Source organism: Hydra vulgaris, chromosome 12 (genome assembly GCF_038396675.1).
Source record: "Hydra vulgaris chromosome 12, alternate assembly HydraT2T_AEP".
Lineage (NCBI taxonomy): Eukaryota > Metazoa > Cnidaria > Hydrozoa > Anthoathecata > Hydridae > Hydra > Hydra vulgaris.
Genome location: NC_088931.1, coordinates 79,092,104 through 79,212,833, shown reverse-complemented (window position 1 = coordinate 79,212,833; position 120,730 = coordinate 79,092,104). Strand labels below are relative to the sequence as shown.

Here is a 120,730-nt window from a genome sequence, read left to right as displayed (position 1 = left end):
AAAGAAAAAAAAAAAAAAGCTATTTTACATAAAAATATTTTTAAATTTATTGTAAAAAAAAATTTTATTTTTACCCTGTGCGCAAAAATCCTCGCTACGCCACTACATGTTTATACTATATCCAACAAAGAATAGAGCGAGTTTAGTTGAGCAATTTTTTAGTAAATCTAAGACATCTCATGAGCGGTACGTCAGATTTACAGAATTCTTTCATTATTAGAAAGATAATTTTACCTGGGACCGATGCTATAAACAATGCAACGAATTTTTCGAAAATATTTTGTCTTATATATATATATATATATAATATATATATATATATATGTATATATATATATATACATATATATATTTATAAATATATTATATATATATATATATAGTTTTTTTAATTTATTCTTTTTTAAATTTAAAAGTTATTTATTTTAACATAAAAGAATACGCAAACACGCAATTTTCTCGCTGTTTGAGTAATAGTTTGGTAAATGCTACGTAATAAACTACGTACCTAAACGAAATGAAAAAAAAACGTCGCTAAAATGACGAAATAATACATCATTAAAAATCAACTCTAGACAACTTCTAAACCAGTACTGCACTATGGGATAAAATAATAAAAATTGATCACAAAAATCATAAATCACAATTTTTTAATTTTCAATTTAGATTTGATTTTTTATTAACTAGGGATTATAGAAATTTGTAGCTAAACGAACTTTGAAAATATCTCTCGCGATATTGATATTGTAAGTTATTAAAATTGATATTTATTAATATTAAAAAAAAATAAAAATTTCTGATATTTCTTGCAAAAAATTTGCGCAAACAAGTAAAAGCTTTTCCCACAACACACATTTAATAGTTACAAATGTGATTCTTAGCAATTGATTGCAACTGATCAGATCTATATTTCTCCACGTATAAAACATTTTAAGAAATATTTAGAGATACGGAATTTGGGGCTATTACCATATTTTTGGCTTTCCAAGACCCGCATTCTATATAGTATCAAAAAGTATCAATTATTTTGGTACCAAATGAAAGGTGAATACTCCGGGTTTCAAAAAGGTCAAAGTTATATACCCCTCAAAATCCTCGTTTGAGAGTTATAGAATTTCAAACAAAATGATGGAACTTCACAAAAACGTCTAAAACATACATGGGATCATCTTTATAATATGCATTAAATATTATTTCAGAAAGCTTAAATGCACAAAATATTTATTTAAGTATAACTCGTTTTTAAATAAAATTAAGTCATTTTGCGTTTAGGGTAGAATTCTTGGTAACGTTTGCGTATGTAGTCACGCGCATAGTAAAGATCAATTAGTATGAGTAAGCAGTAAATTATCTTATGACATTTATTATCACTTAAATTCATCTAAACCGATTTTATTAAAGGATCATATAATTAATTTTTATTGCGCATTTCATAACAGTCATTAATGATAACCGAAAATAGTGAAAGTACAGCAGCAGTTTGTTGAAATTTGAGTTTGGAAAATTGTTATTTAAAGAAAATTTTGAAATCAGTTTTTCAAAATGCATTGCAAAGATTGAATCATTTTACAATAAAAAAATAATTGAAAGTGGAATTACTGCATTAAAAGAAGATTTGAATAATCTTAAAAGTAATTTCTCACGACATCGGAGATTAAGGAATTATGATTCTACAAATCTAATGCGCCATCATCCCATTTACTTTGAACAATTTGTAATCTCTCCTGAGTATTTTGTTCAACCATGCCAAACATCACTGTTAAGAAAAAGGGGACGACCATCAAAGTCATTAGAAGAATTGTGCGAAAGGAGGTAAAATCAGGCGGCAACTCAATTATCCGAAGGTTCTGAAGACTGCATTTATGTTTTTCTAAAAGCTGTTCAAAAGAACATCACATAGAATAGGATGTAAATTCCTGAAACAATTGATTAAGATAGTCATCGATAATATTGATAATGCAGAGGAGTTTCTTAGTAAAATCAGTACACAGAAACCAATTAAGATGACGCCAGATGAGGCATTAAATCTTCTTATTGATAATTCATTATCAAAAAATACATACCAAAATTTACGAGCTGAAATGAAAAGTAGAAATGCCAACATCCTTCCAACATATTTTGAAGTCTCTCAAGTAAAGAAGAAATGTCGTCCAGATGAAATCCAATCATCTGATGTGAACTTCAACTTCAAAGCGTCAACTTCAATAAAACCACTATCTTGTCACACAATTTTAAGGATTGTATTATTAGAAAAAGATCAAATAGTGAATTATATGAAAAAGGTAAATAAAAGTGTTATTGGTGCTGAAACGATCTTTGCATACGGTGCTGATGGAACAACTGGTCAAATTGAATATCACCAGGCGTCATCATCTGGTTCAGTAATAGATGACCACTCATTATTTACAGTTACCATGACACCATTACAGCTAAGAAGTAAGTTAGATGAAGATATTTTATGGAAAAATCCTACTCCTCAATCTTTTCAATTTGTGCGTCCCCTGTCTCTGGAATTTACTAAAGAAACAATGGAAAATGTTAAGGTAACCTTCCAACAAATTGAAGAGGACATCAAAAACTTGGCTCCGTATCAAACAAATACTGGAGAAGAGTTGCAAGGTAATATATCATTGTTGTTCTTTCCAACTTTAATTGATGGAAAAATTTAAAATTTTTTACTTAACAATAAATCTTCCCAAAGCTGCCCCATTTGTAATTCAACAACAAAGCATTTTAACAACTTGCTAAACTTTGATAATGATCAATTTAAACCAAAAGGTGATTCGTCCCTTATTTATGGTTGCCAGCCTTTGCATGCTACTATCAACACTCTCAATTGCTTGCTTAATTTATCATACAGAAAAAAGTTAGAATTATGGCAAATTAAAGGTGAGGAAAATAAAAAAGCTTTAGCTGAAGAGAAGGACAGAGTTCGACATAAAGAAAAGGACTTCTTTAAGATCAAAATTGATAGACCATGTCAAGGCGGACAGGGAAATACAACAACTGGTAATTTATGTCGGAGAAACTAGATGATGAACTTGTATCAAGTTTAAGCACCATTCTTGCTGCCCTTAATTGTCACGAACATTTGGACTTTGAAAAGTTTGGGTCCTTCTGCCATAATGCATATTCCTTATTTATTAGTAAGTATAAATGGTTCAACATGCCTGTCTCTCTTCATAAAATTCTTTTTTATTCAAAAACATTATTCTGACACTACCATTATCACCTCGATTTTTTGGTGAAGAGGGAGCTGAATCTTGTAATAAGTACTATAGGCAGAATCGAAGATATCATTCTCGAAAGTGTTTTCGTAAAAGTAAATTGTTCGATGTATTTTATCGAACATTAGATTCATCGGACCCTATAGTGTTTTCAGCAAAACTGGATGTGAGAATGAAAAGGATTAAACATCAGGTACCAGAAGCTGTCAAAAATTTCCTATTATTTAAAAATTATGAACAAGTAGCTGATTGGGACACTACAACTGAGGAATCAAATTTCATGGATTCAAATGAAGGTTCTCTTATTGACTATTTTGAAGACGTGGACTTAGATATTTAGCAGTAAATTTTGCATATTTATTAACTATTAAATAACTGCAGTATCTACCTACTTATAATATCTAATAATATAATTTTTAATGCTATAATAAAAAACCTAAATTATTTTTCATTTACTTTTAATTGAAAACATATCAAAAAATTAAAAATTGGATGGAGTTATGCAGAAAGGAACCAACCCACAAAATCCTTTGTCAGGACTAGGTCCAATCTTCAAATCTCCAATTATGCAAATATTCTGATAAAAACCAATATGGGGTTTATGTAATGACATTTACAGGCATAAACAAACAAAAAAAGTGTCACAAATATTTTTGTGCAAAATTTGTATACTTTTGTCCCATAGTGCGCTGGCCAGAATTTTAGACGCGAGAGCCGCATATTTATAATGACGTGTGCCAAAGAGCCGCAATAAATATGTTACTATGTCAACTTAAGACCCGAAATAAATATATTACTATGCTAACGAAGAGCTGCAATAAATATGTTGCTATGCCAAATAATTTGCGAATGTAAATTTAGATTTTTTATACAACGATATTTTGATTTTTTAAATGGAAATTGTACTTTTATAAATAAACTTAGTGTGTACACAATTTATATTTATTTAGTTTTTTTTCCAATAAAGAAAGTAAAAGCTATTCTTTAAATGTAAACTTGGCTACATAAAATCTGATTCCTTTTTATTCACACTAGAAAACCATTTGTAGAAAAAATTGAGAAAGCATCTCTAAATCATAATTTTTTTTTGAATTATCACAATTACAACAACCACAAATTTCCTTATAAAAATAATTGTAAGCAAGATATAAAAATCTAAAAATAAAAAGGTTTCTTTGAGAAAAAAAATTATTTTAATGTATTTGAATTAAACTTGCTTTTATTCGAATTGAACTTGCTTATAACAACTTAATAGCATAAGCTGCTAAAAACTGCAAAATATCAAATAAATAAACGACTAAACAATAAAAAAATTTCAATGAACTTCAATTAAGTTCAAATTACTTTTATTTTTTGCAATTGAAAAATATTTTTTATCATTCAGCAAAAAATTTGACATAACAGAGAGAATTCTTTTTATAACATCAATTATTTTTTGTAAAAGACCATTAGAAAATTCTTCTTGTATAATAACTTGCATAATTTACTATAAATTTATTAGGCACTAAGATTTTCAACACTACTGGTAAGTAAATATCTGGTTTCAAGCTTGTAGTTGATATTCTAAGCAACTGTAACAAAGGTTCATAGTTATATTGGCACGATACTTTGATTTAACAAATTTCACAGTCGAAAATAAAGATTCACTCGTATAAGTTAAACAAAAAATTGAAATAAGTTTTATACTTAGCCTTTTTAGTTGAGGATACTTAACATCAAGAACCATTTTCCAAAAATCTAATAAAGCTTGTGTTTTATACAGCATTTGAAGAATTTGATCTTCTTGGAGATCTAGTAATTCTTTTTCAAATTGAGATGTTTCTTCAAGTATATTTTCTGGTATTGGACAACCATCACTAAAAATATCAATTAAAAAAGGATTTACTAAAAATGCTAAAGATTATTTAACAGCATACAAATCTTTAAACCTGTTTTAAAAGTCTTTGAATAAATTCTGTAGTTTTTCCCGGTATGATTCAATCTTATCATCATCGTACTGAATAGTAGGATTAGGATCATGAATCATCTTCTTCATTTTTGAAAACTAAATATAGTCTGAGCAAGATCAGATACATTTTTTCTTTTCCCTAAAGTGACAAATTCAGATTTTGTAAATGTTGCATTAAATCAGTTAAAAATAAAAGATCTTGCAAAAAACTCACATCATCAAAGATTTCAAATGTCTTCTGCTTTTCAAGCAAAAAACATTTAATTGATTCTAATAGTTCTACAAACCTATAAAGAACGTCACTACTTGAAAGTCACTTTATAGCACAGTAAAACGACAAGTCACTTGGTTTGTCAGCAAGATCCAATTCACCAATGAACTTTTTAAACTTTTTGTGACTTCTTGCATTAGATCCAATATAATTTACAATCTCCAGCACTGATTTAAAAACAATTAGAAAATTAAAATGTTTTGCTGCTAAATGCTCTTGATGAATCACACAATGAATTTGGATAAACTCTAGATATGTAGGACCACTATTTAGTAAACCCATAACCCCAATGTGTTTTCCAACCATTGTTGTTGCACCATCTGTAGCAACACTAAAAAGCTTGTCCTTAGGAGCATTGGCTTTCACCAGAGCAGTGTCAAGGGCTTCCTTTAAATCAATTCCACGAGTTATGTCCTTTAGCTCTACTAAATCTAGCAACTCTACTTTCACAAGTACATCTGATGTTACCTATCTAACAAAAACTGCCATTTGAGGTTTATCTTAAATATCTGTTGATTCATCCAATGCTAAACTGAATGCTTCACAATTTTTTAAGTCATTTAACAAGTGCTGCTCAACTTCGACATTAATCTCAGATACTCTTCTTTCAGTTGTATGTTGAGAAACAGAAATATTTGAAATTAACCTTTGGTTTTTGCTATTATTAGGATCTAAAACTGAGATCACATCAAAAAGATTTTGTTTTACAGACTCTCCATTGGTGCAAGAATGTTTACTTTTTGCAATGTTCCAAGCTATAATAAAACTTGCTTCTGTTGTAATATTTGATTCTTTGCTGTAAAATGAAATATTCATTTGTTGTTTTTTAAATATTGTTTTAAGCAACTCGATTTTATTTTTTCTATGACATGAATTTATTGGGTATTCTTCAGAAAAACACATATATTTTTTTTCATAGTGACGTTTAACATTACACGTCTTATTATGAGCTCGTTCAGTATTGCAAATTAAACACATAGGTTTATTTTCTCTTTAAATAAATGCGCATTTTTGTGTCTAATCACCATGAAATGATCTGTTCTCATCTTCAATTTTTCTTTTCTTACTTTTATTGTAAAGTTCTTTATTGTCACATTTTGCTATATCCATTTTTCAAACAATGTGTCTTCTGGCTATGTATAACTTAAGTTTTTATTTTCAGTAAATCAATAAAAACTTTTGAAATGAGCCGCAATGACGTTTTAAGAGCCGCTACTTGGCCATCCCAGTTCTAGACATAGAGCAAACTACAAATATTTATATGTTCATTTTGATGTCAAAAAAAGGATGTTTTGCATTTTGATGATAAAAAAAGAATGTTTTGATCCCGGAAACAAAAAAAAATTAAAATGTTGAACCCTCCCCCCCCCCCTCCTCCTTCTGCATGAAACGTGTAAAAATCATTATTAGACAACAGACGTACGTCCACGGATTATAAATCAAACTTATATTACTAATCTATATATTGATATTTAGTCAAAATATTTTATGACTCAAATTGCTGAACCACCATGGACCGCAAAAGTATTCAACTATATAAGTAAAATTTTAACTAAAACAAGTACTTTAAATATATCATTTGAAACCAATTTATTTGACATCCTACATTTGAAATAGTGTTGCAATAACTCATTTGAAAGATAATGTATGAATTAATTTAACTATGCAATAAAAGGAGAGGTTTTAAAATCATTAATTATTTTATGCTTCTTTGTAACACAAAAAATAATCTTGAATATTTTTGAAAAAATATTAACAGCTTAAAATGCAAACCCATAATAGTTGTAAAGATATATATACATTTTATAAAAGCTACATCTTTAAGATACAAAACGGTGTGATTAAATGTCATGTTTGAATTTTTTCTTTTACTTTTATCCACCAAATGGCCAGGGTTGCCAGATTCTTTTCGGTATGCGGTAGCCATATATACATATTGAAGCGAGCGTTAAAACAATAAGGATCGCTTTAATAGGCTATAAAGTAAAAGAGCCTTTCATCAGAAATACCAGAAATTACGTGGATTATCTTAATTTACCATTTAATCTTTTACAGCAGCTTTGTAGAGTTTTGTGGATGCGCATAAGAGATATTGCGTTATTATGTATTTTTTGGACCCAAAATAAAAAAAGTTGACGCATTAACTTATGCATTCCAAAGAACTTTGTTCTTCGTAGAACTTTTTTCAAAGTTCGTAAAACGCATCATTTGTTATTTATTTGTTTAATGGTTCTTAATAGATTAAAAATGACGTTGTTGGTGTAAAAAATGGCCGGAATAGTCCGAGCATTTAAACGAAAAGTAAAATATACCGAAAACAGTTATTCAATTGGGGCTAAAAGTTGTGATCATTTAAGTGAAAACGGCTTTAATAAAAACATTAACGCTATCATATTTTAACGGAAACTAACGTGACATTGTTGTAAAACTTTTTTATAGAAAAGTGGTATTGAAAATAATAGTTTCAATTTTAAAAAATGATAATTTTTTTTAAACAAAAAACAAACAAGTACTTAAAAATGATAGATTACGCATTGCATTTTTCAAGTAATTAAAATGTAATAAACAATTTTCTGGTTTAAAAAGTGACCGTAGTAAACACAGTACTTAATAAAATATTGTCATTGTTCAACGGGTATTATTCAATACTTTTTATCTTGTAAACACTATTCAACGATTTAAATCGAGGAAATTCTTAAATGCGAATACCAAGCACTCTTTGTAAATTTAGCAAGTCTCGCCAACTGACAAACAACTCTACTCTGAAATCAATAAAAATGTTCACATAATAACCTATAAACGACTACGCTCTGGGTTGATGGTAATACTCTCGCCTGCCTACAGGGTCGTACCAACGAGTTGGTGGAAGTGGGTGCTGAAATTCAAAACTGAAATTTGGCATCCAAAAAAAAAAACTTTCATTGGTAAAGTTAGCTTTTTTAGTTGCACGTATTCGTCGTTCGGTACGGCCCTGCCTGCCTTATTGTAGTGTGGTTATAATAATTGGGGAGGAAACACACAACAACAAATATTCATAGATTGTGCATTGCAATTCTTGTGGTAGTAAAGTTAAGATTTGAATAGATTGAGGGAGAGTCAATAGAGGGATAGGACTTATTGATTACTCATTTATTATTTTTAAGTGTACAGAAAAAGTAGTTTGTAAAAACTAGTAAAAGGTTGTAGAATACCAAATGTTTCTGCTGCATTGTTTCTGTAATTCATATTTTAGAGTATTTTTCACCATACTTTATTTTGCTTTATTTTTTCGGTTATTATTCTTTTTTTTTTTTATGCGTGTATTTTAGGATTTTGGGGTGGTTATAAATTGTTCGGAGGGGTTGGTGTTTGGGGGAAAAAACGTAGATTGGGTGGAAAGTAACTAATCGAAATTGAAGAGATTTATGGTAAAAATTAGAGGTTTACTCCACCCTTGCATAAAGCCAGCGGAGAGTAGTCATGATGTGCGACTATTATTGTACACTACCTATAGAACGTAGCACATAAAAAAATAAGTAAATTAGACGGTAAACAAACGTACCAAATTTAATTTAATTGTCTAAATGGCGTCTTTTTTACATTCCGCGCCGATTGGGTGTTTTTAAACACAGTTGCAACAACCTCATGGGCATTTATTTCCAAGCTGGGGAAAAATACAAATATTCAAATTTAGTTTAAAACGATTTATTTTAATAACAATTTTATTTGACAAGAATTTTATTTGAACTAAAAAGTTAGTCGGGTAAATTTAGTTTACTAAAAAGTTAGTCGACTAATTTAAGTTAACTGAAAAGTTAGTCGGGTAATTTTATTTAATTAAAAAGCTAGTCGACTAATTTTGGTTGACTAAAAAGTTAGTCAGGTAATTTTAGTTAACTAAAAAGTTAGTCGACTAATTTTAGTTAGACTAAAAGTAACCTTAACTCGCACCCCTATTAGAACCTTTTTTTTTTTGATGTTATTAAATTACATTTTGTTTTTATAATCAATCTTTCACTAAGAACCAATATTTTTCCTTGCCAATTAAAAAAAGGAGCAGTAGTCCCTGTGTACAAAAATGGCAATGATTCTATACCATCTAATTGCACACCTATATCTATTCTTTCCTGTTTTTCAAAGTTGCTCAAGCCTATACTTTATAACAGACTAAGTAACTATCTTGAAAAACAAAACATCTTATTCATCATACATTTTAGTTTCTCAAAGAGGCATTCATCATGCAATAACTGATTTAGCCAGTCATATTCTAGACGAGTTTCCTAACAAAAATTATACTTTTGGTTTTTTCATCGACTTGTCAAAAGCTTTTATCACTGTTGATTATGAAATCCTGCTGCATAAACCAGAAACTTATAAAGTAATAAAAAGCAACCTAAACTGGCTACAAAGTTATCTAACAAATAAAAGACATTGAACATCTTATAATTCAACATGCACTAAGTTAGAAACAATAACCTGTGGAGTTCCTCGAGACTCTATTCTTGAACCCTTACTGATTCCGATTTATGGAAATGATATCTACATATCAGTGGAAGACTAAGACTTTTTGGAGCTTGGGGCTATTTTGAAGCAGAAAACTATTTTCCATGTCATTATTCAAAGATTTTAATTTCAGAGTTTCTTTTAATGATACCTTTTTTTTTAATTGGGGTGCCTAAATCTTAATTAACACTGCTACCTATACTCAAACATGCTTAGTTTAGTTCGTTTTGCTAATGACACTTATCATTAGTTTCGCTAATGATACTAATCCTTTTTACACCCATTCTGATATAAAAACAATTTTCTCTACAGTAAATTGTAAGCTGGAAAACCTTAATTGTTTAAATCAGATAAACTTTATTTGAATATCAGAAAAACTAAATAAATTTTATTTCATCTCCATTCTAAGTCTGACCTAGTCTCTGCAAATTCCTCCGCAAACTATAAATAACATTATAGTAAACTAATCAAAATCCTAGGAATAATATATTATGAACTTTTTTTTTTTTTTTTTTTTTGTTATTCACCTCCTCAAGGCCGAGAAGGCCACTACAGATGAGGAGGCTACTTAATAGTGGTTATAACCCTCTCTTAACTCTATAATTCCGAAACACGAACCTTGACGAACAAGATCGCTGCGCGGAGAAACAAGTTGAGCGCGGTACTACCAGGGACGTGGTGGGGGTCAAACTCTGAACCTCTCGCTTATTAAGCGAGTGCTTTACCACGACGCCACTACCGCATATAAAATCTTAATTGGAAAAATTATATTACGCTAATTGAAAGCATAATTTCTATAACAATAGACATTATGCATAAAATAAAACACCTACCTTCCTAAGTAAAAAATGTTTAAAAGATTTATATTACTTTTTTATCCGTTGCTACATTAGCTATTGCAGTATTGCTTGAGCATGTACTCTTCAGCATTTAAAAATGTATGTATCAAACAAAAGCAAGTCAGTCGAATTATACAGTTAATTTCCGATAAATCAAACCTCTTTGGGACCAAGGTAAATGGTTCGACGTTGAATGTTTAACATAAGCGAATTCCCGTTTAGTTGAACTTTTTCTTTATTTTTATTAGAAATTTCATAATATATAGGACCTTTTTAAGAAACTCAAAGTATGACCCTCTCCCCCCCCCCCTGCCACTTTGAAACCCGTGTTGTCAGCCCTGTTAAGGCAATTCTTCTTGATTCAATTCTAAAGTATAAACATTAAATATAAACTATTATTTTAATAAAAGCGTAAATTATGTTTTAGTAAAAGAAGTTACATTCATATCAAGAGACATTGACATTTGGAAAAAATTGAGGCCGCATCTGAAGTTTGTCATACAAGCTTGGAACCCTTACCTTGTTAGTGACATAAAAAAATTGAAAAAGTAACGCCTCAAAAGTTCCCCAGGCTTTGAAAAATAAAGACTACAAAACTCGATGTAAAGTCATGAAATTAACTACTCTTGAAGACAGACTGAAAAGCAGCGATCTTATTCAACTATATTTGCTTCTAAACAATTAAAACTTAATTGATTGGCAAGTAAAGCCTTGTAGCATTGCATCCAGAGCTCAACATCGAATCAGATTTCATTGCGAGATAGTCAGGAACTGCGAAGACAGGCATAAGTTTTTCAACAACTGTATAATCAATGACTAGAATGTTTTGCAGTTTTGTCATTGAGCCAATATGATTTGATAAATTTAACCAACTACTGGAAAATTTTAAGTCATTGTTGTTACTACAGCTCATCATTTACCGTCCCACGCATAAATGACCGACATACGAGTTGGGTATACACGCGTATACTCAGCTGATGATGAGTTTAAAAAGCCGGTGGCTTTGTGTGACTTAATTAACTAACTAACAACATAAACTACGAAAAGGAAAAAGAAAAAAAGAAGTTAAAGAAAAATTAAGTTTAAGACTATGCAAGTATCAAAAATTTTAAACACTTTTATTTATTTAATCCATTCTTAAACATAGCAAACAATATTTATTTATTTTGTTAAAAAAAATGAAATAACAAATTTGTAGGAAAAATAGTAATAAACCAATAAATATATAAAAATAAATTTTTACAACATATAACTTGCAATAAAATACGTTCAAACTTTTCTTTTGAAAAAATAAAATAAAAAGTTACAAAATAAAATAAAATTAAAATATCGATGAATTAAAAAAATGTATATATATTTTTAATTATATATACATTTAATATATAATATATATATATATATATATATATATATATATATATATATATATATATATATATATATATATATATATATATATATATATATATATATTATATATATATATATATGTATATATATATATATATATTTTTCCGTCAGGGTTAGGGTTAGGGTTAGGGTTAGGGTATATATATATATATATCGATTACGTTAACTACGGTATTAACTCTTCTAAATGTCCTCCGCAAATTAAGGAAATGTGTGCTTTCGAAAATAATTTAATTAATCTTGTTAAAACCATCAAATTTCGGAAAATCAACAATGTTTTTCAAGAAAAAATAGCAAACGATATAACTCTAGCCGACAAAACATCAAACATGTACAAACTATCCAAAGATCAATACAACCATCTCCTTAATAATGCAATTACTCCACGTAAAAAAAAGCGGACCCTAAACTCAAAGATCAAGTAAATAAACAAGGTAAAAAAATCTTAATCAACCATGATGTATACAATAAAATTGAAATTAACGGTACTGCAGATTGTTTCATAACTCTAAAAGACCATAAAGAGAACTTCCTAGATAAACCAACCGTTAGACTTATTAATCCTGCTAAAAATGAGATAGGAAGAATTTCAAAATCTATTGTATCCAACATTAACTCCGAACTGAGAAAGAAGCTATTTTTGAACCAATGGCAAAACACCCAAAATGTTATACATTGGTTTCAAAACATAAAAGAAAATTCTGTAAGTTCTTAGTCTTTGATATTAGTGATTTTTATCCGTCGATTAATGAAAACCTACTAAAAAATGCAATAACTTTTGCAGAGCAACATCTAACAATAAATAGCGAACAAAAGAGTTTTATACACCATGCAAGAAAATCATTATTATTTAGCAATGGAACTGCTTGGATTAAGAAAATGGGAGGATTATTCGATGTTACTATGGGGGCCTTTGATGGCGCGGAGATTTGCGAATTAGTTGGGATTTTTATTTTGCATCAAATCTCGCAGTTTTATGATAAAAGCAATTTCGGCATATATCGAGATGATGGGCTAGCTATGTTTAGGAATAAAAGTGGTCAAGAAATGGAGAGGACAAAGAAACATTTTGTACAAATTTTTAAAAATAACAATCTTCTTATCTCTATTCAATGTAATTTGAAAATAGTTAACTATCTCGATTTAACGCTAAACCTTAACGATGGATCTTTTCAGCCATATCGCAAACCAGATAATATACTGAATTATATACATATTAGTTCTAACCATCCACCGAGTGTAATTAAAAGTATTCCTAAGACTATTGCTCTAAGATTGTCAGCAGCATCGTCGAGTGAACCAATTTTTAAAGAAAGTATTTCTCCTTATCAAGATGCCTTGAAAAAATCGGGTTACAATTGTGAACTTGCATACCATCCAAGTATAAAATCAACAAACGGCAACCATAAACGCAATTTGGTATAATCCTCCTTTCAGTGCAAATGTTGTTACAAAAATAGGTAAATGTTTCTTGAACCTCATCGACCTCCACTTTCCATTTAACCACAGACTTCGTAAAATATTTAATAGAAACACAATCAAAATAAGTTATTCCTGCATGCCAAACATAAAATCCATTATTAACTCTCACAACAAAAGCATTTTACGTAAGGAGGCAAAAACTAATGAAATGAAATGCAACTGCATTGAAAAAACCAAATGTCGCATGAACAACCATTGCCTTTCCAACAACATTGTTTATCAGGCCACCATCTATTCAAACAATCCGGAATATAAAGAAAAAGTGTATTTTGGAATTAGCGAAACACCTTTTAAAGTTCGGTATGCAAACCACTTAAAATCTTTTAATGCAGTTAGATACAAGAATGATACAGAGCTATCTAAAGAAGTATGGAAATTAAAAGAAAATAACTTTACACCTTTTGTCAAATGGAGGATTGTTAAAAAATGCAAACCATACAACCCAACATCAAGAGTTTGTAACCTTTGTTTGAACGAGAAGTTCCAAATTTTGATTTATAGAGGAGAAAACCTACTAAATACAAGAAGCGAAATAATATCGAAGTGCAGGCACAAAAATAAGTTCCTTATCTCCTCTTTTGATACCGAAGATTGATCCTGGTTGGTTTACGTCACGTTTACGTCACGTTATACTAAATTTACATATACGTTAAAATTTTGTTTCTATGGAGTCATTAGAACTCACGCCACCGTAATTCTAATTGTAATTTAACGTTTAATTTTTAATTTTGTAATATATGGCTGATGATTGCCGTTAGGCATGAAACTTAAAGTTCCATAATAAAAAGTTTTTTCTTTATCGTTTTTAACTATAATTATAAATCGCTCTGTTTAGAAATTTATATATAACCAAAATAAATTTCCTAAATATTGAGCACTTTTAAACGAACAAGAGTTTTGTATTATTATAATACAACACTAAATCAAACGATATATATATATTTATATATATATATATATATACATACATATATAAATATATATATATACATATATATATATATATATGTGTATATGTATATATATATATATATATACATATATATATATATATATATATATATATATATATATATATATATATATATATATATATATATATATATATATATATATATATATATATATATATATATATATATATATATATATTCATATATTAAAGCATGATTCAACTAAAGGGACACCAGGTTGATAAAAACAAACTTTAAAATAAATAAAAAAGCTTATCTGTACCACCCAGATAAATTCAGAAGAAGTCAGGGGCTCCGTCACTAACCAGAAGCATTTGCTTTAATTTTGCTTTAAATTCGTTAAGAGTTTCAAGAGTTTTAAGTTTTTTAGGTAGAATTTTATTCCATATTTTTGGTCCCCATATAGATATTGTAAACCAGAAAACTTTTGGGTTGATTATAAGTGTTGTTTGAGTATCTGGTTAAGTATCTGTGCTTATTTATTATGAATAACGAATTAAAAATGTTAATTTTTGTTTTTGTATTAATTTTAGACATAAAAATTAAAAGATAATAAATGTTTGGTTGGTAGACATTGAGTATATTTAGCTTTATGAATAGTTCTTTGGAGTGTGTAAAACGGCCTACATAAGATAATATTCTAACAGCATGCTTTTGCTTATAAAAAATTTTTTTTAATTTTGATTTTATTTTTTTTATGCCAAGCTATGTTTGCCTAATTCAGATAACAATGAATATAAACGAGAAATATAGCAATGTTAAACGAGTTTGATTTAATAAAGCCCTCGCCTTATAAAATAGGCCAATATTTCTTGAGTTTTTAGCGTCAAGATAATGTACATGATCTGTCCAAGTTACGTTTTTGTCAAGGAGTACGCCGAGAATTTTTAATGAGTGTTCTCTTTTTATAGCTTGACTGCCAATACAAAGTATTGAAAGTTTTAAGAGGATTTTACCGCGTTCATGAAAGCGATGAAAAAGTATATTTTATTTTAGTTAAATTAATTAATAATTTATATGCATAAAATCATTCTGTAAGTTTTAAGAGTTCCATGTTAACTGAATTAAGTAATATTTTTATATTATGATGAGCATGAAACAAATTTGTATCGTCAGCGTACAAAACTATGTCTAATAAATTACAACAAGATTTGCTTAAATCATTTACATAAATTAAAAATAAGAAAGATCCTCAAATTGATCCTTGGGGAACCCCACATATGTATTAGGAGCATTGGTATGCTTGCTGTCATTTTCTCTGTGCACAACCTTTCCTTGCGAGAAAAGGTTCGAAAAACAATATTATGTCATTTTTTCCACCAATCTAGCCACCCTTTTGATGTCTTAAAATCCGCTATGTTGAGTTCTTTTGTAAAATCTTAAGCTTTCTCTCTAATGACGTGTTCACAAATTGGTATGTTTTATTCACGTGCGTTCATAAACCATTTATAGCTTTATCAACGGAATTATGCTTTCCAAAACTTAACTTTTGCCTCTTTGCTCCAAATTGTCTAGACTTTTAATGATTATGTATTCTTTATGCTTAATCCATTAAGTTAAAGTGTTTGGAGGAGCACTAAACTTTTTGGCTCCATTTTTTTTAGTTTGACATTTTTCCAAATCATTATAATCAAGATATTTATCTTGGATTGTCAGTACTTCCTTCTTTCCTTCTTTCGCGTCTTTTCGCGCCATGCACAGTGCGCCAGATTATAAAAAAAATTAGCAAAAATAGAAAATGTCTAAATATAGTCATATGTGGTCAGGGGGAATCCATTTTTGACATCAAAATTACATTTTGACTACTCTAAACAACGGGCTGTTTAGTTAGGCAAATATTTAGTTTTGCAGATTTGACACTTTCAGACTTTATGCAAACTCCAAACTTAAGTATGATTATGGTTATGTCAAATAATAACCTTTTGCAAAAAACTGCGTTGATTGGAGCCTGGGAACAAAAATACCCTTAAAAGTTAATCCTCTCACCCCAAAAGTGAGGGCAATGAGTTAAAGATTTAATAATTCTTTATACTAAATTTAACTGAATTAGCAGGTTTTAAATTTCATGGAATAATCTTTCAGAGATAAAAAGTTTTGACCATATAAAATTTACAACCCCCTCACTATGGAGAGGGTTGAAAATTTATTTAGTCATAACTTTCAAAATCTAAAATATTATTACATGAAATATAAAACATACCAACGTAGTCAAATTTAGTATAATAAAATTAACAAACTCATTCATTGTAAGTAATTGCCCTCACTGTTGAGGTAAGGGGAATAACATTTTGGGGTATTTTTTACCCAGGCTCCAATCACCGCAATATTTGGAAAGTATTATCATTTGACATTAGCATAAATATACTAAAGTTTGGAGTTTGCGCAACGTTTGAAAGTGTTAAATCTGTAATAATAAAAAAGTCCAATTTGCGCTGGAACTAAATTATTTTTAAGGGTTAAATTACATTTAATTAGCATCCCATATAAAAATAAAAATGTTTTGAATTGTGAAATCATATAAGCAAAGCAAGTTCATACAAGTTACAAGTTTTCTGCAAGTAAAAGTTTAACTTCTTCGGGAAGAAGCAATTCCACTTTCTTTCTGTTTTGCACGAAGCTGATCACTGCAGTGATCAATGAAAATTAATGAGGCATTAAAAAAATTTATTTAATTCTTTCTAGAAGAGCATAATATCTTCATGATTAGACATTCAGTTATAATTCCATGATACTTGTGAATAAATGGAAGAAGTCGTTTTTCTGAACATTCATTAATATAGATTGATGAATTGATCGCTACAGCCTTGGAAGTGCGAAACAATGGTTCGGACATACCACGGTCAGATATGGCTATCCAGCTTAATAATTTTTTTGGAAATTTCTCTTTTCCTATAAAACGAACACTTTCTAGGCATGTGTTTTTGTTGTTTGTGTAGTATCCAGAATTTCCAGGCATGTGGTCCCCTGCAAAACAAAATTATTTTTCATCATCGATGGCTAGAAGCGATTTTGTGTTATAGAGTTGGTTAACTAGTTTCCTGCTTCTTTTCTTTGCCTTTTTTTGTTGTTCTATAGTGTATTTTGGAGTCTTTTCACGTTTTCTATATTTAATATTCATTTTTTTTAACTGACGACCAATTGTCGATTGATTTACACCGAATTTAATACCTATTTTTCTCTGACTGACCCCTTTTCGATTGTTGACAAGTCTCGTTAATTCGGCTTTCTTTTCTCTAGTCCAGGATGTCGGACGACCAGGATGCTTTCTATCAGAAAGCGATTGAACAAGTCTTTATAGTTTCAAGTCTTTATAGGTTATCATATATTGTGCGTCGAGCAAATCCTTCCTTTTCAAAATGATTTACGATTTTTTTTTTTTTTATATATTAGGTTTATTTACAAAAAACATTTTTAGTCGCTTTCGAAAAGATTCTCGTTTAGCTGCATTTAACCTCATTTTAAATAATTGTGTTTGAAATAATAAAGTTTATATTTTATAGAACGTTTACGCCTGCGCATAAAACCACAAAAACTAATTATTATGCTCAAATAATGAAATTAGGATTTGTCCGATAACTTCCGCATTACCCGTTAGTTCTGTTCCTATCTACGATAGCAGTAAAACCGAAGAGGAAACTGAGGAAATTGGCTCTTATCTTTTTAAAAAAACACTTTTGTTACAAAGAGAGTTGGACTAAACCTTAGGTAATATGCCAAGCCCTACCTTCCTCCTACAACAAAATATAGTACCTCTAGTTGACCTAATTGAGACAGATTTATTCAGATTTTTATTATATTATAGGACATACATTTTTAGAAAGCCCTACTAATTCTTCCAAATTTTAGCGCATGATTAGATTAATAGGGAAAACTATCAAAACATGAAACTGCTTGTTGACAAACTTCAGGTGGTAAATTAGGCAACAGAGCGTGGTGTGAAGGTTTACCACAACTTTCTAGGTGCAACTAGGGGTGAGAAGTATTTTTGAGATGTTCTCGAAGTAGGAGACAACGGATTCTAAATAAGCTCAAGCCATTTGGGGCATAAAAAGAGAAATCATGTTTTCAATTCCTGAGAAACAAGTAATTTCATTTTGCGCTATTAAACTCTATGACACCCTAAGAATAAAATTTTTCTAACCAATATATTATTTTGTACTCTAGATGGCTGTATTTAGTAAAATAAATTTAATAAAAGAAATCAGCTTGTTGTAACGCAAGTAATTTTAAGATTAAATTTTGTATTTTCAATATATATATATAATATATATATATATATATATATATATATATATATATATATATATATATATATATATAATATATATATATATATATATATATATATATATATATATATATATATATATATATATATACATATATATATATATATATATATATGTACATACAGCGGTGGCCAAAAATTAAAGACCACTCTTTTTTTTTTCAAAAATTAATTTTAAACATAGTATAATTTTATTTTGGAAAAAGGTATCAAAAAAAGAAAAACATTTTTAGAAAGAATTTTTATTGTATTTTATATTTATTATAAAAAAATTTATAATTTTTTTACAAAATAATGTTAAAAAATTAAACAACTGACTAGTAAAAAATTTAATGGGAAAAAAATTGGACAAAGATTAAGACCAGTTTTAAAAACATTTCAAAAAGCAATAAAAAAATAGTTTAGAAACGTGTTGTTCCTCCATTTGTTTTCAAGCACTCTTGTACTCGTTCTGGCATTGAATTCATTAAAGTTTTGATTACTTCATCAGGCACATTTTTCAAATGATGAGAGACAGAAGATTTCCAATCTTCCATATTGTAAAGTTGTTCTTTACCAAGCTTGTGATCAAGCCACGACCATAAATTCTCTATTGGATTCAAGTCTGGACTATTGGCAGGCCATGGAAGCACTTGAATTTTATTAGAATTGAACCAATCGCTAACAACATGCGCTTTATGACACGGCGCATTATCCTGCTGGAAAATAAATCCATCTTGCAACTGCCATAAATCAAAGCTAGGAATAAGCGAGTTTTCCAAAATTTCGATGTACCTATCTTTGTTGAGTCTACCATCGAATAAATGAAAAACGCCAACTCCACAGGCACTCATACAGGCCCAAATGCCTATTGAACCACTGCCTTGTTTTGTTCGTTTCAAAATGCATGATTCATCGAACCGTTCGCTTGGAAGTCTACGCAACATTACGCAACCTTTTCTGTTGTCTACCTCAACGTTCATTTCATCACTAAAGACCACACGGCTCCACTGATCTGTTGACCAATTTTTATGTAGTTTGCACCACTCTTTGCTGGCAAATTTTTGCTTTTTATTTAAGCGTGGTTTTTTTGCAGCAGCACGCCATAAATAATTTAAATTGTGGAGAACCCTTCGCACAGTTCTAGGGCTTGCTTTCAGACCATTTGACAGTGTCCATTTCGTAGACAAGTCTGTAGATGATGCTTGTCTGTTTTCTTTCATTAATCTCACTAACGAGCGCACATCACGGTCATTTGAAATTTTATTGCGTCCAGTCCTATGACGATCATTAATTGACCGGGTCTCTTTGTATCGTTGAATTATGCTAATAATGCAAGAGTGAGACCTTCCGAGCTTTTCTGCTATTTGTCTGATGCTATAGCCTTCTTCGTTTAATACAAGAGCCGCGTATCTGTCTTTTTCTTCGATCTTTGCACGCATTTTTGCAATATTTTTATATCCTTATTGCAATTCAAAAAATAAATGTTTATTTGATATCGAAACTCAGGTTTCGACATTTTATTTTATAGCCAACGTAATAAGCAATTAAGACAGTTAAAAAAAATAATGGATTATTATTTTTAATAAGTGCAAATTAAAGATTTGAAAGTGGTCGTTAAATTTTGTCCAATTTATTTAAAGAAGATTTATAAGTAGTCATCAGTTTTTTAATAAGTTAAATGCTATTTAATTAGAATTAGATTAAAAAAATTATACCACTTTAATCCGTATGTTTTAATTAACAAGATATTAAAAAAAAAAAATTGATATATCAATTAAAATCTTCTTAATTTTAATTTAAAGATTAAGAAACCAACTAAAAAGTGAGTGGTCTTTAATTTTTGGCCACCGCTGTATATAAATATAGACTTAAAATATATCATTAAGTTTATCATATGGTTTGTCAGCACTGGATTATTGAAAAGACGGGATGACATTGCCCGAGACTACACAGTTATGGGGGGCTCCAATTTAAAATAAAAGATTTTTTTAAAAGCCAAATAATTTTTTTTTTTAATTTCTTAATTTAGGTGCCCCAAAAAGACTTTGCGGTCTTATCACAGAGCACCGCGGAGAGCATTTGAAAGGGAGTTCACGACTACTTCCTTTCCGATGTTATAAAACTTGCCCAGAGGTGAAACCTCTGCTTACTGACAGTGAAAGCTGCTTACTGGCAGTGAAAGGAGCTTTTTGCTTTAAAATTTAGGCGTGCCTCGAAAAGTTTTTATCTGCCACTGTTGTTCATTAACAAATATGAAAATTTTTTAAAACAATTTTTAACTGTACTTAAGGAATTCTTTTTAATCATTGCATATTGCTTTCTGTTTGTTAATTTAATCCATTAAACATTAATCCAAAGTAAACTCTTATCTTTAACAGGAAAAGTTCATTTTTATTTAGCAGTATATCATCAAACATTTATTATCCAACTCTATAAAAACGTATTGTAATACGTTTCTTTACCATTAATTAGGTTACTATTAATTAGGATATTAATAATAATTAGGTTAGCACAACTGTGTTAATCTAATTAATAGTATATAAAATCTTGCTCGGACTTTGAACAAAATAAAAATATCCTGTTAAACTATTAAATGAATGTGACTTTTTACATTTTGACATTAAAAAATACATAAACAGAATTAATATAACAATGAAAACATTTGAATAATGCTTTATTTATAAAAAGAACTTCTTCATTAAGCGATTTGAAAACTTTGTAAGGTATTTTACAAATAAAATTTGATCTCATAAAGTGATTAATTAACCTTGAAAATTTTTTCAAAATAAAAAGTTTAGTGCAACTTTGTGCAAAATTATTTAAAAATAGCACAATATTTAAATATTTTAAAATCACAAAATTTTAATACGTACAGCCTCAATGATTACTATAACAAAAATTATTTTTCAAAGCCGTTGTTTGTGTTCACCATTGAGTTTGCAATTTTAGGATTTTGTGATGAACTTATGTACTGCTTTGTCAGTATACGATTTTTTTTGTTTTCTTCAACGTGTTTTTGCCAATGCTGTGTGCTTTTTTTTAACACATTTTTCTGTTTTTCCTTCCAACCTCTGTACTTATAATAAAGGACTTCAAATATAACAATGATTAAACCTCCTCCAATTCCAACAGCTACCATTATAAATACACCTGTTTATTGTAAAAACAGGTTGAACTTAAACACAAATTATTAATCTAGTTGTATTCATTTAACAATTTAACTTAAATGTTAAAAACAAAAACTAATAACTAAAATAAACCTAGCATGTGACTAAGCTCTAATGTGGTTGGTTTACTGATATCATCAATGCTGTCACATGTTCCAAAGTTTATCCATCTTGTTTCAAGTTCTTCCATAATACCACGCTCTTGTAAGTAAAGAATGGATAACGATATATCATCACTCCAAGGAGAATCTTTTGGTATACCAATGCCGTAACCTGAGCGACCAAATTGATCACCCACTGTAAGTAGATTGCAATCTTTAGATGTCTCGTGATATAATACAGGACTGTCCCATATAAAAGCATCTAATTCTCTAAGATAAACAAAGAATAAGCTAATCTAATAATGAAAAAGTTACAACATCAAATTGAAGTTGAATTCTATTAACATTATTTACATTATTAAACTACAACTTACCCGCTTTTAACTTTTGAAATACCTTCGCCTTCAGATTGAACATTGTAGTTTTTCATAAAGTTGTACATACTCGACATTTCCACTTGACGCCGAAAATATGCTTCAACACTACTGTCCTTGACAGTGCCGTATTTAAATCTTGATGATGGATTTCGAAGCTATACAATAAAACGATTTATGATTTTTATTTTGTTTTTACATCTCCCTTTAACAAAAAATTTTAAAAATTTACAGGCTCGACCAAAAGAAAACCTACCACTGGATCATTAATTCCTTCAATTTTATTTTTTGGTTTATCAAGAACTAAAAATGCGGCCAGGTTGGCAGTATAACTTGCAATTATTATCATAGAAAAGCCAGCCCAAACCATAGCAAGAATTCGGGCGCTGAAGCTTCTTGGAATACCTAAAATAATAATATTTTGAAATAAATTGCCTCATTAATAACGTATCCTAATTATTTGTATAATTTTATAAATATTGTAAACCTCATTGAGTTTAGTAATTCAAAATTTTAGTTTTAAAAATGTAAACACTTCTTTTTAAAGTTAACGTAGTAACCTTCTCCTACTCCACTATTTATTAAAACTCCCCATGCAAACCACATTGTGGAGAATAGATCTAAAGGGCGTTCGTTATTGGAATCTTTTTCGCCAAATGGACTGAACTTGTCAAGTAGGTAGAGCATTACAGCAACTACATGCACTGATAATAAAACTAACCACCAAAGTTCTGGTTTAAATGGTCTTAAGAATGAGAGGAGATCATCATCTGGCAATGTCTTTTTAATAAGAATAGATATCCCTAAAAAAGATTATTAAAAATTATACAAACTTTTAATTTAATTATATGATAGTTATACAATTATATTAATATAAAAAACATTTTTATAGCTCCTGAATAAACAATATTTAAATTACCTTAACTTACCTTGATATTTAAAAGGTTTTGAAAACTCAATATACTGAGCTCTTTCATTATTTATAGTTAATGATGCGACAGCGATATCTGCTTTCCCCTCAACAATTTCTCCTATAATACCATTCCACCTTTTAAAATTGGAACCATTTTCCTAATAAAAAAAATAATTCTTTGAGGTTCAATAATGTTTGGCGTCGTTAAGTCTCAAATGTTCTGCAAAAATGTTTTTTTTAAGCGTAATTAAATTTTATTGTATTGGATCTAACATATTTATGAAAAGAATTGAGCTTATAACATTGCGATTTTATTACGACATGTGGCTATCTGAATATTGCACTATTAACTTTTAATATGTATAACAATAATAAAAACAACAATAATATTAGGGTAGATTCGGGTAATATGAGCACCTTAAGCGAAAATTGGAATATTTTTAAAAATAATTATGCTGGATCCCAACTTTTTTCAAATAAACAATTTTTAGGGATCTCTACTCATGATCCACCTAGATATTTGGGCACCCAAAATTTTTTCATAAAAACACAGAGGTTTTAAAAAGGTAGCAAAAGTGCTCACATTACCCAGACCACTTGGTAATATGAGCACTTTAAATTACCTCAAAAAAATAACATTTAGTAAAAAAATACCAACCTTAAAATTAGAACTAATTTTTGGAATAAAATGATTCGTTTTAACAAAACTTAACATTAAAAGATCAAATTTTAAGCCAGTTTTTGTTGAAACAATACTACTATGTTTCCCGCAACAAAAAAAATTGGTTGGTTATTTTTTCAATTTTATTAACTCAAACCTTAGAACAATAAAAATCAAAATTTTTTGTATTTAAATTACAGAAAAATACTTATTATTGTTAAATATTAACATTTTTTACTGTTTCGTTTTAATTTAAAAAACAACAAACCACTGCTATTTTAAGACTTTAATCTAGGTAATTTCAAGAAAAACACTGGGTAAATTTAAGCATGCTCATATTAAACAAAAATGGCAGCTTTTAAAAAGTCAAAACTAAATGTTTTCATGCATTGTCTTTCAAACAAAAATTGAACGGATTATTAGCTTACATATTTTTCTTGATGAAAAATTTAAGGTGGCCATGCACTATAATTCTGAAAATAACTACATTTTTTTCTATTGTCTACCAAATCTTTTACTATATGTTTTAGACAATGAAATTTTCAGAGATGATTTAAAAATATTTGAATTATAATTATTTAAAAAAAAAATCTTAAATTGAACCAGAGCTTAAAAAAGTAAATGCTCAAAATATAGGGCAGAATATTGGTTAAAATTGGTTATGATTATCTTCAAAACAAGCAATCAATAATGTGGTTATAAATGGGATCTAGGATTATTTTTTTGAATATATATGTTCCAGGGGGTAATATCTTAAAAAATGGTTTTTTATAAATAAATATCACTTATTATAAAAAAATAAAAATCTGCTTCCTACATCCCACGCTAAATATCTATGTGGGTGTATGTTCAAAATTTCAATCAAAAGGGGAAAATACTTTATTCGGGGTCTTCTGCACATTGATGCTACGCACAAAAATGTTTAAATTGAGAAAAAGAGTGTTTTATTTTTAAAAACTTGCAAAAACATCTTTACCCCACTGAAATTTATTGAAATTTTGAAAGAATACTTATTGACACATGCTTCATTAAAAAAGCGATAAAGAACATAATATATATGATTAACTGCTTAAAAATATAGAGTTTGGCATACACCTTTAGTATGCAATAGTATATAATGTTTGAATTTTTTTTTTTTAATAATTTCTACATTAAAATAAAAGTATTTTGAAATATAGATATATGAGGGTGGTCTGAAAAGTTTCCGACCTCGACGTGAAGATGGCAGCACTAGTAAATAAAAACAAGTGAATTTGTTTGTTCATATTTTTATAGTTATTCACCAAAGTTTCAGCCATTTTGAACGCGCAGTTGTTATGAAACAGTCGTTTAAGTGAGTTGATGTGAGTAATTTTATGAAAACGGACAAAATCGAGTATCGAGCTGTCATTAAATATTTGTTTTTGAAAGGCAACACGCCTACGTAAATCAAAGATGAGATGGGTTCTGTGTATGGGGACTCTGCACCATCATTTACCACAGTGAAATTTTGGGCAGCTGATTTCAAACGTGGTCGTCAGACCTTGGGAGACGATGAACGTTCAGGACGTCCAAAAACTGCAACTACCAATGAAAACATCGCCAAAGTTCACCAAATTGTGTTAGACGATCGCCGAATTGAAATGAGAGAGATAGCAGAGATTATGAACATATCAAAAGAACGCGTTTGTCATATATTACATGAAAATTTAGGCATGAGAAAGCTGTCCGCGCATTGGGTGTCGCGTTTGCTCACGTTGTATTAAAAACGTGTTCGAATAAACATTTCCGACGCTCTGTCGGCGCTGTTTAGGCGCAATAAATCCGAGTTTTGGCGCCGATTATTTACTTCAGGTGAAACTTGGATACACCATTATACGCCTGAAACAAAAATATAGTCCAAACAGTGGGTTGCAAGTGGGGAACTGGCTCCAATAAAACTATTTTTTCAGCTGGAAAAGTGATTGCAACTGTTTTTTTTGGATAGTCGTGGAGTTATTTTAATCGATTATCTTCAAAAAGGAAAAATCATTACAGGAGCATACTACGCATCATTGCTTGACAAGCTAAAGGAACAACTTGCGGAAAAACGGCCATATTTGCAGAAAAAAAAAATCTTGTTTCACCAAGACAACGCACTGTCTCACACCTCAGCGGTTGCCATGGCGAAAATCCACAATTTACGGTTTTAACTGCTTGACCATCCGCCTTACCAGATCTGGCCCCAAGCGACTACTTTTGGCTTCCTCATTTAAAAATTGCGCTCGGAGGTCAAGGATTTTCATCAAATGAAGAGGCAATCACCTTCGTGAACAATTATTTTGCAGAGAAAATTGCCGAGTACTATTTGGACGGTTTACAGAGATGGGAGCATCGCTGGGAAAAGTGTAGAGTTACAAGGAGATTATGTTGAAAAATAAAAAATAAAATTTCGAAAAAATGTCTTTTATTTTCGTTAGGTCGGAAACTTTTCAGACCACCCTCGTTATATAGAAGATATATATACTACTGATTTCTTTTTGAAAATATTATTACCACCAAAAATATTTATAAATTTATTAAGGTACAAATTAAATAAATTTGCAAAACAAATATTATCTTTTTTAGCACCTTTATAAGGATCAACAAAGAAATTTAAATTTTGTTTATATACACTATGTAACATTTGTATATAAACACTTTATCACAACCAAAACAAAACTCTTAATACTGTTAAATGCCTTTGAAAACAAACTCAATGGCATTTTCATCAACAAACACAACGTTAACATTTCCATATGTATAATCAGGAGCACCTGATAAAAACAAAGAAGTTGTTTGTCTTTTGACAGCTTTCCTTTTACTAATTGTTACTGACAAATCTTCTGGCTCCGTAGACAATCCAAAACTACCTGCAAGATAAACTGTTTCATCAATCTTACATTTTTTTTGAGCTCGCAGCTTACATCGCCTAATTCTAGTTTTTTCAAGTATTTTTTTTGGTTGCAAAATTAATCCAAATACTATCTTGTTGCCGGAAAACAATAGCCATATTTCTGGAAATTGGAAGTTCAATAAATTTTAAAAGTTCTAAGCTTGACTTAGCTCCAGCATTAAACTGCTGCACTGTTTCTGAAACTGCAACTTCAACTTTGGTTTGCCCGCAAAACTTAGTTTTAGAACATTTGGACCAAAGAACCCCATTCACAGATTCATTTTGATTTTGCGTCAGGCCTTGCAAACAGCGATTGAGAAGCTCATTGTTTGTAAAATTTGCAAACAGTAGTCTTAAATGGTTAACAAATGAAATTGGAAGTTGTTTAATACTACATAGAAGTTGTTTAATACTACAAAACTATGATTTGTTTCTCCAATATGTACACCAAGTATCAATATGCTTAGGACAGAGAGAATGTTGTTCATCTAAAGATTTTGAATCATATGTTTAAAAATAGCCCACACAGCTTTTTGCATTAAATCAAAATTCCCACTGTTGTTACGGATAGCTTCCCATAATAATTTTGCATTTTATCAATCATCTTATCTGTAAGCCTATTTCGACCTCCAACTGTCCTTTGTTCTTTGCATCTATTTTAATTCCCTATGGCCTTTATCTTTCCTTTTTAATTCCCTAAGACCAACACCCATCCTCTTCTGAACATGTCCAACGCATTTCTTCTTTTCAACTTCATATCTGATTCTGAAAACTTCACTTCATTGATTTCTAACTTTTCCAAAACTGCCTGTGTCTCCGTCTTCAACAAACTTAACATATTTAAGTGCTCCTACTTCCACTGACCGCAAAAAAATCTCATAAGCACCATCGTTCTCCATGCTATCTGCTGAACCTTTGTGGTTAACCAATCAAACAATTTTGTGTATTACATACCATTCATTAAAAAACTCAGTACCAACGCCAAATTTTTTTTTTGTTTCATGCATGTATGACATACCAAACTCTTGGCAATAGCATCAAGGATTTCGCCTGTCCATACAAAAATAACAAAGAAAAAACACCAATTTTTGAAGTATGTCCGTGACGTTGCCATGTTCCATCAATTGTAACAGCTACTCAAGCAATAATTTCACCTAAAACATCGTTTATTAGCTCAAAATTTTCAGGATCTTCAAGTTGTGTAATTTTTAGCAAACGTTGACATGCTTCATTCATTATATCCTCCACTTTTTCTTTTGATTTAGCATGGAGATATTTTAAAATTTTGTTGTATGGTGAAGTATTTATAGGAGATGATAAATCCATATTAGCACAAAATTTTTTAAGACCAGCATGACCAATAGTTAAACTGGCATATACAGAGCAAGCATTGACAGCAAATGGTTTTTTAGATTTTGAAGGGTGCAATTTGACACGTGAACTAGTTTCAAAAAGTGTTTCAGCGAGTCGATATTTGTGTAACGGCTTTTCTAGAAGATTAAGAGAAAATTTTTCACAAAGACTACCAAGTGAAACATCTTTAAGTTTTTCATGTAACAACTTTCTGTCAATTAATTTATAACCACTTGCAGTTAAATGTACTCCTTGAGTTACAGGAGATAAACCAAGATGGATAGCTAGTTTTTTGTAACAGGATCATTACTAATTAAATTTGGATTGGCATTTATTTTGTCAGCACTTGTATTTGTCAATGTTTTAAAAATTTGATCGGAGCAACAGATATCACTTTAAATACAATAAGAAAGAAATAATACGCGATAATAATATCAAAAACATAATAAAAGATAAATTAATGTTAGGAAATAGTAAAATATTATAACTTGCAAAAACAATGATTGAAGGTTAAAAATTTCTATTAATCATATGATACGATCATATAAAATCATATTTTACCCTGTTTTTTAAACATCTTTATGATAAGTATGATATTGATGGTGATTTGTGCTCATTATATTATCAAAAACTCAATTTTTTTAAACAAAACTTTTATAGAACTACTTTTGAACTACTGCGTAGTCTACTTAACTTAAGGATGTTGTACAACAATAGTTTACGTTATAACCTTAAATCCTAACCTTTTAAGAATGTAACAAAAAGCCAATCTGTCATGAACATGATTTTACATAATAAGAAAGCTTTCAGGGAAAGAAAGCAACTGTATAATAGGTCAAATAAAAAAATAAATACCCTTAGTAACTAAAATATAAAATGGTAACTAAGGAAAAAAATATAGGAAAAATAGGCTCCCAAAAAACTCCCAAAAATATTACTTGCTGTTAGAATTTCAAAAAAAAAAATTTACATGTTTTTTCCTAAATAGTTTGACTAAAATTAAAGCCAAAAAAAAATCTTTTTTTTTTTACTTTTTATAAATAGATTGCCACCTTAATTTCATTATTTTAGCAGCGAAATTTCGCGCCACCGATTTATTCATGCGCGATGATATTATTTTAACAACGCCAAAAATTTATCACCGTTTTAATTAGATGATTGCCGCTAATTACTGCACATATATATACGCTAATTGTACTGATTCCTGTTATCAACACATAAAATCGATTCAAAAAATACAAAGCATCTTTAACTTCACTGCTTACATCTAAGAAATCTTTATGTATGCTCATATTACCAAGGTGCTCATATTACCCTAATCTACCCTAATAGTACTTTAGCATAATATGAACAAGTAATTCAATAATGTGATAAAAGTTTTTTCTAGCTTATTTTGCTAGCGATCCTCGAGACTAAATTTTCATGTTTTTATCGCTACGAATAATGCTAGCTAGTCGCTACGATATTTCTCCACCGGCGTACTACAAATTTACCCACGTTCTCCACCGGCGTACTACAAATGTAGTTGACATATTACTAACGTTTACTAAAAATTTTGTTGATGCACTCACGTATTACAAATATATTACTAATGTTTACTAAAATTGTAGTTTACATGCTACTGTTGTTGCTCAATGTTTTTTTCCTAAATATTTATATAAAAAAATATTTTAAAATTTTCCTAAAAAATTTTAAAACATTTTTTTATATAAATAACAATGAAGTTAGCACAAACATAAAAATTGTACAAACAATATTAACAAAATTTTGAAATGTTTATTTAAAAAAAAAAAAATTACTTATTAGTTCTTTTTTTATTTTTCTTGAATTACGGACAGGTGGGTAGCGTTGTTTTTCGGAAATTGTGTAACATGTTAACATAAAATAAATTTGACAAAAAATGTTTTTCAAAATATCGTTTTATAGACTTTTTTTAGTCTATTAGTAGTTTGTTTTAAATTATTTAAATAATTTTTAACCTTATATAGGAGTCCTATATTTTTTTGCAACTTTTGTTGATATATAATCAATATGAGTTTTCCATGACAGGTTTTCATCAAGATAAATACCAAGGAACTTAAAAATGGAATCTCCTTTAATTTCTACTCGATCAATAAAAACTTTAGGAAAATTTTTTGGTAAAAGACGTTGTTGAGGAACGGAAATGCAATAAGTTAACCTTAAATTTTGACCATTTTGTTTTGTCAATATTTAAGGTTAACTTATTACATTTGAGAAAAGTATCAATAAAAACACGAAGTGAATATTGCGATTTACCAAAAGAGTTTGAATCTTCACAGGTAGTTGTATGTCTTGTCATACAATTTATCTAAAATTGTAATGAATAGTAGAGATAAGGCTATAATTAATTACATTTGATTTTTCACCATCTTTGTGAATCGGGATAGTGTTGATGGTTATTAGTTGGCCAGGAAAAAACCCTTGTTGTAGGGTAGAGCGAGGCATATCGGGACTGTGGGGCTAACGGTATAGTTATGTTTGAAGTCTTAATCCTCAGCTAAAAAAAATTTTTTTTTTAATTTTTTGTTGATAAAACATTTTAAATTATTACATTCATTTTGTAAAAAAAAAAATTTAATTTTAGAAATATCAAAATACATTAAAAGTGCCAAAATGTATCAGTAAGTTTGCAAAAAACAAAATTTGTGTATTTTCAACGATACAACGACAAAAGATTTATCTTTAACTATTGCTAATTTACTTTATTCATAAAAAAATTATTATTTTCAGAAAGCATTTTTTATCCTCGTTTAGAATCTGGTTTTTAAAAAAAAATCTGGAATTGAACTTCTTGAATACTATTAGTTTCATTAAGATGACTTTTGTGGGGCATATCGGGGCAATAAGTTATTTATTAAAAAATCATGAATAGAGATACCAGTTGAAGAAATCCTATTAGCATGTTTACTTCCGATATCAGTAAAGTATTTAATATATTCATTTGCTATTTCATTTGGTTCACATATACATACGTTGTTTAATTTTAATTATTTTTGGCAGGATATTGGGGCAGATTTTCTGTTTTCTGATTAGATTATTTTACGAATTTATACGAATTACGAACTTTAAATAGAAGTTTGTGGCTTTAGATTTACATTGGATTTTGTTTTTAAGTATTTTGTATATAATTTTTTTTATAATAATATAAAAAATTTTTTTGTAATAATATACAAATAGTTCTTGGAGAACAAAGTCCCTTTGTTCTCCAAATAAATATGCATTGTACACAGAGTAGAATGTATTAAAGAATTCAATATAGATTATATTTATATCATCATTGAAGTTTATATGCTTAATTAATTTCTTCTTCTTCTTCTTCTTCTTCTTCTTCTTCTTCTTCTGCTTATTCTTCTCCCTCTTCTTTTGCTTCTCCTTTTTTTTTTAATTTTAATTCTATGTGCAGCAGAAATTTTTGCTTTTGATGTAATCTAAGCAAAGTTTGAGCCATTTGAAGGTGGAAGATGTTATTTCAGCAAGAAGGGGAAACAATCTGTTACTAAAAAACATCTATAGTCACTTTTTTACGAGCTTATGCAGGTCGTAAATTAGTTCAAACAAGTTTAGCTGGAAAATCAAGTCAGTCCAATAAAGTACTTAAATCTTTTTACAGTTCCGCAACGATGGAGTTTGATTTAACAAATGGCAACACACATAATAGAGGTATTTAGAATTCTTCATTTTTTAATTGCTTTAATTTTTTTGATTAGTAAAATAATTTTATTATTTAAAGTAGTTTTATTAATAAAATGCATCAACTTTTTTGTCAGATAAATGTAAGATCATGATCTTACATTTGCTCATTGCCTCAATTAATGTCTACTTTGATATCAAAGCCGACTAAAGTCTTTTTCAGCTAGCACCCATACTTTGGGTCAACGTCGCAAAAACTTTCAAAGCGTTGGACAATTTTATTAAAGCACTAACGTCTAACTATAGACTGGACAGATCCAACGGTACCGTTTTTTGAATTGGGAGAAATGAAGGGAGGAAGGGGGAAGAAAGAAGGAGCTTAAACGTAAACTTTGTAAAAAGTCTTCTATATTTTGAAATATAAAAAAGTCTTTTAGTATAATAATGTGTATGATGGTGGGTGGATGGGGGGTGGGGTGGGGTGGGGGATGATGGGAGAGCGGGGAACATGCCCACTGCCCGCCCCCTTGCTTAACCCCCTCCCGTCCCTCCGCGTTGTTACACCACGATTAATTTTGTGCATTTGCAAATGTGTACAGCGTTACAGGTTTTTGTTACAGTTGAAATATTTTTCGACCAACTTAGAAGTTGTTATAGCGCAACTTTTTATTTAATTATTTAAATGCTTTAAATTTTAAATTATTGTTATTAATTTAGGATGTAACAAGTTATGAAAGAAACATGCAGCAGACATATTGAATTTCTTATATTGTTAAATAAAATAGTTGACGTATGACATAGCCGTTTAATTTCTGTAACTCTCTTTTAAATGGAAAAATTAATTAATTATCTTTTTTTATACAAAAAGTTTTATGCATTTCTTACATTCGTAGAAACTGTTTATTTTCTTTTTTCTACATTTTTAATCTACTGTTTTAATCTAGTGTTTTTAATAGTCTCATTATTTCCATGACGTATGACATAGCCGTTTAGTTTCTGTAACTCTCTTTTAGTAATTATTTTTTAATTTTTTTTTTTTTTAATAAGGGAAAAGTTGTCTTATTAAACCTTTAAGTTCAGAGAAGTTTTTGAAGTTATATTTTGAAGGAACCAAAAATTATAAATTAAGTACGTTAAAATATATATATTCATTATTATTTTAAAAAATGTTCAACTGGTAATATATATATATATATATATATATATATATATATATATATATATATATATATATATATATATATATATATATATATATATATATATATATATATATATATATATATATATATATATATATATATATATATATATATATATATATATATAATAAATGTGTACCTTAATCCTATATATTATTTAAGAAAGTGATGCAACTATTCCAAGTTTGGCATACACATAGGTATGTGTATGGTAAAGAATTCTGAATTCAGAATCCTATCAAAATTTTGTGGCACTTTCTTTTAAATCTTGTATTTAATGTACTGCATAAAAACAGTTCCATAAAAATTTTTAAAAAATAGTAGATGATTTTTGCTATTGTGTATTTCAAAGCTGAAAGTTTAGTTTTAAGCAGAATCCAAGATATGTTTCGGACCACCATATCTTGCATCAAGACTAAAGACACCGGTTAAAGAAAGAGAAAAATTATCAATTGATTGTGAGTGTATCAATAATGTTTATGTGTTGACACGTGTTGACAAGTGTTAACTACCAAACTTTTATCATTTTATCATGTTGATATTTAACATTTACCATACCATTTTATCATAGTAGAATTGTCGTCATGTAGTAGCTAGCGATGAAGCGATGACATGTAACTATCAATATGTTGTAGCAACATCGCTAGCTAAAATACAGCAAAAAAAACAATAATTATAATCTAAACTAATGTAACCATTAATTAGTTTATCGTTATGTTTTAGTTAGCTACACATCTACAATCTGTAGCTATCAATATATCGTAATAATGTCGCTGGCTGCGCAGGTGCAATATGCAGCTATCTACTAGCAACAGATTTGGCATATGTTGTAGCTAACAATAATGCTACGATTTGTAGCTAACAATATATTGTTGTAATATTGTTAGTTACGAAGCTGCGATATCTAGATAACGACATTTCGTAACAAAATCGCAACGTTATAAGTTATATTATTTTCATAAATAATAGATCCAATACAAACAGTTTTTTTTTGTATTGGATCTATTATTATTTTGTATTGGATCTATTATTTATAAGGACTTCTTGGGTGCCCTTAGAAGTCCTTATGGTTTTATCACAGAGCACCGCGAATGAGCATTTAATTGGAAGTTCACGCCTCCTTCCTAACCGATGTCATTAAACTTGCACAGAAGTGGGTTTGAACCATGGATCCTTTGTTTCTGAGGCAAGTGCGCTACCACTGCGCTACGGCTGCTCAAATAGAAACTTTTAGGACGTAAAAGACAAAATGAAACGATGTGTGAAAAAAATCCTTTTGTTACTACTTACAATGCTTAAATATTGCTCAATCGTTATAAATCTAGCTGTTTGTTTGACGATATTTTATCTGACTTTAAATGGGCTTAGTATTGGAATTCAAAAGAGAATACTTTGGTTAAAGAACCATGCAGAAAAATGATTGTCAAACATTTTTTATGATAGAAGTACTAAACTGTATTTGTAAAAAGTTAAATAAAATGTAGGAATAAAAAAAAACTTAATTTACTCTACTCTAAAACGTCTTTCTTTTTATTATAACAAAACTGTAAAAATCTTATTTGAACTAAATCTAAATTTTTTATAAAAGCTAGAAAATAAATAATAAAAATCTTCTAAAACTACGCAATAGTCATTGTTATTTTCTAACACCAATGTAAAGCCGCAGAAACGTATTTGTTCCGATAAATTGTTTAATGCAATACCGCTAAAACCAAAGTTCTCATCTGACTTTTTAAAGTTTCCCAAGTATAATACATGACATGTAAAATACGTATGAACAGTTCGTCTTCTTTAAGCCTAAAACCTATGTAGATACAAATTTTTGTGCTAGGAGAAAGAGTTAAAAATTTAATTAATATGATGCCTTATTAAACTAAGATATATTGTTCATAAATAATGATTAATTGAACTTGATAAAATGCTTAGAAGTTTAATCAACCAATATTGTTTTCTTTAAAATGCCAAAGTTTCATATTTTTAGCTTGTTAATACTAATGATCAGTATAAACTAAGATCAGTTAAATTCTTTTTTGACAACAATAAAATCTTTATTAAAAATAGAATTGCAAAAAGTTAATGATTGTACTGAAATTTTTTGCGCCTGCTATTATGTCCAGCTTAACTTGTGTCCAATAAGTGTAAACTCTATCAAAAAATAAAAGATGCTAAAACAAAAATTTCTTTTGACTTACAAAAGAGAGGTTGGAAGAGAGGTTGGAAAATTTTAGTTGTGAAGAAAATTTGAAGCTAAGCATTAAAGTGGCAACAAAAAAAAAAGTTACGCAATTAGTTAATTTATTTGTGTATTAACGTTAAATCACAATTGGCCTGCAGCCAAATTCACATCACTTCGTTAAGCTTAACGGAGCTTTTATCTAAAATTTCATTACTATATTTCTAAGTAAAGAAACGACGAAAATTTCTATAAATGCGTTTAAATAAAACTAATACCAAAATAAAACATTTATGTTTAAAAAGTTATATTTTTAAAGAATTTTTTTATTAATGTAGTTAATTATAAGTTTTTGACTAACGCTCCGTTAAGTTTAACGTAGAGATGAGAATACGGCCCCAGTTTATTTGTTTATTAATGTTAATGCACAATTAGCCAGTTTATTCGAATTAAACGAAGTAGTTTTAGCTAGCCAACCCTAAGCTTTACTCCAAATCAATTTATTTCTTTGTTGTTGTTTCAGCCTTATAACGCTAACATGCATTAATTATTATTATATTAAATATATTTCAAATGACACTTCAAACATAACACTTCAAAATTCTAACTATTTTCAAAAAAAATTATTAAAAACAAGTTAAACCTGAAAAAAAAAATCTTACACGAATTAGTGAACCAAAGTTTCCATCATCAACTAAATGTAAGCTATATGTGATATTTAGTCTTTCTGAGAGGCGCTTTAATAAATCAATGCAATATCCTTTAAAGAAAAGGTTGTTCCTTTTAAATCGTAAAACGATATAAAATATTTTGATACACAATTTCTTAAAAAATCAATAAAAATATTTGTAAATACTTTTGTTAAATCAATAACTTTGTAAAATAATATTGTGAAAGATAATATATATATATATATATATATATATATATATATATATATATATATATATATATTATATATATATATATATATATATATATATATATATATATATATATATATATATGTATATGTATATATATATATTCATATATATATACATACATATATATATATATATAAATATATATATATATATATATTATATATATATATATATATATATATATATATATATATATATATATATATATATATATTTTACCATTTGGCTTTAAAAACTTTGTGTAAGGTTTTTGGTTGCTCTAAAATAATGTTTTAAGTTTTAAATAAATGATTTTAAATTTATTATATAAAAACAGTTTACCTTGGCAGCAATGATCTTTTTTATCTTTATCATATTGCGTAGGTCCAGTGCATAATACATAATAACTTCCGTCGTTGTAATTAGAACAACTGTTTGATGGATGCATTTCTTTTATAATTACAAAAGGATTACTTTCGATACTTACCACCTTAAAAAAATTAATCTACAATACCAACCAATTAAGTATAATAATCCCGTTAGTTACTGAGTTAAATATAATAATTGCGTTGGTTACTTAGTTAATCAAATATAATAATCACGGCAGTTGGTTACTTAGTTAATTAAAAGTAACAATCTCGTTAGTTACTTAGTTAATTAAATATAATAATCACATTAGTTACTTAGTTAAATATAACTAGAGGTGTCCTGGATAACATTTTTTAAGTATCCAACCGGATATCGAATACCCGGATATTTAAAAAATTATCCGAGTACTCAAATTATTTGGATATCCGGTCGGATAATTTTTTGGATAATCCAATTTAAATCCTAAAATATATATCATTACAAAAAAATATTGCCGTGATAAACCTTCAAAATGGCGAATTTTGTTTGAAAGCATTTCAAAATTAATTATAGCTGTGGTTCCACAGCAAAATGCATTTCATGTGGAAAGCAGATAAGTAGAAGATGTAATTGATATAGTCAGAAGTCATTTTTTGCAACTCTACTGCATATTCACCCAAAAAAAAATTTATTATAAATTCTATCGAGAGGAACAATAAATTAATATTAGATCTTCTTCAGCTGCACAAGAAAGTTCAAAAAGCATTGAATTCGGATAAAGTCTTCCTTGTAAAAGCTGCTCAAGAGGTGATGTTTTCTTTAATCAATCGATTATAGAAAAAAATAATGACGTTTTAAATTATTGAAAACACGAAAAGAAGTTTCCACTGCAAAAGAGTTTGCACTTAAGTTACTAGCACCGCCTGTATCCAATGTATTTTTAGAAAGATTATTTTCAGAATATAGAAATATTTATGAGAAAAAGCAATCAAGGCTGTTAATTCAACGTGGAGAAATGTTATTATTTATACATCATATTGCAAATAATTTTATAAATGAGTGATAAACTAATATATTTTTTGCGCATTATAATTTTAATAGTATTTTAATAATAATTATAATAATAATAATATTGAATAGAAACCATTAATATTAGGCTATTTAAAAGTATAACTTTTGAGAATATTTAAACCTTTCAATTTTCAAATGACATTACCATGAAATATCCGTTATATAAAAAACCGGATAAAGTTATTGTCCGGCAAGGATATCAAATAATTACAGGATATTAAATAATGATCCTATCCGACCCGGCTATCCGGTCGGATAGCTTATCCAGGACACCCCTAAATATAATAATCAGATTAGTTACTTAGTTAATTAAATATAATAATCTTTCTTTACTTAGTTAAAAAATAATTGAATTTCTTTATACAAATAATTTGAACTTTTTACGATTAAATATCACCAGTATCAAGTATTTTTCTAATAAGTAATCAAAATAAATTGACTCATTATTCGAATAGATAAAAGTAAATTTATTTTAAAATTATCAAACTAGAATTAGCATTAAAGTAAACATTATTTATATCAAGTAATTCATAAGTGAGATTTTTTTTTAGATACAGCAAAACTAGATTTTTTTAAACTCAGTAAAACTTTTTTGTATAAAATAAAATTTAGAATAATAACACTTTTAACAATAAACCTTTAAGTTTCTTGAAATAACAAGACTTTTGGGGACTTGCGTTTGATTTCCTGGCCAAACAATCTTAGACATATTTATTTTTACACTTGAACCAGTGACACAGCCAACATTTATTAATGTGCTCTTATCATAAATATTAGTTATATCATATTTGCTGTTTTTTCGATCTCCGTACCAATCAAAATTTACTATCCCAGTGTAGCCAACAAGCGACGTATTTACCAAAGTCCTTGAAAAATATTTAGATATTTAATAAATTTCAGAAAATCTCATTACTTAGTGGAGTTGTTTTTGATGTGGTGTCATTGTGTCATGTATATAAGACGTTGTTTATGAATATTTGTGGTTTAATACATGCATTATCAATTTTAATTCTACACCCTTTAAAACCTTAAATTAAATAATATCGTAGGCTAAAAAAATAACTTTACATAAATAGAAACTCCACACGAATACAAACTTTAAACAAGTACAAACTTTACCCAAGTACAAACCTTTATAGCAAATTTCTCACAACACATAACTTAAAAAGACTTGAAACTGTTTAATCCTATTCTAATAGAAAGTACCCTGGTTGTCCAACATTCTGGACTGGAGAAAAAAAAGCCAAACTAATAAGACTTTTCAATATTTGTAAAGGGGTCAGTCAGAAAAAAATAGATCTTAAACTCGGTGACAAATCAATTGAAAAGTTTTGAATTGAAAAAATAAATATTAAATATATAGAAAACTCTAAAATACACAATTGAACAACAATAAGAGGCAATAAAAAGAAGCAGGAAACTTGTTAATCAGCTGTATAACACGAAACCATTTTTGGTCATCGATGATGAAAAATACTTTTGTTTTGCAGGTGACAACATGCCTGGAAATTCTGGGTATTACACAATCAACAAAAAAAATGCCCTTTAAGTGTTCGTTTTATAGAAAAAGAGAAATTTCGAAAAAAATTATTAATGAGGATAACCATAGCTAGACAAGCTAGGTATGTCCGAGCCTTTGTTTCGTACTTCCAAGACTGTAGCAATTGATACATCAATTTATATTAATGAATGTTTAGAAAAACGACTTCTTTCGTTCATTCACAAGTATCACGGTGACTTTAACTATTCATATCGGACAGATTTAGCAAGTTCTCATTGTTTTAAAGATTCTCTAAATGAAATGGATGAAAATGGCAATTATGTTGATAAAGAATTCAACTTTCCAAAAGTGCCTCAAGCATGACCAATTGAAAACTTTTGGGAAACAGTTTTTTGGGGACACAAAAGGTTTAAGAGGGAAATTAGATTCAACAGAGCAAGTTTTGATCGCATTTAACTAAAACTATAAGAATATTACTAAAACTTGCTTTAGCCTCTTATTAAAAAGTGTCAAAGCAAAACTAACTGCACATGAAGGTGTCTTCAACCGTACATGAAGGTGTTTTCAACTGTAGGTAAAGGTGTTTTCAACCACACATGAAGGTGTTTTCAACCGCACATAGAGGTGTTTTCAGTTGCACATAAAGGTGTTTTCAACTGCACATGAAAGTGTTTTTTCATATAAGAAATAACAGATTTTTATTAAAAGATGATTATTTTATTTAAAAAATAACGAACAGTTTTCCTATATTTTTAAATAAGATATTGTCGTTTTTATTTTGCCCAATAACTTACGTATCACCCGTTACCACCTTCATATATAAGTAAATTTATCTTAAAATTATCTTTGAACTTCACAAAAGTAAAAATTACTAATATTAAGTTATCCAAAAAATTAGCAATTTTTTTTTTAATGTTGTTTAATAATGACGTTGCCCTCTTTTTTTGTAAATTCAACAGACAACTTTTCTAAACGAATGCATGTTTTCAAAAAAACTTTATAATATTTTGTATAACTTCAACAATTATTTTATTAAAATTATTGACAAATTAAAGAAATAAGTTACTAAATAAGAGACTAAAAAACTGTAAACAACCTTTGGTGTACACTGAAAAAATAAGAGACTAAAAAACTTTAAACAACCTTTGGTGTACACTGAAAAAATAAGAGACTAAAAAACTGTAAACAACCTTTGGTGTACACTGAAAAAATAAGAGACTAAAAAACTTTAAACAACCTTTGGTGTACACTGAAAAAATAAGAGACTAAAAAACTTTAAACAACCTTTGGTGTACACTGAAAAAATAAGAGACTAAAAAACTGTAAACAACCTTTCGTGTACACTGAAAAAATAAGAGACTAAAAAACTTTAAACAACCTTTGGTGTACACTGAAAAAATAAGAGACTAAAAAACTTTAAACAACCTTTGGTGTACACTGAAAAAATAAGAGACTAAAAAACTGTAAACAACCTTTGGTGTACACTGAAAAAATAAGAGACTAAAAAACTGTAAACAACCTTTCGTGTACACTGAAAAAATAAGAGACTAAAAAACTTTAAACAACCTTTGGTGTACACTGAAAAAATAAGAGACTAAAAAACTTTAAACAACCTTTGGTGTACACTGAAAAAATAAGAGACTAAAAAACTTTAAACAACCTTTGGTGTACACTGAAAAAATAAGAGACTAAAAAACTTTAAACAACCTTTGGTGTACACTGAAAAAATAAGAGACTAAAAAACTGTAAACAACCTTTGGTGTACACTGAAAAAATAAGAGACTAAAAAACTTTAAACAACCTTTGGTGTACACTGAAAAAATAAGAGACTAAAAAACTGTAAACAACCTTTGGTGTACACTGAAAAAATAAGAGACTAAAAAACTTTAAACAACCTTTGGTGTACACTGAAAAAATAAGAGACTAAAAAACTGTAAACAACCTTTGGTGTACACTGAAAAACTACTAAAGTAGCAACTATTAAAATCAACACGAGCATCAAATTACGTCGGGCGAATCAACATGAGCATCACATTACGTCGGGCGAATCAACACGAGCACCAAATTACGTCGGGCGAATGTCAGGACAATTTCGGAATTGTTTTTTACAATCTTACCCAAACGCACAGTGAGGCGGATTAAGTTAAAAACAAAAAAAAATATCAACTATTAAATTTTTTGGATAAGCGTGAGTTAAATAGATATTTTACATTAAAAAAAGTTTTTTGAGCCAAGAAATTTAAATATAGAAGTGAAATTTTGTTTGTCGCATGCAATTAACATACGTATATCGCGCGAGTACGCGTTTAAAGGCGCTTTCAATAACTTTAGCAACTGTAACCACTATTTATATTTTAAAGTTTAGGTTTTATGAACCAAAATATATTATCATTAATAATGGTGTAATTCTGCGCGCCAAATGTGCACGTTAGCACGCGTAAAACCATTTTAACTCGCAAAAAAAAAAAGTTAGGTATTAAATGCTTTTTACATCTTAAGATACTAACAAGTTCAGTGCAGTTGTTGGCAATGCTTTTTCTTTGATATTTCTTATGCTTTACAAACGAAATGCTTGATCTATAAGGATCTGATCTAATAAAAAGGTAGTGGATCTGATCTCTCATTTCTAAATACAAGCGTTACAATACTACTATTCTTTTCAAAAAAAGAGATACGGACGTTGTATGTTCTAGGCAAATTTTGAATATAGATTAATAGTATGTTTTAACCAAAATTAAAGGTGGAATAACTTCAAACTTTTAATTGGCTTGTGCGTAAGTTCATAATATAGCATTTTACATTTTTAAATAAAAAATCATAAAAAAGCTATTGTTTTTAAGATAAATAAAAAAGGAGATACATTTTTCTTTACGCCACACTGTAGAAGGATGAGAGAGGGGGGGGGGGGGCGCAGGGGTTTTGGGGCACTTTGTGAAAAGAAGGGGAAGGGCTCAAATAGCTCTAAGCAAAGCGTGATATAATATGAGCCCTTAGTTTTCAAAAATTTTTAAATAAGAAAAACCTGAGCATAGTTCTTTTTACTATTAGATTAAAAATAATATTTGCCGAATTTATTTATTAATTATTTGGATTTTGCAAATAAAAGGCTGCTAATAAACTACATTATGTTTACATATTTAGCTATCTTAATAGATGAAGATTTATAATTTAAAAAAATTTATATCATTATATAATTTCAGAACCTTCAATATACGAGGTTTTATATGAAAATTAAAATTATAAACAATTAAAGAATTAACTATTACGTATTTTTGAAGAGCATGATACTTATAGAAGCAATCTGTCTGTCATATATATTTTATTCTTTTATAGGTCTCAACTAGCTAGTACATAAATAATGAAATAAAATAACAGTAGGAAAGTGTGTTTGTTTTAATTTTAAGTTTGAAAATGAGTTTGACACCATTAGGTCAAAAATTCGAAAATATTTGCCAAATTTTTAAGTGCATTATTTAAATAATCTTTTTTTTTTTGAAATGTAGTTTGAAATTAATTTTTTAGTACAAATAGCAACAACATATTAAAAAAATTTTTCGAAGAGAGGTCACTATAGGGTGTCCCATTCCCGCAAAATTTTTGAATTCCCACTCCAACTTTTAAACTGAGGTTTAGACTAAGATAAAAATATTATTTACCAAGTATTTTGAAAAAATATAAAAATTTAAGGGTCCCCCCACTTAAAAAAAGTTAAAAAAAACCCTTTTTTACCGTCTTTTTTGAGTATTTTTGTTTAAATTGTTAACAAATATATTCCGTGACAACTTCAAATTTTCACACAATATGATTTACTATCTTATTTATACTGTATAAAAAATTCGACTTAAAAAAAAAATTTAAGGGTCCCCCGAATTAAATAGTAAAGTCGTTTTGTAATTTGGCAACATCAGAAAGTAGTTTTTTACTGTAAAGGCTTAAATTTAGGACGATCTAAAAATTGTATTGAAATAAAAAAATTTGATTGTCTTTATTTGAACCAATAATTATTCTAAAACAATGGTTGCGTCTAAACTGGACGTTTAGCATAAGAAAAATTTCTTTTCGTGTTTTTTCTTCAGCATGGTAAATAATTCCATTTTTTTTTTTTTTTTTAAGTTGTTTTAACAAGTAAAATTTAATGTTTAATTAACATTATTTTCATTATTTTAATATTATTAAATAATAAGATTTCGACATACCAATAGCAATCAATAGTATAAATTTTTTTAATTTAAAAATTATTGTTTTAAATTTTTTATTTACTTTAAGCTTTTTGTTTTTACAATAAATTTAATATACGAATTAAGGTTAGGAAATATTTTCTAAAATAGAGTTCCAATGAAATTAGACTAGTTTTTGTAATTGCTAGGCTTATGTAATTGCTTTTTTTAATTTCAGTAAAGTAATTTGCGCCAGATTTTGTTAAACGGGATCCCAATTAGTAAGTAACTCAGTCACGTGCTGCTGCTAGTACTGTTTTCTTTCTGTGGTAACCACAAAAATGGATCTACGTTCTCGTAAACTACCGAACCCTAGTATAAAAGAGAAAAATCGTTCAGTAGAAAAACCGAGATCCACACGAAATTATCATCAAGATTATTTTATTGGATTTGGACTAGAGAAAAGTTTAAGTGTCGGTGTAAAACTTCCCCTTAAAATTGCTTTGCTCCAAAGATACCTTTACTTTAGAGAAATCAACAAGGGAAGTAGTGAAATAACAGTGTCGGCAAAAAATATTTTCAAAGTTATTTTGATTGAATTGCAAGAACTTTGGAAAAGAGCTCACTTACCAGTTAAGCCAGATAACAAGTGCATCGAGTATTTCATTGCAGTTTTTAATGAATGGCAAAGTGTGCTGAAAAAAGGAAATAAGTGCCCCCGAGAAGAAACGAACCCAGTTTTTGAAATCAATGAATCAACTCTGTGACATATCAGCCGCTGACACATATTATATATTACGACTCTCTCGACATGCAACCTGGAAGGAGGACTGGGAGTTTTTACTGAACCAACGGAAATATCCACAGGTAATTTCATGCATTATTTCAACCATGTTACTGTACTGTGTTTACTTAAGGTTATTGGTTATTTTTCATTTTACGTTAGTATTGTATTGTTTATCTCCAATTAGGTTGGTTTGATGATTGGTTGCGATGCAACCAATCATCAAACCAACCTAATTGGAGATAAACAATACAATACTAACGTGGGATGGGTCATCGAACGATGCAAACGAAAAAATTCTTGAAATCCCTGTAATTACTAACTCTACTGGTCATGCCCAGAAAGATGCCTTCATTAAGTGTTTTTCTTCATGGAACCTGCTAGATAATTTGATTGCCCTAGTTTTCGACACCACTTCTAGTTCGACACTGGATGGAAAAATGGATGTGCAGCACTGGTTGAGAAAGAAGTTGGTCATGCACTGTTGTGGACAGCTTGTCGCCATCATGTTTACGAACTGCATGTTCGTCACGTCTCGGATGCAGTTAAGGGAAGTCATAACGGACCTATCGAGCCAATTTTGAAAATGCTTCAAGACATTTGGGATTCTATTTCTCCCGAACCTACAGATATAACAAAATTTGATTGGCCGGAAGAGAACCATCCTATTCATCGCCAGGCAACAATTGTTCTGAACTGGGCTAGTAGGTGCCTTGAGGAGAATATTTTTCCGAGGGTCGATTATCAAGAATTGATTGAACTGACAGTTCATTATCTTGGAGGTGACTTGCCAAAAGGTAAAATGTTTAACTTCAAAAAACCGGGTGCGCATCATCGTGCAAGATATATGCACAATGAGCTGTACATCTTGAAACTTGTCATGCTGGATCAACGGATTACATCGCTCGACCTGGATCAACGTCATAAATTGAAAAGATTGGCTAATTTTATTGCTCTGTTTCACGCAAAGGCTTTTTTACAAAGTCGCATCTCAGTTATTGCACCAAAAGTTGATCGCCAATACATCGCCGATATGCAGTGGTACCGTGATACAGACAAAATCACTTCTGATGCAGCTATTCAGTCTTGCAACAGGCACCTTTGGTATTTAACTGAAGAGTTAGTTATCTTCGCGATGTTTGATGATGAAATTTCGCCTATTGAAATATCTGATGTGGCATTGAAGTTGTATGACACCCAAAGAAGTGAAGAAATAAAGCCTGGAAAACCGTCTTTTCCGAAAGTCGATGGCGACAACATACCTTCTTTTGCCTCTTTAATTGGTCCTCGTTCCTGGCTACTATTTAATCTAATCAAGATGACTGCAAACCAGGTAGATTGGATGCAACTTCCTGTCGAGCACTGGGTGAAGATGAAAGACTACAACTTTGTAAAAAGTGTTGTTAAGTATTGTCAAGTTGTGAATGACTGCGCCGAGAGAGGTGTAAAACTTATACAAGACTTTAAAAATAAAGTAAAAGACCCCGCGCAGCTTCAACTGCTACTTCAAATAGTGGAGGGTCATCGCAAACGAGCTTCTCTTCAAGGACGAAAAGAAAATTTAATGAATATTTGATTTATTTTTAAACAATGCTAATTGTTTTATTCTTACAATAGCAGAAGTTAAAATGCGTAAAACAACTTTACTATTTAATTGGGGGGGACCCTTAAATTAATTTTTTTTAAGTCGAATTTTTTATACAGTATAAATAAAATAGTAAATATTTTTATGTGAAAAGTTGAAGTCGTTACGGAATATATTTGTTAACAATTTAAACAAAAATACTCAAAAAAGACGGTAAAAAAGGGTTTTTTTAACTTTTTTTAAGTGGGGGACCCTTAAATTTTTATATTTTTTCAAAATACATGGTAAATATTATTTTTATCTTAGTCTAAGCCTCAATTTAAAAGTTGGAGTGGGAATTCGAAAATTTTGCGGGAATGGGACACCCTAAGGTCACTAATTAGCTCTGCCTAATTCTTTTAAGATGGCGGCTCTCAATCAAAAAAGAAATTAACGTTAAATTAATGTTTTTATTTTTTCTATTAATAAAATTATTGTTAAATCTATTTTTTCTTACTATTGCAATACCTCATAGGTATTTTTTATTCTTTTAAATATGATAGATAGTCCTGCACAGCCTTTTCCATGCCCTGCTTCCTTAATGGATTTTTTTTCTAAACAAAGGCTAGAAGAAGTGTACTTACTTTAATTAATACTATCTAAAATCTGTCAAGTCTAAAGTAATTTTTTTAAATATTTTTATCTTACTTTTAGCTGTTTTGTAGTTAGAAGTGTGACTTAAATTATAAAAGTCATGTAAAAATGTTTAAAAACTAGTGGCCCTAGGTACAATAAGCTTTTTTTTTAATGTACCTTGAGCCACTAACTGTTTTATATTAGGTTTATCTCCGTAGAATTGAACTTAATTTAAAATTTTGATTAATCGTAGATTGTTTTCCAAAAATTAATCCAGTATTAACTTAATTGCAATACTTAAATAAATGACAAAATTGACAAATAAGTCCGAACGTAAAATGGTAGTCCCAAAACATCCACGAGAAAATAAAATACTACACCAATCATAATTTAACAATCTACCTCGTTATCACGAAAATTCTTTACGCACATAAGGCCCTAAGTACAAGCAAACAATATAGCCCTAGGTAAATGAAATGATAGCTTCATGAAAAATGTCATCTATTAACAAACCCTGGTTGAGAGGAAACCTATTGAGCATCGCATCTAGTACTTAAGTAACAAACAATATAATATACAAGAACTTATAGAAAAGCATATCCTCCAGTATTGTAAATCTAAGATACCATTGGCAAAAACTTACTTTAGACCATCAAAAAGCGTTTCCCGATTATAACTTGCCGTAGCAATGCTCTCTGGAAATCAAAATAGGATTGAAATATAAAATTTTTTATAACTAATCATCTGACTGAGAAGCATTACTTAGAAGTTTTCAAATAAAGTGAGGTGCCTCTAGGTACAAGGAGGCCCTAAGTATATAAAAGAGTTCAATCGAAAATGATTTTTTAAAGAACTATACAAAAGTTTAAAAAAACTAATCACCGACTCTTGTTAAAAAAGTTAGTTTTAATTCAAGTAGTCTATTTTATTATTTCTTTAAACTTGTTTTCAAAGTTAAAATAAAAACTATATTGTTGTTTGGGTTTGAATTGTGAATATAATACATTTATTAATATTTATGAATAAAAAGTATGATAATGTTGAAATAATATAAAAAATATAAATAATATTCAGACACGGGCCGCACGGTTCTATCTATGCATGTGTGTAACAATTTTTCATAAAACTATACTTGTAAAATTTTTTTCCTGTGATCCAGTTTCCTAACGGTTCACTGCATGAGCTTGGTGGCGAAGTATTCAGTTTTTCCATTTTATTTAAAGCATTCATTATAACACTAATTGCATCTTTTAAATAAACTTCTTTCCGGAAATTTGTTGATAATCTAATAGAAAGGGTACCTACAAATCAATTGTTTGATTTTAACTTTATATAATTATATTTAAGATTAATAAAAAAAATTAATTAAACCAATTACAATGTTTACCTTGAGGTACATATTTGAGAATATTTTCATCTAAAGTTTCTTCGTTAGTCAACCAAATGTATCCTTCACCGGTTAACTGAAGCTTTTTTGCACTTTCAAAAACATTTTTTGCATCATACACACTGCGATAAAAGATATTGATAATAATGATATTGATAATAGATAATGAAATAGAAGAAAATAGATACAAAACTAAATGAACCCAAAAGTACTACAAAAGCTAAACATGATTATCACCTGCAAATCACATAGAATACTCGCGATTGAGTACCATTTAAAAGATTTATGTAGGGAAATACATTTATAGTGCCACTTGGAAATACCAAAGAGTTTTCAATCTAAAACCGTTAATTGCAACTCTTATTAATATTTAGCTTTGAATCAACGAGTGTTAATTTTATTAGTTTAAAATGTTGTAGAGTAAATATTAATAATGTTTGTAAATATATTAGGGCGGGTAATTTTTCATCTTTTAACAATAAATGCTTTGGCCATTTGAATTTTAAATGGATTGGTCTTTATGTAAAACTAATGCAAAAAAAAAAACAATGAAAAATTTTAATTTTTAGGTTTTCAAATTTTGACCTCAAAAACCGAAGTTTTTTGAGGTCAAAATTTGGATAAAAATGTGATACACGCGGTTTACCGCAGCTTTTAAACGGTTATTCCGATTGACTCAAAAACATCTTTAATCAAATCCTTAATCCCAAATACCTTAGACAGTCATTTTGACTGAAAAATTTATTAATTAAAAAAGTTTACGAAGATCGTTATTTTCGTTATAATTTGCTGTAATATCTTGCATAACAATAAAATAGGACTGTAATGTAGGAAATAAATTTTTAAAATATTCCTCAACCAACACCCCAAATACTACCAATTAGAAACATAAAAAAACATTTATAAGTAATTTTTATGAATTTACTCGATTATAATAATAATACAACAAAGTTAGAACTTATTACTTAAAAAAGCCAATTCTGTTTAATTTCTAAAATAGGAAGAAGTTCTCTGTGAGCCATTGTTGCCTTTATAAACCCATCCCGTCTTTCTTGTCGGTAAACTATGCCAGAAGCTCTTGTAACTTCCTTCACAATTCTTTCCATGGATTTTCCGTGTATAGGAAACACTGGATCTTCCGTTTCTAACAACTTAATAAGTTCTTCTTTACTGATCTTGCATGTGAGCAAAGGTTCGTAAATATCAGTAATCCAATCAATCAGTTCGATAGTTTCAGCATCGGTGTTAATTTTTGGAGTTTTTCTTGATCTAACAGCAGTGTTATCTTAAATTTTTAAAAAATTTTAGAACTTAAATTTTTTATTGAAAGTATTTTCTTCACTGCAAACATCCTATCTTCTTTATCTTTGCTAAAAAAACAGTGCTTGAGGCATGGATTCTCTGTGAGCATTCCAGACAAAGCAACAAATATAGGGTAAAGCTGTTTTTGAATATTTAAGTTCTTTTTTTGGACAAGTTCCAGCTGTTTGATAATGTGGTATGGTCTGTAAGTCTATTTTTTGCTTTACCTAAACATTTTTTATTAATAAAATCATCCATACACACACAAATAAAAGTTATCAAAGTAAATATAAAAAGTTCTTGCCTTAATTTCAAACCATTATACAGAGTATACACCAACACAGAACTATAAAAGGTGTTTTAAACTCTCAGCATTGTTTTATTTAGTCCATGGTGTAAACACCAAATTTTGAAAAGCCGACTTGTCAAGTTTAACCAGCGTGCAAGATTGTGGGGACCAACTTGAATTTCCTTTAAATCGTCTGGAATTACTTTATCTTTAATAGCTTTTGTTATCCGGTATAGATATCTTTGATCACTAGATAACTTTTTTAAAGTTCATTGATACCTAATGAATCAATTTTAATATTTATATCTTGAATTATATTAGTGAAAATTTTGAGATCATTGGCAATAGGGACAAGTTTACCAATATTGCCAAAAAATTTATTCTTTGAAATTGTTTTCCCATCAACAACTGACATTAAGTGCCTCAAAGGGGATTCATTTGTGTGCAAGGCACAAACTATTTAAATAAGTTTGGTTTGAAGTTTTTTTTCTAAAAAATAAATAATACCTCCTTTCCAGTCTCAAAAATACCCACATAAATTTAACATTAAATACTTACCAGTATTTATTATCAAACATTTACCTGTATTAAGATTGATTGAATCACAGCCAATAACAACTAGAGTGGATTCTATAACATGTTCTATAATCAATTTATATATATGTTCTGCTACATGCTCTGCTGGGATAATAAACTCAGATCTGTTTTTTTTGTCATTTGTAAAGTGGTACAGATATAAACCACCTGGCTCTGCACAAACCGAATAATGGTCTTCTTGTACAAGTCTGTTGTGAAGTTTTCCATCTTCAAGTCCATCTCTTTTTACCATCATTTTCAGATTTTAACTGTTTCATCACCTTTAGTTTAGAGCGTTCAATTTTCTTGTCATCTGTCACTGTTTTACTGTCAGTCACATTCGTTTTAAAAAAGCCCGCCTCTTCAGAGGTTTTCAGTGTTGATGTTAAAATTGCAGCAGTTGCTCTATTTGATACACCATATCTTAATGATGCTAATGCAACTTCTTTCATATTAAATGACTTTTAAGCAACTTGTCTGCTTATGTACTTAGAATTTTTTTGGAAACAACATCTTCATCGTCAGTATTCTCAATATTTTCAATTGGCACTTTAGTTTTTTTGTATGTATCTTTAGGTTTTACATTTGCTTTACAGTTATCATCTCTTCTTAGAAGCAGACCGTATTTAATAACATCGCTAAATGTTGGTAATTCAGAATTTAAAAATTCACTTGCAAAACCAATCATAACACTTAATTTGCAACTTAGACCATTTTTACGTGTTCGTTTAGCCATCAATAAAGAACTCAATGTTTACACTAGTTTAAAAACAATATTTGTCGTGAATTTCAAATGCATCATCTTCTGAATGATATTTCTTAAGTTATTTCGTATAACTTATTAAATAAATTCAAGTTTAAATAAAATATTTTTCCGTAAGAACGCAATATACCACAGCAAAGTATGGAAAAAATAATAATCTTTGCAAACTTTAAAAATCATGACTTTTTAACTTAAAATGACTGTCTGGGTGCCTAATAATGGATATTTGGGATCAAGGACTCAATTGAAGATATTTTTGAGTCAATTGGAATAACCGGTTAAAAGTTGCGGCAAACCGCGTATATCGCATTTTTTACCTAAAACCTCGGTTTTTGAGTTTCAAATTTGAAAACCTGAAAAAGTTTTACATAAGGGCCAACACATTTAAAATTCATACGGCCTTACCATTTATTGTAAAAAGTCGAAAAATGACCCGCCCTAATATATATATATATATATATATATATATATATATACATATATATATATATATATATATATATATATATATATATATATATATATATATATATATATATATATATATATATATATATATTTATTTATATATATATAAGTATATATATATATATTTATATATATATAAGTATATATATACATATATATATATACATATATATATATATATATATATATATATATATATATATATATATATATATATGTATATATATATATATATATATATATATATATATATATATATATATATATATATATATATATATATATATATATGTCAGGCCCGTAGCAACCGGGTGGGCAGCAGGGGCTTTCCCCCCCTTCCCCCAATAATTTTTCAAAGTAAATAATTTTGAAAAAATTGTCTGGGTGTCTAATAATGGATATTTGGGATCAAGGACTCAATTGAAGATATTTTTGAGTCAATTGGAATAACCGGTTAAAAGTTGCGGCAAACCGCGTATATCGCATTTTTTACCTAAAACCTCGGTTTTTGAGTTTCAAATTTGAAAACCTGAAAAAGTTTTACATAAGGGCCAACACATTTAAAATTCATACGGCCTTACCATTTATTGTAAAAAGTCGAAAAATGACCCGCCCTAATATATATATATATATATATATATATATATATATATATATATATATATACATATATATATATATATATATATATATATATATATATATATATATATATATATATATATATATATATATATATATATATATATATATATATATTTATTTATATATATATAAGTATATATATATATATTTATATATATATAAGTATATATATACATATATATATATACATATATATATATATATATATATATATATATATATATATATATATATATATATATATATATATATGTATATATATATATATATATATATATATATATATATATATATATATATATATATATATATATATATATATATATATATGTCAGGCCCGTAGCAACCGGGTGGGCAGCAGGGGCTTTCCCCCCCTTCCCCCAATAATTTTTCAAAGTAAATAATTTTGAAAAAATTGACTGAAAAAATGTCTAAAATAGCGATTGCAATTCAAGGATCCCGGCCTTTTTTATAATCCCGAAATCTCGGGGTTGTCTAACATCAATCCCGGGATTCCCTATAAGATCAAACAAAACAAAGCGTAATGAAAAAATATATAAAAATAATAACAATTTTTGCGTATCAATAAAATAATTTTTATTTAGTATAAAATTGTATAAGGAATTGTATTTTCAGTTGCACAATAAAATGCGATATCGAAATTGATTTAGAGAAAAGCAAAAGTGAAAATCTTCGTGTCATGTTGGTTAGCATATTATAGTATTATTAGTATTAAGAATTGCTGTAACTGGTGTGAGCCAGTAAGTGTGGTATTAACACACTATGACAGCCGATTTGCTTGATTGCTGCTCATCCAGCAATCAAGACCTGCTTTAAAACTGTTAACTGATTGTGCTTTAACCAACTCGCTTGGCAAGCTATTCCACAAATTAGCCGATCTATTAAATAAAAAGTTTTCACGACAGGCTTGCTTAGTGATTTCTTTGGCATATTTAAAGCTGTGACCTCTCGTTTGAGTTTGTTGAATACTAATTTTTTTGATTTTTTCCAAATCGTTAAAACCGTTGAAGAATTTAAAAAGTTGAATCATATCTCCTCCTTGCCTCCTTTTTGTCAAGGTAGTCAAGTCAAGAGCTTTTAGACGATACTCATAGTTGATTATTTTAAGTGATGGTATTAATCGAGTTGCACGATGTTGGACTCTTTCTAATAACTCAATTTCTCCCTTTCGAATCGGTGACCAAACTTGTACTGCAAACTCTAACAGTGGCCGCACAAAAGAAGCATAAAGTATTCTCAGCAGTCTAATATCTAAGCAAACGAAGCATTTTCTAATCTGACCCAACATTTGGTTGGCTTTGCCTACGCATTTTATAACATGATTTTTCCATTTCAGATTGCTTGAGAAGATTACTCCAAGATCACTTTCAGATTCTGTTATGTTTAACTTTTGATCATTGATATAAAGGGTTGATTTTTTGTTATGCCGGCCAAAGTGCATCACCAAACATTTTAAAATATTAGATTTCACAAGCCAGTCTTGAGTCCACTTAAAAGCTAAATCAAGATCTGATTGCAAAGAAAGAGTTGATGCACTGGAAAGCAATTCATTCAAAATTTTGGTGTCATCTGCATACAGCTTGGTTAGATTTTTTAGAGTTTCAGGCAAATCATTTATAAATAGTACAAACAAGAGTGGTCCAATTACTGACCCTTGTGGCACACCTCTGGTAATTTCTGCCCAAGAGGATACATTTCACAACTCTTTGTTTTCTTTCTTTTAAAAATGCTTCAATCCATTGTATTGTCAGACCAGATATTCCATAAGCTGTAAGTTTATGCAACAATCTTTTATGTGGCACTGTGTCAAATGCCCTGGCAAAATCCAAAAAGATACATCAACAAGTCTACCATTCTCTAAGGCGGTTGAAATAAAATCAAGTGTTTCAAGTAGATTCGTTAAGCATGATTTATTTTTAACAAAACCGTGCTGTTGCTTGACTATTAGTTTGAACTTATATAGAAACGTTTCAAGTTTACATCTGATTATACCTTCCATTATTTTACATGCACTTGAGGTGAGTGATACCGGTCGGTAGTTTCCTGCTAAGGTTTTTTTGCCTTTTTTGTACAGAGGAGTGATATTTGCTGATTTAAATTGCACTGGCAGTTTGCTGGTTTTAAACGATTCTTTAAAAACTATACGTAAGCGGAATAGCAAAGGCTGATGCACAGTTCTTTAAAATAGCTGAATGTAAATTATCAACACCACTTGATTTGTTATCTTTTAAGTTTTTTAATCTTAGATAGACATCTTCATGTGTAAAATCTTCATTTGTCGTAATGAATATTTCAGTAGTTCTTAAATCAAAAGAAGGCAGTGGACCATAATCTTCTTTCACAAATGCAGCTTGAAAATTTTTGTTTAAGATATCAACAATATCTTTTGAATTTTGAGTCGTTATACCATTTTCTCCCTTTAATGCTTTTATAGTATCTTTGACTGCTTGTTGATTGTTCATGTAGCTGTAGAGAAGCTTTGGATTCTTGATGGCTCTTTTTACCAGATTAAACTCAAAGTTTTGTCTCACTTTTTTAATCTAGTGTGCTACATTTTTGCAAATCATTTTGTATTTAGATTTCAAAACAGGGTCTTTCCATTTACAAGAGCAGTTTTTTTATCTTAAATTTTGTTTGCTTCTAATAAGAAACTTTAACCTAGCATTAACCCAGGCTGGTCTAATTTTTAAAGAGTTAAATGTCTTTTTAATTGGAGTGAAATGATTATATGCCACCTCAGTATAAAAAACCAGTTCATCAAACATTTCTTGTACGTTTTTGTTACTGAAGCATTGTATCCAGTCAATATTTGAAATTAGATCAGATATTAGTTCAAAATTGGAATTAGCAAACATAAATCTTTGCTTACTTTTATTGTCACGGATTGCTTTATCAGACAAGATGAAACTGAAACATATTATAAGATGGCCTCTGGTTATATTTCCCAGAACAAATTTTGAATCTATTTCGTTAACACTCACTGACTGAGCTGTAAAGATTAAATCTAAGGTACTCCCAAGTTGTTCATTTGACAGCTGGAAAGTTGGTATGTTAATATGCTGATAAAGAAAATTATCATTTAAAATATCTGTAAATTTATATTCAATTCCATTCTCATTTGAAATTGCATCAACTCAGCCATTGGACCAGTTGATTGATGGGAAATTGAAGTCGCCCATGATAAGTAAATCTTTGAACTTATTTTTGTCTATATATTTGCGTGCCAGGCCAAAAACCACATCAAATTCTGCTATATCCAAAAAATCATTTGGCCTGTAGATACATCCAAGTAAATACTTGTCATTATCAAAATAAACAACTGCCCACATTTGTTCTAGTTTACAGGGATTTAGAACAGCATCATTTAGTTCATAGAAGTCTAATGAATTGTCTATATATAAACAAACACCACCACTTTTTCGTCCGTCTTATCTGTCTTTACTGTACAGATGGTAATCTTCAATGTTTACAACTGAATCACTTTTAAACTATGTCTCAGTCACAGAAATTACATTTAGTTTGTATTGTTCAATTACCACTTTAAACTCATTTAACAGTAGCATTTAGGTATAAACATGACAGCTTTTTAATTTCATTGCAATCTGAAACTGAATTATGTATACAATTATTGATCTGATTTCTTTTTGAATTTGATGATCTTATTGCCATGGATGCCATACCAAAAGGGGTCATTGTCCGGTTTTGCTTGATTCATTTTATTTATTTCAGTTCTGAGGTTAAAATCTTGGAGTCTCTGAGCCTCAGTCAAATCTGGACTAAGATAAATATCTTTATGTGCAACATTACTTCTCAATTTTTTAGCTGATGCTAATATTGTGTTGCGAAGAATATCCTCAGCTAATTCAACAAGAATTGGACCTGGTTTATTAGTTTTAGATCTCAGCCGTCTAACAAATTTTGGTATTACATTCTCTTGATTTATGAGCTTAAAAATTTCATTTACTTTTGACTCGTCTTCTTTTGATTTCATTTCTATGCTTTCTTTAGATGATTCCGTCACTCCATAAATAATGACATTTTTTGCTCTTCTTTTTCTTTCGTCTAACTCATTAATAGCTACATTTGTTACCATCAGCTGCTCTGTAGGCTTCTTTTTTGTATACCCTGTTTGACAATAAGTGACCAGTCACTGATAGACTTGCTTGACTCAGCTGCTTTATTTATTTCTGTCTTCAAATTTTTAATGTTTTCGTCATTTTTAGTTTTTGTTGATTCTAGTTTGATCACGCGTTCAAAGAGTTCCAAAAAAGCGTTGGAAAGCTGGCTACACCAATTATGAATGTCTTTAGTTGTTTGAGAGTGTGAACCGGCACCCAATTTAGGTCAATTGTCCTGTTTAAGAAAATCTAAATTCATTCCTTAACTGATATTGTCTACTCTCTTGATTAGAGGGCTACCACCCTGAATAACAGTGGATTACCTCTTGTTGTGAACGTATTACACAGGGGCTTATTAACACAAATACTGTAAAAAGTTTAGATGTGTTTTTTTCCGTCATACACGATTTAAAAAATGAATACGATCTGATTTAAATAATAGATTTGTAAGCAATGAAAAATATTGTTGTAATATGCTTGCTTGGGATACCCACACTTTGTATCATTACATATTACGGTTTATATTTATTTTATAATAATTCGTTATATTATATTATATATATATATATATATATATATATATATATATATATATATATATATATATATGTATATATATATATATATATATATATATATATATATATATATATATATATATATATATATATATATATATATATATAAGAGAAAGAATTGAAAAACATCTCGACGAAAACAATTTACTAACAATCTAACAGCATGGTTTTGTAAAAGGAAAGTCTTGTACCACAAATTTGTTAGAGACTCTTGACTTTATTTCTTCGTGCAACAGCGATGGTATACCTGTTGATGTAGTAATGCTAGACTTTGCTAAAGCTTTCGATAGTGTTCCTCACAAGAGACTCTTTGCTAAATTGAATGCTTAATTGGTATTAATGGCTTAGTTCTAAAATGGATGGAAACTTTTCTAAATAAAAGAAGACAAAGAATAGTTCTAGGTGAAGTTGTTTCTGAGTGGGTTTAAATTTTTAGTGACATGCCACAAGGCTCTGTAATTGGACTCTTAATGTTTATTATATACATTAACGATCTGCCAAGTAAATTAATGAATAAATTCAAATTGTTTGCTGATGATACTAAGATTTTGTCCAAGGTAATTTCTGATGGAATTAAAATACATCATTTAAATGGACAGAAGACTGGCTTTTAAAGTTTAATGTTGATAAATGTGTATTAATACACTATGCTGTAAACAACAAAAAGAATCCTCTATATATTAATGGCATAAAACTACCAGAATCAAACAGCGTAAAAGATTTTGCTGTAATATTTTCTAAAAACCTCAAGTGGAAAGATCAAGTTATTTCTGTAACAAATAATGCAAATAGAATGTTTGGTCGAATTTAAAAATCGTTTGTAAGATTGGACTTTCATTTACTTAAATCACTATACGTAACCTTTATTCGTCCATTTCTAGAGTTCTCAGTACCTGTATGGTCCCCGTACCAAAAGGTGACTGTAAAGTAATTGAACAAGTTCAGCGTCGAGCCACCAAACTGATTAAATCAATTAGGTTTTTCAGTTATGAAGACCGATTAAAAGTTTTGAAATTGACAAATCTAGCTAAACGAAGAGAAAGAGGTGATGTGATCCAACTATTTAAAATAATGAACAACGTTAATAAAACAGAACATTAGATACAAACTGTTCAAAATCATATTAGAGATCACTGTTTCAAGTATTATAGGGAAACAACAAAAATCTGCAAAGGCATAATTTCTTTTACAATAGATCGGCAAACTTATGGAACTCATTGCCTTTGGAATTAGTCAAATCATCGTCTGTAAACTCCTTTAAAGCAGGATTCAACTGTTGGACGAACAACAATCGACTGAAGCGGCTGTCACAGTGTGCTTAAAAGCATTCTCACTGGCCAATCCAGTTACAGCAATAAATACAAACTAACTAATACAAATTTACGTTGTTTCTAAAAAGTTATTTACGTAAACACTTTAAAAATATTAGCGTTAAATTAGTTAGATTTTTTAATACCTTAGTTACTATTGCTAGTAATTTTTAATAGAATAGTTACTTTTGTCAGTTTTTTCAAACTGAAAAAAATGCGCTTTTCTTGTAACGTAGAATCTTAAAATTAAAAATTAAATCAGCATGTCGTATGTGGATTTTACCATTAAAAGTAACTCAGATGTTTGGAAATATTTTCTACTTGATGAAAAAGGTCAAACAGCGATGAGTAAATTGCCAAACAGCAAGAAGATTTTAAAAATTGGTGGTGGCTCAACAAAAGGACTTCATACACATATGTTGTTGGTGCATAATGTAAAGGTCGAAATTCTAACCCAACCTAATATTACCGGAGAATGCACACCAGAAAAACCACCAAAAAAGAAATCTAAACCACTAACAGAATACTTTTCGATTTATAAAAGGGAAGATAAAACACTTTGTGCTACACTTGCTTGTTTAACGGCGTCTGATGGGCTTTCATTTAATACAATTTGTTCTTCAACAGACTTATGTGCCGTTCTAACTGCTATGGGATTCAGAAATCTACCAACATCAGTAAACACAATTTGTAATCATGTTGTAGAGTACAGCAAAAAAACAAGATTAGGTTTAGTTCATCAAATTCAAGTACGCAAGAAAACGGAATTCGGTGTAGGAGAGAGATTTTCTTTGTCTTTTGATGAATGGATGTCACTTCGAAATCGTCGCTATATGAGTATTAACGTTCATGGACAAAACTCTCAGTTCGGAGGTTTAGGTTTAGTGCGAATAACAGGTTTAATACCAGCAGAAAAGTGCAATGAACTATTAGAAAAAAAACTTAAAGACCATAGTCTTGATCTACAGAGCGACATTGGGGCTATAATGACCGACGGAGCTAGTTTTATGAAAAAAGTTGGCAGGTTGCTGCCTGCTAACCAACAAACATGCTTTGCCCACGGCATAAAACTTGCTGTAATTGATGTTCTTTATAAAAAGAGAGAATTCGATGTAAATCAGCCAGATTTTAATAATGAATTTTCTGGCAGTGATTCATTCGAGAATGAGGACATTGAGGAAGATTTGTTGGACTACAATCATGAAAATGTAAGACCTAAAATTGAACTAAATGAAGTTCATTATGGGCCAGTCATTAAAAAGTACGCAAACTAATACTAAAATTTAGACGATCTCCTACTAAGAACGTCATCTAACAAAAATATATTTAGGCTGAATTTGGAAAACAACTGTCTTTAATAATGGACAGCAAGACACGATGGAGCAGCCTTCTGTTAATGCTTAAACAATTTTACAAAGTAAAAAATTGTATACAAAAATCATTAATTGATATTCAGACAGTGTAGAATAATTCTATAGCTCTGTCACACGATGAAGTGACAATATTATCAGAGATTATTACAACTTTAGTTCCCATTAAAGCAACGGTTGAAGCAATATGTCGTCGAGGTTCTAACTTGATTACAGCCGACATTGCTATTAATTTCATGCTTACAAAATTAAAAGATGCTGACAATAATACAAACAAAAAAGTGCGTAGAACTTTAATGACTCGCATGCATGAACGCCAAACCGATATTAGTGGACTTCTGCAATACTTGCATAACGGTCGAAGCCCCTTTGAAGCTGATGAAGAAATAATTACAGTGCCTTCTTCATTTAAATGTCGAAAACTTTCGGTAGAATTGCTGGAAAGATTAAATGTTTCCAACCCTACTCTAGTAAGAGCATCAGTTGAGGCTGACATGCTGGATTTGATTGAGGAACCCGAAATGGCACCTGAGTCTGAAAGTAAGATTTTAAGTATTGAAGAGGAACTTGATCGTATCATCAAAGAAGGACAATCACCAATACAACCAATTAGACATGAATCATTGTCATTAAAAATTCAAAAAGAAATGACGCTATTTGAAAATGGGGGTGCACGTGGCGATTATTTAGAAAGAGTTTATTCCTTTCTAATAACCGTGAAACCGACAAATGTTGAGGCTGAGCGGGCATTTTCTTCCGCTGGACTGTTCAATACAAAAATTCGTAACCGTTTGGGCGATGAAACTTAGGACGCGTTATGCCTCCTGAAGTCGCATTTCGAAGCACAAAAAACATAATATATCTCTTTATTTCTAACAATTTTTTAACATTAATTAACATGTGAAATGTAATTAACATGTTAAATTAAATTCATTTAATAAATATATTTTTAGTTAAATGTACTGTTTTTATTCTACTTCATACAATATAGATGTTGCATCTGTTTTTCAATCCCGGGATTGAAAAAGACCTCCGGGATTACAATACCTAGTTTAAAGGGGAAAAAAAAAGCTCCTTAAAGCTAAATCGCGGCCCCTAAATTCAGTATTGCGCCTCCAATATAATTTAGGGTTCCCCTCCAATATAGCAAGGGCTAGTGCACCGTATAAGCTTCTATTTTAGGTTTTATTTATAAAATAATTTTTTTTTATATATATATAAGACCAGAATCTGCACAACTTATACACTACATCTTAAGTTAAAAAGATTTTTATCAACATCTTTTTAATCACCCTAGTAAATTTACGGGAGATGTAAATTTTTTTCCCTACATTTTAACTCTCCTTGTAACTTTTTCTGTGTTAAAAAATTTCAGATCGAGTGCCTAGTTATTTTTTTATTTAGGTAATAATAAAAGTAAAGAGGAAATTTTTTTTGATTTCATTGTTTTTTATGGATAGCACATATTCGGTCGAACAATCAAATCAATCAAGTACACGCCATATATAGACCGCCTTCTGGTAATAAAAAAGCATTTAACAAACAAATTAAAAGCTTAATTATTAGCGAATGTGTTTACTTCGTAGGCGATCTAAATTTAGATTTGTTTGAATGCAACAAAAACAAAGTCGTCAAAACTTTTTTTAATATTATATTTCAAAATGGATTTATTCCAACTATAAATACTCGAATTACAAAAAATTCTGCAACTTTAATTGATCAAATTATAATTAATAATTTTAAAAACTTAAAAATTCAAACTGGAATATTTATTACAGACGTATCTGACCATTTTCCGGTTTTTATAACAGAACAAAAGTCGTTAAATCAACTTTCTAAAAAGAAAAAACTAAAAAACGAGTAATTAAGGGCGCTTCTCTTGCGACATTTATTAGCTTTTTATCGACAACAAACTGGGAATCTGTTTTGAAAGCAAAAATTGTTAATGAAGCTTATGATAAATTTTATCATATATTTGAATGTCTCTACAATAAAGCATTGCCAAATAACAACTAAATTTATTAAAACAAAAGTTCTACAAAATCCCTGAATAACACCCGGAATCATAAAACCTTCGAAAAAAAGCAACGATTGTATGAGAAGTTCATTAAAAAAAGAACTTTTAAAAATGAAACAAACTATAAAAATAATAATCGTCTTTTTGTGTCGATTGTAAAGCAAAAATGTTTTACTATAGTAGCCAATCACTAAAATACAAAAATGATATACAAAAAATATGGAACATAATAAAAGAGGTTATAGGTAAAAAAGATATGAATATTAGTCGTTTACCAAAAAAAACAATTATAAATGACTGTGAAATTATTAACGACGCAATAATTGCTAATTCGTTTAACCATGCATTTAGCACAGGTCCAAGTTTAGAATCAATAATAAAATAAAAAAAACTTGCTTCAATCCATACGTAAACTCTAATAATAATACTATGGACAATTATATGCTAACAGAAACAGAATCGCTTGATGCCATGTACTTACTTAAACTAAATAAAGGTAAAGGAGTTGATGATGTAGGCAGTAATGTAGTAATTATATCAATGCCTTGTTTAAAAATTACGCTTTTGCATATATTTACGCTCTTTTTAAACCAAGGAATCATTGCCGATAAACTTAAAGTTGCTAGGGTAATACTTATACTAAAATCAGGAGATGAGACTAGCGTCTCAAATTGCAGGCCTACCTCCATACTATCATGCTTTTCAAAGTTATTAGAACACATTATATATAAAAGATTGTATTACTTTTTAGATGTAAACAATAAACTCTATTGTAAGCAATTTTGGTTTATAACGGGCCACTCTACTGAGCAGGCTTTTGTTTATCTTGATCGTGATATCTTTAAATCATTTGATGAAAATAAATATACATTAGGTGTATTTTTTATTTCCGTAAGACTTTTGACACTGTCGAATATTACATTTTATTAACAAAGTTAGAAAACTATGGTATTAAACATATAGATATTGCGTGGTTTAAAAATTTTAATGATTTAGGCAGGCACTTAAGTCACGTAACAAATTCCGTAGACAAAATTTGCGAAGTTTTTTATATATAAAGAAGACTTTTTCAGATTAAATTTAGACCGATTTTTTTAATCTATTATGCCATAGTAAAACGTTTTACGAAAAGTAAAATGATTAATCTTTCATAAAATAACTGCTAGAATTTTCAATATCAGTTTCTCTGGCTGTAGGACCGGTTTTAATTAAGTTTTTGTAATTATTTTAGCCTAAAGTTATTTTATTTGCGTTCTAGCATCCTTTAAAATAATATATAACTATTTTTCTTTGTTTCTATTTTTTATTTTTTTTTTGGTTTTGTGATGAATAAGTTGGTCAAAAATAACTTAAAAAAAAGTTTTTGTTAGTATTCAGCTTAATTTTTAAATTTAAGTTAAAACCTGCTAAATCCCGACCTCTTCTTCCCTTCAGTCCGTCTTAATATTGTTTCAAAAATTATTTCGGTAACTAATTTGCAAAAAGCTGGCCGGTTCTAGACAAGAATACAGGAAAGCCTTTCTAGGAAAGAAACATGAAAATTTATGCTATGATTGAAAAAAACATGATTACTTTTTAGGATAGAATAATTGAAGGATAGAAAAGAAGAAAGAAATACATATATCCTATCTGGCAAAGCAAAATGAAAAACAAAGACTTTTTTAGGATAGAAATCGCACAAGTAAAAGTCATTTTCTTTCTAGCAAAGAAAATCGGAAAAACGTACTAGCAAAGAAATTTTAGAAAAAAAAATTTTAAAAACGTGCTAGCAAAGAAATTTTAAGAAAGAATTTGCGCGCAATTTGGTAATTACAGTTATAATTTTTAATTGAATAAATGTTAAATAAGTATAATCTAATTCTAACAAAATCTTTGTGAAATAATAAAGATTACCTGAAATTTCTGAATCATTCATCAGTGATTCACTTTTATTATAAATGGTAATTCTGTCCTAGCAAGTTTTTTTGGAATAATGAAATAAAATTCTGTGGTAGCAAGTTTTTTTGGTTTATTAAATAAAATTCTTTCCTAGCAAGTTTTTTGCATTTATTAAATAAAATTTTTTCCAAGCAAGTTGGTTACGTTTATTAAAAAATATTCTTTTTTAGAAAGTATTTCAAGTTTCTTTTCAAAATTTCTGCCAAAAAATATTCTTTTGTAAAAATTCTTTTCTAGTAAGGTTTCTTTATTTCTATCATAAAACATTCAATTCTGAAATTATTCTTTCCTAGTTTTCTATCCTCATTTTATTCTTGTCTAGCATGGCACACCTTTTTATATTTGCCGTATAATATTATTTACACTAAGATTTATAATATTATATGGGCAAGACTTAAAGAAGCTCGTAATTACCTTGTCACAAAGCCCTTAACAAAACTCTATTTTCTTCTACAAGGCACTTCAGTCACATGACAAATTCCCGCAGAAAAAATTTGCGAAGTTTTTTATATATAAAGAAGACTTTTTCAGATTAAAATAAGACCAATTTTTTTAATCTATTATGCCATAGTAAAACGTTTTACGAAAAGTAAAATGATTAATCTTTCATAAAATATCTGCTAGAATTTTCAATACCAGTTTATCTGGCTGTAGGAGCAGTTTTAATAAAGTTTTTGTAATTATTTTAGCTTAAAGTTTTTTTATTTGCGTTCTAGCATCCTTTAAAATAATATATAACTATTTTTCTTTGTTTCTATGTTGTTTTTTTTTTTTTTTTTTTTGGTTTTGTGATGAATAAGTTGGTCTAAAATAACTTAAAAGTTTTTGCAAGTATTCAGCTTACTTTTGAAATTTAAGTTAAAACCTGCTAAATCCCGTCCTCTTCTTCCTTTCAGTCCGTCTTAATATTATTTCAAAAATTATTTCGGTAACTAATTTGCAAAAACAATATAATAATTGTATAATAAATATTTAATATATAAATATTGAAATAATATTGGTGTAAAATTAGCCTTATCATAATGAATAATAAGAAATTATATGATTGGTATCTATGCTTGAGTGATAAATCTTTGAAAATGAAGTGCTCGAATTTCAGAAGCCGATTCCCCAATTTGTTTTCAGTAACTGAAAATAATTTGAGCTTGTACAACAAAATTAAAATTGTTGTAGATAAATTTAAATCGTTAAACAAAAAACAATAAAAGAAGAGATATATATAAGCTGATGCTCTTTAAACCGCCTATTTCGGAAACTAGTTGTGAATTATGCATATCAAGTGAAAAAAATAAAACGAACGGTAAAAAAAGAAGATTGAACCAACAAACTTCGAAACCAACAAAATTTCTTCGAAACTTCGAAAATTTCTTCGAAATTTCTTCAAAATTTCTTCGAAACTTCGAAACCAACAAACTTTCGAAACCAACAAACTTCGAACAGTTTAAATAATCCTGAAAAAATTACCGATTCTCCTTACACTAGAGTATTAAGCAAAGAAAATAAAGATTTTAATTTAAGTTCTCTTCTCCATGATCGCAGAATAATAACATTTCAAAACGGAAGGTATTCTAATGATATAAGAGCAGTTATTATGGAGTTAATTTCTTTGAATATCAGCATGAACAAAGTTAATGAAGTTATCACAATCGTTTTAAAAAAACTAGCAAAGATAGATATAGAGAAGCTTCCCTCAATTGGTACAAAATCTCGGTTTATGACTGAGGCTTTAGCACCTGCTCAACTTCAAGTTGCAGAAAAAATGATAAACACTGTAGAAATTAATTCAGGCAATTGTCTTCACAGTGACAGTACCACTAAACATCATAGACATTTTCAAAATTTCCAAGTTACTACCACAAATGGAAGTACCTTGTCTTTTGGATTATGTGAAATCGCTGGCAATGATGCAGATTGTATTATTAATGCGTTAACCAAAACATTAGATGATATATGTGACATTTTAGAAAGTAGCAGCAAGGAAAACGATTTTTCTAACCTTGTATGTTCTTTTAAAACTACCATGTCTGATCTTGGGCCAGTTAATCCACTGCTTAATTTAAAGCATAAAGATATGAGGAAAAAGTTACTGCCTAAAGTTATAAAGAACTGGGAAGGTTTAAAATAAGGCGAGCAAGCAGATTTCATTGAAATGTCTAATTTTTTTGTAAATTGCATTTATTATCTAACTTTGCAACAGAAACTGATAAAACAATTAACTCATTCGAAAAGTTAGTTTTAAGTAGTAGTTATGAAAATATTTTTGCATTCAATACTGCTGAATCAGGTGCCACTAAATTAATAAGAACTGCATGTAAAGCTTTTCATGTAAGGGGAAGTGGTGAAGCTGGAGTTGCTGGGTATTTTAATGCATTTCTTGCTGGTAGGGTTGCCAGATGTCCTGATTTTACGAAGGAGAATTCTGCGCCAAATAAGTAAAAATATTTTTTTTACTTAGTTCTCCTTCGTAAAACCGGGACATCTGGCAACCCTACTTGCTGGTAAAGGACAAAGTAAGTGTATGCTTGCACCCTTTGTTGGTAACAGATTTAATATATTATATTATAATGCTGCAGCTTTGTATTTTCATTCAAAAGATATTTTAGAGTTTCTTTAAAATCGGCCAAATCAAACAATCTTTTCATTGCAGTTAAAGAAGATATTAGCAACAAATTATATTTAGCAGAAGTGCGGGCTCTTAGAATAGTTGATAAAATAATCACAGGTCTACTTTGGCAGGTAATTGAATCACAAAAGAGTATTCTTGATATGAATCCATTTTTGTTAACCCTAAAAATGAAACTTTCAGATTTGGGTAAAAATGCATCATCGATTATGATCTCAAAAACACCTATATTCAGTCTAAATAATGTTAATATTCATAAAGATATTTTGTATGATAAATTATTTGAAGAGACTAATGACACTGATTTAAATATTTTAACACAGCAGACATTAGAAGAAATTTGTCATTCTTTGTTAGTTGTTCTGGAAAGACAATCTGCTGATCAACTTCCTGGAGGTAAATATTGGTATCCTTCTGATAATATAAGTAAGGCTGCAGAGAATGTTCCAACAACAAACAAAGCGTCAGAAAGTGACTTTGCGGTATTGGATCTTTTAATTCGTACAAAGCCAAATGCCAAAATACAAACTATACAAGCTTATACTATGTGTTGTAAAAACAAAACACTAGACTGGTTGGATAAAAAGACTTTAGATGAGCATGACTCGTTGCTAAAAAAAGCTTCGACAAAATTTAATAAAATGAAAGATAAATACAAACAGTGTCATTTAGAATTAATGTTTGAAATGAGTGAAAAGGTTGTCTGAAAAGCATAAAGCTAAAAAAACAGCTAAAGATAAAGCCTTCTTAAAATAAGCTAAATCGGTTAATGAGTTGTTAAAATTGAGGACGAAGGTGTGGTTGACCTCAAAAGAAGCAGATGATGAATATGTTTTGTTAGTTGACACATTTAAAAGCAAAAAAACATTAAGAGCACAGTTGGATTTTTATAGGTATGTTATGGAAGTTAAATGTGAAGTTAAATATTTTTACAAAACTAAAATGCAAGGTAGTAAGCGAATGGACTTAACAAACTATGAGTTGTTCAGTAATTTACAATCAGTTATTAGAACAAGGGCTTTTCCAGAGCCCGTTGTGTGAAGAGTTATTCTTATTGAAAGAAAAGAACGAGATATTTTGATTGCAAAACAAAAAGAAGAGTTAAGTGAAAAATCAAAGAATACAAGACTGTCTCAATTAGCAAATCAACAAAAAACAAATATCTTGGCTGTCATTCTAAATAATGTTAATTATCTTGTTGGGAAATTTATTCAACATAAAATAATGAAAATCGACACTAAAAAATACTTTGTTTGATGTGGTCTATGAGACTGAGGAAAATCAAGTATGGACTTTTCCATTGCTTGTTGACCTTAAAAAAGGAAAGGTTATAGTTTTGTAAAAAGCCTATTTTACAATTTATTTGAAATAATTACTAGGTATATATATTATTAATTTTTTATTAGAAATATATTACATATATTATAAATTATATAATATTATTATAAATTAGTCATATATATATATTAATCTATAATATTTATATCTATAATGTTTATAGTTGTTATAATGTATTGTATATAGTTATTATATATCATTAGTAATATATTATAAATATATAATAAATTATATAATATTATTATAAATTAGTTATATATATTAATAATAATATTTATATCTATATGGTTTATAGTTATTGTAATGTGACATATATAGTTATTATATATATTATCTAAATATTAATACGCTAATGAATCTTAGTGCACATAGTTACGCATAGTTTCGCCTATTGTTCGTATTGTTACTTACGGTTCTGTATTCTGTAAAATACACTATTTCTTAGTTTTTAAGTAGTTTCTAGACTTTTTTATGCGCGGTTACATTTTCCACGCAGTTTTCCGAGTAAATTCAGCTAGCGAATTAGAGATGATGTACTTTTATTCTCAAGAAGAGTTGATGTTGTTCATTGTTTAAAACAAAAATTTAAATAATCGTTTGTTGTTTGTTTTTATTTTTCTAATTTTTATAGCCTGTTTTCATTTTTTAGAAGAAGTTAGAAATAAAATGTCTGGTAAAATAGTTTTTTTAGTACTATCTAAACATGTATGCTGTAATTTATCTAATCTTCTAAATACGAATACTGTAATTTAATAGTGTTAGTATCGTTTCACTTTCTTTTTTAATAAAGAACTTTCTAGGCTTTTCTAAAAGCGTTTCTTTACTCCACGCGGTCTTTCAAGCAAGGTCTTCCAGCCGATTAGAGCTGATAAATTCTTAGTTTCAAGTGGAACTGATGTTGTTCATTGTTTAAAAACTAAAATTTGTTTGTTGTTCGTTGTTTTTATTTTTCTGTTTTTTTTTTAGAAGTTAAAACTAAAATGACTGGTAAAAAATTTTTTTTTAGTACAATGTTTCTTTTTTAGTACAATGTTTCTTTTTTAGTAAAGTGTTTCAGTTTTGTCTTCAGTCTTTTTAGATCATTTTAAGCAAGTATTTTTCATTTTTTAGAGCAGTTAAAAGGAGCTGAAGGCCTTTTTAGTTAGTATATAGTGTATAGTAGTTTACTTATAGTTTATATTAGTAACATAATTATATTAGTTTATTTATAGTTTATATTAGTTTCTATAGTATATAGTAGTTTATTTATAGTTTATATTAGTTCAAGTTTATTTATCATTTATATTAGTAAGTTTATTTATAGATAATAGATTAGGATTAATGAGAATACAAATTTTTTTTTAGACAGGCAAGCTGACAGCGACTTAAGTAAGTTTTATCATTTAGATTTTATTTGAGTACGAATGTAGCATTAGCAATTTTATTGTATATAATTTTATTTCAATTTTTATTTATAGACAGACAGGTTGAACTCAGTAAGGACTTAGATTTTGTAGATTTAAAAACTTCTTTTGACTATTCTTTTAAAGCATTGAATATGTTTTATATATTTTAATAAATTTTGTCATTTAGGTGTGGTAGCATCATCAGTTGGTGCAAATAGTTATGTCTTTTATTTTATTTTAAAAAGAATCAATAAATATTGTTTATTTAAACATAATCATCAGGATAAAATAGATAAGATAGATAAAATAGCTTTTTTATTTAATATTTTTTTATTTAGTTATAACTTCAGTTGCACCAGCCACAACAGGTAACTTAGTACATTTATTTTAATATACTTGAGTTACATTTGTTACTTAACTTTCAAGCAATAAATATTGTTTACTTCAACATTATCGTCAAGATTATATAAATAAACTTTCTATTTGATAATTTATTTTAGTTGCTTCTGGATCAACTTTAAATAATGGTAACTCATTAATTCATATTTTATTATAGATAAATGTAGAAAAAAAAATGTAAGTTGGAAATTTTTGTAGATTTAAAAGTTGTTTGTTGTTTGATTGTTTTTCTGTTTAGTTGACAACAATGAAGAGAGAGGTAGTATGTTTAAAAGGATTTTTATTTTTGTATAAAGTAACTAAAATGTTTTTCAAAATATTGTTGTTGACTTAAAAGTCAAACACTAGGTTTTTATAATTTTATACAATAAGCCCAAGAACTTAGGTAATACTTAAAATTATATTGTCAATAATAGAGAAGAAATTTAAAATTCTCAGTAAGACAGCTTCTTATAATTTGCATCAAGTTAGTTTAATTAAAATTTATTTTCTTTAGTTGATCAAGAGAGAGCTAATAAAGGTATTAGTTACATTAGTTTAGTGAATTTATTTTTAAAAAGTTAAGTAGATATTTTAATGTCTATACATTTAAGTGCTTTTATTTTGACACAGAATTGAAGACTGAAATAAGTCAGTGTTTTTGCTATTAGATAATTGTTAATAGGAATTTGTTTATTTGTACTGTAACTGGAATTTTAAAACTTCAAGTACTTAGGCTTTATTTTCTCTTTTCTTTTAGAAGAGTTGGAAAAAAAACTAAGTATAAATTATGTGATTAGTATAGTTAAATAAATAAAGCATTTATATCTGTACACTCAGTAGTCCAAGTCAGTTGTCACATTTTAGAAATTGTCCAGGAGAGAGTAAATAGTAAAATAATTAGCCTTCATTGGCTTTTTTATTCTTGAGGGTTAAATTTATGTTTTATTTGTCTTGAGGCACATGAAATGTAATTTTGACAAAAATAAAAAGTTAAATAAAAAAAGTGAAAAGTTATTTCTGAACTACAGACGTTTTTCCTTTGAACATTGTGGGGACACCAGACCCTTTATATTGACCAAACTTTGTTTCACATTATTGCAGGAAAACAGTCTTTATACCTATGTAGATACTAAAAAAACTAAAAAGGTCTCATACATAACTCATTTTCACAAAAAACTGAATAACCGACCTTTGTCTTCTGAGGTACAGATATTAAAATTTAAAGTTTATTTTAGTTTTTTAGTTTTGGTTTAGTTTATAGTTAATTTTAGTTTAGTTTTTATTAGTTTTAGCTTCAGTTTTCTTTTTTCTTACTTTAGACAACTTCATGGAAGAAATGAGGGGAATAGGTAAAAAAAATTATAGTTATATATTTATTTATATGTAAATATAATTCTATCAATTATTCTGAGGTATATTTTTTTGTCTTTAGTGTCTGGTAGAAGCATAACTGGTAGGGCTGTGTTTTAAATTTTATATATTTTTTACGGAGAAATATGTGCAATAGGTGAAAGAATTATTTAATATAAATATGACATTTTTAAACTGTTTGCATTTTACTCATATTTTTATTAAAATTAAATTTCTCACATGTTTAACTCTTTTTAATTTACTTTTTTTTAATTTATTTTTAGCATCCTCTTCATCCTGTGAAAATGGTGAGGTTACGCTTTATATTTTGATTTAAAAAAATTGTAAATATTTTTAAATTTTATTATATCCTTCTATTTGTAATTTTAGAGTTGTTAACATTTGAGGAATATCAAAGATATCGCTCCTAACACCCAGGGCCTCTCTCGGAGAGGTCCTTCAATAAGTGGCAAAGTAATGGCGGTATGGATGAGCCATCCTTCAAATGGAGGGCTCATCCATACCGGGGTGTTGGGAGACACCGAAGAAAAAACAGCAACCAAAAGGTTGTAAATGTCTTCTATCAGTGAAGATATTTATAACTTTTTTCTTCGGTGACTTATTTTTATTAATTTTGAAATTTTTTTTTTTAATTTGTAATTTTTTATAATATACTGTTGTATATTTGGTTTGTTTTTGTCTTTTTTAATTGAAATTTTATTTGTTTTTCACCAATTAAACTTAAATATAGTTGAATTGATTCACTACCCAATCATCATAATATGATGCAACATTCTATTTGTTAAAAATAATTAGTTGGTAGTTTAATTTATTGAAAACACTGCTTTTAAAATTTACTATAAGCCAAGACTATTTAGCTACATAAATGCAATTTATTTATATCTATTTGATTTTTTATCTTTAATGTTTTTAGTTTGGCTCCTTGAAGCATTTATTTTTTTGCTTTTTAATTAAAATATTTTAAATCTATTGTAATGTCTTTTAAATTTAACTAAAGTTTACTAAAAGCCAACGTGAAATAACGTCATAAAACAACACCGACAAGTTGCATCATGACAGCAGTTTAAGTATGACAACAGGCTACCGAAAAGCAGGTAAATTGTATTCCAGTTGTTTTTTTTGTTTTGTTTTGTTTTTCTTTTATGTCTACTTATCTGTTACAATTTTTATTTTAGGTTTGTCATATGACGCATTAATGCAATATAAAAGATCAAAATTTACATATTTTTTACAATTTGTTATACACATGTTTGATTGTAAATCGACTTTTTTTTGTTTGAAACGTATTTGTACTCAATTGCTTAGTTATTTATAATAAATTTATTTAGTTGTGTGCATTTATCGTTTTAAAGACAATTTCCTTTTTTAAAGAAACATGTATCAAGGGGATACCAAAAAGTTAATAACTCATAAATAATTTACGTTCGCTTCATATTAATCTTATTAATTAAAGTTCATGTTATAAAAAATATAACAAGAATTTAGCTTTAATCTTTCGTCAATTTAAGGCATGATGAAGTGTTATTATTTTGTGTCAGTAACTAAAAACATATTGTGTTGAACTTAGTAATGTCTAGGAAAATGGTTCTGCCATACACTGATATGACCTATGTCAGTCGTAAATTACTCAAAAACGTTAAATAATTGGTAAATTAATTTATTTTAATTTTACAGATGGCTTAATTTTTTAATTTGAAGGCGTTTTTCTTACAGGGTATTAGTTAAGGTTTCGCAACTTTAAATTGTGGAAAACAGTCATTATAAATTAAGTAACAGACAGACCGTAACCCGTATTACCAGTTGCTTTCTGCTAGTTAATATTATTATAATAGAAATATATTATAAATTACAACATTATTATAAATTAGTCGTATATATTAATCTATAATTTTTATATCTATATAGTTTATAGTTATTATAACGTATCGTATATAGTTATTATATATCATTAGTAATATTATATTATAAATTATATAATATTATAAATTAGTCCTATATATTAATCGTTATATATCAATATAAACGATATATATCGTTTATATTGATCTATAATATTTATAATATGGCATCTAAAATATTTAAGAAAATTTAAAATTGGGCAACCTTGTGTTTTATTTTTTCACAATTTAATGTTGTAATAGAGTTATGACTATATTAATGTGTAATGTGTCTATGACTATATTAATGTATATATATTTTTCTGCTATATATATTTTTTCTAAAGATTAGTTGTGAACTGAATGTTGTTTTATTTGTACACTTTTTAATGATAGCAGATAGATTATTGTCTAAAGTCGTTGCGTAAAATTTTTACGCAATTATGATGGTAAAAAAAAACTAAAATAAAAAAATGTCAAATTAGGTAGTATAAAAATGCAAATTTCTTGACAACCATAAGTGCTACAAATTGGTTAAACCCATTTTAAAACAAGGTTAACATTTTGAATGCAATAAAATTAAAATTAACGTTTTAGCTTAACTATATTACGAGATCATAAAATGGACTGAAGTGCGTAATTTAAGCAAAGTTTGTACTGAACTAGATACAATTTTATTTGCAGATAACACAAACCTATTTTATGCACACAATGATATAAATATTTTGTCTAAGTCAGTAAACAAAGAGCTTTTAAATCTTATTGAATGGTTTAATGCAAACAAATTATCTCTAAATGTAACGAAAACAAAATATACTTTTTTCCATCGTTTTCATGACCGAGATAAAATTCCTTTGAAACTTCCAAAACTTTGTATTGCCAATCAGGACATAAACAGAGAAACCACTTTAAAATTTCTTGGCGTGCTTCTTGATGAAAATGTAACGTAGAGAGATCAGATATAATATCTCCAAAATACAATCTCAAGAAACATAGGCCTGCTATGCAGAGCTAAGCCTTTTTTTATATTCAACTTTCTTAAAGCTTTTATATTTCTCGTTCATTCATTGCTATCTTAATTAGGCAAACATTGCTTGGTGCAGTACAAATAAAAATAAAATAAAAAAACTATTTAATAAACAAAAGCATGCAATCAAAATCATTTCCAATGTGGGCCCTTATACACCCTCCCAAGATATTATTTGTTAATTCAAATATAATAAATATTTATCAAATAAATGTCTATCAAATTTTTATGTTTATGTTTATGTTCAAAGTTAATAAACATATATCTTCTAAAATATTTTACCCATTATTCAAAATAAATCAGAATAGATATCTAACCAGATTTTTAAACAACAGTTATTTTCAACCCAAAAGTTATTTTGCGGCGACTGAATTTTCAATTTCTTCTAGAGGACCAAAATTATGGAATAAAATATTAACTAATAAACTTAAAACAATTGCTACGCATAATGAGTTTAAGAGCAAACTGAAGCAAAAACTTTTTATGAAGTTTTAATGATTGCGAAAAAAGTGTAACTTAATTTTACCCTTTTTCCACTGATACTTATGTATTAAGGCACAAACAAGTAAACAATAACTGATTTCATGAGCCATTCGGAGTTTCACAGTATAAGTGCTTTAACTTAGAAATGAACAGCTCATTCTTTGAGATAGGCATATGACTTCTGGCAGATTTAAGCAGGTGACTATATCCTACAGAGCATAGAGCGACAAGCCAGGTAATCTTACCATTTAAACCACAGTGACTCTAGTTTATATTGGGGGACAACTAAAAATTGATCACATTCACAAATCAGAAACAATACATCATTAAGACTATTTCCTCATTCTACAATATACTATTAAAAAAACTTCTACATGATAAAATAAACAATTTAGGTAATGAAAGAATTATGTTCCGTTGCATGACTAGTTTTCTTTATTAAATACGATCTCCTATAAAGCTTTCATTAGTTGACATCTATATTGTTGAACAAAAAGGTACAAAGCTAAAAAAAATTATAAATTCTTTTTGAAAATTTCTCTTTGACAAATTAGCAAATTTTTTTTTACGTAAAAGAACAAATGTAAAATGCTTTCTTTAAATAAGTTACCTCTAAAAGATACAATTGCTTATAATGCTGTCATGAAAACATTAAAACCTAATGATTAAAGTATAAAAAGTTTATTTGATTAATGTAAAGCTCACGTATTCAACTATCTATGTAAAATATGGGTTTGTTAGAGCTTTTTACAGCAAAATTGTGAAAGTTCTAGATGGAGGAGTTCTACTAAGATATTTAGTAAATACCATTTAATTTCATTATGTCAAAAATGAACTTATATTAGCTTTATTGCTTACAGAGACCGGAAAATTTTTATAACGTGCTAATAATTGTCATTTGACGATTGGTGATTTTGAACACTTTGAAACTATTTGCTTTTTAATAAACTTTTGATTAAAATTGTTTTACCAACGTTTGGAAAGTTTTTTTGACACATATTTTTCAAAAAATACTAAAGTTGCTTCTTTTTGAGTTATCATTGGTACACTTAGATCATTGACCAACATTGGTTGATGATCCACTTTTTTTTTTTTCAAGATTTAATTGTATGGAGCTTTCTTTTTTCACATTTGTCAAATTTTTTATAATTATAGAAATAGCTGAGTATTTTTATGAGACCTAATATTCTTTAGCGACAAAATTTATCCACCTTTACAAATTAGTACTTTTTGGAAAATGAAGTTTTGATATTTTTTGACCATTCGAGTACTAATCGAGAATGCTTAGAAAAAAAACATATAGTATTATGGAAATATTTTTACTTTACAAATATTGAATAAATTTATATACATATATAGTAAAAATCATGAAACGTTTGTGTTTCTATTTCATTATTTTATTTTCAAGAGTAATGAAATAACGTAGTAAACTATAAAACCGAAAGCAATAATATATTAATTGTTCGAATCGCTTTATAGCAAATTCTTTTAACTAAGAATTAAAAAACTCGTTAAGAGTTAAAATAAAAATAACAAAGTAAAATAACAAAAGTTTTATCATTTTAATACTTTTAACTTTTCAATTTAGAAACAAAAACACACACACAAAAAAAACACAACTTTTAAAAGAAGGAAAAAAGTTAAGGCAAAAAAAAACTGGACTTCATTCATCCAAAAAAAATGCAACAAATCGTGCTTTGTATTTATAGTTGCTTATCTTTTAACAATCTTTTAAAGGTTTTAAAAATTGGTTTTTTAAAATAACAAATATGCGCTACTTATTTATAAATTGTATGTTATTTATATACGCTATTTATATGTTAAGCATATTTAAGTTATTGTTGAAAAGTATAAACTTACTATAATGTTGGATTTGTAAGCTCTGGTTGCAAACTGTATGTAATAAGTTTGGCTATCTTTGTCATCACTTGTCAATACAATAATTTTTTTCCAACTAAATGCTGTCATTATTTGCAGCCACACTTGAACTTGTTCTACGTAAGAAGGAACCATTCTTAAGAACATTGGATGAAGGTTCTATTTAATATAAATTAATTAAATACAAATTAAGTTTTATTTTATTAAAATATGTTGATTCATACGCTGTTACGTATATTTTTTTATTTAATACTTGTCGGCGCACGGCAATTTCAATTCAGCCAAAGCATAGTAGCTGTCTTAAAACTAAAAACAAATTTAATTTCTGTAAAGCGAGTTTAAAGCATAATATTGCATTCAGAACATTTTTATTAATAAGATGGCATCTCTAAAAGGATACAAGTATCCTCTTTGTTTTTCATTAAGTATACAAAGATATAGACGTAGAAATATAATTGCTAAAGTTGATAAAATCATGTTAATTACTGATATTGGTATTATTCATGCAAGTGTTTAAGTCATTTTAGACACAAATGTTTACCAACGAAAAACTATCTAATGTAGAACTTTCAGAAAAATTACATATTCTATTAATAAATTTAGAACTAAATAAGCATAGGATATTTTTATTTTTTCAATACTTACGAGAAAGTTAATAAGTTAGTAACAATATTTACTTACATTACTAAAACAATTTACTAAATATTTTAATACTTACTAAATAAGAAGTTGAAAGTTAAAATAAAAGTATTGTACCTGGCGGTACAATACTTTTATTTTGACAATGGCGGAAGAACAGAAAAAACTCAATGGAGTAGTCATTAAGAACAAAAAAGGAAAAAGTGTTGAGTTTTTCATTTAGAAATAATAATTTATATTTATTTTTGAAACCATTGATTTTAAATACAAGTTTAATAAAAAAAACTTGCAACAAGAAAAGGCTATTTGCTGTGGCGACGGCAACTCACTTAGAAAAAGTAAAACTTTTTTTTCGACGTAAGTCGGCTTACCAAGGTGAAAGTATTTTATTGTGAAACTATTACTTTTTTGTGAATAAGCATCCAGTTCTAAAAGTTTGGTACACATTTTATGCGGTTTCTTTTTATTTAAGAAATAATGTTAAGGAAAACTGTCAAAAACAAGTGCGGAACTATAAAAATGTTCAGCAAAAAACATTCTTAACATTTTCTAAATAACTTTATACTAATTAAAAAAGGTTAAAAAAGATTTTTCCAATAACGTGTTATTTTAGTTTGGCTAAAACCTACACAACTGAAGAGGTGAACATATGATACCAATAGGCTCAAAAAGACTGGCCACATTGTTGTAGAACAGCGCTTTCTAACATTTTTCTGACTGACGAAGCTGGAAAATATTTGATGACGTTTTCTATTACCTGTAATTTGCTCGTATTTATTGAACTAACTCTGCTGTTTGAGCCTCTTTACTAAAAGTTCAGGATTCAACTTGGCAAGTCCAAGGTCTTTGATTAGAGTCATTACGTTTTTTCGGTTGGCCTCCTCTATTCAACTGCACTTCCAAAACTACAACTTTTATTTCAATTGTTTCCTTGCTGTGTAACTTGCTGCTTTCTTTTAAAAATAAATGATCATTTTTAGTCGGAGTTGGAACAGAGAGCATGGATCTGTGCGGTACGTGGCAATGGTACGTGGCAACGAAAGATTGTATGGATAAACGATTTGAGGCACCTCGGAAACGTTTTGCGGGATCAAAAATGCAAAAAAAGTAGTTGTTTGAGTGTTCTATCAGTTGCCGTTAAGTATCAAACTTCATGGCGCTCTTTTCTCCCTGTATCAACCTGTAACCTATAACAATTTGTTAATTGTATAAATTGGAATGCAAGTAATTTTCCACATCACTTAATACATTGTTTAATATTAACATACAACATGCTTCCCAATATTGTACAAATATTTAAGTATTGCTTTTTGTAACTTCTTAAATAAACCACATGTATCTAAATTATTAAAACTTTACAAAAAAAATAAAAAATACGTCTAAGCAACTTATTTAAGAGTTCTTATGCAGTATTTGCAAGTGAATTACTGCACTCTAGTTTTGTCATGATCCCCAACATGCAGTTCTCATACATTTTACGACTTGCTTCTACGCAATAATTTTGCAAGCTTATCTTTATAAATTGTCTACACAAATAAGAAAATGTAGTTGTTGGATAAAGATAACTTCTCCGTGCCATTCAAACTAAATAGTTCTGTTAAAATGCGATTTGACACTCCTTTAATCACTAATAACACAAACTGAAATGTCACTTACGCTTTTATACTGAAATGTTGGTTTGTGTCACTATGCTTTTATACTTGTATAAAAGCATAGTGACAACTTTTGGACAGTTTGAGAAAGAAAAAATTGTGGAGATTTTTTGAAACTTTTTAAGGTTTCTTGAAAGCTCTAGAAAACTTTGGAAAACTTTCGGAGCTACGAGAGAGTTTTGGAAGTTCAGGATTATTTTAGAAGTATGCCCGGTATTCAATACAAGTTGAGACATCTCGAGAGCACGCAAATTTCAAAATATTGTAGTCACTGTCACAGAACAGTAAATTTTTGGTGAAGCGACAGCTATTTTATTTTTGTTTTTGGCAAAACAAGTTAGAAAAACACGTTTCCAACCCATGCACTGGAAGTTCAAAAAGTGGCCATAGGTGGATTTTTTTTAATGCACCATTCTCATCAATTTTTAGAAATCAATCTTTTTTTAGAAAGAAAATCGATGAGAAATAATTATTTTTTTGGTTCTCTTATGTCCAGTGTCCTACTCAGAGAAACACTTTTTCTGGTAAAGGGTAAAAAAAGTTCGCTGAAATTCGCGCACTTTTTATACCTTTTAATTTTGCTGTTGTTTTTTTTTTTGAAATTTTGAAGAATGAGTTAATAAAATATCAAGCGAAAATTTTTCGATAAATATTGTTTATGAAAATATAATATCTCAAAAGTTCCGCAGAGTTCCACCCTAAAATATTATTGTAATATTATTACCAAAATATAAACTTATTAATACTAAGACTCAACATTCTATTGAATTAGCTTTGAAACAATTTGAACATGACTTAGCTAAAACTTCTAAATCAGATCCTAAGAGATTTCATGCATCCGTGAACAGCAAACAAAAGTATAAAGAAGGAATTCGCACTTTAAGGTTTCCAGATGAAATTGTGAGTGATAACCTTTTAGATATTACAAATTTGTTAAACATATGTTTTCAATCTGTATTTGCTGAAGTTGATAACAAAGCCTTACTGAGTTTTGATATTGTTACTCATGTTCACTGTGAAAATGATATAAACAAAGTAATCAGTTTAAAAGAAATTCTTGTACAATTAAAATCATTGGATAAATACAAATCCTGTGGGAACGATGGAGTACATCCGTATATACCGAGTACCTGTTCTTTAAGTCTGGGTATTCCTATTAAACATATTTTTAAGCTATCACTTAAATCGGTAGTGGTATTAAAAGCATCGAAAGACTCAAACATAGTTACAATTTTTAAAAACCGCAATAAGCTTGACCCTTTCAATTAGAGACCTGTTTCTCTTTCGTCAGTTACATGCAAAATTTTAAAAAGGATATTAAAAGAAATTATCAATATGCATCTTTTAGACAATAAATTTGGTAAATAAGAATCAGCGTGGTTTTTTAACAGGTAAATCTTGCTTTACAAATTTACTTGAAAGCCAAGATATAGTGGCTCTAGCAGTGGATCAAGATTATCTTATTGATATCCTCTTTACTGACTTTTCTAAAGCATTTGACAGAGTTCAACATAGAAAACTTATATTAAAAATTGAAATTTACGGTATAAAGGGATTCATTCTTAAATGGAATAAGTCTTTTTCATTGAATAGAAAGCAAAGAGTTGTTCTTGAAGACATTGCTTCTACGTGGCTTAGTGTTTTAAATGGTGTACCGCAAGGCTCTGTTCTGGTACCAATTTTATTTTTAATTTATATCAATGATCTTCCAGATAAACTAAAAAATAAATGCAAGCTATATGCTGATGATTGAAAGGTTTTCCACATAATCCGTGATAACAGTAGTTATGATCTACACGATGACATAAATTCTGTTTTTAATTGGTGCAATGACTGGAGTATGCAACTAAATATAGACAAATGTAAAATAATGCATGCCAATAAAAGCAATAAATTAAGTAAAAATATCAATAAATATTACATTTCTGGTTATCAATTGAGTTCTGTGGATAGTGTGAATGATCTTGGTATCATGTTTAAAAGCAATCTGAAGTATGGTCATCATATATCTGCGTGTGTTTCTAAAGCAAATAGAACTTTAGGTCTTATCCGACATACATTTTTGTTTTTAAATGCTGATATACTTAAATTGTAATATATTTTGCTAGTGCGACCTCATCTAGAATATGCGTCTTCTATTTGGAAACCATTTTTAAAAAAAGACATTAATCTTGTTGAAGGAGTACAACATAGAGCAACAAGACTAATTCCAGGATATTCAGAGCTTCTTTAAGATTAAATAGACTTCATTTTTAACAAACTTATTTATGAGAAGAGAAAGAAGCGATTTAATTAACTTTTTTAAATGTCTTAATAATTCTTATCAGCTAAATACAGTATCTTCCCTAAGGAACTTTTGTCGACCAACTGGACCAGCTAGAAGTGTTTGTGACAATATCCACAATCATAGATATACTTTGAGATCTGTAGACACTCGAGTAGAAGGAATTTTTTTTTCAATCGTATTATTCCGATTTGGAACAATTTGCCGTTTGATGTCGAACTTAGTAAGTCAGTGTTTAACTTTAAAAAAAGTATTGATGAACTTTATTATGTAAATTAAAATTTCAAATTGCAGTTTTTAAACATGCTGCTAAAGTGGATTACCACTCAGTGAGCAATTGCTCACAGCAGCAATTAAATAAATAAAAATGAATTTCTTTTCCTTGGAGATGTTGTCATGGATAACCAAAAAAAATATCAGCTGCCCCAAATTGCCCGAATCGGATTTGTGGGCATTAGAGCATAAGTATAAAAAATATAAATCCTTGCAAAATATATATACCCCCGAAATGAGGGGGTTAAAAACTTTACGTGCCATTTGCATTGGATTCTACCTGAAACTGTATGCTTTTAAAGCACACTGCAATAAAACCGTCAGGGCTAGGGTCAGGGGTTAGGGTTAACCCTAACCCTAAATCTAACCCTGAAGGCGGAGCCTTGGAGAAATAGTACTAAATTTACTCCACTTACAATGATTTCAGGGATGCAAAGTTAAAACTTTATCTTGTAAATAGAATAGAGGAGAACTGTTCAGCTTCAGTTCCTTTAAAAGATTTTATAATTCATACTTTATAAAGAATCTATGCAGTTCAGGAACCTGTGCTGAGGCACTTGGTATTGGAATAAAAAACAATATAAATAATAATTCTCACGTGTGTCTCACAAGGCTGGTTTTGATGTTGCTACAGGTCAAAGAATATATAAACAAGTTTTATCATAAGCTGAAATGAACAGAAATTAAAAATGTGAAGAATTTTCATTTTTTAATTGGATTTGATTGGATTTAACAACAGTAATAACAAAATGTCTATTCAGAAAAATCAATAGTCATCATACACAGTCTACTGCAGACCCTTAAGGTTTTGCATTCAAAAAGGAGTCCAAGGAATTTGTGCTCGAATGAGATCACTTCATTATAAGTGAGATAGAAAGCTTGGATATGGTTTTATTAGACGCTTGTAGATTTTATAATGAAGTGAATTGCATTATTGAACATACAATGATTGATGGGAAGGTTCAAAGGATATTATCTGGAACATCCAAATGTTGTTCAAGGTGTGGTGTTTCTCCAAAAAATATGAATAGTCTTGATTATACTCACAGAGAATTCAAATATGATTTCAGTCTCCATGCACGGGTTCAATCGGATGGTTTAGCACATTGCATATCAAAATGAAACAAAAAACTGGCAAGCAAGATAATAAAAAGAACACAATAAAAAAGTATCTATGACTAAAGAGAAGGTTTAAACAGATTTTATTAAAAATATTTGTTATTGATTTTCCCAAAAGTATTGGCTTTAGAACAAGCTTCAAGGTGTGCTTTTGCAGCATATGAACAAACAACCCAAAATCTGGGTATTGATAAAAACCTTATATTCAGATTTTACATCTTGGTAATACTATCTTCAGGATATAAAACAGATTGCCTAAAATTCAACGATTATTGTTTTGAAACTGTTAGACTATTTGCATCTTTTTATCCGTGGTATTAAATAGCTCGATCTCTGCAAAAAGTACTGGTACACGGACTTTAGGGTGTTTCATATTTTATCAATTTTTGAAATCGAACTTGCGAATCGATTTATAAATTGACTATTTGTATAAAAATAAGTTTGAGCAAAAAAAAATTTAAAAAATTTAATTTTTAGGGTCCCCGCCAGTTCGATTTTTGGCCAAAATTGTCGGGTGTTTTAAACGCCTGGCGGGGACCTTAAAATTTATCTAAATTTATCTTCTTTTTTTTTAAATGTTATATGTTAGATTGAATGTTTATCACATAAAAGGAGCATGTCGAAAAAATAAAGAAATTAGTCTACATAATATTTTGAAATTGGTGAAAAATCCAAATTTTCTTTCACAAAAACCTATTTTATTACTCGGTGGCGTATAAAAAACTTTTTTTATACCCTAATAAACTGTTTCCAAACCCGGAAAAAACTATAATTTAAATAGTTTTTTTATTAGTGTTAAATGAAGTCTAAAAAAAATAATAATTGGATCCATGGAGTAACATGCCCCGGACACTAACCTTAATGACCCCTACTTAATAAACATTAGAGAGCAATAAATTGAAAATCCGGAAATTTGGTCGGAAAATATTTTTAGAAAATGTATATACCAAGGTACTTAAATAATAATTTAAAATTTAACAACTACTTTCCAATGCGAAGACAAAGTATTTAAACTAAATTTGCGTTACTAATAATAAGTGCTTTAATATTTTTTTAAATAATATTCAAAATGGCTAAAATTACGAGACTAAAAGCTAGAGCTTATTTATTTGAAGAAGAAAGCCTGATAGAAAACTTAACTCAGATAACTTTTTCAACAAATAAAGAATTAATTCTTAACTTTCAGTTTAAAAGATCTAGTAACAAGTTAACTCCATCCAAAAGGTTTATTGGTTGTACTGATGGGCCCGATTAAATTCGCAAAGTGCTCCGGACTTGTCAATTGCCCTGACAACTGTATTCTTTTTGCAGTAAAAAAACCATGGTTAGACGGAGGTTATAAAGATGGATTATTAACGGATAAATCTATAAGGTAAGTTTTATAATTTCAATTTATAATAAAATAGTTATTATAAATTTGTATAATCATTCGAACTTAATAAGCTAGTAGATAATTAAGGTTTTTTTGTAGTACCACTGCAACTAATTTTTTTAGTTGTTATTACGTGTGGATTATAGCTTAATAATGCAAAATATAAGGTGCATCTTAAAGTTAATATTTCTATTTTATTTAATGTATTATCTTAATTTTTTCAGGAATAATATTACTCGTTTAATCGATAGTTGGGAGACATCAAAGAAAAGTAAGAATAAAGACTCTAAAGCAGCAGAGAAATCTAGGGAAGAATTCAAAAAGAAGGGGGAGCAGGTATTTTGGATTGGTAAAGATAATATTAAGGAAATCTTAAAAAAAACGAGCCTTGATAAACTTTCATACTATGTTGATATCCAATTTTTAAAAGACCAAAAGTCCAGTCGTCTAATGACTTTGGGGAGCAAAGACATGAGATATAAAACGGTAAATAAAGATAAGAAGCCTTTAAAAAGTTGTAATATTAAACAGTTACCCCAAATAGACGAATCAACTACAGATCTAGAGCTTCTCTCAGATATCAGTGACGTGAGTACAGAATCAGATATTTCTTTTGATTTATCGCAACCCGGCCCAAGTAACGCAAAACAAGAGTTAAGGAAAGGTTTTGTTAAAGATATTGCCATGACATCAGTCTCAAAAAATATTTCATCAAGAGATCTAGTGCATGTATGTACGGATTTAATCGTAAGTTCAGGCGGAAATGTGGCTGCTTTTTCAGTGTCTCATTCAACTATTTGGCGAGCTCAAAAAAAATCTATTCGGGAAAATGCTGAACAATATAAGAAAAATGTAAAAATTGCTACCGCTAAAGCTACTTTTCCCATAATAGCACATTTTGATGGAAAAATTATCGAAGACATCACAGAAGGTACAAAATCAAAAAGAGATCGATTTGCGGTCTCGGTAAATATTGATGGTAAAATGAAGCTCCTTGGCATTCCAGCAATTGATCGTGGTACTGGACAAGCTCAATACGATGCTTTAGTTAAAATACTGGATGAGTATGGAATATGTGATGACGTGAAAGGTTTATGTTTTGATACAACAGCTACAAATACAGGAAGACTTTCTGGTACAAATGTCAGGTTTAGTCATAAACAAAACTCAATTCTACTAGAGCTGGCTTGCAGGAGGCATGTTTATGAGTTACATCTAAAACACTTCTGTGAAAGACAGTGCAGTGGAAAAACTAAATCTCCAGAAAACCTAATGTTTAAACGGTTCCAATTAAACAGTAATGACATTAAAAGTAGCATTGACTCTTCAAAGTTTGTAAAATATGACACTCAATCTATTGCTACCACTTTCTTAGAAATCTATAAACTCGATGCTGTAAAATATTGCGAGATTGCTCTAAAAAAAAACACTTTTCCCAGAGGAGACTACAAGGAGTTATTGAAACTAACCCTAATGTACTTATGCCTTGAAAGAGATTTTAAAATTCAAGCTCCAGGGTGCGTGTCTCATGCACGTTTTATGTCCAAAGCTATTCATTATCTCAAGATTCGGATATTGAGTTTGCAACTGTCTTATGAATTGACAGACGATCAAAAGAACGAAGTGCAGTCTACTGCTGAGCTTATCTCAATCTTTTATAACGTCTGGTTTTTAAAAACCTCTTTACCTTACGCTGCGCCTTACCAAGATATAAAAGCCTATTGGCAAATGACAAAATATAGAGGTTACGTAGAACAATATGTTCAGAATTCTGAAACAATTTTAAATGGAATTGATGCCACAATGGTTTCAATGGAATCACATTTATGGTACCTTTGATGAGACTTTAATTCCGCTGGCTCTTCTAGACCAAGGTATTTCTGTTGCAGAGAGAGAAGAAGTTGCAAAAATGGTCTTTTCGAAACCAGTTCCTGAATTTTTTTCGGCATTCCGAAAAATTAAATTTGTTAAAAACTCTTAACTTTAACCTAGAAAAACCACCAAGTATTGCCCAACTAGTGGGAGAAAACTCTTGGTTCATATTTAGTTTGTTAAACCTTACTAAGCTAAATGATAAACTTTGGTTAAACAGCCCGGCACCACTATGGGAGTATATTGAACAGTTTAAGATTTTTTCCCAGTTTGTTTCCAACCTTGCAGTGGTTAACGACGTTTCTGAAAGATCTATTAAAGTTGTATCAGACTTTGTAAATAACGTTCACAATGAAGACGATCGTCAGGACTTACTGCTAGCTATTCACCAAAGAAGAGAAAACCTTAACAAGGCAAAGACTAAAGAAGATTTGCAATTAGCATATCAAGCAATTGCAAAATAGATAATATAGTTTTTAAATGATGACTTTTATTTAATGATGTAATATTGATTTGTAAATATGTATTTTTTATTTAATTATACTTAAACATATCATTCTTTTTTATTTTTTATTTTTTACAAAACCAAAAAAAACTTTGCAACAATACCAAGAAAATCATTTAAAGTTGAAAAGCTACCCAGTGGGCACAGGACGTAAAAAAGACGTCTTTTAAACGTCTTTTGAACGTTTTGGACGTCTTTTAAACGTTCAAAAGACGTCTTATTTAGGTCCTGTGCCCACTGGGTACCATATACTTTCTAATCTTGAGGCAATAAAACTAATAACAACAATACCACTTTTAACAATGTTGCAGTAAGTTCATTAAGTCTTTTTTATTATAAAAATAACTAAAATAAACAATTGTTATTAGGCTATTAAGGTTAGCGTAAGGGTTAGGTTACCTCGAAGGATAAAAGAAATTTTTTTTTAGACCTGTATATACCTCATTTGACACTATTATTAAAAAAATCTAGGTTATTGATTTTTCAGCGTCTGGAAACAGTTTATTAGAAAATCAAAAATATTTTTTATACGCGATTGAGTGATAAAATAGATTTTTAAGATGGAAAATTTGGATTTTTCACCAATTTTAAAAGATTCTGTAGACTAATTTCTTAATTTTTTCAACATGCTCCATTTATGTGATTAGTATTCAATCCAACATATAACATTTAAAAGAATAAAAAAAAAATTTCGATAAATTTTAAGGTCCCCGCCAGGCCTTTAAAACACCCATCATTTTTGGCCCAAAATCGAACTGGCGGGGACCCTAAAAATTAAATTTTTTTTTTTTTTTTTTGCTCAAACTTATTTTTATACAAATAGTCAATTTATAAATCGATTCGCGAGTTCGATTTCGAAAATTGATAAAATATGAAACACCCTAATGGACATGGCATAAATCCAAACCTTACATTACCCATAGGACTTACGTCAGATAAAGCTGTTATTTTATCACTGATCCTGTTATTTCATAACTGCGTAAATCAACATCACAACAACCATAAACTATTTCCTTTAGATGTTTTTCAATTATTTAAATAATCTTCAAACGATAACAGTGCTTTATAAATTTTTGATGTAATTTCAAAATGTCAATGTTTTTTTGCACTATTTTTTGTTTTTATTAATGAGAAAACATTAATTAAAAAGGTGGGTTAAAAATCCAATAAAATTTATTCAAAAACCTATGTAACCAGGGAAAGTATCTAGTTACTGAGCACTATAAATATTCATAGCAATTAAATGAAAAAGTTTTCATTTAATTGCTATAATAATCACTTTTATAAGAAGCACGACCTTATATTCTCTATCTTCCGCTATTGAAGTGATAAGATGTGTTTTTGATTTGGATACTCAATTTATACAAGAAATCTTAGATGTTGTGATTATTTGGTTTTATCGCTTTTGTTTGAAGTTTTTTCGATTGCATTATAGATTTAACTTAGAGACCGCCGATCCGTTACTGTTTATCGGATTGTCGGATTCTACACCGAATGATCTACGCTGAACGGTTCAAATTACTTACGAATTGATTTGATCCGAAAATAATTTATCGGAAACAAATTCGTTAAAATTTTTTCAGATTATTTTTTCGGACTGCAGTCCGAGTCGATACTTCGGATCGATACTTCGGATCGATACCGAGTCGATACTTCGGATCGGATTGCAATTCGAAAATTTTATTTCGAATTGGAATCCGAACCGATATTTTTTTTACGGATTTATACGCATTCAGAATAAAGAATGTTTATGAAATAAGATTCATTTTTATTTATTTATAATATTCAAATATACAATGAAACGAAATGATTTCAATGTTAAGAAATAAAAAAAAGTCAAAATCACACCGAAAGTTAATTATTTCTTAATATTGAGTCTTTAAAAATTATATACTTTTCATTTATTCATAGTTATCTTTCCTATTGCAATAATGCATGAGGAAGTATCAATTATGGGAAGCTTAAAAGAATCTATAGCAAACAAAAACATGCAAGTAGAATTATTTTTGGTGTCAACAGAACTATTAATGGTAAATTTTTTTAATGGAACTTAATGCACTCAATATTTATAAACTTAGCATGTACCAAGTTATGCTTCTAATGTTTAAGTCTAAACATGGTTTATCTACTAATATACTTCACCGAAATTACTCATAAATATCCCACAAAGTTTTCAACTAATAATTTTGTTGTTCCAAAATCTTATTTAAAACTCAGTTCATTTCAAATTCAATAGCGTGGACCATTTAAATGGAAAAGTTTTTTGAAAAATATTATCAGAAATAAAACTTTTCTAAACTTCTCCCCCGAACAATTCAAAAGGGAATCTAAACGATTTCTATCAGAAAATAACTTCGATCTTAAAAAAAATTTTTTAAATTAGTACCTAAAATAATTAAAAACTAAAAAAAGTCATCATTACTCACTTATTTTTGTTTTGATTTGTTTCCTATCTTCTTCTTATAAAAATAAAAAATAAAAGCTAAAAGAAAATATCTTATTATACAATTTACTATTTTTAATATGTGTTTCACTATACAATTTTCAACCTGCAAATTTTTAATTTGTTTCATAAACTGAAGGCGACAATGTAAACGGGGCTCGGCGATAAGACAATATGCGTCTTCTTCTTGCTCCGTCCATTTATTATATATGTAGGGGAGAACGGGGTGAGATGGGACAAAAAAATTTGCTTGCGTGCTGCGCTTTAAATTTTCCACAAAAACCATACAAATCGGTTTAAAACTATAGTCCAATGAATTGTCATGTTAAATTATTGCAAAACCTATTATTTAACCATCAAATTAAGTTCAAGGGCTTGGTTTTTTAAAGTGACACTGTTTGTCCCATGTCACCCCATGTTGGGGTGAAATGAGACAATGGTTGGAATGAAATGGGACAAAAATAGAAACAAATAATTTTAAGCATTATTTTATTGTTTATTCTACTCCTTATAAAACATAACAATACACAAAATTTATTTTATGTTTAACAAAAATAAAATACCATTCTAAATGCATTTGTAACTTTGTTCAACAGGTTGCTTGATGTTTAAATTGAGTCAAAATTACGTTGATGTCTGAGGGGGTACTTTTTTTCCTTTTTCTTATCTTTATCTTCTTTTTTTCTTATACATTCTGATAAACTTTTAACTAGTTCATTTCTTGTTGGTGTGTCAGTCAATACCAGAGACCTAGAACATTTTCTTTTTGCACTTTTTCTCTTTGCCACCCTTTCACCCGCTTTTGGAAATGGCCTTATATCTTCTGCTGTCCAATGGTAGGCAGAAGTGCTGATTTGCTGTTTATTTTCCTTAATAACTTCAGATACAATACACAGTGATGTGGTGGTTGTTTGTTTGTCAGAATTGTCATTTGCTGGAATTGGTCGATCAGATACATAAGAACATAAAAAGTCGACATCACTGAAAACATATGGATCGTACGGAAAAATGTCAGCTGCTTTAAAACTATTTTGAATGTTTTGGGAGGTAAAGGCTCTCGTATAAGCTATTCCTAAATTTTCAGAAATGTCATATATCATCATAGGAGTATTTGGATGTGCCTTTAACCATGAATCACATGCTGAATTGTAAAATTTCTTTAATGGCCCAAATACTGATCTGTCAAGTAGTTGGAGTTTGTGGCTGCAATGGGGTGGCAATGTCAAAAACACAACATTGCTTTCCTTAGCTTTATCCATCAGTTCAATCGATATATGAGTTTTGTGGTTGTCCATTATTAAAAGTAATGGATGATCCTTGCTAGGATGTCCATACTCCACAAAATGATCAAAACATTTCAAAAAAATTTCTGTATTTATCCATCTGCTAGGATTAGCATCACCTTTTTTACCTGTTGGTGCACCTTTAAGCATATGGCTACGAAAGTGGACACGAGGAAATATCAAAAACGGTGGAATAAAATTTCCAAGGGCATTAATGCAACCCACCATTGTAACTAGGGTTCCCCTTTCGGCAGAAGTTACCTGTCCTACTTGCTTTACTCCTTTACCAGCAATCACTTTCACTGGCTTATGAACAGTTGTCAGACCTGTTTCATCAATATTGTAAATGCAATCAGCAGAAAAGTTATAGCGCTTCTGCACACTGTCAAGGTTTTTGAAAAAAGTATCTACATTTGTGCGATTGAAACTAGTTGTTCGACTGAGGCTGGTAGCTGCTGGCGTACAAATAGACAATTTAGTACAATTTAAGAATAAATAAAACCATTCACTTCCCAGCTGTTTCACTCTTTATCCAGTTTTCTGGTATTTTAATGTCATTTTTAATTGCATATTGATATGCAAGTTGCTTTGTTTCTCTAACATCAAGTCCATAATACATATTAGATGCTTGACAAAGATATACTGAAAGTTCATCTTCTTGTGTCTTATTAAAAATATATTTATGTTGTTCATCAAAGTATAAGTTACTGTAAGAAGTTTCTTTATTAACCTTTATTTTCCGCTGTAAACTTGATTTTGAAATTGTATACTCTTGTGCAGCTGCTCATAGTGATAAACTGCCAGATTCGACAGCCATCACAGCAGCTTTTATTGTTTGAGCATCAGACTTTAACCGACTTGTCACTCGTTTGTACTTTCTTGGCATCTGAAAAATTATTACTCATATTACTCACTCCATTATTTAAAAAATTTATGCTCTTTTTAAATGCATTAACCAAAATCCAGATATGGCTATAAATTTTCAATTTATTTTAATGAAAATAAAATAGTATAACAACCCTATAGAACTTATAATGTGATTAAATTTAATAAGGCTAATAGTGAAGAACTTTTTTTAAACTGAATTTAAAATACAAAAATGATTGCCATTAAAACAATACTTACTGTGAAAGATGTCTTCAGGACAAAATAACAAAGAAATCCAATATAATTATTATTATTTTCTATGATAAAAAACACTTTACTATAAGGTAAACATTGAAATCTTATCATAAACATAAACATTTTTTTCTGCTCACTTGCTTTTTTACAAAAATATTGATTATAAAAGTTAAAGTACAGTAAATTAAAAAAAAATGATAAAATTAAACAGTGTCCCATTTCACCCCAATTCTCCTGTCCCGAGTCACTAGAAGGTGTGAGAAAACCTTTATTGTATATAGTTCTCGTAGCCATATGCGATTCATATTTCTTCATTAGTTAAATAAAACAATAGTGAATAATTAATAACCATAAACATAAAAATATATGCAAACAACACATAAATATTTAATATTAATGATGTCTTCAAAATCCAGGAAAATTGTTAGATTTTTACATATTCGCAAATAATCCGAAAAAAAATACTTCTGAAACTTAAAAAACATAATAATATGAAGAAACAATTGCAAACTTATGACATATAAAAAACTTTTGCTTTATTAAATTTTTCACTGAGATATTGCCAAGTCCCATCTCACCCCATGTCCCATCTCACCCCATGTCCCATCTCACCCCATGTCCCATCTCACCCCATGTCCCATCTCACCCCATGTCCCATCTCACCCCATGTCCCATCTCACCCCGTTCTCCCCTACAATCTTTCTTAATGTAAATTGTATTAAACGGCAAAAGAAAAAAAATTTAAATTGTTGTTAAAGTTAAATTGATTCATAATAATTTTTCGGATTAATAATCCGAACGGTGGCCGGTTCTAGACAAGAATTCAGGAAAGCCTTTCTAGGAAAGAAACATGAAAATTCTTGCTATGATTGAAAAAAACATGATTACTTTTTAGGATAGAATAATTGAAGGATAGAAAAGAAGAAAGAAATACATATATCCTTTCTGGCAAAGAAAAATGAAAAACTTGCTAGCAAAGACTTTTTTAGGATAGAAATCGCACAAGTAAAAGTCATTTTCTTTCTAGCAAAGAAAATTGGAAAAACGTACTAGCAAAGAAATTTTAGAAAAGGAAATTTTAAAAACGTGCTAGCAAAGAAATTTTAAGAAAGAATTTGCGCGCAATTTGGTAATTACAGTTATGATTTTTAATTGAATAAATGTTAAATAAGTATAACCTAATTCTAACAAAATCTTTGTGAAATAATAAAGATTACCTGAAATTTCTGAATCATTCATCAGTGATTCACTTTTATTATAAATGGTAATTCTATCCTAGCAAGTTTTTTTGGATTAATGAAATAAAATTCTGTCGTAGCAAGTTTTTTTGGTTTATTAAATAAAACTCTTTCCTAGCAAGTTTTTCGCATTTATTAAATAGAATTCTTTCCCAGCAAGTTGCTTACGTTTATTAAAAAATATTCTTTCTTAGAAAGTATTTCAAGTTTCTTTTCAAAATTTCTGCCAATAAATATTCTTTTGTAAAAATTCTTTTCTAGTAAGGTTTCTTTATTTCTATCATAAAACATTCAATTCTGAAATTATTCTTTCCTAGTTTTCTATCCTCATTTTATTCTTGTCTAGCATGGCACACCATCCGAACAGCAAAAATAATCAGCAAAAAAAAAAAAAGTGCTATTAGTTCGTAATTTAATTTTCGGATTATGGGATGTAAAATATTTAACGATCGGACTGTTTTAATCCGTAAAATAAGTCGGATTGACTTTTTGCGGAATTTACGAACCGAATCGGCGGTGCCTAATTTAACTTAATATACATTTTTTTTTTTTTAATTGTTTTTAGTGGTGGAAAAAATTACAAAATACAACTTTTTGAAACTTAAAAATTAAGTTAAAAAATTTACAATATTGAAACTAAAACTTGTTATTTACGTCAGAGTGCGTCGTTAAAACCGTTTGGATCGTTAATATTTTCAACTAATTTTAACAACAATGGGTAAATTAAAAGGAAATGAGACTTTAAAAACTATTAATCTAAGCGTAATAAAGTGCGTGCGCAACAAGAAATAATAGAAAAGTTAAAAAATAATAGAAAAATTAAAAAGAATTTAGGCATTGGAGGCAAAAACAATATCTGCCCCCTCGTGGGCAGGCGTTGTTGTTCGTGGAAAAAAAGTGAAACACAACTAATCAACCTAAACGCATCAATTAATGAACGAAAAATTAAGGAGCTAATATAATATAATATATAGTATAATATTGTTACTCATGCCAAATTTAGTGAATAGAACACTCGTATCTGCAAATGCCAAAACAAGGTTGCTAAGTAAAGTTAGATATCCATAGCAACAAAATAAAAAAATAACATGTTAAATAAAATGAATATAGTCCTAATAATAAATTAAAATTTATTAAAAATAATAAAGGTCAGAGTTCGGTGTATAAAGCGAAATCAACTTATATTTTGAAAACCAATGCAAGAGTATCTAATCAAAAGCGATTCGAGATTAAATATGCGCTACTTAACAAGTAAATTTTGGATGCAAACATTGTACTATAGAATGCCAGCGGCACAATATAGAGAAAAGTTCAAAGCTCGGCGTTTTGAATAGCACACAAAATGAACTCTAATCAGCTGCGTAAGCAAGCGGAAACCTTCATAAACCTCTTATCTTTGTACTGCCCGTGTAACTGACTAGACCATGTAATTATTAGAGGTAAAAGGTTGGTACTTAAAATAAAATACGCCGTGAAGCGTTTGTGACTAGGGCCAAAAAAACTGCCGACATCAATTTTAAAAGTTCACTTACACTAAAAAATAATTTCTAATATTGTTGTTGTTAGAGCCACTGTTGTCAAAGTCACTGTTGTTGATCACATCATCGGAGTTAAGATAACGTTATTTCCTAGCCTACTTGCTTTTTTGCTTTCAGAATCTTTTAATCTTGTCAACGTGTTGGATACAAAACTTATGTTACAAAACTGTAGCAAGCAAATTCGTATATTGCAAATGTTTTTTGACTTCATTTTAAATTTCTTTTTAAAAAGTCAGTGTTATTACAATATCAAAGATTGGTTCCATGTGAGATGACTTTGAAATTGATTTTGGAGCTCATGCTGTAGGTGTCGATTCAGAAAGCAACTGCTCAGATGGTATATTTACTAGTAATGTTGGTGTTCATAATGACATAGCCTCTGGCAGCTGAAAACAAAGATCCAGATTAAGATAATGTTGTTTCAAACGCCTTAGCGATTTGTAATTTTAACTGATCGATTTTATTTATGTCAAGTTGAAACAAAACGGTAGTTTGAAATCTATTGACTATTTGTGCGCATGTAAAAACTTTATTCAAAAATCTATGTAACCAAGGAAAGTAGTTGATTACTAAGTAACGTCATCACAAAAATATATATTTTTAATTAATTGGTTTTTTTTTTTTTTACCAGGTCTGAAAGGTTTTGTTTGCCGTTGACTAAAGTATATTTTTGATAAAACGCTGAGTTTTCTCTCCGCATAAAGTTGTTAAAGTCATATGCAATAAATGACTTCAACAACTGCTATATATTTTATTGCTTTTGTATCAAATGTTTTTTACAACCTGTTAATTTTCGCATATTTTTTCCACATATTTTATCTACGTAAAAAAATAGCGTATAAAAAAAAAATTTTTTAAGAATTTTAAAATTTACCAGTTTCTTAATTTAAAGATATAAAAAACCCATTTGAGAAGGTTAAAAGTTTTATAAGTTCATAAATTTTTGAAAGCTAAGAAATTACTGTGTAAAACTTAAAAATTATCGATAAATATAAATTTAGTTTATCAATTTGTTGCTCTCAGGTTTGGGCCAGTTGTACCCGAAATCTTAAGGTTTTTGGATCCCAGGCTCGAATCGTCCCAATTTTTTGTAAAGTATCTTTATTTGACAAAAGTATAAACATAAAAAAAAACTGGATTGCTTTCTTTTTAAAAAAAAAACTTGATTCGCTAAAATGCTTATAAGTTTGTCGGAGTTTCAAATAAATTGAATTCCTTCTATAGACATATTTTTTTATTGACATTAATTTTGTGGTTAAAAATATAAATTCTATGTCATCAGAACTTGGGACTTTTTTTCCAAAAAAGCCTTAAGTCAAAGTTGTAATTAAAATATTTGGTAATAAAAATTAATTTGGTCCTACCTTGTCGGAGAACTCAATATTTCTTGTCTGTAAACCAATTACTGGTATATTATATAAAGATCCGAAGCAAGAGACTATTTTTGGCGCACTCGTTTTTGAATCAGCAGTTACAATAACGAAGATATTGTTAGAAATGATATTAGAGCAGATTTCACGAAACATTTGTGTTGGATCTGGCAACGCTTTGTGCCATGTATAATTTAGAAAAATCTCATTTTGAAGATTTAAATTTTTTGACTCGATTAAATTTATTGACTCAATTTCATTCTTTGCTATTATCTCTAATTTAAAATCGTCAAAAAGAAAACCAATATTTACTACTTTTGTGGTAGATGGAATAAAAATAAAAACAACAAGCAGAAATATAAAAGTTAATTCCATTCCGATGTGTAATTTTATTTTTCTTAAAACCTCTTTTTACAATTTATTGAATAACATTTACTGATTGTGCATTTCTTTAAGATAAAAGATAAAAGGTGTTCAATTTTTATCATTTAATGAAAAATATATCTTTGAATTTAATTTAAAATTACAAAAGACGTTTTGTAACAGATGTTACTTATTGTATAAGATTTTTAAAAATATTTTGTCTATTTCTTTGTTGTTATGATATATACGTATACCAAGTAAAATAAATATATGAGTATCGCGGGTTCCACAGTGTGTATGTATGTATGTATGTATGTTTGTATGTATGTATGTATGTATGTATGTATGTATGTATGTATGTATGTATGTATGTATGTATGTATGTATGTATGTATGTATGTATGTATGTATGTATGTATGTATGTATGTATGTATGTATGTATGTATGTATGTATGCTGAACATGCAACTCTTCAACTAACAAGAAATATTGCTGATTCATTTGTAACATTGCAATACACATTAGGTATTTTCATAGATCTATCGAAAGCTTTCGATACTATAGATCATGAAATTTTTTATAACAAACTAGAACATTATGAAATAACTGGAAATTCTTCATTTTTACTAAAGAACTGTTTAATCGTAAACAGTTTATTCAAATAGACTCATCATTATCATCAAACCTATTAGATATAACTTGTGAAGTGCCACAAGGCTCTTTTCTTATTACGTTAATTTCATAAGCAAAAATCTTTATTAATGAAAACACTTTCAACCTTTTTTTTTTTATTCGGACAATAGTTTATCAGAGCAAATGCCATTATCAAGAGGTACTAAAAAATTTTTAGATGATTTCAATTTTAAAATGTACAAATTCTGTACAAACTTTATGTACAAATTCTGTTTTGTTTTTGATGACTTTTTTAAACCCTTGGTGACCCAAGGGTTATTAAAATTTTTCGTTTTAATTGTTTTTTCAATAATAGGAAAATTGGCATCGTATACGGCGTAAATTGTTTTAAAGAAGGTTTCATAAATGGTATCAGCATTCCCTTTGAAATTAATATGATCCCAGTGCTAAAGAAATAACTGGTTTTTAAAAAGATTCATATTAGTAAGATTAAAATCACGAATAAGTATTGTTTTAGAGTTATTATTAATCAAAGTGTGTGAGTCAAGAGTTAGAAACATTGGGAAATGGTCAGTAATTTTGTTCTACTTTTCCTAATATATATCTAATATAGGCTACTTTTCCTAATATATATCAATGATCCCTACAAGGCCTCGAACCTAATGACAATTATGTTTGCCGATGACACTAATCTTTTTTTAACAAGCAATGACTTTACAACATTATTTAGCAATATGAAAACTGAGCTTATTAAAATTTCTAACTGGTTTACATCAAACAAACTATCGATTAATATAGAAAAAACTTAATGGATGCTTTTCTACCCAACTTTAAAATAAAAATCAATTACAGGTATTACGCCTCTTATTTTTGTTGACAATATTGAAATAAAGCAAACAAAAATTACAAAATATTTAGGCATTTATATTGATGAAAATCTTAAATGAAAAAATCACGTTAATAATCTATATAACAAAATTGCTAGAACTATAGGAATATTATACAAATCAAGAAGTTTCTTAAATAAAGATACTTTAATTATATTATTCATTTAGTTATTGCCATATTAACTACGCTAATATTGCTTGGGGTGGTATCACTAAAAGTATACTAAAACCTCCTCATCTTCAACAAAAACACATTGCACGTCTTATAAGTTTTAAAGATTGTTGCCAGGCTTCTCTTACTTGAAATGAATATTTTAAATATATATCAGCTTAACGTTTATAATGTTTTATGTTTTATGTATAAATGTATAACCAACGTTTCCCTTTCTTCCTTTCATAACCTGTACTCACTAAAAGAAAAAAACAAGTACCATCTGCGAAATGATAATTTTATTCAACTACCATTTTTGCATACTAATTTTGGTAAATCTTGTGTTTTATTTCGAGGAGCTTTTCTTTGGAATATAATAGGTTTGAAATATTTTGACTTTTCTCTTGAATGGGATTTTAACTCATTTAAAAGAAATCTTAAGAAAATCATTTTATCTATTGATAATATACTTTTATATTATTAACCAATAAAAAATAAATACTGCTTCTACCCACACCCTGAGTTTTTATATATACATATATCATAATATATCATAAATCATAATCATTATCATAAATATATCATAAATCATTCAGACTGAATGTTCTATATTTTTTTCGTTATAGATATTTTTACTTTCTCATAAAAGCATATATTATCATGGTTACCATTTATTATTATAATACAATTTTTTAACTCATATTTCAGTTGTAAAACAAAAATTTATATAGTATTATTAATAAAAAAAAAAAAAATTACGTGTACAATGCATATTGTATCGTATATGCTTGTATGTACGTACCTATATGTCTATGTAAACGCGTGTACGTATGTATATACGTATGTGTACCTGTATACTCATACGTAAAAAGATACAGGTACACATATACATTGCATATGCATGTATATGTGAGTATATGCAACCTTCACTTATTATTAAGTCGAAAAATGAAATGAAGGACAAGAAAGATCTATTACGACAAACCAAATCAGTTCAAACAGACAAATACTTTCATTTTTTATTTCTATTAATATATTTATTTGTATATATTTTATATATTGTATAAATGTAAACAATATATGTAGCATAGTTAAAGGGAAAACAGAAAAAAAAAATGTATGTATGTATGTATGCATGTATGTATGTGTGTATGTATGTATGTATCAGTAGCGTAGCAACAAAATGTAGACCTCCCCGCAAAATTTTAATCCAGGCACTTAAATTACTTTTCCGCTTCCCCCCATTCCTTCCCTTTTCTTGACTAAAATTATAAATGAAAACGAAAAACTTGTTTTTAAATACAATTTTGATTTAATTAAATAGAGACCAAAATGCAAATCTAGTAAGTAGAAAATGATATAAAAAAATGAGGCAGTAGCTTTTAATGAAGTAGAAAATCTGATTAAAGTTTTTTTCTTGTCTTTATAGCTGCAAATTGGTGTATAATACCTTTTAAATTTAATTGAGCTATTTCTGCTTCAGTTGCTATTAGGTCTAGTGCACACAAAATGATTTGCGCTCTTGTTGTCCTTAAATGCGTTTTAATGTGTTTAAGGATCTTTTTGCAGTAGCTACGCTAATGGGTAATGTCAAATATACATAAATGCTGCTATTATATTTGTAAATGAGCAACTTATATCATAATATGTTATTGTGGACGCGGTTAAAATGCAAAAATGCGGAAATTTTCAATGTGCAAAATGCAGAAAAAAAGTACGGAAAATTGCATTCCCAACCAAAACACTTAGTTCATGATGTTAAATTCAATCTTCTTAGTCTTTTGCAGTATTAAAGATGTCTTAAGCCGGAAGTCCATTTTGTTGCTTTGCGTTGAATAGATTCAAACAGGTTTTATCAGTTTTTAAATAAGAAGCCCAAATAGACACTGTATAAATATATTGTGATCTAATAAACACTTTATATAACTTGAGATTCATATTTTCATCAATGAAAGTGAATTTCTTTTTGCATATCAAGAATTTGTATGGACTTTAAGACAAGAGTTCGAAAATGTGTGCTCCACTTGGCGTTACATGAAATAATGACTCCTAAATTACGCATTTTAGTAAAGCTTTTTATGGAATAAATTACGCATTTTAGTAAAGCTTTTTATCGAATAAACTACGCATTTCAGTAAAGCTTTTTATGGAATAATTAATTTTACCTTTTTATTTTGTTTCCCATTTATTCCTTAATATCTTAATTTTAACATAAGTCTGTTTTGAGGTAGAGAATCAACGCTTTGGCAAAAACGAGATTAGATCAATAAACTGGTGAAATGCTATAAAAGATGAAACAATATTAAAAGTTTCTATTAGATTAGTCACGCATAATTTATGCCTAAGATAGCCATGTTGTCTTGCAGAGAGCATTTTGTTATCATTAATGTGCTTAAAGATTTTGTTCTTAACAAGTATTTTGACTATTTTGAAGGCAACAGAGTTTAGTAAAATAGTTTTCAGCAAATAATTTATCTTAAATTATCTAAATTTGCTAATTTCTAGAGAGTGGGTAGTATTCCAGAATTAAAGAATTTATGAAAGATTATTGTAAATGGAAAAATTTATATTTGTTAAAAAAAAAATTTATATTTGTAGGGGTTTAAATTGTTAAGCTAATAATATCTGAAATAGAAAAACCCAAGTTGTCATTATAAGTTCATTCAGGTTAGTATCACTTTTTGAACGATGGAAATAATTCAGAGGAATGTTAATATTTTTTCTTTTTTATGTGCTCTTTTTGCTTTTAATATTTCAGCTTTTACAAAATGATTAAGAAGATAGCAGTTTATTTTAAGTTTATGATTCTTCCATTTAGTTGAGCAGTTGATATACCAAGCAGATTTTTTTGCTTGGATTAGGTTTTTAATATGTGGAGTAACCCTAGGATCATACTTTTTTTTGGAATTGTTCCGCGGTTTTATGCAGAAATAAAATATTCCTATTGATTGATGCAATAAAGTTTAATATTGAATTGAAATCACTTTAGCTGTAAATAAAAAATTAAAATTCACTTTCGAAAAACGTTTTGAAACAAAAGTTCCTCAAGTATACTAAAGTGGCCCTCAGTATTATTACCTAATGTAACATTAGGAAACATATTTAAAATAAAATTACTGTCGTAGCGAAATAACAAGTCCAAAATATGGTTTGAGCAACCAAAGGGTGACTGGACGTAGGAAATGTGAAATGTCAAAATTACCGACAACAAAACAGCCATCATATGGGTTCTTAATTAAGCTTTGAGCTAATTTGGAGAGTTCGGGGATATATTACATTAAATTAGCATCATTTGGTCTATGTATTACCTAGATAAATATGTGTTTGTTGGTATTTTTATACTAAAACTTGTTTGAGAAAAGTTTTGTAAAACTTATTAACCTCATGAGAGATAAATACGTCAGTAATGCCACCTCGACATCCGTCTTAACAATCTTTCTTTAAAAGTGAGTTATTGTTTTAGTAGCTTATAGTATTATAGTATTATAATATTATCATAGCTTCACTATTGTACTTTACTATATAATATAATACTTCACCATTGTACATACATATATGCATACATACATACATACATACATACATACATACATACATACATACATACATACATACATACATACATACATACATACATACATACATACATACATACATACATACATACATACATACATACATACATACATACATACATACATACATACATACATACATACATACATACATACATACATACATACATACATACATACATACATACATACATACATACATACATACATACATACATACATACATACATACATACATACATACATACATACATACATACATACATACATACATACATACATACATACATACATACATACATACATACATACATACATACATACATACATACATACATACATACATACATACATACATACATACATACATACATACATACATACATACATACATACATACATACATACATACATACATACATACATACATACATACATACATACATACATACATACATACATACATACATACATACATACATACATACATACATACATACATACATACATACATACATACATACATACATACATACATACATACATACATACATACATACATACATACATACATACATACATACATACATACATACATACATACATACATACATACATACATACATACATACATACATACATACATACATACATACATACATACATACATACATACATACATACATACATACATACATACATACATACATACATACATACATACATACATACATACATACATACATACATACATACATACATACATACATACATACATACATACATACATACATACATACATACATACATACATACATACATACATACATACATACATACATACATACATACATACATACATACATACATACATACATACATACATACATACATACATACATACATACATACATACATACATACATACATACATACATACATACATACATACATACATACATACATACATACATACATACATACATACATACATACATACATACATACATACATACATACATACATACATACATACATACATACATACATACATACATACATACATACATACATACATACATACATACATACATACATACATACATACATACATACATACATACATACATACATACATACATACATACATACATACATACATACATACATACATACATACATACATACATACATACATACATACATACATACATACATACATACATACATACATACATGCATGCATGCATGCATGCATGCATACATACATACATACATACATACATACATACATACATACATACATACATACATACATACATACATACATACATACATACATACATACATACATACATACATACATACATACATACATACATACATACATACATACATACATACATACATACATACATACATACATACATACATACATACATACATACATACACACATACTGTATGTATGTATGTATGTGTGTATGCATGTATGTATGTATGTATGTATGTATGTATGTAAAAACGTTTACATGTATGTATGTATGTATGTATGTAAAAACGTTTACATGTATGTAAACACGTATTATAACGTATCAATAAGTTTTATATACGTCTAAAACTTGTCTTATGCCCACTGGGAGTGTATGTATGTATCTCAGTTTAGACGGAGTCGTCTATAATTGCTCAATTTTATTGTATTGTATTAATATAAATATTAATTATTAATTATAATAATATATTTAAATAAATATATTAATATACTAACTATATTAATATAACGTATTGTATTAATATAGATACTAATGTAAATATTAATATAAACATATTATTTTCTGCACACCGACTTTTTGCCCCGATTTCAAAATTTGTTCACATGTTTGATCCGCGCCCAGAATTAAATGCTCAAAGCATTTCAGAATGTTTATTTTATCTTCATGTAAATGATACAGCGTGGCTGTGTAGTCACTGGCTCTGTTCGTAATTCAGAAATCGACCAATTTCTTTATTTCTTTCACAGTGGAACTACAAAGAAGCGCCAAGCACTTTAATTTATAAATATATGCCTTCACGGAGTTTTCCTGAATAGCTAATATTTTCTAAGTAACTTTTTATAAATTTTCTACGTTTCATATTTAGTCCTTTAACGGACTAAATAGTAAGCATTAACCATTTTAATGCTCAGATATGATACATATTCAACATATGTGGCAATGCATTTCGTACGATTTTGTAACCATTTTAATGTTCATAACTATGATACTCGCTAAATCATTTTGAACGACTTTTTATTTTGATAATCAATGCACTGCGCGGTGCACAATGTGCAAATCAACCTATTGAGCTAAGATTAAAATTTTTACGGCGCTCTTTTACAAAAATAGAAGGACGTTGGTTACCGTAACAGTGTTAAGAAGACCAAAGTCCTTCTATTTTTGTGTAGAACTGTGGTATTGTGGTAAAAGTGGAATTTCTATGTGAATAACTTCAGGTTCTTAACGTAGTTAAGGCGATTAAAGACGTTAAAGACGTCTTTTGAATGTTTTTAGAACGTTTTGGACGTCTTTTGAACGCTCAAAAGACGTCATTTTTAGATTCCGTGGCCACTGGGGAGGTTTCAATAATATCGAATACTGCTTTAACTATATCCACGCTAATTTTATCAATACAAGCGCGTTTATTATTTGCTATTGAAAGGATTTTTCATCTCACTTACGTTTTAGCTAACTTCTTTCAACTTTTTAGAAATTTATGGTGTTTTTTGGAGTTTTATCAGCCAATATAGAGTCTATATCGAGAAAAAACTGCGATTTCTTTTTTATTAATCATTTTTGTATCAATAAAAAGTTTTTGTGGCAAATTATTATTTGTACATTTTTTTCCCCAATTATTTGCTTAATTACATTCCACGTTTTTTGTGTTTTCATTAGTAATGAAATTTTCCGGAAATTTCGGAAAGTTATTTTAAAGAAGTGGGTAAAACTTTATCTTATATTTAGGTAATTATTACGGATAATTTTATAGTAAATATTGTGAAAAGTATAAATATTTTCGAAAAACATTTTTTTTGCATAATATTTTATTGCATATAATAATATTTTATTGTATATAAGAATATTTTATTGAATATCATAATATTTTATTGTATATAATAATATTTTATTGTATATAATAGTATTTTATTGTATATAATAATATTTTATTGCATATAATAATACTTTATTGTATATAATAATATTTTATTGTATATAATAATATTTTATTGCATATAATACTTTATTGAATATTTTATAATAATAATATTTTATTGCATATAATAATATTTTATAGTATATAATAATTTCAACTCTGTTATTTGTATCGCATATTGAGGGTGGGCATTTGAGCTCAACATCATTTGCTTCCTTTTTTGATTCAATAACTTACTGGTTAATGGAACACTAAGCAAAGTATTTTATTATTATTTTACTGAATATTCAGATCAATTTTTTTTTTTACAAATCTCAAAAAATATATTATAAAAAATTATGAGCAGTGGAAAAGAGATGTCAGCTGCAAGAATATAGGAAGCATATACACATGCTCATAAATGTCTTTTTTATTTTTATGCGTAAAGATTGCATATAAAAATTTTTTTATAAAATCTTTATAAAAAACATTTTTTATGTTTTTTATACATGTTATTTTTCAATAATTATTGAAATTACGTAGAAGTAATATACCATAACTTGAGCGTTTTTGAATATTTTTAACCATTAAGCATGAACAAGAAGTTGATAAACTTGATTATAATTTTTGCTTATTGATAAACCCTAAATAAAAGTTTGGGATTCAAAGACGGATTTGAAGCATTTAATTGAAAGTTGACGCCTCCTTCCTAACCGATGTCGCTCAGAGTTGTTTGGACCCTTTGTTTCTGAGGCCAGTCCTCTACCACTGCGCCATGGCTGCTCAATATGTTCAATATATATATTTTGTCAATGAATAAACAAATTTACAATGTTCTTTTAAAAATAAAATAGATTCTTTAAACTCTTACAGGAGCAAGTAGAAGACAATACCTCTTATCATCTTGCTTCTTTGATAACGAAATTAGGTATTGGTTAGATTTAATAAAAGTTTCACTTTTTTTTTAAATGCTTTAATTTTGGTTATAGATTTTACTTTATAATTATGTGTGTGCATGTGTATGTGTGTGTGTGTGTGTGTGTGTGTGTGTGTGTGTGTGTGTGTGTGTGTGTGTGTGTGGTTATTAAGGTGTTCCCAGTAGTCCTTACGGTCTTATCACAAATCACCGCGGAAAAACATTTAACTAGGAAGTTCAAGCCTCCTTCCTTACCAATGTTGCTTATTAGGGTAGAGATCAAACCTCAGACCTTAATGTTCTGAGTAAGCACTTCAAACACTACATTACTATTAGATATCAGATTTTGAAGGTTTTTTGAACAAAATATATTTCGTCTTATCGTTACTTGAGGAAAGTTTTTTAGCTTTAAACTAGTCGTTGAGATTTATAAGTTCAGTTTTAATAGTAGAAAAAACGACTTTTAAATAATTACCAGAAAAGAAAACATTAGTGTCATCCGCAGAAAGAATTAAATTTAGGAATTGAGAGAATAAATAGATATCGTATAGAAAATAAATGGATATCATTTAAAGGATAAATGGGTATCATTTATATTTATATACATGAGAAATAGCAGAGGAAGAATGCTTTGTCCAAAATGAGGAAATGGAAGCCATCAGAGGCTGCCGTAAGAAAATAATTTTGAGAAAAATATTTTAGAGATCGCCGCTGTTTGTTTTCTATTTTTCGTTCACTTTTTTGCCAGTTATTATCATATAAATATATATTGTTATATGTGTTATATAAGTAGGCACTTCAGTCAATTTTATGATCTCGTAATATAATTAAGCTAAAATGTTAATTTTAATTTTATTGCATTCAAAATGTTACCCTTGTTTTAAAATGGGTTTAACCAATTTTGTAGCACTTATGGTTGTCAAGAAATTTGCATTTTTATACTACCTAATTTGACATTTTTTTAGACAAAAAAATGTGTTTTTTTGTTTTAGTTTTTTTTACCATTTTTTTTACTATCATAGTTGCGTAAAAATTTTACGCAACGACTTTAGGCAATAATCTAACAGCTATCATTAAAAAGAGGAGCCGTTAAATACAGGAATGGCTCCCTATTTTGATTGGATGAAAAATTTTTGTTTCACAAAGTCCGAAAAACATTTTTTCTCGTTTGCCGGATATCGTGACTTGTATATGTTATATATGGAACATGTATATGAAATATTATGAATATATTCTTTAGATCGGAGCAAATATTTTGACCAATCAAATTAGGGAGCCATTCCTGTAAAAGTCTAAGATTTTAGGTTTTATTTACCTAAACTTTATTTACCGCTATTGTTTTTAATTTGTTTATAGTATTATAGTTTACTAACATTGTTAATTTGTTTTTATGTTATTCTTAAGTAAAACATATACCGATAGTGTTAAGTAAAACATGTACAGAGAGTAAAACATAAAATTATATTATTTTTTGTTATACATTCAATGTGTAAATAAAAATTTTATTTATTTTTATTAACTAACTTTCATTTTATTAATTTTATAAATAGTTAAATAATAAAAATTTTTATAATTTTATAATTGTATTTTATTAAAATACAGTGTTTTTTATTAACACATTGATTGTATAATAATATGTTTTGTTATTGTAAATGTATTATAATACATTTACAATAATTACCCTGTGTGTTACACACAGGTTTGTAATAGGTAAATGTAATAGGTAAGTGTATTATAATACACTTACCTATTACATTTACCTGTTACATTATTGCATTTAATAATTAACCTGTATGTAACACTCAAATTAATTATTATAAATGTATTATTATACATTTACAATAATTAACATGTATTATTATTATACATTTACAATAACAAAGCAACACAATTTTTTACACGCTGCTACTAAGGCAATACTTTTACATTCTAAGCTATGGCAATAATTTCAATCAGAGGTTTGTTGGTTCAAAATAAAATTAAAAGTTAAATTGATATGCTTCATAAAATTATATTGTTTAACTAATGATTCTCTATTAAATTGTTTTATTAACTAATAAAGTTAAATACATGTAGGTTAAAAGTTAAAATTAAATTAAGTTTTTAAATGATGTAGTTTTCTATAACTAAATTTTATCTTACTATTAGGATGTCATTATTGAAAACTACTAGTTATTCTAACTGTAAAATACACTATGTAAGCTAGTGTATTCTAAAATTTGAGTGCTCAATGTTTTTAAGCCTTACGTTTGCAAGGAAAAATTAGTTCAACTCTATTTGCATTATTCAATGACTAGATTTGTTCAATGTTGGAGTAAGTTTCTGGCAAATTTTCTGATACCACAACAACAATATATCTCTTAACTAGTGTCTTTACCAGTCCTTTGAATGAGAGGTTGATTTTGAGGTGGTAAGCTGCTATCTACTCTTAATGCAGTACAACAATGCTTAGATAAAACTTGAGAAAACCTTTACCACCATCAATTCCAAGCTTAACAAAATATCCATCAGAAAATTTGCAAGTGAATAACTGATTTACAAGACTTGACAAATCATTGCATTGAGCAACATCCCGAACTGTACCAGAATCTCCTTTCCATTGGTAATTTTTAAGTCACTGCGGGTGACTTAAAAGATATTTTTGGTTTAAATTAGTAAAAACACTCATCTAAATATCCATTACAGTCTGTTTTACTTTCAGCAGGATCATCAGGAAGCTTCTTGATAAACCTGCTGAAGGTGAAACAAATTGTAGAAAACATTTTGATAAGTGTTTTTAAAATTATATATATATATATATATATATATATATATATATATATATATATTTATATATATATAAATATATATATATATATATATATATATATATATATATATATATATATATATATATTTATTTATATATATATATATATATATATATATATATATATATATATATATATATATATATATTATATATATATATATATATATATATATATATATATATATGACATCTTAATAAAATGATAATTTTAGTTTATTTTCAAATTTGTTAGCTTCATAAAATATTATTGTTCAACTAATGACAACTAGTGACATTTAAGTTAAGAGTTCTATAGAGTTTTCTATAGCTCAACTCTAAGTTATTCCAATAATGTGTCTACACTATACAATTTTTGCTTGAATTCAGTTTTCATTTGCTCTGATCTGTCTTACCACAATTATTTGTTCCCCTACATTTTTTTGCTGTTATTCCTTTGCCTCAGCTACTAGAATTTCAAGATCTTTGTTTTCTTTTATTGTCAAATTATGAGGCTCTTTGATTGATTTATAGCATCTGCAAATTTACTCAGATTCTTTATTACAAAGTTTTTTTGACAATAATTTACTAGTTTTACCAACAATGGTCTTGAACAATGTTATACAATATTGTCTTTTTTACCAAGCTGGATCACTTTAATTATATTTTTCTTAACAATATGTGAAGTAGTTATAGTAAATATTTGAATACAAAATTACTCATCTTTTTGGTATGATTTATCTAATGAGGTAACGTTACTTTCTGATACTCTAAATAGTATTATGTTGTTTGGCCTTCAACTTTGTTTTGTAATCTCCTAATTTATGAGTTTACCTGCACCAGAAATCTTTTACAAAACCCGTGTCTGGTTAAAAAGTAAAAAAGGAGAGGGTCTTAAAAAGCTCTGGGTGGGTGGGAAAATTTTCTGAAAATTAATAAATGCTCCTTGTGTATAAAGCAGTTGAAATTTATGAACTCATCGCTCACAAAATGTAACCTTCCTACACACTCCACAAGCCCATTTCCTAGGTATTTTTGCTTGGTCATTCTTAACTGGATGACTAATGTCTTTATCATGTTATTCCTTAGCTCTTTTGTTTCAATTCCATCTTTTCAACACTGAAACTTTTCAACACTATATATTAATTCTCCTTCAACTACATAAATTAGTTTTTATGCTAAAATAAGTCTAAACTCTTTACAAATAGATTACAAGATGGTTATAAAAACCTAGGGTGTATCACTGAACAATGCTGCACACCAACCTTTACTTTCAAACTAACACTCTCTCTTTCTTTTGTTTTCATTTGTGTTGTGATATTTTCATACATAGTCATGAGAACTTTTTTAACATCTGAATATCATTAAACCCATCACACAAGCTCTCATGGCACTTTTTCAACGTTAACAAGCAATAGGAGACTCTGAGCTCTATTAATAGCTCTGATTCTACTTCACTAAATTAAATTACCTTTATATACAGCTTTTACTTTTTTTCAAAGGAGGAAACCTACTTCAATAACAAAATTGTTGTTACTTTATCAGCTTTATCTTAAACACACTTTTTTTTCTGAAAAAAACTTATAAAAAACACCAATAACACAATAGAGTGAGCTAATTGAAACTTAAAAGCTGTCATATTATTGATTGTGATCATTTTAAACAATATGCTAATTAGGTCTGTTGTTATTTTTATACTAAATAAAAAAACCTTTCTTTATCTATTATTCAAATTTATAAATTTATAACTACTTTCGAGTCCTTAATACAAAAGGGGCAAATTAAAGGTATAAATAAAGAGGTAATAAAAGGGTGGGTGGGAATTTTAGAGGGGGGAGGGTGTCTTATTAAGCTTAAGGTGGGTGGGAAAATTTCCTAAAAATTAACAAACGTCCCCCTTTTTTTTATCTAGGACTCGAGAGTATTTATAACTATAGAGCAAACATCTATTTTCATTTCTTTTTTTTTTTATAGACTTGTGTTTGTGTTAAGCTTGTATAAAATTTTACAAAGGTGTTGCCAATATTTATGTATTCTTTATATGTTTATCTTTTAGAAGCTTCATAAGTAAAATTTAAAAGTAAATGATAATTAAATCTATATAATTCACTCCAAACAGTTATACATGAAGTCTAAGATGCAGATGGTAAAGATTTGCTGCACGTCACATCAATCAGAGTAATGTTTGTGATTACATCAAACACCTTATTAGAGTCATGATTTAGTAAATCTTGATGAAAAAAACTGTTTGGTAAAAAGACTTTTACCAAAAAAAAATCTCTGTTAAATTTAGAATTATTCAACTGTCAAAAAGATTACTTCTATAAAAAAGGTGTAGTGCATACACCTCAATGTGTTCTTTTTCATTAATTCTTTGTAAATAAAAAGTTAATTTGTCAATGCAATATATATTAAGTTTAGCCCATTTCAAAAAAGTGTGGTTTTTTTAATAAAATGTAACACTAAGTAATCTAATGCTGAAAGTCCATAAAGTGCGCTTTGCCCATGCGCTTTGAAGTTTAGAGTTGCCAAAATAAGAAAATTTGTTTTGTCATATATTATACTGCAGAAAAACACTAAAATCAAGGTAAATTGAAAATATTAATTGCTCTGGTTACCAGCGAAGTCAGAAGCGATTGCCATAAAAACAATGTCAAAAATTGCATGCTGTGTGCATGCAAGTGTTTGTTACCTAAATGAATTTATTTTTTCTGCAATTTATTTTTATGTTAAAATGCTAACGAAAATTAAATTCTTGTTGCTTTTTTAATATTTACGAATTGTAAGAAGGATCTAGAAAAAGAACCATCAACTAGAAAAAAAGTTGATATCAAAATTTTTAACCTTGATTATAGCTAGTTATAAATTTTTTTTTTTTAATGAAATAATTAGGGGTCGTCCATTTGACATTTGTTGACATGGGGGAGGGGGGAGGTCAAGACAAGTTGACGTCAACAATGTTACTTTTTTTCATAAATTTAGTTACTTAAAAAAAGGAAAATTAGGCAGCGTTTGCAGTCCACAAATTACGTCACGCTATAAGGGGCAGGGGGTTTGGTGGTTTTGTGATGACTCGTACAAAACTTGCTTCTAAAGTGTTACGATTTTTAGACAAAGGTGGGAGGGGGGGGAGGGGGAAGGAGGGTTAAAAACGGTCAAAAATTGCGTGACGTATTTTATGGACGACCCCTTATCAAAAAACTACATTTGACTTTATATTCATTAGTTAACCGAAAAATTAAATTGACATTTAGTTTTGTAATTATTTGCATTATTCCAAGAAAAGTTTATTTTTAAAGTTTTAAAAAATAAAAATCATAAATAATGTAATAAAATTATTATTAGTGAATTTTTCAACTCAAGATATTAACTGTTCTAATTACTCAACAAAGAAAATCAGCAATCTTGATTTCAACAATGCTTTGGATTGCATAACTTCTAAAAGTTGTGTGAAAAATGATAAAAAAAGAAAATTTGTGTACAACAAATTTTATTTTTTTTATTTTTAAAAACACAGTTACAAAATAAAGTTAAAATTAGCTCATCAGTTTTTTAAATTTCCATATGAAAAACCATCTGAATGCAGAAACAAACAATGCATGCGACATCGTGATTTACATGCTCGCAAATGTTCTAGACATGCCAATTTGAAAAACTTTTTCGACCGTGCAAAGAGTACCTTGGATATGATATACCATAGGAATTTTTTTATGCTGAAGATTTGCAACCCGCTTTTTTTTAGCAAAAGCATTAAAAATTTTAAAAGCAGTAAGCTTAACCGCTTCGTATCTATCTCGTGCGCAATAAAACCAATTGGTTATTACCGTTAGTAAATCAGCAGTATATGAGAAAATCAAAATCATTAAGTTATTAGCTTTAATCATTAAGATATGATCTTAAACTATTATTTATTACAGGGTTTATTCCTTTGAGGGCCGTAAGGGTTTTTGTTTGTTTGTTTTTAAGCATAGCTGCATGCTGCTTTAGTTATCCTAAAACTCGGAGAACGGTCAAATAACATTGTTTCAAAAAATCAAATTAGTATTAATGTAAAATAATTGAATTTGAAAACATTTTGACCGAATGGGTAGGCAGCACGCTTAATAAAAGGGATGTGTCCTCAAAGGGTTATACGTGTTGTTATATGTTGGCAATTCCGCGAGAAAGAGGAAAAAGCGCAAAAAGTTATGACACATACTAAACTCCAAAAACATTTTTTTTTAACTATTTAAAAATATTTTTAAGCAAAAAAGTTATTTAAAAAAATCATTTTATCATACCATAGCATGGTTTTAAAGTTGTAAGGGTCGTATAAACGTGTTTTGACGCTTACTTACAGTCCTGTTGTGTAGTGTTAAAAATCGTACCGTATATCCATAATTAAAAACTTTGATGTTTTATTGCATTTTTTTAACATATTATATATGGTTGTTAATAATTATTTATACTTTTTTTTTATATCATAGATTGTGTCGTTATATTTGTAGTTTTTAAGCATTGGATTTTTCGTTACGACCGTTTTTGTTTTTTAAATAATACCATATGCCATACTTAAAACATGCCTACTAAATATATTTTAAGTACGACATACTTAAAATTTCAAAATATAATTAGCGATTACTTGATCATTATTATTATATTTTTTACATACCAAGCCTTCTAGAATCGAGGTTATTCTTTTTTATTTTGATTAAGTTGCAATCATTAGGCTGTGTTAGAAAAGCGTTACTCTAAAGCACATAAAATTAATGTGACCCCTCACAGAAAAGTAAAAGACACGCAATAAATAATATCAACTGGTTTTATTAAGTTACCAGTAAACCAAAACTATATTTACCTTTATTATTAGAAGTTCCAGCTTCTCTCTAACTGTTGACTAATGACTAATAGAGTAAATTTCATATCATTAAAATTTACAAAATTAAAACCATGTTTCAACAGTAAGGAAACTAATTAAGTGATGACATAGACAACTAAAAAAAAGAACATAATTATGTTTGAATTTATAAAAAAATTTAAAATCATTTTAATTTAAAACTGTTATCAACTGTAACTGTAAATAGTAAAATTCATTTTTAGTATTGTTCTAAAGTGTTTAAAATCAAATAAAAAAACACTGCTTGACACTGAATTCTGGCAAGTAAGTTTTCTGCTTGCTGAGCAGCATATTTTACATTTCAACAATGACTAATTTCACCTTGCCCTAGCTCTACCTCTTTCATTTGGACAACAATTACTTTTGCCTATTAGAATTTACACAAATAAATTCTTGGCTTATTAATAGCTATTTCAATTTCACTGTATTCTTTAAAAATACTACCAGTAATATTACTATTGTTACAATTGGATAATAAAAAAACTATATTTTAATCCATGTCTTTTTTATAGTATATAAACAGAAGAGCAATAATATAAACAGAAAAGTAATGATATAAACAGAAAAGCAAAAAATCTGGAACAAACATTTCTTTTAATACTATATTTAAACAAATTAAATAAAGCTCTAAAACTTCCCACATTGTTGATGGCAAAACTACAACACGTCCTGGTCCTAATATCATGATCATTTCCAAGGTTGTTTACATGTTTGTGTAAGGCATCATACTGCTTGCTTCTGTTTAGGTTAATTAGTTAACTTGCTTCTGTTAGGTTAATAGGTTAATAAAATTACCTATTTATCATTTTTAACAATAGACACCAAATGAAGGTGAGCCAAATGTCTATCAACTCAAAAAACAAATACAAATTGTTATTATTAATTATTCCAAAAATACATTATTTTGTATTTTTAGAATAATTAATAATAAAGGCTTGAAAACACCTAGACCTTTTTTTTTTGGTTGCAGTAACACCTAAAGCAGTAACAGTTTGACACTAAATACTGACGTGTAACCCTCTGTTATAAGTACATCACTTGGCTGGCAAGGTTGTCACATCTTGCTCTACACATTTACCAAGTCACAGCACTTTGAAAACACGGAAGCAACATAATATAAACATATGTACCAACTATAAACACAATAAATGTGTTTAAATATGTTTAAGGCTAAATATATACCTTATATACATATTTAAACACATTTATAAAACAATTATATAACATATAGAACACATATTAACACATACACAAACAATAAAAAAATACTTTACATTATTATAAAAAAACATTGATAAAACAACTATAAAGCACATATTGCCACATACACATCCTTATTAAAAAAGCAAACAATAAACATGTGCAAACAAAAATTTTTAAAATGATGCGAGAAATTTCAAAAAGATTCAAAGTAAAAAAATAATTATATACAAACAATACTCTTTTATTTTTTTAACAAAATTTAACCTTTACATACAATAACATGCGACATGTTATATCAGTGTTGGCACAAAATTTTAATTTATTTTTCTAAATTTTCTAAAAAAGAACAAAAATAGTTAAGAGCATCACAGAAATTTCAAAGTAATAATTAAAAATAATTTAAGTAAAAATTAAGACTTTTAGGTTAGAGGAACAACCGTTTTTTTAGCCCAGAATTCTTAGGTATTATGGCGGCAAGGACTCCTGGCTTAAAAACAATAAGTTTCAAGTCATTAAATCTCATGAATTTTTTTATTATAGCAGATAATAAGTCAACAAACATGTTTAGAGCTTCTGGACACTACAGACTTGGAAAAAGTAGAGACAAAAAGCCAGAGTCTTTTTGGGACTTCGCATCCCTGGATAAAATACATTTCATACTATTATAAAAACACATTTATAAAACAACTATATATATCACCACATACACGTATTTATCAAACTACATATATCACCTCATACACATATTTATCAAAAACTTTAACTTTGAGCATAAGATAAACATATAAGCAAACCTTTAACAGCTATAAAACAACATTTATTAGCATTAATTATTTTTAATGTAACAAAGAATGCAGACTACAATTTACAACATTGTAATGAAAAAGATGAAACTATTAAAGAACAAAATTATAAATTTCAAATAAATACATATTCAGATACCTTAAAATGAAGCATAACACAACATTCTTTTGACAAATTCCATAAGAATTTTTTTTTATTTTTCTATTCCTTATTATTTTTCCTAAGAATATAAAATATACATATAGATATAGAGCAATATAAAATAGATTGAAATAAACGCAAACTTATGTATATAAACTTACATGACCACAAACAACAATCTTATTCTATTTAACTTTTCATATTAAACACATAAATAAAATTTTATACTCATTATTCTTTCACAAAAAATAATCTTAATCTATAAATAAGAAAATAAATTGAACTTACTAAAAAAGCCATCAGCTCCTCTTAACTGCTCCAGAAAATAAAACAATACTTGCTTAAAATGTTCTTAAAAGACTAACGACAAAACTAAAACAGTTTACTAAAAAAGAAATTTTAGTTATAAACTTCTAAAAAATGAAAACAGGCTGTAAAAATTAGAAAAATAAAAACAACCAACAACAAACAAACGAATAATAATATATCAGCTCTAATTTGCTTGCTTGCTTGCTTGCATGACATTTTGGACAAAAACTTCCAGAATGTTCATGTAATTTTATAAAAAAAAATTTTAAAAATCTAAATGAATCACTGTTTGCTATACACCATCCAACAGGTTGCCCCTCACCTAATTCATCTACAACTAATATTGAAGTGAGAAGAAAATCATATGCATTTGTGCCATGCGTAGAATCAATACAAACACCATTTTTTACAAACTGTTGCAGCATTTTTTTTGATGTTCTGTTTGCATTATAATTATAAAGTCTGATTCTTTAAATGTATAACATGTATCTAACTCACCCTGTAGTTTATAATATAAAACAGGACTATTTCCCTTCATTTGCCACTTATTTAGCCAAATTGAAACACTGTCTTGATCATTGGCATGAAGTTGTATAGAATTAATGTTGAATGCTTTCTCTAGGTTTTTGATATCTTGAAGCTGGGTTAAATGTAACCTGGATCGAATACAACTTGTTTCATCTCTAATATCATCTAGGATTCTATTTTTGGTTACACCCATTTTAAGTTTGCTAGCAATTTCTTGCCTTTGAACACTTGATAGAGAAATATATTGAATTTCATTTTTATGTTTATAGTGTGAATAACAAGCATTAACAATAACATGTCCATCTACAGTTTGGGTAACTTTAAGTGTGGACGTGCAATTTTTAGCAATTTTTTGAGTACCTATTAAGTAGATATTTGAGATCATATAGATTAAAATAATATTCGTATATCATATATATATAATACATAAAACTCTAAATATAGTAAAGATAATCATCATATGTATAATTTTAAAAGATTTTTAAAACAAAGCGGCCTATAGCACACAAAAACTAAACATGTTTAAGAGTTTTTAGATATTTACATTAGGTGTTCTAATATTATTTGAAATAAATAATGTATTTAACAAAAATTTAATAAGAAAGTGGTCACTGAATTAAGTCTTATAACAGTAATTAGATAAACAATGCTAATAAATTAAAATTTGTGGCAAATACAAATATTTTTCTTCTTCTAAATATCGCTATTTACTTGATACATACCACTACTTTTAACTAGTCTTTTCTTCGCAATGCATTTATAAAATCCACTTCTGTTGCATTGATAGTATGATACTTTCCTACTATCTATATCAATCTTTTCACCCGAAGGTAAAACATATTGTGTTGCATTATTACTTTCAACATCTGATTTCCACATTTCAAATTCTAAAAAATTATTTACAAAAATCAAATAATCGCTACAAGACAAAAAAGGAGAAAATGAATTTGAAAATAATTATCATTGTGTAACAACTTATATAAAAAAAAATCATAACATCAACAGCAACTGGACTAAAACATAGGCAATAAATATTTTTTAGAACCTATTCATGTTAGTAATTATGTTTGAAATTATTACAAATTCAAAATCATTTTCACGACACATAATCACTAACATATTAAAAAAATAACAAAGCAAGAATACAAAAATTTGTATGCAAAATAAATGGCACTTTTACTCTAAACTATATTTAAATAAAACATTATTTACTTTTAAAAATATTAAAGCATTACCTCGATAATTAGCAAATGATAATTTTTCTTTCAGAAAGGTATAAAAATGAACTGTAGATAAATGTTTTCTTAAATCCTTAATTCGCCTACATTTAAATCCACATTGAAGACAAAAAGAATTTCCTGATTGAATATTTTCTTGTGCTTAATCAATTGATTTGTGTTTATTTTTCATATGCCGCAGCATGTTTTTTTTTTGGGTGAATGAGATATTGCAAATTGGGCATTTTAAAGATAAAAAATTGGTATTTTTTACATTGGCCATATTCTTTTTATTTATGTTGGATTCGAAAACATTTGTATATATGGCATCTTCATCAGAATCAGTATCACATTTGAAGTATGTGATACTGATTCTGATGAAGATGCCATATATACAAATGTATATATGGCATCTTCATCAAACTGGTGGAAACTTCACGCACAATAGTGGTAGGAACAACAAAATCAAGATTTATTTCTTTTGAGATAAACCATGACATTAAAACTAATCTTAAATATTTAGAATATTTAGTAGGGTCTTTTGGAAAAATGTAATTATTGTTCTCTATTTGACCATTATTTATCATACAGTTAAAGTAATCATATTTTAAGCAAGAGATTGCACATACTATTATGGTAATAACTCCACAAATATGTCGCTTATGTGATACAACTTTCTGATTAATAATTTAACTTTAGTTAAAAAATCATCTGGAGCTGTCCATCCTAAAGAATCTCCATAGTAAAAATTACCTTCAATACTATTATAAACTGCAAGTGTCCAGTGGTAACCTGCATTTAAATCTGTGCCAGAAAATATTTTCTCATTGTTTCCTCCAACATTTATAATAAAGATCAGCTTTTCAGGGACAACAGTTATTCTTGATACATAATGCTCAATATTTCCTAAAAAGTTAAAATAAATTACCTTTGAATGGCCTTGATTAGAGTTTAAAATGCTAGAAATTTGCAGCATATGATCTGATGAAAGCCATCTAGCACAACATAACTCAGCCAAAGTATTAGGGTTCATCCCATATTCTGATATTTCTTTGTTAGCTGGCCTTCTAAAAAGCACTTCTTTGAACTTTTCTATAAAATTTTGAGAAGGAAAAATACTGATTGATTTTGGTACTAACTTGGGAAAATTAAACCATGTTAACTCTTGATCAACTGCTAGCTTCATTTCTTGAACCCTATGAAGAGCTATTAGATGCTGAACACTTTCATACATGAACTTTCCTAGATTGCATTCTATATAATGGATTCCACTCGCAATATTATTGCGCATAGATAGTTCAGTGGACCATTTCATTAACTGATGTTTAGGTGGTAAACTTTTAAGAGAAAATACATCATCAGTTATATCCACAGGAGACTGGCTTGATTTGATTATCAAATCAAGCCAGTCTCCTGTGGATATAAAATTGATAGAATAATCTTGAACAGATTTAATTAACAGTTTCTGTGACTCGTAAGCATTATGTCGATTATAATTGTTGATCGTAAGGTGATTAAGCTTTAACTTGTTTGAAGACAAGCTAGCAGATGCCTAAACAAAGGTTATGTCTTTTAGAAGAAGAAAAATTGCATTATCTTTAATGAAATAAAACTGTACTAAAACTCACCATCGTTATTGCGTATTAGAAACTAGAATCTAGTAGCGAGTTCTATCGCATTTATATTGTACATATATTATATATATATATGTATATCCATACAAAGGCATAAACTTTTTTTAAATACGGCAACGAGAAAAAATTGTTTTTCGGACTAAGGAAAACAATCTTTTTTCGTCCAATCAAAATAGGGAGCCATTCCTGTATTTAACGATTAGTTTAAAAAGTATACAAATAAAACAACATTCAGTTAACAATTAATCTTTAGAAAAAATATATATACAGAAAAAATATATATAGCAGAAAAATATATATACATTAATATAGTCATAGACACATTGCACATTAATATAGTCATAACTCTATTACAACATTAAATTGTGAAAAAATAAAACACAAGGTTGCCCAATTTTAAATTTTCTTAAATATTTTAGATACCATATTGTAAATATTATAGATCAATATAAACGATATATACCTATATATATATTATATATATATATATATATATATATATATATATATATATATATACAAATATATATATATATATATGTATATATATATGAATATATATATACATATACATATATATATATATATATATATATATATATATATATATATATATATATATATATATATATATATATAAATATATATATATATATTTAAACAATATAAATAATATAGATTAATATATACGACTAATTTATAATAATATGTTGTAATTTATAATATATTTCTACTATAATAATATTAATAATACATATAATAACTATATATGTCACATTACAATAACTATAAACCATATAGATATAAATATTATTATTAATATATATAACTAATTTATAATAATATTATATAATTTATTATATATTTATAATATATTACTAATGATATATAATAACTATATACAATACATTATAACAACTAATAAACGTTATAGATATAAATATTATAGATTAATATATATATGACTAATTTATAATAATATTATATAATTTATAATATATGTAATATATTTCTAATAAAATATTAATAATATATATACCTAGTAATTATTTCAAATAAATTGTAAAATAGGCTTTTTACAAAACTATAACCTTTCCTTTTTTAAGGTCAACAAGCAATGGAAAAGTCCATACCTGATTTTCCTCAGTCTCATAGACCACATCAAACAAAGTATTTTTTAGTGTCGATTTTCATTATTTTATGTTGAATAAATTTCCCAACAAGATAATTAACATTATTTAGAATGACAGCCAAGACATTTGTTTTTTGTTGATTTGCTAATTGAGACAGTCTTGTATTCTTTGATTTTTCACTTAACTCTTCTTTTTGTTTTGCAATCAAAATATCTCGTTCTTTTCTTTCAATAAGAATAACTCTTCACACAACGGGCTCTGGAAAAGCCCTTGTTCTAATAACTGATTGTAAATTACTGAACAACTCATAGTTTGTTAAGTCCATTCGCTTACTACCTTGCATTTTAGTTTTGTAAAAATATTTAACTTCACATTTAACTTCCATAACATACCTATAAAAATCCAACTGTGCTCTTAATGTTTTTTTGCTTTTAAATGTGTCAACTAACAAAACATATTCATCATCTGCTTCTTTTGAGGTCAACCACACCTTCGTCCTCAATTTTAACAACTCATTAACCGATTTAGCTTATTTTAAGAAGGCTTTATCTTTAGCTGTTTTTTTAGCTTTATGCTTTTCAGACAACCTTTTCACTCATTTCAAACATTAATTCTAAATGACACTGTTTGTATTTATCTTTCATTTTATTAAATTTTGTCGAAGCTTTTTTTAGCAATGAGTCATGCTCATCTAAAGTCTTTTTATCCAACCAGTCTAGTGTTTTGTTTTTACAACACATAGTATAAGCTTGTATAGTTTGTATTTTGGCATTTGGCTTTGTACGAATTAAAAGATCCAATAGCGCAAAGTCACTTTCTGACGCTTTGTTTGTTGTTGGAACATTCTCTGCAGCCTTACTTATATTATCAGAAGGATACCAATATTTACCTCCAGGAAGTTGATCAGCAGATTGTCTTTCCAGAACAACTAACAAAGAATGACAAATTTCTTCTAATGTCTGCTGTGTTAAAATATTTAAATCAGTGTCATTAGTCTCTTCAAATAATTTATCATACAAAATATCTTTATGAATATTAACATTATTTAGACTGAATATAGGTGTTTTTGAGATCATAATCGATGATGCATTTTTACCCAAATCTGAAAGTTTCATTTTTAGGGTTAACAAAAATGGATTCATATCAAGAATACTCTTTTGTGATTCAATTAACTGCCAAAGTAGACCTGTGATTATTTTATCAACTATTCTAAGAGCCCGCACTTCTGCTAAATATAATTTGTTGCTAATATCTTCTTTAACTGCAATGAAAAGATTGTTTGATTTGGCCGATTTTAAAGAAACTCTAAAATATCTTTTGAATGAAAATACAAAGCTGCAGCATTATAATATAATATATTAAATCTGTTACCAACAAAGGGTGCAAGCATACACTTACTTTGTCCTTTACCAGCAAGTAGGGTTGCCAGATGTCCCGGTTTTACGAAGGAGAACTAAGTAAAAAAAATATTTTTACTTATTTGGCGCAGAATTCTCCTTCGTAAAATCAGGACATCTGGCAACCCTACCAGCAAGAAATGCATTAAAATACCCAGCAACTCCAGCTTCACCACTTCCCCTTACATGAAAAGCTTTACATGCAGTTCTTATTAATTTAGTGGCACCTGATTCAGCAGTATTGAATGCAAAAATATTTTCATAACTACTACTTAAAACTAACTTTTCGAATGAGTTAATTGTTTTATCAGTTTCTGTTGCAAAGTTAGATAATAAATGCAATTTACAAAAAAATTAGACATTTCAATGAAATCTGCTTGCTCGCCTTATTTTAAACCTTCCCAGTTCTTTATAACTTTAGGCAGTAACTTTTTCCTCATATCTTTATGCTTTAAATTAAGCAGTGGATTAACTGGCCCAAGATCAGACATGGTAGTTTTAAAAGAACATACAAGGTTAGAAAAATCGTTTTCCTTGCTGCTACTTTCTAAAATGTCACATATATCATCTAATGTTTTGGTTAACGCATTAATAATACAATCTGCATCATTGCCAGCGATTTCACATAATCCAAAAGACAAGGTACTTCCATTTGTGGTAGTAACTTGGAAATTTTGAAAATGTCTATGATGTTTAGTGGTACTGTCACTGTGAAGACAATTGCCTGAATTAATTTCTACAGTGTTTATCATTTTTTCTGCAACTTGAAGTTGAGCAGGTGCTAAAGCCTCAGTCA

At 28.5% G+C, this 120,730-nt stretch overlaps 3 protein-coding genes across 8 annotated transcripts; 1 reads left to right on the top strand and 2 right to left on the bottom strand.

Moving 5' to 3' along the window:
- Window positions 1-21,486: 21,486 nt before the first annotated feature.
- LOC100197210 (glutamate receptor ionotropic, NMDA 1) lies at window positions 21,487-94,639 on the bottom strand. Of its 2 annotated transcripts, none has more exons than XM_065814573.1 (14): window positions 94,207-94,639; window positions 75,485-75,661; window positions 47,982-48,082; window positions 47,745-47,866; window positions 47,490-47,658; window positions 38,353-38,581; window positions 36,639-36,786; window positions 36,054-36,151; window positions 23,475-23,616; window positions 23,106-23,348; window positions 22,802-22,950; window positions 22,546-22,703; window positions 22,164-22,441; window positions 21,487-22,053 (listed from the first exon to the last, which is right to left on the bottom strand). In XM_065814573.1, the coding sequence occupies exons 1-14, from the start codon at window positions 94,585-94,587 to the stop codon at window positions 21,803-21,805; spliced, it is 2,646 nt and encodes an 881-aa protein (XP_065670645.1). In that variant the 5' UTR covers window positions 94,588-94,639; the 3' UTR covers window positions 21,487-21,802. The 2 variants fall into 2 exon arrangements, with proteins under 2 accessions (XP_065670645.1, XP_065670646.1); XM_065814574.1 differs by having other exon boundaries at window positions 75,485-75,618; window positions 94,207-94,587.
- On the top strand, window positions 64,016-71,568 carry LOC136089042 (uncharacterized). Of its 5 annotated transcripts, none has more exons than XM_065814578.1 (6): window positions 64,016-68,240; window positions 68,445-68,468; window positions 68,558-68,853; window positions 68,986-70,524; window positions 70,607-71,331; window positions 71,413-71,568. In XM_065814578.1, the coding sequence occupies exon 1, from the start codon at window positions 65,906-65,908 to the stop codon at window positions 66,467-66,469; it is 564 nt and encodes a 187-aa protein (XP_065670650.1). In that variant the 5' UTR covers window positions 64,016-65,905; the 3' UTR covers window positions 66,470-68,240; window positions 68,445-68,468; window positions 68,558-68,853; window positions 68,986-70,524; window positions 70,607-71,331; window positions 71,413-71,568. The 5 variants fall into 5 exon arrangements, with proteins under 5 accessions (XP_065670650.1, XP_065670649.1, XP_065670651.1 ...); XM_065814577.1 differs by having other exon boundaries at window positions 68,445-68,853; window positions 68,986-69,012; window positions 69,123-70,524; XM_065814579.1 differs by having other exon boundaries at window positions 68,445-68,853; window positions 68,986-70,215; window positions 70,299-70,524.
- Window positions 94,640-114,244: 19,605 nt separating the features above from the next.
- On the bottom strand, window positions 114,245-116,117 carry LOC136089041 (uncharacterized). The gene is made up of 3 exons (XM_065814572.1): window positions 115,789-116,117; window positions 115,276-115,440; window positions 114,245-114,913 (listed from the first exon to the last, which is right to left on the bottom strand). The coding sequence occupies exons 2-3, from the start codon at window positions 115,430-115,432 to the stop codon at window positions 114,432-114,434; spliced, it is 639 nt and encodes a 212-aa protein (XP_065670644.1). The 5' UTR covers window positions 115,433-115,440; window positions 115,789-116,117; the 3' UTR covers window positions 114,245-114,431.
- Window positions 116,118-120,730: the final 4,613 nt, after the last annotated feature.

What these genes read in the sequence shown, in the direction of transcription:
- LOC136089041 (XM_065814572.1), bottom strand. Translation starts at nt 115,432, where the DNA reads ATGTGGAAATCAGATGTTGAAAGTAATAATGCAACACAATATGTTTTA. An exon ending in AAGACTAGTTAAAAGTAGTG is followed by an intron (nt 114,914 to 115,275) that starts GTATGTATCAAG and finishes TCTACTTAATAG; the next exon opens with GTACTCAAAAAATTGCTAAA.
- LOC100197210 (XM_065814573.1), bottom strand. Translation starts at nt 94,587, where the DNA reads ATGGAATTAACTTTTATATTTCTGCTTGTTGTTTTTATTTTTATTCCA. An exon ending in CTTACAAATCCAACATTATA is followed by an intron (nt 48,083 to 75,484) that starts GTAAGTTTATAC and finishes TAACGGTTTTAG; the next exon opens with ATTGAAAACTCTTTGGTATT. An exon ending in TCTCAAATATGTACCTCAAG is followed by an intron (nt 47,659 to 47,744) that starts GTAAACATTGTA and finishes ATTGATTTGTAG; the next exon opens with GTACCCTTTCTATTAGATTA.
- LOC136089042 (XM_065814578.1), top strand. Translation starts at nt 65,906, where the DNA reads ATGAATCCATTTTTGTTAACCCTAAAAATGAAACTTTCAGATTTGGGT.